The 144,179-nt window shown below is 41.6% G+C and overlaps 4 protein-coding genes and 1 long non-coding RNA gene across 10 annotated transcripts; 3 read left to right on the plus strand and 2 right to left on the minus strand.

Moving 5' to 3' along the window:
* Window positions 1-1,637: 1,637 nt before the first annotated feature.
* Window positions 1,638-84,606, minus strand: cacna1aa (calcium channel, voltage-dependent, P/Q type, alpha 1A subunit, a). Its single transcript, XM_040120672.1, has 51 exons — window positions 84,275-84,606; window positions 64,889-64,994; window positions 64,381-64,520; window positions 57,190-57,281; window positions 56,130-56,282; window positions 55,438-55,625; window positions 53,082-53,185; window positions 52,785-52,900; window positions 51,514-51,558; window positions 51,335-51,418; window positions 50,381-50,587; window positions 49,319-49,431; window positions 48,950-49,062; window positions 48,706-48,837; window positions 48,334-48,406; window positions 47,752-47,869; window positions 47,340-47,407; window positions 47,056-47,162; window positions 44,077-44,127; window positions 43,042-43,210; window positions 42,094-42,725; window positions 41,506-41,855; window positions 41,240-41,375; window positions 40,802-40,931; window positions 40,210-40,269; window positions 39,940-40,046; window positions 35,788-35,796; window positions 33,343-33,442; window positions 32,856-33,016; window positions 32,469-32,609; window positions 32,176-32,377; window positions 31,879-32,043; window positions 31,418-31,528; window positions 29,311-29,394; window positions 27,118-27,120; window positions 25,452-25,568; window positions 25,181-25,246; window positions 24,772-24,869; window positions 24,411-24,561; window positions 23,754-23,881; window positions 21,911-22,007; window positions 17,293-17,398; window positions 16,652-16,759; window positions 15,443-15,546; window positions 13,217-13,332; window positions 12,980-13,112; window positions 10,771-10,884; window positions 7,817-7,855; window positions 5,386-5,602; window positions 4,810-5,081; window positions 1,638-3,018 (listed from the first exon to the last, which is right to left on the minus strand). The coding sequence occupies exons 1-51, from the start codon at window positions 84,604-84,606 to the stop codon at window positions 2,200-2,202; spliced, it is 7,587 nt and encodes a 2,528-aa protein (XP_039976606.1). The 3' UTR covers window positions 1,638-2,199.
* Window positions 84,607-92,378: 7,772 nt separating this feature from the next.
* On the plus strand, window positions 92,379-94,475 carry alkbh7 (alkB homolog 7). Its single transcript, XM_040156195.1, has 4 exons — window positions 92,379-92,820; window positions 93,486-93,659; window positions 93,903-94,027; window positions 94,223-94,475. Exons 1-4 carry the CDS (start codon window positions 92,545-92,547, stop codon window positions 94,341-94,343), a joined length of 696 nt encoding a protein of 231 aa, XP_040012129.1. The 5' UTR covers window positions 92,379-92,544; the 3' UTR covers window positions 94,344-94,475.
* A 1,498-nt stretch (window positions 94,476-95,973) lies between these two features.
* On the minus strand, window positions 95,974-101,773 carry gtf2f1 (general transcription factor IIF, polypeptide 1). 6 transcript variants are annotated; one of them, XM_040124247.1, is made up of 14 exons: window positions 101,655-101,773; window positions 100,531-100,606; window positions 100,207-100,253; window positions 99,695-99,767; window positions 99,264-99,457; window positions 98,712-98,882; window positions 98,394-98,602; window positions 98,077-98,227; window positions 97,904-97,959; window positions 97,642-97,773; window positions 97,451-97,521; window positions 97,079-97,220; window positions 96,782-96,920; window positions 95,974-96,579 (listed from the first exon to the last, which is right to left on the minus strand). In XM_040124247.1, the coding sequence occupies exons 2-14, from the start codon at window positions 100,540-100,542 to the stop codon at window positions 96,375-96,377; spliced, it is 1,602 nt and encodes a 533-aa protein (XP_039980181.1). In that variant the 5' UTR covers window positions 100,543-100,606; window positions 101,655-101,773; the 3' UTR covers window positions 95,974-96,374. The 6 variants fall into 6 exon arrangements, with proteins under 6 accessions (XP_039980181.1, XP_039980178.1, XP_039980182.1 ...); XM_040124244.1 differs by lacking the exon at window positions 101,655-101,773 and adding an exon at window positions 101,374-101,636 and having other exon boundaries at window positions 100,531-100,608; XM_040124248.1 differs by lacking the exon at window positions 101,655-101,773 and adding an exon at window positions 101,115-101,326 and having other exon boundaries at window positions 97,079-97,217.
* A 5,045-nt stretch (window positions 101,774-106,818) lies between these two features.
* LOC120804777 lies at window positions 106,819-107,399 on the plus strand. The gene is made up of 3 exons (XR_005709484.1): window positions 106,819-106,912; window positions 107,025-107,062; window positions 107,319-107,399. It is a non-coding gene; the product is annotated as an uncharacterized LOC120804777 (long non-coding RNA).
* A 530-nt stretch (window positions 107,400-107,929) lies between these two features.
* On the plus strand, window positions 107,930-111,353 carry LOC120783840 (adhesion G protein-coupled receptor E3-like). Its single transcript, XM_040117137.1, has 11 exons — window positions 107,930-107,984; window positions 108,081-108,194; window positions 108,612-108,787; window positions 108,904-109,116; window positions 109,223-109,426; window positions 109,640-109,881; window positions 109,992-110,058; window positions 110,151-110,242; window positions 110,516-110,675; window positions 110,844-110,909; window positions 111,248-111,353. The coding sequence occupies exons 1-11, from the start codon at window positions 107,930-107,932 to the stop codon at window positions 111,302-111,304; spliced, it is 1,446 nt and encodes a 481-aa protein (XP_039973071.1). The 3' UTR covers window positions 111,305-111,353.
* Window positions 111,354-144,179: the final 32,826 nt, after the last annotated feature.

Genomic DNA, 144,179 nt, shown 5'->3' on the forward strand with positions numbered 1-144,179 from the left:
GTGCGAGTGTGCAACTCAGCCGCCTGTGTTTACACATTGTGAACACAGACGAGTTAGTCTACTGGTGCGAGAATGAGCTCAACTGTATTCTTGGTGCACGGCTCCCGTATAACAGCTCTGGATCAGAAGTGAAGTAAAGGGAGAGGTACAAAAACCAGAGGGACAATGTTCGTCCTACAGCTCCACCTGAAGGTCACAAGTGGTGGTGGTGGAACTCTGTCTTAGCACCTCCAGGAGGGTAGACTCTTCTATATAAATGCAGAAACCTGCCCTGTTTGTAAAAAATTTTTTAAAGGGAGTTCAAAATCAAATTCATCCATTGTCTAAATTCTATATGTTCTTTAGCCTACTGACAGCTGTGGGTAATCTCTGATTTAATTTGCCCTCCTGCAAACCCATTCTCCCACAATGCAAGCGTGGGTTGGAGCTCCACCTCGGGGTTGGAAAAATGATTTGCTGAGCTCAAAATCAAACAAACATACAGAAAAGAACATAAGACCAAATATGGAGAATCTGCCTCATTATCACGATCATCATGATCATTATATAAGTTATTATATTACCTGTTTATCCATTATTACGGTCAATAACAAAGAAAACAAAGATGAAGAGTTTCTCTCTTTTCTCCGCCTTTCTATTGGTCTCTTTCTTTCTGATGTCTCTATTTAAACCCTGGAAGACTTTGAGATGTTACTAAATTGTCAAACTTGTTCACGAATATGGACACCACATTTTTTTTCCCCCACTTTACCCTGCTTCCCAGTATATCATTGTCGGATTTATTACCTTCGTTACAAAAGTTTACTTCCACAAAAATATGTGCAATTCCAGCTGTATCAGTGGCAAGCATTTGGCACAGAACATACAGACAAGCAAGCAAAAAGTAATCATTTTCTTCTGTCTAGATATAAATACAGTAACTGTCCAATCTCCCTATATCCTTTTGTCAATGCTCTTAGTGTAAATGAGGGACAGAGAAAGGAATGTCATACAGAGGAGAGAGAGAAACAGAAAGGCATTTTTACCAAAAAAAAAAAAAGAGAGAAACCCCACAGACCACAACAGAAAGGACCGAGGAAAATCCCCCCCCCACATACAGTAGATTCTCATTGTTGCTATTATTATTATTTTTTTGTATCATTCATGCAGGTTTCCACAGGATGTACAACTCCGCAAGTCTAAAAAACGAAGCTATGTGGGGTGCAACAGAAGATTCAAGCTTCAATGTTTTGAAGAAGTTGAGGAGAAGGAGAAGGAAGAAGAAGAAGCAGCTGCAGGAATAGAAGAAATACTGCAGAAAACAGTTATTGGTTTGTTTCTTGTTTCTGAAACCCATCTCCACATTTTTGTTTTTCTTCTCCCATACGTCATAGGTTGAGGTTGGTTAAATTGTTTCTGGGCGGAGGGTGTTCTCCAGGGACAGGGGTAATCATACCCAAAACAGCCCATCCTGTCCTCTAGAGTTTGACTGAGGGACTTGTCAACCCCATGCAACACTCCCCAACTCTCCCACCCACTTAGCCTCCTCACCTCATACAGGTGGAGGGCTCATTGTCAGTTTTGTTCTTATTTAAAAACACAGATGATAAAACTCATCAATATTCAACTGGTGGCTGGGAGGGTTGGATTTGATTCTTTCTGTGGCTAACTTAACTGAAGTTAGCTTTGAAAAGCAAAAAAAAAAAAAGAAAAAAGAAAAAAAATAGTGGTCGTTCTTTTGTCTCTGACTGTAAAGTGTCTTTTGTCGAGTCGCAACTCTTGACATCTTGTAAGTGGCTGTAGCTCATTGCCAGAGGCATAATAAGACACACAAAAACTAGTGTCCATCACCCCTCCTGCTTGCATCCTTAAAAACTGCAGTTTGAGCTTGGTCTCATTTGGCATCAAGAGATGAATGCAACAACAGCACAAGCGGAACATGGAGGTGGTTTGCGACCTCCTCTTACACCACTTGTTTCTCCAGATCCTGCCTCTGCATTCTTGTTCCGTCCCTTCATCCTGACACCCATCCCTTCATCTAGCCCACCATCCCTGGGACATGCCAAGCAGTGGAGGAGAGGAAAAATTGAATAGACAAGAAAGAAAAAGTTGTGGTTTTCCCTTGGCAGTCAGTGCTCTAGCTGAGAGCTTCCCATCTTCATCTTTCGGTCCACCTATCGGTTATTTTTCCTATTTATGCCCCTACCCCATCCCCAGAGGCTAGCACCAGTCGTCATCCTCCGTCTCGCTGTAGGGTTCATGCAGGCCCTTGCGGGGCCCCCTGGGATGCCCAGCAGGAGGGGGGACCTTGTGAGGCCCAGTATGTGGGGGTCCATGGAGATGTGTGGAAGGTGACGAGGAGCGGTAGCCATTGGGTAGGCGACGCTGGGCAGCAGGCTGCACCTGGCCCTGCACAGGCCCAGTCAGGGCAGTGGTGGGAGGGTGCGCATGGCGGGCAGTCCTAGGTGAGGTGCGACTGGGCTGTGGGTGGGGCAGGGGATGAGGGTGGGGGTTGTTTACAGGGTGTGGCTGGGGTGGAGGGAGGGGATGGGGGTTATGTGGCTGTGGTTGTGGGGGAGGTGGCAGTGGGTGGTTAGCCAGGGCATGTGGGTGGGGGTTGCTACCCTGTATGGGGCTCTGCTCATAGGCAGGTGGTTCATGGTGGGGCTCATAGTCCTGGTAGTCCTGGGTGAAGAAGCAGCCATCCCCTTCCATGGAGCCGCCTCCTCCACCTGTGTCTCCCCAACGAAGTGGGGGATGATGACCCTGGCGGGCAGTGCCATGGTGGGCCAATGGGAGGCCAGCAGGGGGAGGGCCCTGGCTTTGGGGAGGCTCAGGAGAAAAGCGGCGAGGGGCTGGGGCTGGGGGTCTGCCCTGTGGCCCCCCAGGTGGTGTGGGCATGGCCTTACGGACCACAGGGGAGTAGGTAACATGGGGCCGGGGTGTTGCAGGGGTCTGAGGCAACTGTCGACGGCCTCGACGTGGTGTACTGGTCCCCGAAGTTGAGGGGACAGGACTTCCGCTGACTGAACTACTGCCCTACACAAAAAGTGAAATAAAGCAAATAAAAAGAACGAACCACGAATTCAATGACAGAACATGTAGAATAAAGTAGAGGATGGGAAAGATAGAGTATGAAACAAATAGAGAGGGAAAGAAAGAATGCAAGATAGAAAGGCAAGGAGAAAAGAATAGAGTCCAGATAGAAAAGCCAGAAAAGACAACAAGAACCACAGCAACAATAAGAATAAAAGCACCAGTCATAATGTAAGTGGAGTGGAGGAGAGAAAGGTAGAAATGAAAGGCATCAAAACGTAATAGAGCAGATGTGGATAAGAAAGATGAGATTTCAAACAGCACCATACATAGAGAAGCAACATGTCACGCAGAGGAAAGAAAACAAAAGACGACAGGAGAAAAGAAGGGTAAAGGGTTGATTTCCGGAGCAACAAATGTGGTACAGGGTAAATATGATGCCTAAGCATACATAAAATGTGTTTGGTTTGAAATTATGAATGAGCTGTGTGATATGTATGCAACATGCTGAGTCCTAGAAAGTTACTTTATTATAAAAATTCAAATGGGAGAAACCAAATCTTCACATTAACAGAGAATTAGTCCTCCTTAGCATTGATTTTCAAGTTATAACATAAAAATTCAAGGCTGAATGGTGTGCGTCACAAAAGTTTTTGAGGAAATGTAGATACCTTTTTGTTTTCTATTTTAATAAGCTGTCTAAAATGTTGTGGGTAATGTGTTTGGAAAAGGATGTTGTAAAAGGAAAGGTAGTGGGGGGAACGTGAGAAAACATTAGCAGTCCAAAAACATTTCGGCAGGGCAGAAAGGGACAGAAGTCAGGCACGCAAATATACATTTTTATGCATATTTGTTTGGTTGTTGCAACAGTGACTTCATTTAACAAACATTTTACTTGTACTCTCATGATTCTACCCACAGTAATGCATATGTTTGTGTGCATGTAGTCAAACATACTGTATATGTATACACAAATGGGGTACATACATAGGGTACATACTATCTTTGCCGTTTTAAACACAACTGTGTGTTGTTGAGTAAAACAACACATCTTGACCTCTAATTTGAGGGCAGAGAGGAATAGTAGAGTAGCCCTATAATAACTCTTCAATAAAGATGTGTCTCTTATGTAAATAGTGTTTGTATCCATGAAACCGTTTTCTTTTCATTTCAGTTACTGTGTGTTCCTCTGGTGAGACGGGATTTACAGCATCACAGATGTTTTGCCACCTGCCCTTATACAGAGTTGAGGGGGCGTTTTAATAAACAATTGGCTACGCGGCTCCAATTAATTATCAAGTGGGATTCATCATTCAGCAAAGCCTGGTAAGAGCAGATTTTGATGGTTAAGAACTTTTGGTGTATCTGGAGCTGACTGAGAATGTTGCTGAATGAGACCCTGTGATATCTTTCCCCATCAACAGTGAGTTTATAGTACTTTTCTGTGTCCTAGCCAGAGTTTCTGCAAATAACTCAGAGAAGATCTGTTTGCCATTTGGATGTCCCAGGAGGCAATGTGCTCAAAGTTGAACGCTATCAGGGGAACTTTCATGGCAAAACCACATCAGAGAAACCACACTCAACCCAGCTCCGAAGCGTTTCGTTACTGCCACAAAGAGACCGCCAGGGCATTATTGGCAGATTGCACAAGTTAACCACCATCAAACTAGAGGCCCTTGTGTTACATTTCTCAGGATGATACTGAAAATGTGTTCCGCCGCTGCATTTGTATTAGAAAGCAACACAACGCTCTCAAACTAGACATTACATGCACGCAAGTGCCCAGAAGCCCACCTGTCTGTGTGTCACGCACTCACGACCCTCGCTGGGCGATCGCGACCAGCGTCGGTCCCTCTCTCTCTCCCTCTCCCGGTCGTGCTCTCTCTCGCGGGAGTGCCTGTGTCCGTACTCGCCTCCTCGCTCCGCCACGAAGCGCTCCTTGTCCACAGAGCCATGGTGGTGGTGATGATGGTGGTGGTGTTTACGGTCTTTGGAACGGCCGCGATCTCTGTCACGATCCTTGTCCTTGGACGTGAGGTCGCCTGACTGGGTGGTTGTGCTCAGGTCTGTGCCCAGGCCTGATGGTGGAGTTTATTAGTTATCATTGGGGTGTGGTAGAAACACTAAAGATTGCTATGATGTTAGATAACAATATGACATTTAAAAGTAATGGGTACACAAACCTTTTTCAGTTTTCCATATGTACTTAACTTACTGCAGAGAATACATTTTTATTTTTAAGGAAAGACCTGTTTTGCCATAATGTAGCTTCTAAACTGTGCAACTGTGTTAATATGGCATCTGTAAAACCATCATATTATTGCTTTTGCTATGTCTCTTGTTGTTCGTGTGTGTATGTAGGTCTCCCACCTGTGTCAGCCTCCGTGTAACGACAGAGGGACCTCTCAGATGCCCGATGACTCCGGTCTTTCCGTCGGTGTCCATGTCTGGAAGATTTCCCCTCCTCGGGTATTACACGCTCCATGTTGTAGTCGTCTGCCCCTCCTTTGTCTCTGTGGCCGCGCCCAGTCCTGCTGTGGCCCAGCGACGAGGCCGAGCGTTTCATGGGACTGCTGTCATTGATGGTCTAAGAGAGAAAGAGAGAGAGACCACCAAGGGAGGGAGGGAGGGAAAGGAAGAGAAGCAAGGAGAGGTGTTTCCTTTGATTGTCAAGTTGGTGCTTTTGTGAGCTTTGTGAGGTTAGAGACACTATGTATGTGTGGATAGTGTGCATGTGTGTGAGTGGGGTCTGTTTCTTGAACTGTATGCAAGCCCCCCACACCACTTTCCTCCTACATCCCATCCCAAATCATACACTCCCACATTAGTAATACTGTTCCAATCATGTTATTTCAAGAATATAGAAACTGTATACAGTTTTGAAGGCAGGGGTCGGCAAAAAGCAGCCCATGGGCCAAATTTGGCCCTCCATCACAATTATTTGGCCCCTGCAAGAAAATAATCTTATAGTATTTTTCATAAATCCACTGTAGATACATGGAATAATATATAAATGCTATATACACAGCAATCATAATGGTCTTAATTATCCATCTAATATTCAAAATCATCCCTTATTCTGCACCAGACTACTGAACAGGTTTTAATGTGTACAGATCCTGGTGCTGAAATGAAGTCTAATGATGTTACCATATAAATAACAGATGGCTAATAAAACCACCATTTAAATTAAACGATATCTCACCTGTTTATTGCCAGAGCATTATGTAATTAAAAACCCCTATTACCCACCTTTGATTTGCACATTTATCAAAGGGATGTTTCTTATGGTTACTTACATAAATTCTTATAGTGCCAGCTTTCACTAGGCCAGGTTAATGGGAGACCTAATGAATCAATCAGATAGATAATATCTGATCCTTCCACATTACACAGAACCTTAAGTCCATGTAAGGGGTTAACTCACGTAAGGGGCTATAGGTTTAACCATGGCTACATCTAGCCCAGGAGTGGACTGAAACACCGACCAAACAGCATTATTAATCTCTTATGTTTCCATATGAATTTTTTTTTTTTAAGAATTCAACCAATAGGCATGTGTCTTCACTGCACCTGTAAAACTGTGCTAGATCCCCAATGAACAGCATTAAGAGAACTGGCTCAGGGCTCAAACTAGAGTAATTGCCGACCCCTGATGCAGAGGAATAAAAACGCATACAAGAAAAAAAAGAATAAAAAGAAATGAAAAAATAGATGATGGCAACAGCCATGCCTTCCATGCTTCTGTGACTTGCTTTGTAAAAGAAAAAAACTCCTCCATCCTCACAAACCCCCTAAACATGGCACATTCCAGGCTCCACAAAACTCCTCTATTTCTGCTCTGTCTCAGCGTGCTTTCGTCCAGCCATGCAGGTGCATAGGGGTTGTCCTGAGTCCTCTACCTACACGAGAATGTCCTTCTACAGTGCTGAGGCCTCGTGCTCTGAGGCGGGACGGCAGGACAGAGCCTATGGCGCCACAAGTAGCTGACCTGGGCATGTAAACCATATCAGGCTACTTCAGTGCTAGATCCTTTTGGCAGCTGACCTTGCCAAGTCGTCCAGTTATTGTGTATTAGACAAATTCACTGGCAGATGACAGGTTGGCAGATGTAAATAAAACACCAGATTATCTGGCCTCATAGGAGTAGCACTGAGAATCCCAACAACATATCCATTGATGCGCACAGATACCCATATCGTTCCTCTTCTTCATTACTCGCAGTCAAACACACACACATACTCACATAAACACACACCCGATTAAACGCATTTTAACAAATTTCTTGCATGCAGCTGGTCAGGTGTAAATGGATACTTTGACATAGACGGGGTAACATTGACAACATCGTTACAGACAAGCACAAAGGCATGAAGACATGTAGCAACAGAGCACTAGCAGCAGCAGCTGAGAAGGAGAGTGAGAGAGAGAAACAAAGACACAGAGGCCACAAGACAGTGGCAGTGACTGTTGATGATGAGAGGAGACGTGCAGACTTCAGCCCAGTTCCAAACCCACTACGTTAAGTGCATGAGAGACATAGCTAGGGATGCTGGGATCACTTTGGAAGCTGGCATGACAGATTTGATCAGATTTGGTCATGCTGAAAAAGGTTATCCTTATAAACTCTACAGAAACCCTCCTGCCCTAGAAATTGTAAAGACATAACATGAGGACATGACAATGAGGAAAACAAGAAGAGTTTCAAGAGTGTGTGAGGGTGAAAGGGAGAGAAGAGAGAGAGAGAGAGAGAGAGAGAGAGAGAGAGAGAGAGACGACACAGGGAAGACATGGTACATACACTGAGGTTACTGCCACGTTGTTTCCCTCTCCTCCGCTGCTGAGAGAGCACAGAGAAGACACACACACACACACACACACACACACACACACACACACACACACACACACACACACACACACACACACACACACACACACACACAAATGCCCAGAGCCACAGATACATCAAAGGTGTGGTCACACATGGATCATACATACAAAACCAGGAAGGGAGATAAAGGGAAGGGAGAGGGAGAGAAGTAAGGGGGACAGGGATGGATTGATACACAATGAAAAAAAGGGGTACAGAGGAGTAAAAATCAACGAGTGTTAGTTGGAGGTTTAACCCAAAAAGAGATGGGGTGCAACAGTGGAGAGAGGAAACAGAGAGACAGAAAGAGAAGGAGGGACAGAGAAAGAGAGTCTGATTAGACACCGAAGCAGCAGTGAAGGTGGAAGAGAAAGACTTACCACAGACACTGCAGGTGGTTGGCACCAATACACGGTTATACAGACAGGGTCAGCATGAAAATGTTCAATCAACAGCACCACAGCAATGAGGACAATCAGCAAAATATAAACACAAATGGATATGCATATTCAGAAACAGACACACGCACAATTACAATCAACTCAAACGGCAGACAACAATGTGACAGGAACAGTGGGAGTTTCAGGGCACAGAGAACAGTGAGAGCACAGAAAAACTGCAGCACAAACATATACTGTACACAACACACACACTCTCGCGTGTGTGTGTGCGCACATACACACACACATACGCGCACACACACAAACACAGACACACACACAGATTTGTAACACACAATGTCATGCTGATTTCAGTCAGGCAAGCCCCCAAAATTCAAAAAGAGTTCAGCACGGGCCAAACCTTTGATAGGAAGGAAGAGATAGTTTAGTACAAAAACAATAACAGCGAAGGATAAATAAATCATAATGGGGGCAGAGAATAAACTGCATAACTGCATGTATGTGTGTGTGTGTGTGTGTGTGTGTGTATTTACGTATATATATGTGTGTGTGCTCATGTGTACATGTAGATCTGTTGTGTGCACATGACAACCAGAGCACTCACCGGGATATGAAACAACATAAAATGGATGAGTGTGTTAGATGGAAAAACGGGACACCCACAGTTAAAAACCTCCATGCAGATGAGAGGATGGGAGGAAGAGAAAAAGACAACAGGAGAAGAAAAAAAAGGGAGAGAAGGTCTGACTTTGCTTCGCTGTGGTCCTTCGGAATTCAAGTTTGGAGGTCAGCATTTCAGCAAAACATTTCCATGTTTTAAACCAGAAATGTTGACATGTCAGGATAGCCCATAGGCTGAGAGTCACATCACTGGTTGTGCTTTTTGCTAAAATGTAACCTTATAACTCCCTGTAAAATGTAACCCAGTTCCAAACCAGTGATAGTAGGAATTTGTCAATCGTGGCCTTAATTTGCAGAAATCCCTTTAAACCTGTGCTGAAATATCTCCAACATGGATTCACGTGACCACAGAAGCAAGTTTTTAACGGAGGAGTAAGCGATTCTGGAGAAAGACTGTTGATATTTGAACTCAACAGCAAAACAAATACACTCCCCCCTTCAGTGCTCCTTCTGAAGCTCCACCAAATTCATGGGCGCGCATTGTCAAGACAATGACAATAACAACTGGGCCAGCTGACCAAAAGAGAAATATGACAGAATCCAGAGCGTCTTATACGGCGTGGAAGTGGATACTCTCTCTCATAGCTGAAGCACATTATAATAAAAAACGTCAAACACACATAATGCACATAGACACGGCATCTAAAACACAATGGACTAAAAACTAGCAAGAGTTAGTTGTTTAGATTGTTTTTACAAAACTACATTGGCAGAAGAGAGGACCGTAGGTTTGTAGCTGAGCTAACAAGGAAGTTAACGTTAACTGGGATAGCATCTCAAATGATGCATCAATCCACATTATGCCACTGTGCTAGCAAACTTAGGTCTTCGCGGCTATAAAACCGTTTGCACGTTGTACGGACAAATACCATGATATAGAGCAAACAACGAGAAAACAAATAACTAATGTTATCTAGGTAGGGCTTAGCAAAGTGTCGCTACAATTACCGCTGCGAAGATAACATACAGAGAGGACGAAATGGTTTCGCATAGCTGCCGCACACCAGCTACAGGCAGCGATACTCACAACTCTCCTACTACTATAGCTAACATCTCACCAACACCATATCTTGGCAATCTGGAAAGTAAGCTGTATGTCCATGGGCGAGTACTTTAACGTTACCGGTACCTGCTTGCTAATTTACCAGTTGGGGTTCGCTATCACAAACATTAGCAAATGTGACTAAACAATACTGACCTATTGGCTCTGTGAAACATAGCAAAACTAACGTTTTTCTACATGTCAAGCAGAAACAGAGCAACCTCTGCATCTGTCTTCATGCCTTTCAACGCTTGGAGGTCTCTCAACTGTTGGAAAGCATCACCGATGTTAACACTGCTCTTCGCCCTTGCCTGATCATACCACTTCTTTTTCAGTTTTTGTTCTTCTGACCTTCTCCTCTTTGGCTGTTTCTCGGCCATCTCTCCTTCTTGACAATGCAATTATGTTGTGGAGTTCAGCACGTTAGCATGTGTCTCTCACTCCCACTGCCCCCTTTCCCCCAACTCCCCTCCTCTTCTTTCCCTTGTCCTATGCACAGCATGCGTGCCCCCGTTGCTGATTAGCCGGAATAGTGTTGTGTGGCTCTTTTTCGGCGCAAACACAGAACGGACAGCTATAGGACTGTGGGGAGATATTCACTGAATTGGAGAAAAAGTGTATAGGAATAGAATCGCTGACTATACCTTTGAGCAATGAGTCAGACCTTTGTGAACTTGATCTTTTCAAACAAAAGGTGATGAGGAACATACATAATGGGGGAAATAGAAAGAGAGTGGAAAAGTGAGAATGCTGCTCACTTGGTTGTCGCCTGGGAGGCGGGGCATGGAAGCGGCCCTGCCATGGCCTTCCATTGGTGGAAAGTGCTCGGTATCCGAGTAACCATCCTGCCCCATCTCTCTCATCTCTACCGTCTGCAAACAGAGCAGGAGAGCAGGAGATGCTGTGACTGGCTGCCATGAAAACTGATAGGGAGTAGGGGGATAGGTGGGAAAGTCTGTTATCCAAAGAAAGCAGAGAACTGAGGGTATCAGAGAGGTAAAGGTAGTTAGTGGGAGAAATTGGTTGAGTGTGTGTATGGTGAGTGACACTGCCTTTTTTCTTTCTTTGTTGTTTTAGTTTTAAACTGTGGGATGAATGGGAAAAAAGGTGTTTGGGTTTGATGTGGATAAGACTGCGAGTATATTCCATACAAAATCTACTTTTGTGTTTGCAGAGGCTGCTGTCAAAAACTGATCTGCAAGCAAAGGCTGGCATACTCAGCGGAAGGTGAGGATTTCTTCGTTTAATGGCACGTATGCCAGATGGAGGAGCTTGTGATTCACAGCAGGAACGAATTTGAGAGGAAAATTATATGCAGCCCAAAGGATATGTGAAAAAAAAAAAAAAAAACTGATCAGATGACAATGTTGACCAGGTGCAGGCGCTGTAGGTATTAAGTGAGGTTGTGTAAAAATGACAACAACCTTGATTGTTTTGGTCACAACCATGCAAATTTTCATAAAAATTTTTTTTTATAAATAAATATTCAAATTCTGTTTGTTTGGAGTATACCTTGAGAGGTGGAGCTGAATTTGGCAGCTGGGGCTGTTAGCTTGGCCTTTTCCTGCTTAGCAGCACCTCTGTTTTCACTGCTGTTTGAGTTTCAATCATTAGCTGAGCTGCAGTGCCTGCTATTTCACCAGGTAAATTTAAATTCATTTTCACAAAGCCAGATAAAATATAAAATAAAACAATAAACTCTAAATGCTCAATCACTTGCAGCATGTTTGCTGCTCATTGCGTCAGTCTTTCATCTCATTATATACATTTTAGTGTTTGGGTAGAGCTTTTAATATAAAGGCTTTTGTTGTCTCCTATTGCCTGTTGTTGTTTCATGATTTGATTTGCCCTGTATCTAGCTGACTGCAAGTTATCATTCAAATTTGTTTGCACGAACCCGACAGCCACTCTCTTCTATCCAACTTTAAACTTCTCCAGACCTCTGTTGACTGATATGGAGAAGTGGCAATGTTATAGGGCTGACTGCTACACAGACCTGTCAGCCCCTCTGGGAGGTCTACAAGCAGAGAGGTTTAACAGCATGAAGACAGAAGCATGAACCAGTCGGAAGACAGAGGCAAGATAGACTCCGAATGAAATGTGGAGACATATGGTGAAGGAAAAATTCGGTAAGACCAAAAAATTGCATAAAAAGACAGGTTTGAGAGATTGAGCCAATCAAAGAAAGGTCATTGGAAATCAATGTTAATTTAAGAGTCGAGGTAAAAGAGATTGCAAGAAATGAGAATGACCTACTGAGTAGAAATTATAAAGGTAACAGGGCAGTAAGGACCGGAAAGTATGAGCTCTGAACTTCTCTATTTTGTGCCAAGGTGATGTACACTGAGGACAGAGAGCAATTTCACTAGATTTTCTCTGTGTTAATCGTGTGATGAAGATTTGTCCAGTCCATATTCATGAGTATGAATAGGTCTTTAACAAAGACTTATTTACTGCAGAGAAGCTTTAGATAATACAGTATATACAGTTTTTAGGGAACCTGGTGTTTATCTTCACAACAACTGACCAGGGTACCCTCAACCTCATGCATAAGATATTACTGATGATATGGATTGGAGCGGTAAGACAAGAAACAAGAATCAGGTCAATATTTCTACTTTAACCTCGGTTACACTGAAGGGGAACGCAGACCCGATGTCCCTGTAGCTTTATCTAATTCGTGTAGCACGCATGGGTTTTGTGGATAAAGGGGTTACTCCTGTCCATAGAGATGCAATCTGTAACTGCATGACAATCATAGTTTATTTTACCTTTAAACTGTCCTCAGCAGTTCTAGTTCATTTGGTAGCAATGACATGAAAGTCAAAACAAATGTTGAATGGATCGAGTGTTTGTACTTGTCCACACAAACTTGGTATATGACAAGGATGTATTTTATTGTATAGTGTGTGTGTGTGTGTGCTGTTGGTTGTGTGGTCCTGGGTGTGAGTGTATGAGCTTTTCTACCTGAGAGTTGGTCACGCTTCCCAGGCCATCCTCAGGGTGTCCCTCAGGGCTCCAGCTGCCAACTTTCTGGGACATCTCCTGAGCACGAGCTGTCACCCATGAATGGCTCTCCGGGATCCCCCCCTCCACTGGCCTATGGCACATACACACAAACACACACACACATCTTCCTTAACTGGTCTGCTTTCAACAAACTGACTCCTGTAAAGTCAAACACGACAACGACATCCAACTCACAGGCTGTTGACAGTCTCTGTTGTCTCAGGTGGAGGGAGCGTGTTGTTAAGTACCGGACCCCCATCCTGGGTGGGGGAAGGTGGCTCCACGCGCTGAAACAGTAATGGCGTTCGATTCTGTGTGAGATATACAACATGGCCGTCGCCAGCTATCAGGCACACTGACAGGGAAATGGGGGGAAGAGAGGCAGAGCAGGAACAGAGGGGATGCAGAAAGGGGGCTGTCGGCTGAAGCGAGGCGAGCAAAAGAGGTAATGGAAGAGGGATAAATGGGGGGCTCTTGAGCAACTGATGCCCAGCAGCTTGCTGGAGAAGAGATGGGTGCATTTTGGGATCTAAAAACCCTCTGAGGCATCCAGGTCCAGGACTCTAACCATTAGAGTGCTTTATAAGGAAGTGGAATTCACCCACTCAGTGGCTCAGGGTTGGATCAAAGGGGAACAAATCAGTAATCCTTCTGGGTTTCGTCTGATGATCAGTTGTCATCTGATGACAGATTTAAACACTATAATGTTGATAGAGAAAGCTGAAGAAAACCTTTTTTTTTTTTTAAAAACGAACCAAAAAAAAAAAAACCCAGAAGAAAACATGTTTCCACAGCAGTGGAAGTAGAATTGGAAGTAATAAACAGGGGAGCAATAAAAGAGGGGCCTCATTCAAAGGAGGGATAGAGGACTTCATGGCAGATAAACACTGCAACAATCCTGTGGAGGGGAACATATAGCAAGTGAAATGCATGATGGAGACAAGTCAAATATGAAATGCTACATTCAGTCGTTCATTATTGAGAAGTTGCAAAAGTACTACATAATAACTCCCTTTCCAAATTTCAAAGTGGAAATGTCAAATGTTATCTTCACATTGTGACTTTAAAACGAGTCATTTCCTTGTTCCCCCTTATTGATTCAAATCCAAACTGTGGCAAACCCCTCTTCCTATGTGTGCAAGCACCAAATACAATGTGAAATATTTTATATAAAGCACATTTAAACACCTTTAGATTGTTGTGTAATGGTTTATGCACCAATGACATTTTGGGATCAAGAAACGCAGCACAGGTTTCACACCATGTGTTGCTACAACATATGGTAGCCCTTTCCTTCTGCCCAGGTCAAGACATGCAGCAGCTTACAATGCAGCAGGTGGAGTGGGGAGAGGAGATGGTGGGGATGATGCACAGTATGTGATGGGAGAGAGGGGTGAAAGACGTGGAGTAAGTGGGGAAAAAAAATTGTCAATTTGGGAGCACCACGTGTGGCCAGAGGACTGTGAGGAAAGGAGGAGGGGAAAAGGTGCATGAGAAAGCAAATCTGATCTTTGAGAGGCACTGTTAGTATCTTAGCAAGTGTAATTAATAAAACAGGTTGATGAGTGTCCTCAGGAGCAGTCAAATGTTTATGGCCAAAGCTGGCTGCATAAACCTGTTAAGGACCATTAAATTTAAGTTCCAATAAGATATGATCTTATGATCTCAATCACTTCAGCATGTAATAAAATGAAATACAGCAAAATGAATGTGGAGGGTGGCCATCTCCGTCACTGAAAGCGCCTTTAACTAGGGGCCGTGTGCGAACTAAAGGATAGGGTGCAGTGTTATCATGATGCAAGTCCAACATTCCAAGGTTACAAGCATGGATGACGGGGAGTGAGGAAGTCTGGTATCTTTACAAGCAGTTGGCACAGGGAAGAATCGAGCTCAGACTAATAAGCCAGTATAAAGGGTCCCATGACGCTGAGGCATTGGCACCTTTGGGGCTGTGACAACATTTCAGCCTGCTTAAAAACAAAACCCTGTAGTAACAGGCATATTAACTGCTAAAAAAAAACAACCTGTTGGTATAGATCATCTACTAATTTCAAATTTCGGGAAAAGTATAGTAATTCTCCTCATGAATTATGTTTGCATTTTTTCTGCATAATGCCAATGATAATAATAGTATAAAAGCAATAAGTAACAAACTTTGCCCAGCAGATGGCAGTGCTGTTTTTGCTATTAGTGAAGATGCATTGCATATAGGAGAAATCAGATTGCATTAGATTGTAAGTTTTTGTGTTCAAACCATGTATACCCTGTTGAGTTAACTGAATGAGGACTCCTCCCTGATCTGAACAGGGGTTGTCACAGCCCGGGCTTGTGTGAATGGGTCCCTGCAGCCTTGATTTCAGTGCGTCAGTCTGCCAGGACACAGGTCGAGTAGAGGGTTTTTTTTCCTTGAGACAGCAATACCTGCTCGTCGCGAAGAGCCTGTGAACGCTTGATCTTGCTCTGGCGGTAGTACTCCATGATCATCATGGCAGCGTAGATTTTCCCCACTGTCAAGTCTGTCGCTGCTGAGAGAATGACAAGTTACCCTGCAAGATTAGACCCTTTGGTATGGACCCTGAGCGCGAGGAATGGTAGAGAGGGGTGATGCGTGCACACAGAAAAACACTCTTGCACTCTCACACAGATCTCACACACACATGAACACTGAGCAAATGGTCTTTTCACAGACAGATTGATTTTTTTTTTTTAAATCTTATCTTTTTGAAAAGGACTTTGAAAAGGACTTTTGTTTCACTCTCTACACCATAGATATTTGTCACAGGTAAGATCTTGTAATCAAAGCATCTCATTGTGATATAATGTTTGGTATGGACCACCAAACAACAACAAAAAAAAAAAAAACGCAGTCCCTCCAGGAATTTGAAATCATGTGACCGCGAGAATCAACACAAATTTAACCAAGTCATTTAAAAACAAAATAAAAATAATATGATCACATCTATGATATCTGGTTAAGACTGAAAATGACTTCTTTGGACTTGGTTGTAAATGTTATGCTCAATACATAATCAATTCCTAGCTCCTAGTTATATTGATAGTTATATTGATTTTCATGCACCGCACAAAAGGAGTTAACTACTGTATTGGTGCCTGCTTTGTTACCTGTGCACTTGTTCTCAGCGTAATTTACACTTAAAATATACAGCCAGCCACCAAGTGTACAGAGCTGACTGCCCCTGGAGTGAAAAGACATCTATAGAGAGTTGATCTATAGTAGGGCACCCTCTGATCTCAGGCACAGACCGGTGGGGTCTGGGACTGGCGGTGGATCTATTCTGGTGAGTGTGGTTTCTCTAGCTGAGAGAAAGGATGGGGTATTGTGTGTGTTTATGCTGTGGTCGCTTTGTGTCTGACACTCAGACCATGTGTGTAAGCTGCTGTTTGTGCATATATCTTAACCGCACACTACTCGTGTACTTGTGTCTTCATAGATTAGCGGTATGTTGGTGTGCATGTGTGGGGTGATGTGCCAGCTGATTCAGAGGGTGCAGCAGTGAGAGAGACTGGCTGAGAGAAGCGGTCCTCGGGTGGCGTGAAGAGAAACAGCACTGGGTGGCACAGGGTGGCTGCATCCTGTCGCTGCGCCTGCACCCACAGTCTGCAACTTACACTTGTGCGGTGTAACCAGCAAATCCAGAGTCTTTTGGGAGAGGTTGGGCCAGATCGCCATCATCTCTTTCCTCAGCTCTGCATCCATCTGGTGCTTGTCAATACCACCTAGGCATATTCAACAAACACACACATGCGCACATATACAGATGCACACGCAAATACACAGATATCCATGCCCAAGTACACAGACACACAAATATTCGGACACATGAACATGCACACACGCAAGTGCACACAGATCATTCATACGCATTCATATTCATACAAAAAGGTATAAGAGAGGACACACAAACATGAAAACAAACACAGACAGAAGAAATGTTTTATTAGTAAGGTAATAATAATATCTTTGATCAATTCTTAACTGTAGTGGAAGCTGTACACAGGCTGAGAGAACCTCGATTCCACAGGATCTCAACCTTCAGCTTCACATAGAACATGCTACACGCACAATCTACTCTCATGAAAACCACAATGTACTTAAGATACAGTAGAAGAAGCGTCAAGAAGAGCTAGAAGTTTCTGGGTTCACAACACAGAACAGCAGACAGAGCTGCACTAAGGGGAAACAGGAGAAAGGAGAAGAAAGCATGTGAATATCAGACAAGGAGATAAGAGCGATTCCAAACCTTCCGTACCCTTGGCGATTTTGATGTCCAGCGCTGTGCGGATCAAGGCCATGAGAGTGGAGTTGAAGTGGACCGTGTTGTCATCGGCCACAGGGAGATCCATGCGGAGCAGTCTCTGTGGGAGAGCCAATCAGGGTAAGCAGTGACAATATCAGGAAGTAGGTGGCGTAGCATGTATGTGGAACCTCCATGTGACAAGGGGCAGGGGTATTGAGTTTGTGGCAGGAAGGGGAGAGGGACTGAGGAGAAGGGAGGGGTTTGGGTAAAGGAGGTTGAAGGAGCTATGCATAGCACCTGCAGCAGGCTCTGACTCCTGTCTGTCTGCCTGTAACAACTCGCCTGTACTCAGCTATAAGCTGAGCTACTTGGTGTCGAATTGCCCTTATTTGAATTTTAGTGCTGAAATGACAACAGATTCGCATGAAGAGATTCAAAGATTTTAAGCTGTTTTTGATATGGAAGAACCTGTGAGTGCCCAGGTACTTAATGAAGACGCTTATTCAGATATGTCCCCAACTTGTATATTCATTTACTTCATAACTATTCTGCTATCTATACATGTTTTTCTGACGTCCTAAAGACCTCACAGGTTGGTTAAATCGGCAATACTGAGCCTTCAATGAGAGAACAGGAGGACATGTTGAGCAGCAGCTACTTTTATCCACAGCTCCCCCTGGGGGTTTGGAGGTTCACAGTGAAAATAACAGAGACCCGATGATAAACCAATAAACCAAAAACAACCGAGGGACCGATCTACAGAAGGGGAACACTTTGGTTTTTGTTTATTGGTTTGATCGTTTGCAGGTCTTGTTGGTTTATAGTAGAAACTGACGATACTTAAACACACACCAACTCACAGATGACATAGTGGTGTTTGTGTGTGTTTGGTGACAGAAGACGGCGACAACCCAGACATGCAGCAAATCATGCTTCCCCCCACATCCTGATTAAATGCCTCTCCTTTAATCCATCCATCAAAACTTTTTTTAATCTCTATCCCCCCAAACCCTTCTTGCACATCCCACCCTCATGCGGCATGCGATGCGCACACAATATGCCTCACAGGACAAGCAGCTGCGCAGCCGTACACAGAAAACATCCTCTGTTGACAACATTAAAATGAGTTTGAGAGTTGTTTTAATGTGGCTGTTGTTGGAGGGAATAAGAAAATTTGTAGACAATGGGGCTAGACTTAAACAATAGAGCAACTAGCTCTATTGCTAACTATCCAATGTCTAATGTGTGAAAAATGGGCACAGACTTAGAGGTTAATAGGTGAGAGAGAGCAGCATTCTGTGGAAAAAGAAAGAAGAAGAAACAAAAAAAATGGCCACCATGGAAGTGTGTGACCGTAATCCAAGTGTATGTAAGAAATATGAGGTGAAAAGAAATATTCATTCTGCCAGAAAATAGATATTATAAGAGTTGAAAGGGAAGGCTTAAGGGAAAGAGATGATAGAGAAATAAAAATCAATAGGTTATGAGCCGGCGTACATTAAGTGAAAAAAGTGGCTAAAAGTAGACAAACAAAAGACAAAACAATGTGTAGGAAAAAAAAAAAAAAAACATCACCATACTTAGTTGGCTTTGTAAGAAAGCAATCCTGCCTGAAGGCTCTGCTGTCTCTCTTCAAGACAGAGAAGATTGAAGGTTAAAAGCAGTGGAGCTAGATGGGCCATTGTTCTGTGGACTGGTTGGAAGTTCAAAGGTAAGGTTTGGATTTTTCTCATTGGCATGGTGCTCAGGGAAAGTGGAAAGGGAGGTAAGGCATAAGAACAGAGATGGCGACTTTCTGGAAAATTGCTCCAGCAATAATTATCACAGGGGAGACTAAGAGGTTTGGGAAGTTTTGCCAAAACCATGCATGAAAAGAATTTTAGGTTGTTGTGCAGGGGGATTGAAGGTTTAACTTTTCAGGGAGGAGGCTTTTAGGGAAACAGGTCAGGGGTAAAACTAAGAGGATAAGGAGAGAAAGAGAGCATCTGATGTAAGGATGAACAGTAGCAGGGGTTGGGGTTAAAAACAATAACATGATTTACCAAGAAAGAGACAGAGCTAGATGTGCAAAAACCTGGGTTAAATAGTACCTTTTAGATCACTCATGTATCAATCTTTTTTTTTTTTTTTTGTTAGCATAATTAAGTCCATACAGGACTAGAAAAGCAAAGTAGCCTATGAAATTTTCTTTGGTATACCTCTCTTGACTGACACATTATAAATTGCTCTCATATTTTAACCCCATCCATATGGAAGCATAAATAGCCTACAAATGCCAGTACTATTATCCCCAGGTTTGCCGAGGAAGGAGGAGGGATAAAGCAATGGTTGGTGATGGAGTGATCCGCTGTGCCTACAGGCTGTTTGGCCGGCTGCCCCCTGAGGCTTACAGTGATCTGCCAATGATGTGTCATGATTCTATCAAGTTGATCACAAGAGGACTCACATGAAGGTAAATTTGTTGTTATCTTTCCGTACATTTCTATCGTGATAACAATTTGTGTACGATGAATCATGCCTGTGTTGATTGTATGACAGATGGGCGTGTGTAGGAGGGAGGTGGTAGTGGTGGTTAACGGCCATGCAGAAAGCAGGTGAGGGAGTGTGTATGTGTGGGGAGGGGAGCAAGATGCAGAGATGAGGGGGGGCTGGAAACAGAATAGAACTGCATTGACGACAGAACCAAAGGACAAAGAGAAGATTGGACTTGCTGATAGAAAAGGCTGCTTAGGGGTTTGGAGCTGCTACATGAAGGGTGACAGAAAAAAGAACTGCTTCTGTATGGCAACCAAAGGCTCTCTGAGGAAAACGCATCACTGACACAAGCCCTTCTGCTCTCTCTACCATGAGAAATAACAGAGAATATCTATGTGTAGGTTGAGGTGACCTAATTCTGTATGTGTTTGTGTGTGTATTTGTGTGTGTGTCTGCCCCATCCACAGGACGGAACGATTCAGAGGACGTAAGTCTAGCGGACCTTCCAAGCCCTGCTGCACACGCATGCTTCTGTGTAAGGGTGTCTTTAGCAGTGTCTACATGTGTGAAACGTTTGTCTAATTAATTCATATATTTAATGATTTTGTACTTGGATGTTTAAATAGTTGCATTGATGTATACACTCGCTATCTGCAGAATAATATTGAACACTATTGATTGTAATGTGCATGTTTGTGTAAGTGAGCTTGTGTGTCCATCGTACACGGTGCAAACGAGCTGAGAAGGTCCCTCTTCTCGTCCCTTCCTGTGGATACACAACCCGTCTAACCCTTCAACCTAATTGTCTTGCTACCTCCACCCACCCAGCCCACGCCACCACACAATGCCACAACACTGATCAGCCCACCCCCACTTTCCACGAAAAGAAACAGAAACAGAACCAAAGAAACAAAGACACTAAAGTTTACACCACGTTGAGCGCTTAATTCCCTGGCCCATCCCTCCTGGACCCCCCAAAAACCCTCCCGACACCCATAGGAGACTTCGGGTGAAGATGGGGTCCTTTCTGACCTTGTAGGCCACCCGTGCTGGACACCTCTTCCCGAGGCCTAGTGGAGGACACATGTGCCTCAGCATGTCATACATTTCCCTGCAACTGATCCTGCCACTGCATCATCAGCCAGTGCCACCACCCCGTTAACAAAAGCACAAAAAAGGGAGAGACAGAGTTATTGAGGGGGGAAGAAAGAGAAGGTAGGGACTGGGAGAAAAAAGATATGGAGAAAGAGAGACGGAGGAGACAATTGATTAGAGGATAGCATTGAAAAGAGAGAAGGGGATCACAGTGTCAGAGATTGAGAGAGAAAAGGGGAGAAAGAGAGAAAAGAGAACAAAACAAAGTAAAAGAACAAAATTACACAAAGACAAGGTTATTGGGCTGGTTTGGAGAGACTGTGGCCGTCTGGCTCCTCTATGAGCTACAGTACTCTCTAGCAGTTTGCCATGTCAAAAAAGAGAGGGAGTAAATGACAGAGGGAAGGAAGACAACAAGAGGAAGATAAGGACTGGAATTTGAGAAGTAAATGTTCTCTTGTATTATCAAAAGACAATCCTGTGCAAGCAAGACAACAGTATATAAGCTATGTGTGTCTGAGTGTGTGTGTATGCACAGAAGAGCAGAGCAGAGCTTGACAGCAGGCAACAAGCTGCTCCTGCTCGGACGAGGAGAGAGGGGAGGAAGAGGAAGGGGTGTCAATGCAGTTTCTGTCTTTCCCCCAACCCCCAAAAACCAAGAACAATGCAACACTACAGTGGGCAACCGTAGCTTGCTTCATTATAGCCATGGCTCCACAGCAAGCAAAAGAAAAGAATATTCATAAAAAAAATAAAATAAAAAAAAAAAAAAAGAATGATTTATTTTACAATGTGGTAAAACCTCTTAATTATTTCTATTTCACTTTGTGCATTTCGCATGCTTCTCCCGGTGTCTGCATTGTCCCGCACATTCTCTCAGCAGTTCAGAATGCAAGTCGATAATGGTGGAAAAGAAGTTGTAAAATTGAAATGAAAAAAACAAACAAAAAAAACAAAACAAAACAAAACAAAACAAAACAATAAAGCAACATTCACTCCATTCCTGGATGCTGTGGCTAGCAAGTGTGGTTGAGAGATTTTGTTTGAATGGAAGTCAAACCTTGCAGGCCACCCTATGGGGGCATTTCTTGCCTAAGCCGAGAGGCGGGTCGATAACTCGTAATAAACTGTACATGTCCTTATAATGAATGCGCCCGCTGCAAGAAGAATACAGGGAGTTAAGAAACACACGTGTACACACAGGAAAACACACACACACACACACACACACATACATACACATTCGGAAAGAAGAGAGAACATTGGGAGGAAGAGCACAAGATTGACAAGTACACACAGTATCTAAAAATACTTTTCAATATGTTAACTACAGATAACAAACTCTTTAGACACATCTACACCAGAATGCACCCATGCAAACTCTACATGTGCACACACACACACACACACACACACACTCACTCATACAAATAATAAACACAGCATCGAATGTGGTCCTTAGCACTGCCAATACAGTATCACTTTTCCAACCCCCTCCCATTCTGTTGTTTTTTCCTCTCTCTTCCTCAGTTTGAGATCCCTTTCTTTCTTCCCTCCAGTCCAGTCCCTCAATGGATGTGTGTACAATGTAATTAAGGAACTGCTAACAGAGTGGAAAAGCATGTGCTTGGGTAAACAGCTAAATGCTTAATAGCTGCTTGTGGTGCAAGATCCCCTCCCTCTTAAATATGTGTTCAGTGTCAGTCCTGTGTCTGTGTTCCCTGTCTTCTGTGTCCTGTGCAGCGGTGTTCCTTTCATTGTCAGTAAGGTTGTGGTTGAAAAATAGCATGGTAGTTTCAAGGAAGGCAATTTTTCTCACAATTATGCAAGTACTCCCAGGTTACGTTTTGAAAAAAGGTAAAGACAGATTTTTTTTATATATTTCTAAAAATTCTCTATTTCTAAAGCATACAAACTATATTTTTGCATGTTGTAGATAATATATATAATAACAAAATAATATAGTCTTTGAAAATCTACAATCAGCTATTTAAATCTCTCATTTTCAATGACAATCTTAATTTTCTTAATCATTAATCTATCTTTCCTGTAAATTTGATTATTCCCCTTCCATTCTCTCATTTCTTCTTCATTTCTATTTCCCTTTTTTCTGTTTATAGCATTCCATGTGTAGTCTACAGGACAGCATGAGGGCAACAGGCACTGGAATACAGATACCATGAAACTTGGCATGTCTACAGTAGATACATAGGCTACAGAGTCAGACAGGGGAGTTTTGTTCCGAGTGTAGACGTTGCCACATTAAGTTTTTGGCAGTATGCAGATTCCAGAAAAGGGAAAAGGTTTGGGAAGGGGCGGGGGGTATTTAAGGACAGTGTACAGAAAAGGGGATGGGGGAGGGAGGGGTTGTACGGTATGAGAGAGATAACCAGATGCCTGATGAGGTTATACTCAAATCCGTTACAGCCCCCTTGCAGCTATTACCTAGTTGACGCTTGTGCTTTGTTAATTGTCTGTCTTTATGCCATTTAAAATACCATGTACTGATGTTTTACCAAAAAAAAAAACCCAAAAACAAACAAACAAACAAAAAAAAACCAAAAACCAAAAAACATCAAAATTGATGAGAAGTTACTGCTTTCATTGCTTGGACCTTGCTCTGTGTGAATAATCATATCAAAACACATACAAGAAACATACAATAAAGCATTTGATGTGTCTGAGTGCGAGGTTGTAAACAGGTTCTGTGTGGTTGTTTGTGGACTACCAAGTACGACAACAAACTAAATGTGATACGTTTAAGATATAACTTTTGATTTCAAATTCAACAAGATGTGCAAACCAAATGTGTGCAAGTAGTTCTATGCAAGTAAATAAGAATTGCTGTTGTTTTTCTATATGTGTGTGTATGTGCACCTGAGGCCATGCACGTTACCACGCACCAGGCAGCAGGATCATACTCGGCCCATATCCTGACATACTCATCCAGGTGGTGAGGTCCCAGTATGGATGAATCCCGAGTCAGGTACTCAAAGTTGTCCATGATGACGGCTACAAACAGATTCAGCATCTACACAAGCGGTGTACATGAAAACACACACACACACACACACACACACACACACACACACACACACACACACACACACACAGGTAGAAAGTTCAACAGCTTTTGTTACAAGTGGAGAAAATCAAATCTGACGTCACACAATCATCAGTTTAATATTTTAAAGCAACAGAACCCGAGCATGCTAAGTTGCTTGTTCACTGTTGAATTACTGATTTCTTTTCTTAGCTGTAAGTAAGAGATGCAGAACAACCTGAGACACTCTAGAAGGGCACTTCTGATCAGGTTTTTGTTTAGATTTAAAACAAAATGAGAGTGAGATTAGGAATACCTTACCAGAAGACCTAGAAGAGGTTATATTGACATAACAGGGCTTTCTCATAAAACATTTTCATGCAGGATTTAACTTTATATAATTTTCTATAAACTCCTGGACATGTTGCCACATGTACGCAAAGTTGAATAAATCTTTGATCTGTTTTAAGCTTTCTGAACGGTGATGAAGGTGCTGGATTATGTAGTATGTGCTCACCAAGAATGAGCAGAAGAAGATGAAGGAGACAAAGTAGAGGTAGGCAACCTGGCTGCCACACTCTGGCTCTGTATTCCCTGACAGGGGGTCACACTCCTTACCCCCCAGACATGACAGCATGATCTCGTGCCACGCCTCCCCTGTTGCGCTCCTACAAATACACAAAAAGATTCCTTGATTTATGAAGGATTCATTGATGAGTTTGAAGTCAATCAAAACTGTAACAGGTTTGTTTCAGATGGTTCTATGGGAAAAAAAATATAAAGTTGTTTAGAGGATAAGCACATGAAGATAAGCACATGAATACTGCGTAGACATTACAAAGATTCCCGCACACACACATTCACACACACATAAGCACCTGAACAGAAGCATGAGAGCCTGTATGAAGGTCCTGAAGTTGTTGTGCTGGTTGATGGCACTCTCTCCGTCTTCTTCAATAGCAATATTCCCAAACAGCTGTCGAACACAATCATACTGTTAACACTGAGAACCAGAGCATAGTTGTTCATCAGCCACATTTTAGGCCTTCTTTGCCACTAATGTAGGACTAAAAAGTTGGAATAGCACTCTGAAACTTAACTTCATGAATGTCATTCCCACTGCTTTCATTATAATCTTTCACTTCCCATCATGCACTAAATCCTTACGGCCATTATCATCATCCTCATTCTTCCTCTATACCCCCCCCTCATCATTATTATCCTATAAAACATATTTAGTGTATCCCAAAAGCAATATAGCACATTTTAGCGTCAGCTCTTACCCACCTGCATCCCAATGATGGCGTAGATGAAGAACAGCATGGCAATGAGAAGGCAGACATAAGGCAGTGCCTGAGGAGAGACACATTAATCGTTTGGTATTAGGTTTGATACATATGAGTGCACTGCGTATGGTATATGAGACTGCGCCCAGGCATTGTCTATGTATATATACAGAATATTGGATGTGTGAATGTCTGTAAAATTAAGACAGGGGAAAGTATATAATTTCTCCCTGTGTGTGTGTGCGTGATATGCTGTATAGTTGGGTGTAAACCTTGAAGGACTGAACGAAGGTCCAAAGCAAGATGCGGATGGTTTCTCCCTGCCTCAGCAGCTTGATGAGACGAGCTGCCCTGAACAGCCTCAGGAAACTTAGGTTGATGAAATTATTCTACAGTACAGCCACAACATAACCAGAGAGAAAGAGAGACAAGACAGAGAGAGAGTTGTGTAGAAAAGATCGGAATGAAAGTTGAAGATAGTAAAGGGAAGGAAAAGAGGAAGGAAGCAATAAAGGGAGATGGGGGGGGGTCAGAATAAAGGGAAAGTTAGTTGTAGTGCAAAGTATGAATACAATTTTCCTTAGACAACCAAAACAAAAACAAAATGAAAGAATGTCAAACCCAAATTGAAAAGATTCAAACGAAATACAAATGAAATAACCAGGAGCCAAACAAGTCAAAGCAAACCAAACTCAAATCAGCAAGGCTCCAACAAGCTTTTCATATCCATTAGGTTAGACAAAACCGAACAAAACAACAAAGGGGAAAGGAAATCATCCAAATCTAACTAGTTTCATCCAATTGGGTTATGTAGTAGTAATTGTGGTGGGAGAGGTGAGTAGTTAAAGTGCAGGGACGTCAGGACGTTTTCTTGGAGGGACAACCAAATGCACTAATTCTCTTAAGGCAAAATATGCAAGATTTTGAAAAATGAAGCAAGCACACAGCATGCAGATGTGCACTAATACAAGGCAAAGCAGCAAATCTGACAGCTGATGCACCATCCAATAGGATTGGCTGCCAAACTCATGTGACATACTGGAATGATGTCACAGCCAAATAAGAGCAAGTGGGTGGTTGAAGGACCAACTAAGGTCATTATATCCTAAGTGTATTTATCTGAGTTCATGTGTTTTCAGCATCATCAGTCCGATTACGTGAAAGTTGAGCTGAGACACGTATGTGGCAATTAAAACTGTTTTTGAAACTATTTTTTCATTTAATTTCATCTTTATTCTAAAAATACAAATTATTATGATCAACTTATACAAAATCTATAATATATATTGCAGAGTTCAACCATTTACCACAGTAAAGAGCAAAAGATGGCAGTTTTGAGACTTGAAGTGCTTAAAAGGGATTGGCAGCGGGCACATGCAGGTTTCATCTACAATACAGCGTATATTACATTGCTCTGTGTGTGTTGTGAAAATAAAGGGTCCTGCCAAAGACATGCAAGGGGCTGCATGCATGATTTGTTCTCTCTGCCAGCGGCAAAGCTCTGGACTCACTGTGTTGTTACTGGAAACACTCTCCCAGTCACTGTCTTATGTTTGGGTGTGTATATATGCGCATACAATGAATGGTTAATCTCAATGGATAGATGTAGCTATCTATTCCAGTTTATAGAATCCAGTCCTTTACAAACTGAACACTAGGTTTCTGTAAAGGATGTGCAGTATGGGTAGGATTTATGGCTGAATAATATTATATATATATATATATACACATACATACATATATATATACAATACATATTGATACAGTGACTGGCAGAGAGGTTAGTAAACTTGGTGACAAATGAAATTTTTACAAATTGAGTTGAGGGTTGTGGGTGGTGGGGTCAAGCAAAACATGCACATTTTAACAGCCATAACATTGGCTGGGATGCAGTTGAAACAGATGCAGTAAAATAAGATCTCCAAAAAAATTACAAACCATCTACATGTGGATGTTGCAGACATATGGTTTATAGCAGCAAATTTTTGGATTTTTGGTTGGTTCGAAGAACAACCAGAGAGATTGACCAAGCCGGTTGTCATGGGGACACACAGAGGATTCATAGTGCATTTTGATTGGATGGAATCGCAGGAAGTAGTAGGTGTTGGGGGGAGAAGGGGATGGGGTGAAGTAGATTACAGTAGATCATCGTTAAGTTTGTAGACGATTTAAAGAAAGCATGTAAAAAGATAAAAACAAGAGAGAAATCAACAGTCATTACAGGGACAAGTTAGCACAGCAGCAGGTTTCTGCCTGCAGACTTTGTACATCCATATAGCAAGGATACCAAGGATCAAGATAATAAGGCATTGTTGAAAAAATTTATGGATTCTGAATAAATAAACATTACTGTATACCAGCATAAAACCCAACCAGTCAAAGATATATTTACTAGAACTTGGCTGGCAAATAGCATCAATTTAAGCTTTGAGAGGGCTTGAATCACTGGTATCCCCTTGCTTCCTCAGATAGACCTGGTAGGTACGGTGTGTAGGTCACAGCACTTGATAATGGCTGCGCAGTTCTTGATTATGCTCGATTAAATACTGTACAAATTGGTCATTCTTGGATATCCCTTTTGAAAATGCTTTGGATCAAAGCTATCGAAGAGGTCGATACATCTCTTGAATACAGTTTATGCATTCCATTCCTACCGGGTCTACCTGTAAATCTGTAAGAGCACCTCTTAAAGTGTACTTGGACAGAACGCAAAGCAATTTTCACCTCACATTATTATCACGGCTTAACAGCTAGTGTACGAACTGTTAGCTCTGAGGTAGCAAAAATATTATGTGTTTGGCTCTCATGTATCCTGTCATCTTTGTACATTTTTGAAGTGGATTTATAAAGCCTGAGATTGAGTGCATTTTTTTTTTTTTTGCTCAAGTGAAAATATATTCAAATTGCGCAGATGCATCTTCACCTCAGTTTGCACTGGCCTGGACAAATTCATGTCTAACTTGGCTGACATATATACACTGACTTTGTATGCAATTGGTCTGAATCTGAAAATCGCCTCAAGTTCTGCCTAAACACACCTTTAAGAATTATATATAAATGAAACAATCTTTAAAAAATGACTCTCTCCCCAGTCATATGCACTCGCACATAGAAGCATACTATGTCAACACACAGCACACATATCAGCAGTTCCATGACCATACACTACCTCCTTCTGGCAAATAAAATGACCTTTGCTCTCAGATTGTGATTCATTTGGCTCCATTTAGGGCTTTGAGTTGATGTAAAGCAACCTCAGCCAGCCATATTGGAGGTCTAAAGAAGAGCTGAAACAACTGACTCTAACCGATACATTTTAGGTGATGATGAGTGCCACTACTATCACATAACACTATATCATACAAATCCAGATAATGTGTAAATATCATGTTGTTGCTTGCCACTAAAACTAATTGGCCATCTTACCATCCCTGGCTCAAAGCAATAGCGCATTGTATAGCAATAATATAATTCTGGACACAGAATCTAGTTAAACCGACCGTTTACTTTTAGCTATGACATTAAAGAATGGGCCCATAACTTTTGTCTTTCACACATTTCTAGCCCAGTTTTTTTTTAATTGTTGGTGCAGAGTCAGATGTCCAATGGGCCTTCAAGACCTCAGCTGTAGTTATAAACAGATGTCTGATGCAACTGCAAAGCCTCTATTGGCCACCTGAGATGCAATCTGGTAATGCGATTGGATGTTAGGTTGCTCGCAGAAGGTTGCTACAGTGCCTCAGCATGCTTCCTGCCTTGCTGTCAGTGGCTCAGTGGTGGCTAGCTGGAGTCTGGTCTCTCCTCGTCCCACCAACTGGGACAATTATATAAGACTTTCAAGAGATGTTCATGCAAGACTGAGCAATGCAAGACTCAACAGTGGCCTCTAACTCATGCTCTCCCCTAACTCCCTGTCTTGTCTACTGTATGTTTTTTAGACAATGTGACAGATGTGCAAGCCCATAGACACATGCTGACGCTCACCCAACAGTCATACTTTATCAACAAACATTCACTCAACAAACGTTGTTAATGCAATATCATGTCAGTCTGTTTACAGTTTTGACTCCTCAGGACAGATGTCTCAAACATACACATCTGCACACAAACGCCTCAGATCCTGCCACTTACCCCAAGCTCGGTAACCAGAATGTCAGTGATGCTGCCCAGAACTGTCACACAGTCAAAAATATTCCAGGCATCTTTGAAATAATTCTGTGATCAGGACAAGAAAGCAACAGAGGAGGAACAAGAGAAGAATAGAGGAAACAGGAGGATGAAGTGGCAATAGAGAAGTTGACAAGGTGATGAGTTGACATGTGGTGAGAGTGACACAGTAAATGGTAGACAAACATGGTTGTGACAGGGAAGCAGAGAAAGAGCAAGTAAGAAAGGAACAGAACAGATAAAGTATCGATGGAGAAATGGGCAATGCAACCAGATGAAGCATAGACAGATCACAATGAAGCAACGAGGAAAAGGATATGGCAGGATTGAAGTAACGTTAAAAAGAAAAAGACAAAACGTGTGAAATGCAGAAAGAGATCGAGAGGTAAAGAGTGAGAAAATGAGAGAAAGAATGAGGAAGAAAGAGGAAGAACAAGAGATAGACAAAGAAAGAAAGGGAACAAGAAAGTGTAAAAAAGACGTCAGTGTTCGACAGGAACAGGAAACAAATTAGATGAGACAAATTGACCATCATTGACAGTCTGTTGGATGGATGCCAGCAGACAGGCCATGGACAAATTGTACTGCATCAGAAGACTACACCAGCCATCAAACATCACATACTGTATATTATTTTATATCATAAACCAAACCAACACAAAGTCATACTGAATTCCTTCTAGCTTCAAAAACCATTAAAAAAGCATCAAAATCCCCCTCTTACATCTAAGAACTGAACTAGATACATATATCTGCACATACACATCAACAAATACTCATAATTGTAAATACATAAGGATTTTTGAATTTTGTCTTTACAAGTAGAGGGACTCAAAAAGAAAGGCCATGGCATGGTAAGGACAAAATGCTGATGAGCAAAGTCTGCTTCTTTTGCTCTCCTACATATCGCCTGCAGCCAAACTGTGCATTAGAAAAGTGGAGGGTCATAAGAGAGAGCAAGGGAGGCGGCTATTAAAATAAACCACCTTGACAAACACACTCACACACACGCACACTCACACACACGCACACACACACACACACACACACACACACACACACACACCACGGCCTTTGTGTGTATGATTGTGCGTGCTGAGGGGCATGAGTGTGTTTAAGGGTGTTCTCCCAGATTCAAATCCTATCCTGCTTAATCTCCACCCTCTCTGTAATCTTTGCTTCTCTTTTCACCGCCTATCTGTCATTTACTCTCCTTTTTCCAATACTGTATTACCATTCCCTGTCTGTCCTGTATCTCCTCCCAACATTCATCCCTAAACTATCTCTTCTATCCATTTTTTCCTTCTCCGCCTTCCTTCCATTCCTCTGCAGCTCCGATGTAAGCACACTTCGCTACTGACTCCCAGCAGTTTCCAATTTCTTTTTGCCTTTCCTTGCTACCTATAATAGTATCTCTCTAGGTTATCATTTCCACACAGTTTCTCCTGAAACATGTAAGCAACAATCAACGACAGACAGTTTGTCCCAGTGGAACAAATAATGGAGGGAGCTGTTGTGAAGACCTTCACGACATGAAACGGAGCGGTATTAATTTGCTGAATCCATTGTTTTCTACATCTTAGTCTCTTTTGGCACATTGTTTGGCTATTGGACAGTATCTTTTCAGTTATCTTAGTGTAGCTTTATGTAGCTTTTCCTAAGACTATTACAAATACCCAACAACTCAACATAAAACACCTTTATACTGGGCTGTAAGGTAGGGATGGGTTTCAGACAGGGTACATTGGAATTTTAAGTGTTGCTGTCATCAGCTGTCTTTGGCCAAGCACTAATATTTTTGATCCAAATAAAATGTTCAAAGTCTTTCTGGAGTGTTTTTCTTGTTAAGTTTGTTTTCTGAGCTAATCTCAGCCCTTGGCTCTTCATTTTCTCTGTCAGAGGCCTTATTTATTGTGTCTCTGTTGCACACTGCCCGGTAACCATTAATAATGTATGTGGATACATTGATGCCATGTAATAATAATATCAACTGATTTTCAGCATTTTCTACGAAGATACAGTAGAGCAATACATTCTCACCCCACATAAACCCACACACACATACACTCACCAGTGCTCCAAAGGCGATGATCTTGAGTACACACTCCATGGAGAAGAGGGAGGTAAACACTATGTTCAGGTTGCCTAACACAGCTTCATAGGTATCAGAAGCTCCGTCATACTAAAAGCAAACACACACACACACATACACACAGACAGCACACACATTCATACCATCAAACCAGTGTACAAATACAAGGTAATGGATTGCCATACTCAAAGGTATGTGTGCATTAAGGTAGACACACATACAGACACAAACACACACATCACCAGGGACAGAAAGGAGGGCGAGTATAAAGACATATAAAGAGACACAGTTCAGCTCACCCAATGGAGAGTCAGACATATTCATTAAAATGTTTTTATCACAGGAAATAGTGTACACAGCAACTCAATGGTTTGTTGTTTTGTTGAAGTGAGTTTATGGTAATGTGTGCATCACTGTTTCTGAAGAGTGCAGACTTTTACCTTCATCATCAGCACAACCGTGTTGAGCGCGATCATTGCCATGATAGTATACTCAAATGGCGGCGACACCACAAACTCCCACATTCGGTATTGAAAGCTCAGCTTGTTCTGGGGCATGTGGCGTGTCAGAGGCTTGGCATTGATGGCAAAGTCTATACAGGCTCTCTGCAAAAAACAAACAAAAACAAAAAAAGGTTTTGTTCTCATCCTGCTATGATCTTGTCATATCTTTCGTCTATCTATCCCTCCCAATACTCTGTATCTCTATGCTCCTTCACTCCCGTAATCCTTCTTCACCTCGTTCTTTTCTAAACTGTAGTCCTCCATCATCTTGTCCCCCTGCTCTTGGAAGGTGATGATGATGAGAGCCACGAAGATGTTGACGAAGAAGAAGGGGAAGACCACGAAGTACACCACGTAAAAGATGGACATCTCCATCCGGTATCCCGGGCTTGGGCCCTGGTTCTCATAAGTCGCATCCACTGAATGCTTCAGCACCCTGCAGAGCAAGAGAAGGGGATGGGAGAGAGTTACAGGTCGTCATAGAGCTTGTGTGCTGCATCTGACGCCGCATGTTCACGTATACTCACTGCGGCCACCCCTCTCCAGTAGACACGGTGAAGAGGGTGAGAAGGGCCCAAGCCACATTGTCGTAGTGGAAATCGTACTTCTTCCACTCCCGCTTCTGCGCCTTCACTTCGTTATCACGTTCATACACCAGATACTCGCCCCTGAAATACACATACCACATTATCAACACAATGCCTAAAGGGGACAGTTTGCGTCGGAGTTTATATATTTTTTGTGTTTCTGAGTAGATACAATAAATGCACAGTAAGGGGAAGAGACACTTGAAGTGCTTAAAAACCATAAGATGTAAACGTTACACATGAAGGGTTTAACTCAATATTGAGAGGGTGACAAGAACAATTTTATGGCCCAAGGTAAAAGGGTCAATACAGCTGGTATTTCCTGACCTGCAGTCGCGCTCAAACTCTTTGGATTCATCAGTGCAGTAAAAGAAGCGTCCCTTGAAGAGCTGCACAGCCACCACAGCAAAGATGAACATGAAGAGTAAGTAGACAATCAGGATGTTGAGCACATTCTTCAGAGAGTTCACCACACAGTCAAACACAGCCTGAGGATCAAGAGAGGGAGGGAAACAGACACAAATTGTAATTATTATCTGAAAGAAACACACTGGATTGACATTATTTGTGTATTTTGGTCTCAAATTGCGGCATCAAATGCCCTAAATTGTTAAGAAGAAAAAAATGAAGAGATGATACATTATGGCCTAATTTGTACTGCTGTCTGACAGCAGATCGAGCAACTTGAAAATATCTCAGATATTGAGTTACTTTCAATGTGAACTGATGTAAATGAACAGCAAAGAACATGAATGCTTCCAGAAAAGTAAAGGTAACTCTAGTCTGAGGTCAGACTTTTTCTACATAAACATACCTTGAGTTTGGGTAGACGTTTGATAGTCTTCAGAGGTCGTAACACTCTCAGTACCCTCAAGGACTTGATAGTGCTGATATCTTTCCCCTTACTGCTCCCCCTGTATGTGTACGTATGCATACACACACCAACACACAGAAACAGATATGTACATACACAACAACAAAAACACACACACACACACACACACACACACACACACACACACACATACACATTGAAAGAGTCAGCTGGTTCAGGGCGATATGACAAGCTTAGTCTTCTTGATTCCAAAATGGCAGTGGGCAGCCGTTCCTTGATGGCATTTGTGTCCGAGTTAACTCAAGATGAGTAACTGCGTCTGGGTTAAATAGATAGCAACACATGCAGCATTGCTATCATATTACATTTTAGCCTTATTTCTAAGTGTGAGGTTAGCATTGTAGCTACATGCTAGAGTTAGATGGTATATTACAACTATAGTACATGCTATGGGAACAACTGATATCATTCCTGTCTGAATGCTATCTGGTAGCTACACTTGTTTAATACTTTGCAATGTATTTCAATGCTTTACAAAAACGGTTAAAGCCTTAGCTTGCACATGCCCAGCTAATGGTGAAATATATTCATGCTGCATTGAAACCTTGCTTCCCATGCTGCAATATTTTTTTTCTTTTAAGCAGCAGTTTGAGTGATGGAGAACTCTATTCTATACAGATATTTTCAGAGAGAGTTTAGTCGTGGTCTCAGTTAGACATAAACAACCCCATACTTTCTGTAAGCAGCTGCCTAACAGAAGTCTCGTTGGAGTGGTTACTTAAAGTAAACTGCCCTCATGTTAACGTAATGACAGCTTGGAAATGCTCCCATTTTTAGATCGTTTTAAAAAAGACAAAAATAACTCCTTAAATTTTATATGTTAAATCACAATTTAGTAGTGTGACAATATGCTTAAAAATGGTAAAAACTTGAATGTACAGCCAAACTCTCTCTTTTGATGACTCAACCAGTTAATTACTATGAACTCTTAAGTACAACTAGGATTAGCTGGTTTCACAGCACTGTTCAAACAGAATGGAATCTTGTCTGTAAGCCATTTCGGCAAAGACAAAGATATTTTAGCAAGCATTTCCTGCTGAAATGCTGAGCCAAACCTCTTTCTTTTTAGCACTTTCCCTTTGGATTTCTAGGTACATGTGTGAGGGAAGAGGAATTAATATTTCAGTTGCACTGAGCACTCTTCACATAGCTCAAAATGCAAAAAAAATGAGTTAAAAATGATTCTGTACTTTACTAAATTAAATTTAATCAGATTCTAAAGAATCAATACTCAGTTAACTGATGCTAAAAGTGGGCTACCTGTTTACTTAAAAGTGTTATATGTAAGTATTCTCTGACACCAAATGTGTTTTCTTGCTGGTAGCAGGGGGTAGTGATGGTCGCGTGCCAAGAGCTTCAGCCATCGTTGTGTTTACAGGAGAAGAGGTCAGAATACACCATCTGAGCAGTGCTACTTCTTCATCCTCTCATGTTGCAGACTAGACAATACTGTGACTTGCTATTAGAAAGTGACGAGATGGGCTGTCTGGGCTGGGGCTAGCTGGGTAGCATGCTAACTTCAGTAGAAGAAAAGAATTGACGGAAATAGAAACAAAACAAGAGTTAACACGGAACCTGTTTTCCACAGCTGGAAACAGCTGTTGGGGGGTAAAGTAATGAAGTTTGATGCTAAACTCGCAACATTTCTTCTAGACTGGTAAGTAATCAGCCGATAATCCTAATGTTGGCTATGTAGCAATCGCAAAAAACTTACATATAGCACCTTTAAATAAAACTGGGTAACTTCTTAGTATCACGGAAAACTTTCGATCAGTTTTTTGTTTTTTTCTTTTTTGATGGAAAATTGATTTTTCTAAATTCCTCAGCTCCGGGTGCAGGTCAAAGGTCAGTAATTGTGGTCCTTAGGGGAGAAGGCAGCTGTGTGTAGAGCTGCATGTGTCTTACAGCTGTTACACCAGATGGTAGACTGCTGGTGGTTGTGTGCGAGTAGGCTCTAGGTGTCTGCGCGCGTGTGTGTGTGTGTGTTTGTGTGTGTGTGTGTGTGTGTGTGTGTGTGTGTGTGTGTGTGTGTGTGTGTGTGTGTGTGTGTGTGTGTGTGTGTGTGTGTGTGTGTGCATGTGTGCACGCATGATCACACCACTCTTGGGTTCCACAGTATTTGCACAAAATATCACATGGTATCTTAGACATTCAGTTGAGAACCTGATGAAGGTTAACTTGAGGTTTAGTTGTGTTTGAGTCAGAGCTGTTCCATGGTGAACAATGGAAAGAAGGAAAGAATAGACAAGTACAGAAGTCAACTGTGATGGGGGATGGATGAAAAAGGAAGAGATGTGTGGTCAGAAAAACAGGCACCGAGAGTGCAGAAGGAGAAATGAGAAGGAAAAAGAAAGAGAACTTTACCCGCCGCCGCTGTTGGTGGTCCAAATAGAGAGATGAGAAAGGGGTGAGAGACAGTGAGACAAAGGGAGAGAGAAAAAAAAGACACAGGGTGGGAGAGAGAAACAGAATGGGACACAGAGAAAGGAAGGATTTTGAGGGAAAACATCCATATGAGATACAGAAAGAGAAAAAAAGAGAACAAAAGGCCTGCTTTTTGTTAGATCAACCCTCCCACCCACAGACTACTGATACCAAATCAAACATACACACCAAACGACTGCCTTCATCACTGACATTTTATTGCTACAAGCTAGATGTCGCATCTAGCAGCAACTTTTACTGGTATTATCATTTCATCTGGAAAATACCACTGAATTAATTGTTAATAATTGCTTAATTTCATTAATAATTTAAAGTATTCTAATTCCACCACAATCTTACCAAACTTTGTCAGCTACCATGCAAGTGTCTCCGTCTTGGAAGCCTGTCTAGACATTAAGCTCAATCCGGCTGCAGAAATGTGCAGGACAGTGGCTCAAGCGGTCCAAGACACCAGCAGGCCTCAGACCAGACTAATTGGATTAAAGGAGCGATAAACATCTCCAATGAGACTGCTGAGCATTTCTGGAGTACTTTTTGATTTCCACCAATTGAATTAAGCCACTATCTGGATGTGTATAGTCTGTTCTGACTGGTTCAGATCTCCCCATGGACCATTAGTGTCGTTAACCCCTATCATAGCTAAATCAGGTTTTATTGGTTGAACTGGTTTAATTGATTGGTTGTCTTTATGTTAACATACAGTACGTACCAGACTTGCCATTAAAATTCTCTCTCTCTCTGGTACTCATTTATTAATCATATTAACTTTACGTATTCATTCATCTAAAAACGATTTAAATATGTTCAGCTGTTGTGCTGCTTTTATTTGCTCTTTTATTATTTTCATGATTTTTTGTCCAGTAATTTTGCCTCACTTTTACCATTTTGTCACAGCAAAGTAATCTACTCATTCATCTATACAGAACAATTCCTTGGGAAGTACAGAATTAGTCAGAGAGAGATGAAATACAGACACTTGTAAAGTTGACCAACATATAAATATGTAACACAAAGAGGTTAGAGGACACAGAGTTAAGGACAGAAGCACACAGATAATATACACACCAACAGGAACACAGACAGGCCTATGTGTACCACATACACATTTAGATTAAATCTAAATTAGCGGGAAGAGTGTTAGTCAGAAAACACACAAAGATGATTCAGAAAGCGGGGTAACTGGGGTAAAATCCAGTCTTACAGATGGGGCACCACCACTAGAACCCTGGAGCACCTGCCATGTTTATGCTTTCTTTATTCATGCTGACCTGGAATCACTAACAATGTACAACAGTACAAAGGAGTAGTAGATGTTACAGGGTTTTGGTTTTTTTTTACTCTGCAAATTCTTCATTCAAAGAGTGCACTCTTTATGGATAAGCTGCAAAACCTAGACTATGTGAGATCGCGTTGAAACAGTTCTAACACAGCTACAAGGAATTTGACGGCAGCGTCGTTTGCAGTGGTTGCAAACATCTGTGGCAAACATTCCGTTTGTGTGTCTTCTGTTCAGAGACACTAATTCATCTATTGACAGTAGTGTTAATGTACCATCATGCAATGCAGCCATAGGACATAGAATTAATAAAGAAATGACTGTGGCTCCAACCACAAAACAATATATTAAAATAATTCTTCAAAATTACCGTTAATGCATTGCTTCACAAACTAATGATAAATATCAAATTATGTAATGGTGGATTTTTCCTTCTATGTAAATGCTGGTAAGTGTGGAAGCTGGTAACCCTTGTTTTTTTTGTTTTTTTTACAAATATCTGGTCCGGAGATTTTAAGAATTCATAGTAACTCCGTATTGAGCATGGTTAGAATGAGGTTGAAAGAAGCATTTTTACAAATTCGTAATTTTGTGGGATCTTTTCTTCCTCGTATTCAGAGAAAGAACTCTGAAAGAATACTATTGTGTGGACTTTTTCTGAGGCTAGAAGGGTGAGGGGGGAGATGTATAAGAGATTTTGGGAATTGCTATAAATGATGAAAGAGGTGAAAAGATGGACAAAAAAGCGAAGGAGGGAGAGGAGTGAATTCTAACTTGGGACAGCCTTTTATTCAACATTACTTTGACTATAATCAGTAACTTTAGGCTTCACTGCAGTTTAGGTACATTGAAAGCTGAGTGATCAGGTCCAAATTCTATCATAGGTGCAATGAAGGGACAATGTTAGGAGATACCATGCTGGGAAAATGAAAAGTGGAGGGGTTTTTCTCAGGACATTTGCAAAGGGGAAACCTATCAGCTTATGACTCAAAGTCATCAAGAGTTAAGCTGGTAAAAAAGTATAGTTTATCGAATGCATTATGCAGAAATCAATTATTTATGTCATCTAAACATTTAAATTTTGATATACATGCATATGGAGACCTTATGAGTGTATGGATGCAGACCATCTGCATTGACTGAGTCTACAAAAGTTTCATTTCAAGTCTCAGTTTCATTTCGGTTCACTTCCACTGAAATTTGAAAACACAGCTGGATCGATGAAAACGGTCCTTTGGCCTCAAGTATCTCAAATTCAGGAAATGTGTGGTAATTTATCATCTCACTGGTCAAATTTCTTCTGTATTCAGCTGTCAAAGCAATGCAACATAAACAACAACAAAAACGGGTCTTGGGAATCTGGACTCCAAGTTTTTTGAAGCAACCTGCTGAATCTTGGGGGCCTGAAGGAATATGCGAACATGGTTTCAGAGGACTGAAAAAAACAAAATGTTAAAATTCATGATACAGAGACTAGCATGAATGGTACGCAAGTTTCTTACCTAAGTGGTTAATAGGCTAGTGTGTCACACTTCTGTACAGACTCAATGACAATGAACGCTGACATTTAAAGCCAGTTAAAATTGTGCTAAGCTCATACCATGGCAGATTTGCTTTGAAGGAAATCACAAACGGTCACCTACTGAATGTAACTAGTAAATCCTTTTCTCCTTTTCTAATTTTTGATAGAAAATACTCTATCCAGCTGCCAGAGTATCGTGGTCTCCACGTGAGAATGCTTATTGCATCTTCCAGACCTATTATAATAACCCCACACCCCCTTACCCCACTCAGGTGTACCCCACACACAAGACCACAAAATCTAAACATCTGTGGGGCCTGAATGCACGGATGTTGCCGTTTTCTGAAAATACAGATATTAAAGTCATGAAATAGGATCAAGCGCAACCTTATGTTTCTGCAGATGACCTGTGTGAGAAATTGTGTCAGGAGTTACAGCATTACCATCATAGACTTACTGAACCGTATGTCTTCAAACTATACCAATAGAACATTACATTTAACATTGACTGCAGTCCTACAGGTCTGCTTCACTTTATATTCTTCTCAACCATGCAAAAGCAGGACAGCAACTCCCAAAACCCACAATTCATGCTTTGTCCTACCTTAAACGAGTTACGCAAATGTAACTGTACCTGTCCCCACAGTCATGCAGATTAAATAGGGTTTAAAGTACCTGCTTTGTCGTGGTGATGGGTGTGGAGATTTTTGGGAGCGAGCTCAGCATGACCTGGCCTGGCTTTGCATGGGGCAGTTAATACTAGAACGCCCTGGGCACTAAAGGGTTACAGGTGCAAAGGGTGGTCCTCACCTCTCACAGGGGGAAGAAGAGATGGGTAGGAAGGAAAGGCTGGGATACTATTTTATACCATGTAGGGGTGCAGGGGGTTGGTGGTGGGGCTTAGAAATGGCAGGACTGTGGGCGCAAAGTTGAATGAGAGAGAAAAGGCAGAGGAAATGGCCATCTGTAGAGGACTGGCCATTTGCAAAAGTAGATAGTAAAGAGTTTAATGGAGGAGTGGACAGGAGACAAGACAATGGAGAAATGCCAAGAGAGTGAGAGAAAATGTGAGAGAGAAATGAAAGAACAGAAGTCAGACGGAGAGGAAGAGAAAGGGGAGGCCAAGAGAGCCCAAAAATAAGCAATGGGTATGTAGAGAAGAACAGGGGAGGCTGTACTCCAAGGTGCCAGTGAGGCAGTAGACAGGCAGCAGATAGGGAGGAGCAAGGAGGAAAGAGAGGAGAGGACAAGGGGAGGCAGGAGGGAGACTTACGTGAAGGCGAAGGCCACCAGAGCACCACTAACCACTATAAAGTCAAGGATGTTCCACAAGTCCCGGAAATAAGAGCCCTGGTGCAAGACCAACCCCAGATCCACCATCTACAAGAGAAAATTAGAGCATGATTATGAGATGTGAGCCCCTGGGTGTGGATGTGCAATTTGACCGTAGTGTTCAATAAAAAAGTGTTCAATCCTCATTTGACCTGGGGTTCCAGTACTTCTGGAGTAAATTGTTTATTCTTGATTCGTGATATTATCCTACCTTTATCAGCATCTCAAATGTGAACACTCCTGTGAAGACATAGTCAAAATAGCGTAGAACCTGTACAAAGAGAAAGAGGGAATGATCTGCTACTGCATCCAGCTAGTGGAAAAGAGTGACAGGATGGGTGTGCATTATGATTATTATTTCTAATTAAAAGATACAGTATTCTAATTAAAAGATAATACAGTATTATACATACAGTCTATTGTAGTATTTGACATTATTTTATTAGTATATGAAAAGAGATTGTATCAAACATCTAATCCATATTATGTTGAGTACATGTATCAAAAACAGTACTTCCAAATGATAGTGTAACTGTTTATTATACCCATATAAACATGTTGTGCGAAAGGAATTTATGAGTTTGTCTCACTCTGGCTTCTGAAATGTCCTCTGACAATCAAAATAATGGTTGGGGATTTAAGTCCTTTATTTACATGTTTTATGTTATACTTCATATGATTTATTTTATTTGTTTTCACTGGTCCAGGTAGAGGACTGGAGTGACACCCCAACTAAAAAGGCAAACCAGAAAATATGATAAAAACCAAAAATAGGCATCGTGTTAAGATGGTAAATTTCTTACATTGTTGCGAGGGGATTCGGGCCAGACGGGATCTTCAGCAGCCAGGGCAATGCTGCTCATGGCAATAACCAGCAGGATACACATCTCAAAATAACGCAGGGTGCAGATGTAGTGACACGCCCGTCGAAACCTGGGGGTGGACAAACACATTTTTCTCCTCTTGTGTTTGTGCTATGGATAACATTAGATCTGCTTTGTAAGTATAAGATATTTGCTGTTTTACTGTAAGTGTTCTCTGCCTCTACATGCAAGTCTTGTAGCTGTGACTTTATAGTAGATCCATTTTCCATCGAGGATTTAGCTCTGAATCCATAGATAAACAAGAAACTAATATGGGGTGAATGCCTCAAGTGTGTGTTCCTTTTGTCAGCCTTTGTTGGTTCATACAGTATAGTATAGCTGAGTGTGTCTGCATGTATTTGTAATCATTCCACTTACGGGTTGGTGGTGGACAGGATGAACATGGAGCTGAAGGGAGGCATGGGCCTCGGACCTCCTTCACCTCCCTTCTCGTCGTCGTCGTCGTCCTTATCCTCCTTCGTGGGCAAAGGCTCAGTGTTGGCATTCTTATTGACTGGATCAGAGGAGGGAGAGAAAAAAAAGAGGGATAATGAGGCGAAGATGTAAGTTTGTTATTTAGGAAGGGAGTTAAAGAAGAAACGAGATGATAGATGAAAATGAACACATATTCATCTTGCCCTCACCCTGCAAGATGGCATTGGAGGATGGAAAAACTGGCATGTCTATTGTTGTGTAGTCAGGGTGGGGCAGCCGGATGACACTGTTGGCACGGTGATGTCCGATGTTCCCATAGCTATCTAATGTGACCAAACTCCCACGGGTGCAGCTGTTGGCAAGATGGAGGGCCGATCCGAAGCCAGGGGCTACAGTGTGGCTGGCAACTGGATTAGGGTGACCCTCCCTAGGTGGGGTAGAGCCAGACACCAGTTTGGTATTCATGAGGTTGTCCATATCCTCGCTGTACTGGCTGTCTTGCCTAGAGAGGCTTTTTTGGATGGGCCGTGTGGTAGAGAGGTTAGGGACACTGCAATCCCTAGAAAAAGGAAGGAGAAGAAAAAGATAATTGATAGAAAAAGAAGGGAAAGGACGATATCCAGAGCGAGGTAATGAGAAATGGATCGGTGTGACAGGAGCATAGACAAAATATCAGTACAAAGAAGAGGGAAGATATAATCATCATGAGACCAAAACATGAGTTACATGAATATCCAAAAATGTTTTTGTTGCAATTGAAATTTCAACATATCCACAGCCACATGCTTTGGACATACTTCCTTCTGTGCTGGCACATCCTCTTCCCCTCGCCCTCCATTTGGTTGCCATGGCGATTTCTTCTTGGCCTCCTCTCGCTGCCATCACCAGCTCCCTCCTGTTCTCCTCCTTCTCCACTTCCGTCCACCCCTTTGCTCTTGTGTCTCCCTGTTTTTCCAGCTCCTCCACTGCCATCCTCACCGTCTTCTGCATTCTTTCGATGTGACCTGGGCCTCCTGTGTTCTGACTGCCCTCCCCCTCGACTGCCACTCCGGGTGTGGTGATGGCGCCTGGACGGCCTCTCCTCCGAGCCTGGCCCGGGAATAACTGTAGCATCCAATCGGACGTGAGAGGTGTGGTGGTGGTGCTCACCTTTATGGCTTCGCTTGCTCTCTGTGGACTCCCCACGCTCCAAGGGAGGCCTGACTGGACCAGAGCCTCCTCCGCCACCGCCTCCTACTTGCCCACCATGTTCGTGGAGGCGTGTTTGCCTGTGGAGCTCGTCAGTGGGATGGTGCTGGCTGAAGCAGAGGTCTGTATTGTTGGCAGTGGTCTTGTTGGTGTTGTTGTTGCGGTTCTCATGGGGGTCAACCACCAAGGGTCGATCCAGGTGGGTCTTCATGTCTGGACGGATGTGCCGTGAATAGTTCACCTGCGAGTAAAGCAGAGGATAGAGAGGCAGCATAGAGGGAAAGATTAAAGATACAGAAGAGAGGAGTTACAATATAAAGTTATACTTTACAAGTCTTTCTAGCAAGACAAAAAGTGAAAGATTTCTCTGTGAGAAAACATTGTAACTGTAGATTATAGTCACATTTGGCATTGTCCAGTCAACATATAGATTACTAAATCTACTAAATCTACTATTAATAAATAAATAATCATCATCATCTTCATCATCATAATTGCCGTCACTTGTGTACACTGATAGCACAAGTCTAGGGGCCTTTGTTTGCCTTGTCCTTTACATTGTTGTGCTCCTCCCTCCCTGTCCTTGCCTTCCAGCGGTCGTCAGGGTCCAGCTCGTTATAGAGGGCCTCACGGCTGGATGCCAGAGTCTGCTTCCTCAGCTCCTTGGTGCGTTGCTCCCACACTGACTTACTGATTCCCTTGTTGTGGTTCTTCTGCTGCTCCTTACTGCAAAATGAAACAGGGTGGAGAGGGAGGATGGGATTGACAGCTTTAAAGGCCTGTTCAGAGACATAAATTGCTGTGCTAATATACACACAAAGACATGAGAATGATGTGAAAACCAACACCAAAATATAAGTACATAAATAGCCAGGACATAAAGACACACTAGGGGCCACAGACATTTAAAGGGTCATTTGGCTGGACCTATAGAACAAGGCAGCTCAACAGAACAAGGTTCAGGGTGTCTACACAGCCTGCCAAAGCACAGGGCAGGGCAGCCCTACTTTGGTAAACCATGTGGGGACACAAAATGGAGGGTAACACTGAGGCAAGGTCAGAATTTGGTAATATTTTATAATTAACCTACCGAAACTGAAGTATTTACAATTTAATGAACAGGTTTTATGCAGGACAAAAAGCCAAAATGGCACCCCAAAACTCCCACTGAGCTTAAGTGGATGTTTGGCAATGTCACAATGATCACAATAATCTGTTATTGGCTAGACTGTCTGGGCAGTCTTTCAATCACTGGATACAGAAACGCCCAAAAACTGTCAGCGTCCACCTCCTTTCTTACCCTCCAAAACTCCTGTGAGTAATCAACTTTAACTCCCATTTCTCTCAGGGCCAACAGTCAACCACAGTAAAGCAACAGCCGTACTGCGAAGTGCAGGCAACAGAAAATGTACTCTTCAAAATAAGCCAAAACAAACAACAGCTAAAGAAAAGCAAGAATGTAATTCATAAAAGAGTTAAGAACAAAGGGACAAGGAAAGGAGGGTGTTGTAAAACACAAAAGAAAGCGAGGAATGGTTGTAAAGTCAATAAACAGAAGGGATTCAGAAATGAATAAACAAATAAATAAATACCAGTCCAGAAAGGGGTCGGTAGCGTTGTGACACTCACTGTGTACTTTGTTGCTGAGGAGGGAAACAGCTGGTGAGTGAGATGGCACGAAAGAACAGACAGAAGGAGGATTTCATTCCAAAATGGGCTATCCATCCACCATTTCAAAACCAGTCTGCCTACCCTGAAAAATGCTCACTATTCAAAGAAAATGTTCTGTAAAATTTAAATCCATTCCTGAAATGGAAAAACTGAACAAATCTCAATAACTGGTAACACTTTTGCCAGAAAGATTTATCATTTTGGAATGCAACCCTTCACAAACACGCGCACGCACACAAAAACGCATGCACCTCGACATTCACACACACTCACCTCTACAATTTGTTCTATGTCTGAAAACAATCCTATTTGTTTTTCATTGTCCTCCTTTTTGCAGTCTCACAAATTTCATCTTTCTTGCATCACTCACTTACCCTGCCCTGTTCTGTTCTGTTCTGTTCTGTTCTGATCATTCTTTGCATCTTTTACAATATCTTTCTCAACTCCTAGCTGTATCTCTGATGTGCCTATTGGTCTGTACATTATCTTTAATTTAAAATTTATATCTTTATATCTTTTTACGACTTAATTCCACTCTTGCACGACAAATTCATCATTTCTTTATTTCCCTTTTCTCCACTATTTCTATTATTTATAAAGGAGTACCATTTGCCCTTTTCTCGTTTCACCTTTACAATTCTTTTTTCAAATTCTTCCTCTTTTAAATCTAATATCCCTAGAGAGAGTAGACAACATTACACTACAAAAAGTAAACTTCAAAAGCATTTCTTCACTTTCAAAAATCCCTATTAATTATGATCTTTCGTTCATGAGAGCATGCATTTGAAACTGCGATTTGTGTGCATGTTGCAGATATATTGCACTAAAATGTACTCATAAGCCTGTGCTGATGAAGATAAATGATACAAAGAGTTTAAAAAAAATAAGGAGAACATGCAGTTTAGCTGGTTTAGTATACACACACATTACACAAGTCGTAATGCATGAACTACTGAAAACACTGTGGTGGGACTCAGAGTTAAGTGATTAATAACTGATTTACTAAATTGCTACTGTATCCCTGAAATCTGTTTAGATTGCATGACTGTTTAAGGGTGCACTGCATTGTCACTTTGAGAGTACTAGTTAGTGTTATGAAGCCTTGCAACGGTTCCTTGGGTGTTATGTAGCCTTCATGGCAGCCTCCATCCTGAATCTACCATAGAATATCTGCTTAAAAGGTTTTTCATGCATCACTGACGTCCCCAATTTTAAAATCGCTGCTTGGTACTTGGAAAAAAATGAGGACTATCTCCTTTGGAATTTCAATGTCTTTCCTTTTTAAAACTACAGAAATGAGGGATTGGGATTTAGACTAATACAGTGGAATGTAATGTACACTGCAGCCCTGTATCACTAGTACTGTGATACACACTTAAAAAAAAAAAGAGTTTACTAAAATCTAATCCAAGACTCTACTCTCAACTCTACCTTAGCTTATTAGTTTTTAAAATACAAAAGGATTAAGCAACATGTAGAGACACCTGTCATATTTTCTATATGCAGTTATGCACAGGTGGCCAGTTTTCTGGGTAGATGCAAATGTAGATTTCTAATTAAACTAATGCACACTCTTCTCTTTCTCTATTTCTCTGTCTCTCTCTCTCTCACACACACACACACACACACACACACACACACACACACACACACACACACACACACACACACACACACACACACAGTTGAAAAATAAATATTTAACCTTAATAGGACTCCCAGCTAAAATAATGCTTACTTATAGACAGACACAAATTCTCACAGCACAGTGAAGTTCAGTACACAGAGCACATACAGTAACAAGAAGTGCGATTCACGAAATGAGGAATATGTTATGAGCACGCGTATGTTTCTACATAGATAATTTAATAATTAACTCAAAGGCGTGTTTGTTCACTGCATCTGTTTGTGTGATCTGTGTGCGATAATGTGTGTATGTGTGTGTGTGTGTGTGTGTGATATACAGTGGACATAGGCTGATGTATCAAAGCGGTAAAGGTCAGGACTGCGTGTACCTGTTGTGTGTGTGTGTCTTGGGCTCCCCTGTTGTGCTTTTTTACAGACAAGCCCCGATGTGGAGTGTGTGTGACTCTACGAGTGAGAGTGTGTGAACTTTACCAGGAGTGAAAGGAGAGACTCCTGTGTATAAAGAGAAAAGAGATCAAAGACTCTGACTCTCCTGACCAGAGGAGGGCTGGCCCAGATCAATCCAACACTGGCTTGTGTGTGTGTGTGTGTGTGTGTGTGTGTGTGTGTGTGTGTGTGTGTGTGCGTGTGTGTTTTAGTATGCACAAAAGAGCGTGACAAAGAGAAAGAGAAATAAAATGAAGAGAAGAGACAGAGAAGGAGAAGCTGACAGAGGAAAGGAGAAAAAAGCATGTATATACATTTTTTAGTTGCTAAATTTACTGTTATTAGATTAAAAAAACATGCATGCCAACCTATGGATGTAAAACACTAAAAATATTTTAAGAAAATGAACAGTGTTGCTAAATGAGCACATGAAAGAGATCACAGAGAGTGCTTTAGGTTGATTTTGTGATATCATCTTTTGAAGTGGGTCAAGTTGTATGAGGCTCACTGTGATATACAAAGCTCTTTATAATAGCATCCCCAGTGTCAGACTGATACCTGATGAAGTAATGTGGTAAAGGTCCGAACTTACACAGATGACAAATTCATTAACAATTTTCCTCAGAACAATTCGTTGTGTAAGTGTGATACTTAGTGTTCTCCCCAAGGTTCCGAATCCCGAGTAAGGGCTTGACTCCTAGTTGATGAATGAGTTTATTTAAAGATTTGTGCAAATGTTCTGCCATAAAATTTCCTGCCTGGTGTGAAAATGTTTCAAAATGGATACAAAAACAAGAGCACACGGAATAATAGATACAGAAACTCACGCTGCAATGGAGAGGTTGGCAGCAGACAGTGGGCTGACTTCAGCCACCTCCTTGGCTTTCTGCAGGGCGATCTTCTGACTGGCAGCCTCCTCTTCCTCCTGTTCATCCTGCAGAGAGAGAGAGATTAGGAGGGGAATCAAAAGCAAGAGATGAATGAGTGGAGAATAATATAAATGAGGGTTACGGAAAGAATTCATTGAATAGAGGAGCATAACTCCTGTAGTTTTTAGAATTCAGAAAAGAAACACCACTGGGACGTTAAGTAAAACTGGACTGTAGTGAACCTTGGTGAGTTCCTGCGCGTTTGCCAAATTGTCCACAGCGATGGCCAAGAACACATTCAGCAGAGTGTCTGAACACAGCGTTAAAGGAAATCCGTAATGTGGGAGTTTGTTGGAACATACGCATACAACATGCACATACAGTAACTGACTAAAACAACTGGCTCACAAACCAAACTATGTGGTACAGGTTGCGCACTATGGTGATTAAGATGAACTAAAAAAAATGTAAAATGTAATGTAAATATCTGTGTATGTACATATGCATCCGCATTTGCATGGCTGTGTATTCAATCTAAGGTGAGCGACTCAAACTAAAATGTAAAACATACCTGCAAATGTCTTCATTTCATGTATGTGTGTGAGTGTTTGGTGCGCACGTGTGCTTCTTTATAACTTCACTGTTAAGGGATACAGTTGCCAAAAAGTGTGAGTACAATGAAGAAGACAGAGAAGGCCATGCCCTTGTTGACTCCGCCCTGAGACTTGATGCCATCGTACATCACCATGTTCCAGTCCTCTCCGGTCAGGATCTGACACACACACACACACACACACACACACACACAAACACACACACACACACACACACACACATATACAAATAGTAAGACGAGGCCATGCCAACTTCAAGGACATTTAGTGATTTGATCATTGATTGATGATTTGATATGGAGTACATACTGTACACCTAGACACAATATGTATTCATTTAAAATGCTAAAGTCAAAACACACACTCAGCCTCTCTCAGACACCCACACACCTTGTACATTTAGACAAGATTTAGCACAATTATGCTTTTGACTAATGACATTTAAGAATTAAAAAGTAGAATTCTTCATTTTATATGACTTCCTCTTGTGAAAATCCTCTTTATTCCTTTAACCGTTTAGTCCTAATCGAGTCCTCATCTTCTCCTACCATTCTGCTTCCCTCCCTAAACCAGCCTTTGCTTCCCTCCCTCCCCTTTACAGTACATCGTCTCCTCTGCTCACCTGGAACACTGTCATTATTGCTGCGGGGAAGGTATCGAAGTTGGTTGGAGGAGTGCCATTTTCAAAATTAAACCTAGCAGGGAAAGATAAAAAACAAATAGGAGAGAGAGTTGGAAGGGAGATGCGTGAGGACAAATGCAGAAAAAGGAAAGGAAAGGAGAGGAAGGAAAAAGAGAACAAAACGCATTATAAAGCACAACAGATAGCTGTCTGTAAAACAACTCAAAAAAATGACTTGGTCAACCTGGCAATTAACAGAAACCAATCTCTTAGTAGAAAATGAAAGGAGGACTATTAAAAAAGGGAAGGAGAGGAGGAGAAAGAGAGAGACACAGAGAGAGGGAAGCCAAGGTAAAGGAAAACAGCACTGACTGTCCTCCGAAGAGCTGCATGCCCAGCAGGGCAAAGACAACTATGAAGAGGAAGAGCAGGAAGAGCAAGCTGATGATAGACTTCATGGAGTTGAGCAGAGAGACAACGAGGTTACGCAAAGATGCCCAGTACCTGACAAACAGAGACAGAAAGTATGTCTGTTTAGTTGGGGTTAACATGAGTGTAATATTATGTCCTTGATATGAATATAAGAAATAATAAAACTATATTACAATTGACTCACTTGGTGACTTTGAAAATCCTCAATAACCTGAGAGCTCGTAGCACACTGATGCCAAACGACGTGCCCGGCTGGATGATTGACCACAGTACTTCAAATATACTACCGCATATCACCTAATACAAACACAAGCACGCGCAAGCATGTGGTTATTCATCATAATGAGCACACAATGTGCACACATCAGCAAATCATCGATGCATTTCTGTTTGTTGTGTTCAGTGTCGTGTGTTTGCGTGTGTGTTAGGCCCACGTGTGCATGTACAGTTATGTTTGCACATGTGTGCACATGCGCAAACTCACTGCTTGTGAGTTTGCGCGTTTGTTGGGTTCCTTGTGCGGGTGTGTGTCTTGAAGTGCAGTGGGACTCACAATGCAGTCGAAGCAGTTGAAGGAGGAGTTAAGGTAGGCCTGCCTGCCCAGGCCATACATCTTTATAAACATCTCTGTCAAGAATATCCCCAGGAAGATGAATTCAGCAAAGTCTACATGGAGGGAGGAAGACAAGGGGTGAAGAGGAGGAGCTCCAACGTGAGAGGAGACCATCAATCTCAACCTGTATTTGCAAGGCAATTATCCATCCATCCACCCAACCAAACGGCAGTGTTTCACTATACATGTATTTAAGTATGCATTTGAAATACAAAATGCTACTTTGCAATTTTGTATTTAAAAGGTAATCTGTAATTCGTATCAAAATACATTAAAGTTCTTCATTTTTTATATTTTAAATTAGCAAGGATATTTTTTCACACATCCTCTGAGCTCAGCCTCTCACTGTGGTGTTTTTGTAGCCTGGGTTACACCATTTGGGTGAAGTATAAACCAGTGAACCAATCCTTACCTTAGTCCTGTAACATTCAAAACGAGTCTGAATCACAAAGTGGTTTACTCTGGAATCCAAATCAAATTCATTCTTTTGTTCCGGCTATTGTGAGAGAAAGGTCAGTTTATAGTTGTGGAAAGTGTCTAAACTGTACACCCATGCATGTATCCAGTATTCTTTTCATTTTTGCAAACCATTGGTCTTATGTTTCCTATTTGTTTTTCAAAATATAAAACACTGCATTTGATTTCAACGCGCGCTCTGGTTATCACATTTTGTAGTGTATTTGTTAGCAATTTATAATTTGCTTGTTTGTATTTTGTTTCTAATTTCAAAAATGTTATACTGTTTGTGAGTGCCTGTATGTGTGTATGTGCTATACACATATATGTAAAAAGAGTGTAAGAGAAACACAGTGAGAACCTGTGCAAGAGGAGGACATTATTTGTTTGGATGTTCTTGCGTTAAGCGGTGGGTAGGCTCTTTCATGGATGTAGTCACATTTACTTAAGAATGTGCTCACCCTCTCCCTTCCAGTAATCTGTGATGAGAGAATTTGCCCATTTGTAGAGATAATCTGTGCATGTATCCCTCGCCCTCCTACTCACACAGAAAATCAGAAAGTGGTTCTGGCTGGTCGTAGTGCACTACCGCCACGCACAGCGTGTTGAGGCCCACCAAACACAGTACGGTCCAGTAGAAGGCCTGGGACTTCACAATGTGCCGGATAAAGAAGCGCAGGCGCCGCTCCCGCCGCTTGAAAGTTGATCCTTCGAGCTTGGAGCTCTTCAAACTGGCACGGGCAAACGGTGAACCTGGAAGGATAAGCAAGGTAACATGGTGTATCATTTTCTGCGCGGGGAAGTTAGCAGTGGCTGTGTACATTTGGGATCTGGGAAAAGCAACACTGCACACAAAAGCGTCAGTGTCATCTGCTCCCCTGATTTTTGAATTAGACATAGTCGGAGGTACAGTAGGTAACAAGATCATACACAAATACAAAATGCTGTGCTTGAGCATATACACTAATGATGACACATTAGGTAGATTATATAGGTCCCCATATTTCCATGACTTAACATGTAGGTAGACAGATTAGGCTTTCTGTTGTGCTGTCCAAATTACATGTCGAGTACATAACATATAGAACTACACACAGGACAAAAATAAAATCCTTTTTCTATTGAGAAAACAGGAACAGGAGGAGAATGGATTGGATGCTTTGGATGAAAAGGCTAGAGAAAGAGGGATGGAGGAGAGAAGAAGGGAGGAGGCAGCAAGGGCAGGTTAGAAAGAAGAAAGGTGGAAAGATGAGGGGGGTTGAGGAGAGGAGAAAAAAATGTAACATGAGGAGAAAAGTGCAGAGCAGCAGAGGAGAGGAGAGGGAAGGAGGGGGAAGGAGAGCAGGGTCAAGTAATGCTGATATGCAAGATAAGATAGCATCTGTATGTTCCTGTGGTTTGCCTTTGGTGTGTGCGCGTGTTTGTGAGAGAGAGAGAGAGCGAGAGAGAGAGAGCGAGAGAGAGAGTGATAGAGAGCGAGAGCGAGAGAATGCATCTTACCTACTGCCAGATCTCCCTCTCCTTCCTCTGGGTTTAGAAGCTCAGCTTTGCTCTTATGGTTCTTTGTGGCTCTCCTACGAGACCCTGTAACAGAAAAAAGCATGTATCTATTCCATTACACAACAGTCTGGATGTGCTTGGATGTGCTAAATCTATTAGCAAGAGCAGCAAATTCATACCATCATAATCATTTTCATTTTCATCATCCGCCAAGATAACCTCTTCTGCAAAACACACATGAAACGAAAATGTTAATACAGTATATAACCACATTAAATTTATATTTGATGACTTCCACAATATTAGTCAGTCCGGTTTTTTTAATCATCGATTATCATTTCTCACTTTAATTAAAACTGAAAACAATGTCTTTGGCCTGCACCTGGGCTTGTTACTCATCCTTCCCTCCTTGTTTTTATGTAGATCGTCTTTTCAAGAAGATCAAAGGTCTGTCCTCTCTATCTGCCCCTTTATTCGCTCCTTCCAGAATCCACCATCCAACCCTCCATTCCTCTTATCTTCTCTACATCTTTCCTGCCCTCAGCAGATGGGTCACAGTGAAAAGGAAGAGTGAAAGAGACCTACAGGCAAAGGTCGTGTCTTCTCTATCCAGGCAGCCAAGCAAGTGTTTGTTTTTAATCCTTGGCAGAGCGATGTTAATCGAGGCGGTTCACATTTAACTGCACAAGTAGATGGTCAATAATTCAAGTTTGTTTGTATAACACTGTACGGAGAGCTATAGCTATACTGTAGATCCCCAGGGGGTATGGTAGGTTCCAGTAGACATGTGTCACCGAGATACTGAATGTATACAGTACAACGTGAAAGGCAGGAGACAACATCACTAATATTGGTACCAAAAAGACAGAATAGGAGAAGATACATCTGTATACAGTAGATACAATATGAAGCTTCATAATTCAATTGTTGGTTGTTAATCGTGATTGTAAAGGAGCCAGTGTGCTTGAAACTACACTATTTCACTGCTACAAAGCCAATTTATTTATTTTATTTCTTGCAAATAAAATGCAATTTATCATCCAGTAAATCATTTAAGTTTCTTGACTGACAAAAAAATGTCAAAATGTTGCTTTAAAACATCGCCCCCCCTCAGCTAATACGTAACTGTTTGAGGGAATATTACCCCAGTGACTACAGGTCATCATTTTCTGCAGCTGCTTCACAGTGAGATCCAGAAATAAAATAAAAAAAGATAAGCACACGCAGAAAATGTTGCTTTAATAACATAGGTGCACCCATTTTCAAAATTGTTTGATAATATATGCATTAAAAATATCTAGATCTACAACATACCTGATGAATTGACAATTGAAATCTTGGGGACAAAATGTACTATGATACAATACAACAGGTTTTGCAATGTCTTTTTATGGTTGTATGTTTCTTTGTGTGTGAAAAATGAATCACACAAATAGTACATTGTACATACCAGCTTTGCAGATCCATTCCAGGTAACCATTAAGTTCCCTTTCAATCTGCTGCTGTCTTCTGAGTTTCAGGAACTCACTCCTGTTCTCAACACGCTCTCTCTCTTTGGCAAACTCCCTGCAGGGACACACACATGGACACACACCACACAAACTTAGTGGACCCTTTTCATGTAGACATTTTGCATTATTAGTGGGGTATACATACGATAAACTAACAAACACTAAATAAAGATTTCAAAATTAATTTTCTTTACACTATCTTTGTCAAACGCACTCTCTCACAAATAGACACTTACCCTGACAACACGCCCAGCACCAGGTTGAGCATGAAGAAGGAGCCAATGATGATGAGGGGGATGAAGTACATCCAGTTCCATGCACTCCCTGAGGCATCGTTGCTCTGGAAACACACACACACACACACACACACACACACACACACACACACAAACACACACGCACACAGAAATTAGACAAAGTAATCAATGTTTTTTGCTTTGCCCCTGAACTCGATATAATAGCATCTGAGCTAGCAGCAAACATCACTTGGTTAACAGTTTATTAAAGTGAGCACTGGGAAATTCACATCTCATAATGACCAAAGATTTGATTGTCTGAGACATTAGACGTTTTTTATTGCGTCTCCGTCAAAAGAAGAATATATAATAGCTACGGGCTGCTTTAGAATATGTAGAATAAATCAGTGAAACAGGCAAAGGTAGAATAACTGCTGCTGCATGAGTAAACTGTAATGACACACGTTTTGGTCCGTCTGTGATCAAAGTTAAGGGTATGTTAAAGTCTGTCTCAGCACCCCTGCACAAAAGAAAATACCAGTGTAATTTATGAGGCCTGCTTGTCAAAATAAGATGCATTTACAGTATTTGCATCCAGGTACTGCGCACATGGTATGTGTCTTAAATGCTCATTCTCATTTGGAGCGAACACCAAGTTTGCAAATCTGCCTTAAACTCATTAAATATCCAGACAGTGTGGCCATTAAAAAGAAGGAGGTCAGTGCACTCAAAAGTGCTGTCCACTGCTGTTGGAAATATAAACAACAGCAGGGCTGACATGACTTTGCTTTAAGTCATCTCAATAAGTAAATGCATATCTGCCACTCTATTTAGCTGCTCTGTGCAGAATAAATAATGTATAAAAATGCTTTGCTCTCTTCCTGTCTCTACCATCCTCCTGTCCAGACCCTCCTTCCATTTTCTTTTTTCACTCCTTATTGTTTTCGCTCTCCTTTTGCATCTTCTTAGGGACCCCTTCCTCCTGCTTCTCCCGTCCTTATTTCGTTCATTTTGATACTCGCTCATTTGTTTTTATTCTTTCCTTCATTCATTCCTCCCTGCCTTCCCCACTCCCTTCCTCTCTCTGTGCAATGTTTCCATTCCTCCTCACAGACACTGATAAGACTCTACATTGATTCTTCATTTTACCCTTTCTCACATCCAGATCCCCTCTTCTCTTCCCCACATTGCACTCTCTTTCTCATAGCCTCCCGGTTTATTGCCCCTGCCTTCCTCCATCTTTCCTTCTTCCTGCATGTAAGCTGGTATTGCTGCTGTGTACCCAACGTACCGCAGACCCTTTTTTCTACCATTAAACTTTTATTACTCTCCTCCCCAGCAAGCTGCAAGAATAACTTGGGCTGAAACAGGCCCTTTTAAATATAAAGCAGGGCCGGGAAGGAGGGACACGGGGAGAGAGACAGTGAGTGAGAGGGACTGAAGGGAAGCAAGGAAGGAATGAAGAAGGAAAACGGGGGGAGCGGAGAAAGATGAGAAAAAAAAACCAAGAAGGAATAAAGAAAGAAAAGGAGCAATGGGAAGAATGAGATGGACTGAGAGGGAGAGGAAAAGGGAAGAGAGACTACAGTAACACTCAAAGACCCTCATCTACCTCTGGTCTCCATAGCAACCGTTGCCACTGACAGCAGGGAACTATTCTGTCTTAGGCAGTGATGACACTGTTGGAGACCTGGTGCTCATTTTATGGGCAAATGCACATTGTGCACAGGTGGAAATCATTGCACGTTTTAATTTTAGTACTTTATGAGACAAAAAAAAAAAAAAAAAAAAATCTTGGATGGTGTGGTTGTGCAGCTTAAGACTTAAGACTTAAGATAAGAAATACTATTGTGACAACTGAAAGACACTTTAGACAAACGTAAGACCTAAATTCAGCTGCATTTGAGTAGATAGTTAAGTTTTTGTTTTTCTTCTAGATATTGTGTGGCAAAATGGCTACCAAATATGACAATAATTTAAATACTTAGAGCAAACAAAGGCATTGCCCCTACAAAAAGGGTAAACATGGTAAACAAACTGATACTGGATAATTTCCACTCTGAAATAATAGTTATTTAAAAATTAATCTGTTAACTAACTAATTGATTAATTAGCTGAGGTGTTTATCTGGGACTGCAGGCCCATCCATCACTAGGACTGATTGGTTAGGGATTCTGGGTCATCATCTTCTTCACTGGAATGATCCTTTATATTCTCGCCTTAAAGCTACTGGCACGGAGACCTGCAAATCACTGACTGACTGGTTACCCAGTAGCCCATTCCTAATACATGCTAAGTTTTCTATAGACACACTGAGTGTGTAAAAATGTTCCAAACACTGTTCAGCAGTACATACATAATAAAGCAGGTCAGTCCAGCCCTCCATGGTGATACACTGGAAGACGGTGAGAATAGCAAACAGGATGTTGTCAAACTGGGTGATGCCATAGTTTGGGCCGAGCCAGTATTGTCGACACGTGGTGCCCTCTGGACACAGCCGCGATGGAGGCTCTGTCCCACATGGAAATTCTTCTCGGATCTCACCTGAACATGGGTGAAGGTGGGGAGGTGTTTTAAAACAGAAGGTGGGCACATGCAAATATGTTGTTTGTTGTCTAAGAATAGCGAGTGCTATCCACTGGCTCAAGATAGTCTTTTGCCCCTTACTTTTTGGAATTAAATATGTAAAGATATAGGCCACATAAAGTAGCGATGAAACAGCAAAATGGACTAACCTTCTTGAATTACATAGACATTTGTTATTAATGTATATAAATGTTATTTCTAATCTCAACTCCATATCAAGAAAAGTTCGCATTTATAAAGATATAAGCAATAAATGAGACATCTGTGGAAACTGCCTTTCACATCACAAAAACATGGAATGGAAGACCTACAAACAACTTATCGCCAAAGATGTTATTTTGTTGAACTAAACTGCATTTCTAAAAAACAGGAATGGTTTTCACAAACAGTTAGCAAATTAATCCCGAATTCTCTACTGGCAAACACACACACACACACACACACACACACAAACTCCTTTACCTGTGTGATTGTCGAAGCAGGTTGTGTGGAATTTGCCCATGTAGAACTCCAGGCCAATGATGGCGAACATGAGGATGGCAAAGAAAAGCAGCAGGCCAATTTGCAGCAGAGGAATCATGGCCTTCATGATGGATTTGAGCACCACCTGTAAGCCTGGAGGACACAGTGTACACAGTATTAAGATTTTTCAAATAATCATTATATTGTACATGATTAATTTAAATGTGTTTTCAAACACTAGGATTAGGTACAAGTAGCTTTTCACTGTTTAACCGAAAAACAATAGATAACAATAGATCAGTTTATGACTATATCACACACTTACACCAGGACTCTCAAATTACTCTATTAACCATTTGCTGTAGCCAGTGGAAGAGGCACCCTGTTACCTGGCAAATACTCCAGTATGTGATGGAGGAACTAAACCTGTGCTCACACAATATAGGTAGCAAAATGCTAGACGTTTAGTTGAAGAAGAATAAACCATACCCGAGTTTTTTTCTAAAATATGTTTCCTAACGTGTTCTAAAAAGGTGTCAAAGCCAAAAGTCTGCAGTGAGTTTTAATTTCATGCCAAATGTTGTTTTGTGGAAACTGGTCACACTTTTCAAATGTATATCACATATTGTAATGGAACTCTAATTTGCTTTTCACAGGAAGCTTAGTGACTTTTATGATGAGTAAGCCTTGGTTTGCCTGTTCAGCCCTGTAGTGGAGTCAAAGCTATTAATAACACTGCAGTGGTGCTAGAACACTACTGCCACTATAACATTTAAAAAAGGAGCAGAGTGCACAAAAGAACCACTTTTGTTGAAACACTTTGGGTGCATTATGCAGAAAAACACAGAAGTTGCATAAAACCTTGACACAAAATGCTTCTCCATGCTATTTTCATCCTCCAATAAAACCTGAAACTGTTCTGCACTTAAAAGAAAAATAATTTTCTCAACTGTTAAGGAATAACAAAGAAGCTGTTTGGGATAAAGGACAGAGGCTAGGAAGAAAGGTCTTTATTCCTGTGTCCTACTTGTCATACTTCGAATGAAGAGTTTTGACTTACTGGGAATACCGGACACCAGTTTGAGGGGCCTCAATACTCGCACAGCCCTGAGTGTTCGCAAGTCGAAATCTGAACCCACAGTGGACAGGATCCTAAAAGGAAAGAGACAAATGCACAAAGTGTGCGCAGGCAATCAATATTTAAGCTGGTCAAGATTGTCACTGTCAGTCAGCCTCTCCCTGTTTCTCTCTGTCTTTCTCACTTTTACAAACACACACACACTTTGACACAAACCCGTGCCAGGTCATTACAAGCAACTGGGTGAGCACTATATGTAAATCCTGCAAGAGCTAAGCTGATCAATAGAGCTGACAAGTGAAGTAGGTCAGAGAAGTGTATCAGGATAAGAGAGGGATGGGCTGAGGGGACAGTGTTTTGTATCAGGATGACAGAGGGACTATAAAATGGAAAAAGGAGAGAGATGGGAATGATGGGGAGGAGAGGGAAGATGGCAGGACAAAGAGGGAGGGTAGAAGAGAGAGAAAGTTAGAGGCACAGACAGACAGAGCGAGAGAGAAAGAAAGACAGAGCACTGGCAGATGGGGAGAATCAGAGAAGCTGACTTGCATAGTTCTGCTTAATCTTTTTAATCTTGGTACGTTTAAATTATTTCTCTTCAAGCCGTCATCACACTGCTGAGTAAACGTGTTATGTTCTGTGTTATAGCACCTGTATCTCTGCTCATCGTCTTAATAAAGAGTTGTAAACAGCATGAGTGTGTATGTGAGTGCTCGAGAGGGTTAAGATGTTCCCTTGTGCCGCCAGACTTTCAGTCAGTCCCTTCGTCTGACGCACACTGTGAATCATCCTCCTTCCCACTTCTCTCTCTCTCTCTCTCTCTTTCGTTCTGTCTCTCTGACACATTTCCACTTTCCTTTGTTCCACTAAGAGGCCCAGTGACACAGCACAGCCTTAATCACAGGTTTGAAGTCAGCCTGCTTTGCTTGGAAACCTACAAAATTGGCAAGAAGTGAAAAGTTACACCGACCCAGGATCTATGGATGAAGGTATACTCAGTTGTGGTTTTGAATGCAGTATTGCATTACCAGCAAGCCCCCCAGTGGTAGTGCTCCATCACTAGCGTAGGCTGGGGTCCTTCTAATGACATTGTGTGATATCAAATGCCTGATCAGAAGCTGACTTGTAACTGAGAGGTTCTGCTTTGGACTCAAAGCATTACTGTACTTCAGCTGCATATGTTGCCAAAACAATATGGCAAAAATACCATCAGAAACTCATGAATCCTATATTCTGCAAATTTTCAAAGAAATACAAAATATTCAAATAAATAACCTGGTTTGATATTTATAGTTAGACCTAAAAATCATTATATTAATTGATATAATATTTTTATTAGCTTATTGCCAATAAGCTAATTGCCAATGTATTGGTATCATCATACATAGCAACCAATAATTAAGAAGAATTTGCGGTACCAACATGGAAAGATATGTTTGAAACTGTCTTCACAAGAGATTTTGTCTACCAGGGAGGAATGACAAGTATGTTTTAACTGTTAAATGTCCCACTCAGCACATAATATCTCAGCTCACAATATATGTGTGTGGACAAACAGTTTAACATTGCTGACAGCTGGAGTTTCTTAAAGGAATACAGAGCGAACACAGTCCTGGTCAAAATTATTGGCATCCCTGAATTTTAAGTAAAGAATACCTTCAGTAATAAATGCAAATGAACCCATTTTTTATAATCAGTATATTTAAAAATGTCAAAAGTTATTGAAAACAACAAAAAATACTTTCATATAGTGGAATAAAAAATATAGACTTAAAATGTACACTGGACACAATTATTGATGAATTATTTGATACAAAATAAAAAAACAGAAAAGACTCACCTGTGCTTATTTTTCACTGTTAACATGACCTGTTTTAACCAATGAATGGTGGTTTTACTGCATAACAAGGGACCGATTGTTTCCAAATTCTTTTTCACAATGGCAGAAGCAAAAGAACAAGAGAGCATCAGAAATGCCATTATCAAAAAACATAACTATTCTAAAGGCTTCAAGGCGATCCCCAAAGATCTTGCAGAGTTTGTAATGTTATCAAGACGTTTGACGGTCATAAAACTGTTTAGATGCTTCCAGGACATGGCGCTAAGAAGAAACTCAATGAAAGAAGTCTGCGAAGGTTGATGGGGATTGTGGAAAAAACACCACGTAAGACATCGAAAGAGCTTCAGGCTGACCTAGAGCAATTTGGAGTGTTTTTTTCAGGCCGTAATACACGCCACACACTAAACAAAGCTGGGCCCCATGGGTGAAGGGCAAGGAGGACACCACTATTGAAAGTAAGGCGCGAAAAGGCAAGACTAATGTTTGCAAGATTTTTCATAGACAAGCCACAGTCTTTCTGGGATAATGTTGAATTGAAAGATGAAATCAAAGTAGAGTGCAGTGCATCAGTGTGTTTATAGGAGACGAAATGAAGCCCGTAAGGAAAAGAACACCCTGCCTACAGTAAAACATGGTGGAGGTCCTATCAAGCTGTGGGGCTGCTTTGCTGCCTCTGGTACTGGAGGCACTGAACGTATCAAAGGCATGATGAAATCAGAAGATTACAGTGCAGTTTGGACTAAAATGTGTTACCCAGTGTCAGAAAACTAGTTTGAAGCGAAGGTCTTGGGTCTTTCAGCAGGACAGTGACCCAAAGCACACATCCAGCATCACAGAAGAATGGTTGTGGGGTGCCAGTTATTTTGACTGTAGGACGGTATCTCACTGTGTGCTGACATGAACACACAGACACACACGTTTTCATATACACATGTGTATATGACAAAGGAATATGTTTGTGTGTGTGTGTGTATGTCACACATACACGTATGAGGATGCAATACAGTATCCATTTGAGTAAAACCTTCACAAACAATGAGGATGATAACACTGACAATGATGACAATGATGATGATAATGATGAGGATGAAAGTGATGAAGAATCCAGTTTTTTAATAGCATCCGCTGTCACAAACAGTGGCCGATGAGGCAGTTCCTCATTCACACCGTCTCCACGTTGACTGGGCCCTCTCTCATTCATAAGTGTTTCCATGGCAACAGGGACCTTGGCTCATTGATAGAATCTCTGTATCACCTTGGTAACAGGGCCAAGGGAGGAGCCTGATTGATTGTTTTTATCCTCCTCTCTTCTCTCTGTAATGTAAATGTATCGCAACTCACACAGATAAACACACACGTACAAAAAAGAAGATACACGGATGACAAAAACCATACACACAGACACACACATCTGCACAGCAAACAGGCGCTGGTTGGGGATCAAACATATTGAGTGAGAATAATTTTCTTCACATATGCCCACTGAAAAGTAGGTCATTTGGAATAACCAGTGGAAAACAGTTTCTTCCTTCTCAGGCAAAGAGATGCTGTCCGCAGTACATCTTATACATTTAAACTAAATGCACATACAGGCAAACACAGACATACAACCCTCACTTTATACTGAGGAATAAAAATGATTAAGGGGAATCACATTAAGCAATACTGCTATTACACAATATCCCCACAGACCCCTTCTCATGGGAATCCAACACATTATACAAATCCAGTCTTTTTTGCACACTCTCTCCATCCCGCTCCCTGCTTTCCTGCTGACTTCAGCTACATGTGGCTAATTATCTTTGTCCACATCATTGACAACCTGCTTCATCTCTTCCCCGAAAGCTCAGTTTTTCTTGTCTCTTTGCTTTTCCTCTGGTACAATGATCCAACTATTTCATATTTAATGTATTTGCATAATCTTAAATGTTCTCTCATATAAATATTAGACCCATTTTTAGATCAAGATAAGTCATTATTCTTATTAACAATATTTCATACCTAAGCAAATTTTGGTTTCAATTTTAGTTGATTTCAAGGTCACTGAAAGGCCCCTCCTTGCTTTCTTCCTTCACATCACTGTATCCGTTGTATCAAATCAAAAGCACACGAACAAGAGCTGAAGGAGGAGGCACAAAGGGGAGGATGCAAGACAAGAATGGCTATAAACTAAGGCTAATCGGACCAATAATCAATAGTGGGCATAAAAAAAAACTAGCTTATTCTCAGTGCCAAATCACTCGGACAATTTACTACAACAGATAGGTCAACACACACACACACACTCTGTCACAAAAACATGGGTGCATAGAAATTAACTGACATCCAACAAGGTTGTGGAGTGAATAGCGGATCTATTCAGACATGTTAAGTGCCATTTCTGTGTTTGTCTTTGTGTGTGTTTAAAAAGAGCGCCTGCAAGCGCACTAGGGGTGAGTAGGAAATGGAAAGCAATGTTTGAAGTGGAAATGTGTGTGCGTGCATGCATGTGTGTGTGCGTGCACTGGTCAGTGTGTTATCAAAGGTTTTGGCCAGAGGTTGGCGGAAAGGCCAAATAGCCTTTCATCTTCAAAGAGCTGCATTGCTAAAAACACAACTGCCGTTCATAGAGAAATCAACAAAGACTGTGTGTGTAGTGTGTACGTGTGTGCCTGTGCTTGTGTCTGTGTGTGTGTGTGTGTGTGTGTGTGTGTGTTTGTGTGTGTTTGTGTGCGTGTGTGTGTATAAAATGTATTGACTTCAGTCAGTGTACCTAATGTATCATGGGAATGTACAGTATGTGTGCTGCAGCATATTTTCTGTCTATATATTATGCTGCAACATTGACCTATGCTGCAAAATGGCAACAACTACAGTCTACACAGTGTGTTTTGTGATCGCTGTTTACACTGCAATGTAAATATATTGTTTATTTCAAGAAAAGTGCTTTATTTTTTGCTCCATGATAATGTTAATTTCATATAACCTTCTCAATTCTTCCTGTGGACCTTGCTTAGTATGTACACTGCCTCCTCCCTCACTCTTATTTACCAATTTCTTTGTCTATGATGCCTTTGTTTTCGCTTTATTTTTAGTTCTTAAATTCTTCTTTCACCTTCATTACTTTACATCTCAACATACAAACTAGTGCTGAATGAAGGAAGAGAGAAAGAAGACAGGGACAGTTAGACACAAAATTCCAGCAATTGTCCTGAGGAATGTTAGATTACCTACAAACAAGATGGATCGCCTCCATGTCGTAGCCAGGACTCTTTGGAAATACTGGGAATGCAGCCTAAAGAGAGTGTAAAGAGTCTCTAGCTACACAGCAAAGCTCATGTTTGTTCTTTTCCAAAACTAACACAGGAAGTAGGTTAGAGTTACAATATTAGAAGGGGGCTGTTATTAGAGACATTGACTTTAGTTTCATCTGGATATTAAATGTGAGAAAATATTCTGCTTACACGTAGGAGCAACATCTCTACTACAATGCCAGCAATGCCTGTGCCTACAAGAGATGATTTAACTGCTGTGTCATGGGGGGGGGGGTGATTATGTGAGACCAAGCGTTTACTGGAAATTTTAAGGACTGCCTCACTTCTTTCTGCTGTACCTCGCCTTCCTCTCCTCCCTCCTTTCTGCATCTCCTGCTGTCTCGAGCTGCCTCACTCAATCATTAGTTTCACTGGTGCTCTGTCAGCAAAGATGCGCAAGGTTTATGTAACCCATGGAGCTCTCCAAATCACCATATGCGCACACACACAAACATGCAGTGACCTCAACATAACAACCTGTGCCAGTACTCCCACACCACAATTTCACTGGGCACAGTAGCCTATAGTAACACAGTTTTATAATGTGACTTGTCAAGTGAGCCAATGACACAGGAAAACAGTATAACTGCTTTCAAAATTCAGTGATTTACTGTATGTCTCTCTGTTTTAAAAGAATCAGTGCAATGGGAAATTTGCAAAAGTTGGTAAGAAATAAAGCTGAGCCAGGCTTCAAGTACAGTATGTTGTTAAAATTTGACACAGGCATTAATAACCATTCCTAAAATGTGTGACAATCTTAAGATGTGCTGTGGCAAATCTTCGACATCAGCTTTGCGCTGCAGTTAACTGCGGATACGCCAACAGTAAGACTTTCAGACATTTAATACAGATTTCCCTCTTTTCACTAACCCATAACTCATACCATCACATTTATCTAAATCACATTAATCTGTAAACACAAACTACACATAGACCAGCATGTGGCAGTTGTGAACATATCATCACACAGCCTGCAGCGCTTATGTACATACAAAAGAAAGCTTACTGTGGCTTTAAAGAATGACCTTTCATAAAGTCATATGGATGGATGTATCAACACATGGACGCACAATGGGAAAACAGAACCATCTGACATCGATTAAATCAATGCATCTTTTCTACGTCACTGAAATATAAAATATAAACCCGCATGTGTATACATGCAATCGTAATGCTCACATGCTTTATTTCTGTCCCGCCATCATCTGGTCCTGTTCAATGACCTACAATCTAATCAGTGATTGTATTTCTGTCATGCTAATCCTATCATGTATCTTAGTTAACCCTTGTCGACACCCTTTCCATCACAGACCTCAGACTGAATCCCATTTCTTCCCTTTGCCCCCATCTTCACCTTCTCATTGAGCTTTAAAATAATATATCATGGTGGCCCCATCTTTAGCATTGCAGTTGGCAGTTAGAATGACCTACATTTTTATTGTTGGTCTTTCTATATTGTCTCTGTTCAGCTGTCGAAGGTGCAGAGATCACCTACTTAAAAAATAAGCCTATTTATGTTGTCATTATTGTACTGCTATCCCTCATTTTTGTCCCTTGCTTTCCCTCATTTCCCTCACTGTTGCATTGTCTCTTTCCAATTGCTGCCATTGGCCTTCTGTCTCTACTAGCTACCAACACCAGTGATTTTTTTTTACATCCTCTTTTCTTACCTTCTCCTCCTACCCCATGTCTGTTCCCTCTGTGCCCCCCACCCCGTGTCATGTGTATATTGTGGTGACATTTGTTCACTACCCAGGTTGCTGGCTGCCAGCAGTTCTGCTCTTTGATCTGACTGCTGCCTTTCCCAGAATGGGGCCATTCATTAGGGCCAAGAAGCTGGGAAAGGACGCTCACAAACACACACTAAAACACATGACAAGCTACTTTCTCTTGTCCAAATCTGATTCTTGCCTTGTTTTTTCTTAACTGTGTGTGCATTTTTGAGCGTACATGCAGGAACACACTGTGCATGCCTGTTTGTGCCTGTCTCTGCCTGTTATTGGTGTGTGTTCAGCTCATGTCTCTTTGCTTGCCACTCACCCTGTGAGCACCACCACAAAGTCCATGACGTTCCATCCATTCCTCAGGTAGGAGTTCTTGTGGAAGGCGAAACCAAGTGCCAGGATCTTTATTCCAGACTCAAAACAAAAGATCCCTATGAAGTACGGCTCTGTATCATCCTGAGGGAAGAAAGGGAGAGCAAGCAAATGAAGCAAGGGGGAAAAGAAAGGAGAAAGGAAGAGGAAGGAAAGTTAAGAAGGATGGAAAAAAGACAGAAAGCCGAAGTGAGATTGATATCGGTAGCTAGATGAGTTTGGGTTCAAAAGAAGCATTTTCATAAATGTGTGTCAACTTTTTGTGGGCAGTAACTTCAGTGTGGCCATGTAGAGATGGGAGAGAATTTGATTGCATCTGCTTGGTCTTTTAGTAGAGTAGCTGCATGCATCTCCACTGAGGTAAAACCATATAATAAGGAGTCAGAACTGTCACCCGGATTTAGTCATGTTGACATATGGATCACATAGTGCATCATATCTTTTTAACTTACCAGGCGTTCAGACAGTGGTGTCTTGTCCCCATCGGGCAAATGTTGTTCCAGAGCCAGGACAATGCAGTTGGCAATGATGGTGGCTAGAATCATCCACTCAAATGGAGTGAGGAAGGTCAGTCAAGGAACAAACACTTCTCAAGACATAAACAGTTTAAAAAAATGCAGCTTGACATGATAAGTACTTTTTTGTACATAATCAAGGCACAAAGTGCCTCAACTTCATAACTTTCCAACAAGAGGTATTATAATAAGAATATTATACTATTTAGCTATGCTTTGTCATTGATTAAGCTAATCAAATCCCTAAGCTAATCAAATCCCCTATTTAACAATTATTTCTAGGTCACTGTACCTGTCTTCAAACGCTCGTTTGTTAAGTTGTATCATACTTTTTTGGTTTGAAAAGGCCTATTGGCAGTCATGGTTTTAAATTAGCACATACATACAGCAAGTTATTATTGCCAACAATCTCACATACAGTATATTTCGATACACCTATGTATACTCAGGAAAAGATGGCACAGGTTGCACTATAGATTCGTTACTACTATGTACAATTTTTATATAGGATTGGTATTTTCTGAGAGTTATGTGATTGTTAATTGATGTTTCTTAAATTAAGAGGTCAGTACTTCTGCGAAGGTGCAAATAAGACCAAACTCTGATTGCAAAGATGGTCCAAAAGTGCCAAATTTATAGCTGCATGCACAGCCAAAGTGAAGACTTGAGCTTTTATTATTCTGTCTTGCACCGGAAAAATACAAACGCTTCGGCTGCAAAACACCAGTTTTGCCAACTTTACAAGGACTTTCACTATAAAATAAACAAAACTAATTAATATGCAAATGTGTGTAGCAACACAAGTACCACACAATTCAAATCAGAATATTCACTCCATAGTGAGTTTCTTCCATCTATTCCTTAGTAACTGCATTTGCAAAAATTTGTCCATGGAAACCAAAAGGTACATGCAAGAATAACTTAAATTCTGGATACCATGTACTATGGTGGCAGGACATGAGTAGGACCCAAAATTGCTGAAAACATTATTTGCTCAATAGTATCAAATAAATACAACCTCAACACTGAGGATTGAAGGTCAAGTAAACCTTTTAAGCATTTAAAAATCAGAATGCAACTCCTAGGTAATTCCTAGGCATACCAAGGGACTGTCTGACAGGTCAGGCTGGAAATCTCATGGGAAATGAAGTGACAAAATTCTACAACAATTAAGATAATATCCCCACTCTCGGGTCAAAGGTGAAATGTATGCTTTCTGAAAACACTGGGTGGAAGCGAGTCAGACAGACAGCAGGCCTATAGCTCGAATGGACTGCTGTCTCGCCCGTCACTGCAATTGCCGCCTGTTTACACACACAAATACACACAAACACACGCACCTACAAGCCATCATTATGAGTCAGTTAAATATGTTCCGCTAAGTGCAAGCTCTGGTAACACACAACCCACTCAGACGAACAAACAGACATACAAACACAGACACTAGCTATATTAAAGTGTTAGTGTGTGTTAGTGAGAGAGAGAGAGAGAGAGAGGGACAAATAAAAGAAAGAGGGAGTATCTCATCGCACATCTAATTTTGTTTGTCACATTCTCTCTCTAACACGCGCACACACACACACACACACACACACACACACACACACACACACACTGGCAGTGTCTTCTTAAATCAATCCCCCTGTCTGGTTAAGGTCACAAGATAAATAGTTACATTTAAGAGAAGAGCAAGAGTGAGTGGAGAGAGTGACTGAGAGAAATAATGCAAGTGCAAATGCGTGGAGAAGAATGAGGGATCCAGAGAGAGGGAGAGGGAGGAACTGATAGAGAAAGAAAAAGATGACGATGATAAAAAGACGAGAATACCACTCTTTCCCTATTCTATTCTAATCTTCCTCCTCTTCTTCACCTTTTTCCTACTTGCCTGCTTCCTTTGGGAGCAACCATTCCCATGGCAGTGGGGAGGGAAAAAAAAATTGAATAATGAAGAAAGAAAGAGGAGGCTATTTATGGAAACATACATCATATGTGTGCATGTGTCAAACGTGAGCGTTACATGTACATGCCTTCGTGTATGTATTTGTGTGTGTGCATGTGTGCAGACCTTGGCGTGTATGTGTATGTTTGTTTTCTCCAATCATGATCAAGGGGGGACGAAAAGCTGCTCTAGCCTGACCTAGCCCACGAGTTGTGTGTGAGTGTGTGTTTGTGATCACACGCATGTGTTTGACCGCTCTTAACAGGCACACATTACTTGAACACCCAGGGCGCCACTCAATTAGCCTCTGTGCCCCCCAGCTATGTGTGTGTGTGTATAAATGTGTGTGTGTATGTGTTTATATGTACATGCATGCGTGTATGCGTTGGGCTCTGAGAGGGCAGAGTGTAGCTGACTGAAAAAGGGAAAGAGAGAGACGTTGAGAGGAACAGGGAGAGGGGTGAGAGAGAAGAAGGGAGACTGATATAGAAACACAGGGACAAAGGAACAAATGTGTGTGTGCTGTTTATTGGAAATGCTCCTCATGAGGAATGACTGTTTGCCGTGTGTGTATATGATGATCATTTGGCACATTTTGTCCCAGCATTATGTTTCAAGGTGCTGCATGATTTACTCCCTCTTTACACTGGCAGAGTGTGTGTGTGTGTGTGTGTGTGTGTCTATAAGGGCGTGAGAAATATTCACAGAGGCACAAATAAAGATGCCCCCTGCACGCACGCGCCTGCGCGTGCACACAAGCACACACACATGCACACACACATGCACACACACATGCACACACACACACGACACACAAACATGTATACAAATTCAGCATATGAATAAATGACTCACACTGTGCCATAAACTTTTTAATAATGAATTTCTTCCTCCTTCCTCAATGGCTATATATAGCAACATGACAGAGTTAAAAACAAAGGAAGAATCGGGGGTGAGAGAGAGACAAAGGAAGAGAGGGAGATGAAAATATGTTGCTCTCTCTATTCTTCTCCCTCATCTTTCTCTTCATCTTTTTTCTTTTTGTCCTCTCTCTCTCTCCCTTGCTTCCCTTGTGTTTCTCTCTCTACCCGTAGTTCTGCATATGCTTGCTTTTTATTATCTGTCTAGGTGGGTGTCTGTGCGTGTGTTTGTGTATACACTGTAATGGGGACAGTAGTAGGTCGTAGACGGAGATGTCTCGCCAAGGAAAGGGAAGTGAGGCCCTCAAAGCACACCGCTGGAGCCAAATGACACAAGCATACACACACACATACACACGCTTTCAGTGGCCTTTTCTTAACCTTGTCCATCACTGCTCCATACAGTCTTCATGTTCACTCCCTCTACTACCTTTTCTCCTATTCAGTAAAACCCCTGCCTGTTTCTCACTGATATATTTCTCTCTCTCTGCCCTGCTAAGCCACCTATCTCTCTTTTACCTATATCTCTCTACTTCTAAATCCCCACACCCTCTTATATTCCTCTGTCTCTCTTTCTCATTCTTTTCTACATCTTTCTTCCTCTCTTCTATTTCCCTTCATGTTTCTCTTCATTTTCTTGCGTCTCTCCTTCCCATCTCTCCTCAGTCCACCTTTCTCTCACTGAGAACGTCCATCAATCATCCCAATCTCTATAATGCCATCCCCATTCAGTTTCAAAAGAGAGAGAGAGAGAGAAGGAAAGAGAGATGCCACGTCAGCATACGCACGAGGAAATCGACAGCAAGAGACAGAGAATGAGAGGGGATGGAAAAAAAGGTTGCATAGGATGGAAATATATGAAGGACTAAAAGAAAGAGGAGTGTAAGAAAGACAGAAAGAAAGAAAGAAAGAAAAGAGATAGAAACTGTCCTGTGGGCACAGACATGACTGAAAAGAGTGAGTGGTGAGGAATAAAAGACAGAGATGGGGGGAGGAGATTGCAGAGAGAAGGAAACAACAATGAGGAAGACAGAAGGGCAGAGACGAAGAGCACAGGAGTGTTGAATGAGGGATAAACTGAGAGAATGACAGAATGGTGTGAAAGTATTGCGGTATTTTCTTCTCCGGCGCAGTGTATATCTGCGCTGTCGAAAGTAGGTTAGTGGTAGAACACACACACACACACACACACACACACACATGCACACACACAGAGGCACAACAGATGCCTCACACACAAGCCACAGCAGCACGCACACACATGCACACACATGCACACACATGCACACACACATGCACACACACACACGACACACAAACATGTATACAAATTCAGCATATGAATAAATGACTCACACTGTGCCATAAACTTTTTAATAATGAATTTCTTCCTCCTTCCTCAATGGCTATATATAGCAACATGACAGAGTTAAAAACAAAGGAAGAATCGGGGGTGAGAGAGAGACAAAGGAAGAGAGGGAGATGAAAATATGTTGCTCTCTCTCTCACCATTCTCTCGCCCTTCATCTTTCTAATGTTTTCTTTGTCCTTAGTCTCTCTCTCCCTTGCTTCCCTTGTGTTTCTCTCTCTACCCGTAGTTCTGCATATGCTTGCTTTTTATTATCTGTCTAGGTGGGTGTCTGTGCGTGTGTGTGTGTATACACTGTAATGGGGACAGTAGTAGGTCGTAGACGGAGATGTCTCGCCAAGGAAAGGGAAGTGAGGCCCTCAAAGCACACCGCTGGAGCCAAATGACACAAGCATACACACACACATACACACGCTTTCAGTGGCCTTTTCTTAACCTTGTCCATCACTGCTCCATACAGTCTTCATGTTCACTCCCTCTACTACCTTTTCTCCTATTCAGTAAAACCCCTGCCTGTTTCTCACTGATATATTTCTCTCTCTCTGCCCTGCTAAGCCACCTATCTCTCTTTTACCTATATCTCTCTACTTCTAAATCCCCACACCCTCTTATATTCCTCTGTCTCTCTTTCTCATTCTTTTCTACATCTTTCTTCCTCTCTTCTATTTCCCTTCATGTTTCTCTTCATTTTCTTGCGTCTCTCCTTCCCATCTCTCCACAGTCCACCTTTCTCTCACTGAGAACGTCCATCAATCATCCCAATCTCTATAATGCCATCCCCATTCAGTTTCAAAAGAGAGAGAGAGAGAGAAGGAAAGAGATGCCACGTCAGCATACGCACGAGGAAATCGACAGCAAGAGACAGAGAATGAGAGGGGATGGAAAAAAAGGTTGCATAGGATGGAAATATATGAAGGACTAAAAGAAAGAGGAGTGTAAGAAAGACAGAAAGAAAGAAAGAAAGAAAAGAGATAGAAACTGTCCTGTGGGCACAGACATGACTGAAAAGAGTGAGTGGTGAGGAATAAAAGACAGAGATGGGGGGAGGAGATTGCAGAGAGAAGGAAACAACAATGAGGAAGACAGAAGGGCAGAGACGAAGAGCACAGGAGTGTTGAATGAGGGATAAACTGAGAGAATGACAGAATGGTGTGAAAGTATTGCGGTATTTTCTTCTCCGGTGCAGTGTATATCTGCGCTGTCGAAAGTAGGTTAGTGGTAGAACACACACACACACACACGCACACACACATACTGTATACCGTATAAAAGGGAAGGGGAATGAAAGGAAGAGAGGAGAGTGGGTGGGAGACGATACATCATACTGTCTCATACAGTATGTATGTATGCCACTGACACACGGCATGGTATAAAATAACACACCCTCACATGCATCCATATACTGACACAGGTAACAAATTTCAGAACCACCACATAAGCATCCATGCTAAATATTTTTAAATATCTCACGTCTCATAACACACATTATGCTAGCACGTACGCATGTATTAAAAGATACACAGGCTTACACATACATACAGTACACAGAACCACAACAGAACACTATTCCGAAAATGTCCAACCGTCAAAAATGTCCACCATGTGTCATGTTACCATTCAGGCACATATACTCATATATGTACTGTACACACGTAAACCCACACTAGACTTGACTTCACTACACTACCCTTTGGTAAGGTGCCAGCCTTCCTATTAATAAAACCAAGCATAATGGCACTGGCCTTTCTCACGCTGACACTCACTGACTACTCAGTTTATGTCTAATAAACCACAATTGTTATTTGTTTGCTGCATAATACATTCACTTGAACTGTTTGCTTCAGGAAAAAAAAGGCTCAATAATAGAGCAAATTTCATTATCATCAACCAAATTTGATAAAGTTAACTTCAGCGTGACGGGAGTCTGGCTTTGCAATTATGAAAACTAATGGAGCCACAAGAACAACTTTCTTTTCTTGTATCCAGTGTGTTCGTGTGTGCGTGTCGTGCGAGGTGGGTACAGTGTAAGGTATAGATATACTTACTACATTAACATTTTTCTCAGTCTTGTCCACAAACATAAATTGCGCACGTTGCTTGTGCTGCATACGTCCACTCAGAATGTTTTAAAAGAGAATGTATGTTAGAAAAGGGTTTGTCAATGTTTTGTGTTATTTTTATGATGAAAAGAAGACGGTAAAAAGAAGAAGAACATAGGAAGAAGCTGTACTCATAACTTAGCGACCTCCCGTTTTCTCTGTCAGTTTCTTTACATCCTTCACTCCTTTCCTCTCCCTTCCTCTCTCTATCTCTGTCCTGTTACATTATGCAGCAGAGCACTGGCAGAACAGCTCAAATTATTACTTCATTTTCTTGTCACTTTTCCCTCAGAAACACTGATTTGATAAAATAAATGGGATTAAGCACTGTAGTTGAAATATATCTAATTATTTTTGATAATCAGCTGCCATAAAAGATAAGAGACATGGTCGACGCACTTCATTTTATTTCTAGGTTATACATTTTGAATAGAATATTCGAATCACATTTAAAAGTTTATCATATATAATATTGCCTTGCATTTTTACATATAGAAACATTTTTAATTGTAAAATATGAATAGATAATAATTCAATTTGTTTTTCCCAGCATTCAGAAGAAGAATCTAAAACGGTCTTTAAATTACAAAGTGATTCTATTTTTAAGCCAAGAGAAACGAACCCACAATACAATATGGAGTCTATGTCATATGTATAGCAATTACCTACCTACAGTACACTCATTTGGCAGTTAAGACTCTCCACAGCAAGAAAATGGCCTCCACTAAGAAGCACTGTCACATGGGACAATGTTCCTCCAAAAAAAGGAACAAATGATTTTGCTGTTGCATTCAAACCTTTGACCAAAAGCAGGGCTACAACTTGGATCAAAACGCTATCTGACATGAAACCAATACCAAACGCATGTCCTCACTGCCGCAAAAAGTATCATGATTTTACATTTATTCCACTTTGGCAGCATGTTTGGCTGTGTTACCCAACAAATAGGAGCACCTGATGGCCAGTTTAGCCATGCTTGGCCTCTCTCCGTCTGATTCAGCATCAGTCAGTGTGTACAGGCATTACAGTCACCCTCTCCTCCTCCGCTGGCTATTCCATACGGCATATGTTGTCTCTCTATCTCACCGCTGCCACCGCCTCTCGCTCTTCAGAGTCATACAGCCGAGTTGTCACTTTGTACAAAATGCTGACGGTGTTTCGTGTGTGTGTGTGTGTGTGTGTGTGTATGCGCTCATCATGGGCTGTGTGTAATGTATCAGTGACATTTTTAGCTGTATGTTCAGGAAGGGGGTGCAGGTGTGTTGGTATAAACATGTGTTTGTATACCCGACAGTACTTGCTGATTTAACTGTGTGCACTTGCATGCTTTCACTGCCAGTGTGTATGTGTATACGTATGTGTTTGTGTGTCTGTGTGTGTGAGCGTGTGCCAACACACCCTGCAGGTAGAGCGCAGGTTTCCAGCAGGGTTTGTCTAGTAACTGCCGCAGCACGTGACTAAAGAACACGGGCATGAAAAAAAAATCAATCCATCACAGACTCTCTCCCTCTCTCTCTATTTTTCTTTCTCTCCACGTATCTGAATCCCAAAAATAGCTCTCCCCCACGTCACTGCACCCTCCCTCACACACACACACACACACAGACAAACATACTCACAGACTCATGCACTCTCACAGACACACACCTAACACACACACGTTCAAACTAGCCTTCAACTGAAACTGAATTATTCAAAAGAGCCAGAATGCACAGCTAAGAAAAATGCGAATGAGAAAAATGTAGAGGGAAAGGAGAGAGAGAGAGAGACATAAAGAAGAATGAAAAAGAGAAAAATATGATCATCTCTTCAATGTGCATACAGTAAACATGGACGACCGGACATATTACATACCTGTGGCCAAAAGGTTAAAGGGTATCCATCAGAATTACAATTAGAATGTTTGTCGGCAAACAGCATATCAGATTTTTAAACAGGTTTTAAGACTCAGAGAAACTGACTTATCAATTTAGGAATGCTTTCTGTATATAAATTATTTTAGACAATGTAAGGTGATGTGATAATTGGATAGGACTTTGACCTACACAACACTAAACCTTTACACTGGTCTCAGTTGAGTAAAAGCTTCAACTTTCCAATGTGTCGTGTCAGAGCAGGGATTTTAAAATGAAGGAAACAGACAATGCACTAAGACTGCATTAATTTTAATGGAGTGTAAAACAACTGAACGCTCAAGGTTTGACCAAGGCAGTGGACACTGCAAATTTTGCCAGCAGCTACTGATACCAATATTCCTATCGTGATTTATGTCCTAGTTGCTACGCAGTAGCATGTTTCCATATTGATTTTGCTTCCATTGCTCAACTGCCATATGTGTTACAAGGGCAACCATCTGCAGTATATCTAAAACAGCTAACACGATGCATTTATCAGGTCTTAGGCACTCAATTTACAATTGGAAAACAGTGTTTCATTTTCAGCTGCTCTTGGTGACCCATTCCTCCCCAGCACTAAGTTACATTTCCAGCCGCTATACATTTCTATTCAATCATTAGGCAAGATGTTATCCATAACAACTTGATAAACAAGTGGAATATCACTGCTCTGTGGATGAAAGTTTGTTTAAATCTTTGCTCTTTACAGTGGTCAAAAATAACAAAATACATCTGTAACATACAATGGCATGAAAAAGTTTGGGCACCCTTGGTCAAAATATATTTTACTGTGAATAGTTAAGTGAGTAAAAGTATCTGATTTCCAAAAGGCATAAAGTTAAAGATGACACATTTATGTAATATTTTTTAACAAAATGACTTTTTATTTCCATCTTTTACAATTTCAAAATAAGAAAAAAGGAAAAGTGCCTGAATTGTTTCAGGCACATTTCCTTTTTTGTTATTTTTGACCAAACTTTGGTCAGTACTTAGTGACACCCCCTTTGGCTAGTATCAGAGCTTATAAACGCATTTTGTAGCAGCTAAGAGTCTATCACTTCTTGTTTGAGAGAATTTTGCCGATTCATTCTTCTGTGAGATTCTCGGGCCTCTTGCAAGCACTGCTCTTTTGAGTCCTATTGACCGATTTTCAATGAGGTTTAGATCAGGGGACTGGTAGGTCCATGGCAGAACCTCCAGCCTGCGCCTCTTGGGGTAGTCCATGGTGGATTGTGAGGTGTGTTTAGGATCATTATCCTGTTGTAGAAGCCATCTTCTTTTCATCTCCAGCTTTTTTACAGATGCTGTGATGTTTGCTCCCAGAATTTGCTTCCAATTAATCTAATCCATTCTTCCCTCTACCAGTGAAATGTTCGCCATGCCAATGGCTGCAACACAAGCCCAAAGCATGATCGATCCACCCCTGTGCTTAACAGTTTGGGAAGTCCTCTGGTCATGAAATTCCGCACCCTTCTTTCTTCAAACATACCACTTAACTATTCACAGTAACAGAAATTTCGATTAGGGGTGTCTAAACGTTTTCATGCCACTGTATATTGTTGCTGCCCTCTATTTTTGTTTCTAGTTCATTCATGTATTAATGATTTGTCTTCAAAAAGTTCTTCAGTTTTTATTAGAAAATATTTATACTTCACTAATTTAATTATACAATTTATCCATTTAATTGCTATATGAAGTGTTTGTAATATTTAAAAAAAAAAAAAAATAGTGTACCAAAACAAATTGTGAAGCATTTGGTCTAAATGGTAAATGCATGCCTCTATTTGGTTCATCTGTGAAGCTCTTCACGTTGTGTCAGCCAGTACGCTTGTTATGACTTTCTGTGGAATTTTGAAAAATGAGAAAAAAAAAATCAATTCAACCGATTGAAATTGCAGATTATGTTCAATTTCAAACAAATGACCTCATAGTTCCTCCACCTCTATGTAAGAACACTGGGAGGGCAGACAGATATATTTCAGTAAATCACACACACATGCAAAAGCACATACACACACCCAGTACAAATAAAACAATGCTCTGTTGATGATCAATATCACATAGTGAGGATATATAGTAAAGAATCTGCTGTTTAAATGGAAAGTGGGTATTTTAAGTTCTTAGTTAAAAAGTACTGTTCTTATATGACCAGACTCTATATTCTAAAAATATTGACTGATTAATTAAGTCACTTTTTTCAAAAACAACGATACAGATAGAAAAATGCACTGTGTAAAGAATAAAACAAACAAAATATTTTTTCCAGGAATGAAAAAGATGAAGAAAAACAATCTAAATAGATTAGGCTTTTTTTTATTAATTCAGTGTGTACTTGTGCATGTGTGTGTGTGTTTGTGTGTGCGTGTGCTAGCACATGCTCATGCAAGCCCCACTGTCGAGTCTGCCCCTGGGACTCAGGATATGGATCAATTCACACATTTATTACCAGACAGTCAAAGGTATGAGGTAGGCAGATTGAGCCCAGAGGGTGCGTGCACACACACACAAACACTCACACACTCACATACACACACATTCTCACAATCACACAAAAAACAGAAATCCTAACACATATGCAGACAGACACACACACATGCACTTCTTGTTGCCAGCAATTTTGAGCAAGCTAAACTTTAGACTTGCAGCTGTCAGGACATTCTGCAAAATATCCCCAAAACTTCAAACAAATAAAATAAATTAGCTTCACAAAAGGCAGAAGTGGCCAATTAGAGGGGGGACAAGATGCAGTGGAGGAGAGCGAAAGGAACAGCAGCGGCAGGGAGGAGAGAGAGAGAGAGAAAGAATGATGGATTGGATTTGAGTGAAAGAGAAAAAGTACAGGTAGTGAAATGTGAGAGGAGATGACAAAACTTCACTTCCTATCAGTCTAAGAAAGAGTGAGAAAGGGGGAGAGAGAGACACAGAGAGAAGTGAAAGGGGAGGGGTAGCATTAGCACTTGCAATGTGTATGTGTGCAGCTGTGAAAATTGGTCAGAGTGTTACATTATAAAGTCACCTCCCATTTAGGGACCAAAAGCGAGTCCCCACAAGGTAAATAATATGTGCTTAAGCATGGTTACTTTGTTTTTGGTTAAGAATTGGGGCTATGATTGGGATTAGGTATGTTGCTGTAGTGGTAGGGTCAGTAAGGAATAAATATAAGTCGATGCAATGTCTGTCTAAGTGACATAAACAAGTTTGAATGTGTGTGCGTCCTGGCTGCAGTGAAGCTGGCCAGCCCTGAGCGTTTGTCTCTCCACCACTTTGTGTTAAATGATTTATATGCAGACAGGCAGTTTGATTCTCTCTCTCTCTCCATCGTTTCTCATTAGTCTAGTCCTCTCTATAATGTCTCTGTCTTACTGACTGTATTTCTGTCTCTCCGCAGTCTCTCTCTCTGTTCTGTCTCTCTGCTTCAGCTGCCCATTAGAAGCAGAACAGAAACAGCCTTTTACACCTCTCTCTCTCTCTCTCTGCTTTGGAAAAGATCATTGTATGCCACAAAGCATAGAAATGCATATACACACAACTACCTCAGCTACCCCTTAAATACGCACACACACACACACACACACACACACACACACACACACACACACACACACACACACACACACACACACACACACACACACACACACACACAATGATGATGATGTTCCATGATGATGCTGTAAACCTTCCTAACAATCAAATCTCTGCATCAACGAGAAAGCAAATGGGGGGTGAAAGGTGGTCTTTTTCTAGCAGCCAGTTATTTTTGGGCTGGCCTGATATGAAAGATAAAGACTCATGAACGTGACCAGATTGAGGAAAATGAGAGACCACATGTGAGCGGAGTGTTTACTGTTAAAGTGGATCTCTATGCATTGTTTTGTAAATGAAGGGGGAGAGAAAAAATATGCTGTGTAGGAATGACTGACCAACAGACTGTGATAGGCAGAAAAATATTAAGTTCATGCGTATACATTTAACCACACGAATCTCACACACACACACACACACACACACACACACACACACACACACACACACACACACACACACACACACACACACACACACACACACACACACACAAAAGCTGAGGTTAAGTCTGTGTAGTTATCAGCTGACAGTTGCAAGCTGGAGAAAGGCCAATAAATAATTTAGATTCTGCAGTGAACGTAGATCACTGACTCTCCACATCCACCCAAAAACACCCAGGCCCCTCTCTCTCTCTTTCTTTCTCTCTCTGTCTCTCTGTTTCTTGGTGTCTCTCTCTTCCACTATCTCCCTTTCTCTCTCTCTTAATCACTTATATCTACCCCAGCTATGTCTGTCTCTGGACCCGACTCGCATGGTTGCAAAGGAAGTGAGAGTCCTGACTGTTCTCCATGGTGGCCTGGTCAGGTACACAAAATATGGGGGGGTCTGCTACTGACTCAAACACACTCACAGACCTGAAAAATGTTAGTGTGCTCCCCTTGGCAATTTATAGACACATTTAGGAGAGCAACAAATATGGCATCATACCAACGAGTAATGATTATTTTAACTAAAATACTAAAAATTACATCTAAATATTAGTAACACTGGTAATACTGGTGGTAGTGCTAAGTTACCATCCTTTGGTTTGATAACAGCAGGTGTATGTGGTTAACACAATACAAAACAAAACACAACTTCCTGTAACATCTGGAGTCAATCCTATGAGGTCACTGGAGACCAGTGTGTCAAACAAATGTGTTTTATGAAATCTTTTCATTTTTAACCACAGACTAAAGATTTGTAAGACTCAGAAAAGAGAGGTTGACTTTTCGGTGAAACAGCTGAACCAAGAGATTAAACTCACTAGTCTTGAATGGTCATTTGTTCTCTCATTGATTCCGGGTCAGATAGGATCAGATATGGAAGGAGGAGATTAAGGCGCTGCTACTCAAACACAAGCACACACAAGGCAAGCACATAAACAGAAAATGCATGGCCTATACAGTATGCACACATTAACTAATGGCATGCTCATAGATTTTGCTGAATTAACACTGTATATAGTTCAAAGAATATTCTAAATAACTCCTTTAACTGAATACCTTTAACACCCGATGTTTATGAAAGTGTGGAGGGTTTATAAAACACATTACTTGTATTATATTTCATACTGAGCTCACTCTTACTATAGATAGCTAGAACATATATTGACTTCCTCTCCATTTACAACAGCGAGGGAAAACACACTGCAGTTCGCACTGATGACGCAGGCAACACCATATGGTGTGCATACGTTTGTGTGTTTGTGGGTTTATGTACATGCTCGCAGGTGCTAAAATTTGTATCCTGAAGAGGTAGACATTATGAACCTTGCTGACACGTCAAACAAATTTACACAGAAACAAACAATTGAATACATGAAAAATGCACTGGCAGGGTTACAGGGTTTACAGTAACTCCATTGTATGACACCTGATATGGATATGACAAGGTCAAACAGGCATTTAGGGTCAAAGGACAGAGGGACAGCCAATGAGGATTTCATTTCTAAGGTCTTATAAGATGACCCATTTGGTTTCAACTTTCCCCCAGAACGTAACATGATATATTATTTCTGAGCACATTATAGGACAACAGCACAATCACTAGTTAAAATTTCTTGTTTTAGCTCAGTTAAAAGACACAAAACCACTAAAAAATGACATTTTTTACTTGCTTTGCCTTTTTCAGTATGGGAATGCTATACAGGAGGGGTAGGGGGCGTGTGCATGTGTACAGGGGTCCATTTTCTCATAATCCATCAATGATGGTAGTGACCAAATTATAACAAGAAACATCAATTTCTATTTTAAAATCTGAATCAGAAACAGTAAACATAAGCAGTGATACTCTGGATAACAGTTAGCTAGTCTCCGGGGAGGAGGATTTTGTCACTTAAATACTGCTGATGGGTGTTGTTTTAACCTTTCCTCAATTACAGAGTCGGTGCCATCCATCTGAAGTTTGGCATTTTTAACTGTGGTATATATGGGTACATGTCCTTGTAAATAACACCACATGGCCTCAGTGGTGGGACAAGTTAAGACTACAGTGAAACTGAATGCTACCATTAGCATTACCCACTTGTAGGTAACTGCTCTTGCCGATGACTTTGCAGTCAGAGCGCACATGGTGTTGTTAAATTTGTAGCTACGTTTGGTGCCCAAGCGTTGTTCACAAGACTTTTGTATGTATGTATTTATATATATATGCAACACTTCTTTCAACATGGGATTTTTTTCGCAAAGTCAATGGGTCGAGGGAGGTATTTTGGGGGACGCATAGCTAGCCAACAGCAGCAGGGGAGGGGCGGGTCACACACACTCACTTGAGGGACAGAAGCACAAACACAGAGTTGCTGTAAATTACCAAATAAAAGCCAGTTTTCAAATCACGCCTGAGTCTCAAATAATAGGACGGAGGGTGGTGGGATTACCTTCAGCCTACAACAATGGCTCACATGGTATACTATATACATTTTCACAATACTAATTCTATCAACAACAACAGAGACATGTCATATTCACAACCCTGGTGCTCTCAGTCTCTCTTTTAAACTAGTTTCATTCTTTCAACAACCACCCATAAAGGTAAAGGACAGAAGACCTCCAATTTGTAAAATTTGCATGATGTCGTATATTATTTGATATCAAACAATCATACTACAGTATGTTGTTCGGATGCTTTATAATGCTCTTCAAAAACTGCCTACATTCAAATTTTACACCACTAAAGTCTACTAAACTGGTGGAAAGAACTGAAAAATGAAATAATAAAATATAAAGTAAATATATATATTCTGCCTCCGAAAGAGGTTTTACAATAAATATAGGGAAATTGTGTACAAATGTAATTAGGTTTATTGCATGGTATTTTTTTCTGTAAAAGTAAATGAGTTATCCAAGTACCTGTATAGTAAGACATTCACTAATTCTTAAAAATGAAATTCTGAAATTGAATTTTATCTGAACAGTACACACTGCGTGTCTAAAGTAGAATACTGTATGTTTATCAAACTCAGTGATAAAGATAAATGCTGGTTACAAGGCACTATTTGTCTACCACTTCTTTCAAACGAGAAAATGGCACAGTAAGGGGCCTGAACTCTGTAGTGCTAATTCTAATTAAATAACCAAATAACTGTCTACAGTATTTAAATGTGGATGTGAGCGAATAGTTATTTATATGGTACACCCATGGGTCCAGAGTCAGTTCACAACTAAAGAAAGCCTTAGGTCATAATTCTGCTGAATAGGGATTCCACTGAGACTCATACATCTGGTGAATCAAAAAGCTGTTTCAGTCCCCAGTCAGAGAAACATCAGTCAGCTGAATCTACCAAATCACCATGAACCGGGTAACACTTCTGCTGGCTGCAGGTTCCAATGAATTGACCACAATTCCTCTATATTTTTTATAAACTATACCCATAATATTTCTGAGCCCTTGTCTTCATTGTGTTAATCAATAAGATTTACTTAAATGCTGGCAATGCTGGCTATTAAATGGTCGGAGAAGGACAAATGGCAGATATTGCACTGAGAAGAAAATCTCTTAAAATTAGAAATGTGTAAGAAAGATTTAGACAGAAAGACACTCAGCATGGAAAAAAGATGGACGTTCAAATGAAGTACTTTAAATGCTGTAAAATGTTCTAGAATATATATATTTTTTTAACCCAAAATGCTGCTGCCCCCGTTGATGCTTGCTGACAGTCAGGATATCCTATTCGTAGGGTTATTTGTTGGCAATGTTGCATGTTAGGAATGGGACAGTTGTGAGAGCCACATAACACATGATAGCTTATGTCCAGGGCAGAGCACAATTTGTTAAAATAGACAAAAGTGTTATCAATTGTTTGGATCTGAAAGTCCAAGAAATACCATTTGTAACCATGATATCACTGCACAGGCCAAAAGGTTTTTTCTGGCTTGGTTTGGTTTCAAACAGTTGTGTGAAAGCACATCTGCTGGTGAGAAGCTGGCCACTTTGACACAGTCAAAGGTGGTGCAGTAGGGTCTGAAGTTACCTGAGATGACCTTATGATAGATATGGGCATTGTCAATACACCACCTCCTGCAAAGTGAGGACTTCTCAATTGACTCAAGTTTTATCACATTAGGTGATTTAGCAGGACCTAAACTTTACAAATGACAATTAAACATGAATGAGGCAGATATAACTAAACCACTGACAATAAATGAGTGATTTAATGCCTGATTATTAATGACGCCTTTACTGGAAAGAGTTTCAAAAGATGCATTGAGTTTGGTATTTGAAATATTATTCGAAGGAGGTATGAAAATTGCAAAATAGCATTTCATTATGAAACCCATTTTGTTCCTTCTTATAACCTCAGCTTGGTTAGTTTCCCCACATTAAGCCACATAATAATATCATCTGTATCTCAATCTTACTCAGGCTTGGCCACAATAGACCATTTTATCAGAGGATGGACAGTATAACATGAATGTATTCCCCTAAGGAGGGAGGGGGGGATAAAATATTGTACTGGGTACACAATTTATTACAATCCAATAAACAACAACACCACAAAGCACAGCTACAGAAATTACCAATAAATTGAATCAACACCCTGACACAGTCTTAGCAAATATTGAACCTTATAAGCTTCACATAGGTAGGAGTTATTATAGAGCTGTTGTTTTGGATTGCATTAGATTGTACTACTGTTCATGTTATTGCATCAAATGCCTCTATGTTGGTGTTGGGACTGTTTACCTGAAAGACAATGCAAATGTCATAGATACATACATTATGATAATTGCAAATTCAGAAAAAAAAAATATATACATATATATATATATATATAAATAACATGAAACACTCCTCAACAATTTCTTTCCAGATCAGCGGAGACCAACCACCAAGTTCCTGGAAACCAACCAGACTCACTAATGTCAGCAGAGCCCAGATGTTATATAAAAATTGTCAGCCTCATCTGTTTCATACAGCTACATGTTAAGAGCAAACATCTGAGCAAACACTCCTATGAAATCTTGAAATCAACTAATACATACAGTTTTACACCTAAAGCTATTTAAAGATTAGATTTGAGCAAAGAATCGTATCAAGAACAACACTTCTCAGCTCATTCATTACACAGCTTTGCACAGTACAGACACATTCTACTACTTCTGTTTATGTTTACAGTTATTCTTCACACAAACCCTGGAGGATGGGGGGGGGGCCTTATGGCCATGAACTGCAATGTCCACAGTTTGTGTCTGACCGGGGACCTTTGCTGCATGTCTTTCCCTTTCTCTCACTCCCCTCATTTCCTGTCATCTTTCTACAGTCAGCTGCAGTATCCAATAAAGGCATAAAATGCCCCCAGTTTTTAAAATGTATTTATTTGTTAAACTCCAAATGAGATGAATGCCAATATTTTAAAGCTACCATTTCTGGTAATTCAGACCTATTCTTTGGGTTTTCCTGCCTTCATCATACCCATCCCCACCAGGATATAGACATTTTGTATATTGCTAAATATACTGATGGGGAAAAAAAAAAAAAAAAATCTTTAATCAGAAAAAAGATTGTGTACTTAACCTTAAGATTTCTAAAGCTATCTGGGACCAACTATATGACAGTTTGCGTAGTCAAATGCGAAAACTGCCATGAGAAATTGTTAGGTGAATTTTAGCTTAACCGGGTCCAGCTGGAGCCACTTTAGAAAATATTTAATTCAAAGACCAGTACAAGGGAAAAGTAGTTTTCTGTGCAAAACTAGTTATTCTCTTATTCGTACTCTTATTTTTTTTTTTTTATTGTTTTGGAAATTTAATTTCTGAATATACAACATCAGATTTCCTGCACACTCTCGCTCTCTCTCATTAACAAACATGTCTGTCATTTAGATGTTGATGAGACATGATTCAGAGGGACTGTAAGTAGCTCCTGCATTTCACGAGAGCAGCCCAATTAGTGTGTGCAGTTATGTCATGGCTCAAGCATCAGAATGGATCAATACGATCATTACTCCAATTTCCTCTCTTGTCATTACCACTCACCCAGAAACTTACTTCCAAATTTGCACGCTTTCAGACAAATTAACACAAATCCTGGGAATGAAAATACTGAAATCACTCAGATTCTGTTCTGCTTTCTGAAAGATGAAAATGCAGGGGAATGCTGAAATTTTTTTTTTTTTTACACTGTCACACTCAGTGGTTGTAGAATGCACGCATGCGCACGCGCGCATATATATACACACAAGCAAGCACACAGAGTTTGAAATGATGGCTCCTTCATTCAGTGACACCTGCATATTGGATGATTAAGAGGAGGAGCCTCAAAACGGGAAAAAATTAAATACTGTGTCGATGCACAAATTAACAGGCCACTATGATCACACTTACATACCTCCTCTCTCTCTCTCTCTCAAACAAACACACGCACACACACACACACACACACACACACACGGAGACACACACCATATCTAGAAAGACACCTGCATCATGCTGATATGGGAGTTTGTGTGTGCATTACTGCAAAGATACACACACACACACACACACACACACACACACACACACACAGTAGCTGCTTATTTTCATCTCTCCCACCTTGCCTCCCCTCCCCCTCTCCCTCCTGTTTCTCTATACCCGCGTTAGGCGCTGGGCCTATGCTGCACATGCTGACATCAGCAACCAGCAGCGCCCCCTAGACACCCCCCCAATCACCAACCACACACTCTCACACTCAGGGAACGTATATTAAGCAAGTCCCAAGCGAAGGTGACATGAAACTACTAACAAATGTGATTGATGGTGATCAACAGCCTCATAAAAGGGGCCGCTGGTTCATGCCCCCTTCCTCTTAATTAACAATAAATTACATGTCCAGCATTTCCTGCCGCCTCCTGTAGCCTACCTCACATGGGCTGGGATTGATGCATCTCACACCTTTGTCATTAGGAGTTCATGTAAAGCCTGCAACTCATGGAATAGGGGAAAATGTGAACCATTCAATCAGACATCTGTCTGCACATTGGGCCTACCTGATCCTCGGGGCATGGTCTATAGTATCAGCTTTTACTCACTGTGCAATGCCAGGCAAAGGATATGGCCATTCGGTGATCTTTTTGGCGTATTTTCTCACGAAGTTATCCTCACTGAAAATGAACAGCGAGCGGTTGACAGTGAAACAGTTCTGGCGCACGGGAATGGGATTATAGAGGGCCATAGTCCGGGCTCTCTGCGCCATAGACTGCTTGTACATTCTCTGGGCCCCGGGCCCTCCGGGTGGACCGTGGCCATGGCCGTGGCCATGCCCGTGGCCATGAGCATGACCGTGTCCGTGGGGTCCTCCTTGCCTGTTACCACCGCGGCCGCCTGGGCCCCCTCCGCCAGGCCCTCCGCCATACCTGCCCGGTACCTCGTCTCCGAACCGCGCCATTCTTTGGACACCGAAAGCCAATCTTCACGAAGCAGCGGAGAAGGAGACCAATGCTCAGCTGTGCAGCCACACAACATTACATCCCATCTGGATCAGAACGTCTCATATGCACAACGGGTTGTCGTGTAAGCTTATGCTGTACACCTGCAACCGGCGAGCAGTTATGCAGCTGTGGGCTTCAGCGGACGAGGACGCCCATGTACCGTCTCCCTCTCTGTGCGCCTCTGCCAACGGCCAATTGTGGGTGTGAGGAAATTAAATGTGTGGTCGGTTGGCTGACTGGTTGCACTGTAGGCTAGTGCTGTGGGGTGTCTCAGTCGTAGTCCGCTCTTATGTCCGTATAAAGCGGGACTTGCCCCCAACATGAAATCATGGGGAGACTGTAACGAGTTAACACGAAGGTTTCACGTTCTCCATGGTTCATGCCTGTATCAGAGCGCACCACAGCCTCCTCCACCTCTCTGGACGATGTATTATTTCTTTACTGGCATGACAACATGTAATGACCATCTAAACGCCTCTATTGTCACACAGCCCTCGGTATGTCAGAATGTCGAAAAATGAATCTGGATGTAATTAACAGCCTACACCTACGGCCGCCAGTGACGTTCAAGTTGGCATTTTGGAAACAGCCGCGTTTCCGAAGACTTGATTGGCATCGAAAAGCTATTATTTATTTATTTTGAAAACATCCGCAATGTTTGGTACAGTATGTGGCAATAACGTGGCTCCGGCCACCTTACAATTGTTTTACCAGTGCGCTCTGACAAGCCGTGAGACCAGGGAAATTGTTGCATTTGCTATTAATGAGTCCAATTTCAGAATGCACACTCTCGAGTAGAAAGGAGAAAGAAAAATACCGTTTTCCTCGGAAAAGTCGGTGTCATTGCTGTCGCACGCCGTGGATGAAATATTTTTTTCTCAAACGAAATCAGTAGCATCCTCCCTCGTTGCAACCATCATCTTCTGTCCGTCACCTGCGCGGCCATCCAGAAGCTGAGCAAGGGACACACGGACGGCTTCGTCAAAGACAAGGGTATGGCGGCCGCTTCTCCTCCGTCTTACACCCTCTCATGATCTTGGTTTGGCTGTTGGAAGTGCAGCAGTGCCGAGAAAGTCCCTCACCATCCCCGCCCCGAAAAAGTCTACCTTCGTCCGCACTGATAAGCCCAAATGTCCTGGCGGCGCGTCCTCTCTCTCTCTCTCATTGGAGTAGGGTAGTGCGTTCCTCACGGCCTCCTATCACTTCGTCCGGCGGCCCCAGGGGGAGGAGGAGAGGGACAAACGGACGGATAGATAGATGGATGGATCGGTGAATGGATCGAGCCAAAAATGGAAGGGAGGGGACCGGCCGTTTCTTTGAAATTCAGGCCAGAGTCTGCCTATAACCGAAATACATCGCACCGCGCGCGAAATCGTTGCCTTTTAGCTTGTGTGAACTAGAATCGGAGCTTGGTCGGCTCTGCAGCCGCAGCACATGACGCACGCTGCTCGTCCAATTTCCAGACGTATGTCAGGGATGGAGGCGTCGTCTATTGCCTGTTTATTTTAAGGCGCTTTGGGGCTATAGCCATGCACAGTTGGACTGGAGCCCTGGAGCCGTACAGGTCCAAACCAGTTTCAAATAATGCGTAAAATAGCCTGTTGGCGTAGAGGATGGCGTGACATCGGCAGCTGTGTGACCGTGTGTCTCATTTCCTTCCACCTCCGTATAAGTGTGTATTTCATACAGACTTACTAAGTATACTTATTACAGCCAGATGTCTACGCGCGCGCTTGTGTGCGGGGAGGGGGGCTGTTGGCATCGTGCAGCTCGTGCAAAGATACAGCTGCCACCCTTGCTGACAATGACTGCGCGCACACGCGCGCCTGAGTAGAGTAAATGTGCGTCAAAGTGTGCGCGCCCGAGTCTGCCTGTGTTTGTTAGGTAAGGTGGAGGGGGGAGGCTATTCTTAGCAACAGACATTTGGAAATTAATGGACGAAGAGAGCTCTCTCCTCCCTCCCTCCCTCCCCGAAAACGAGTCGAGGATCTTCTTCCCTGGCTTCCTCTCCTCTCCTCTCCTCTCCTCTCCTCGAGGCTTTTCTCGTCGCTCCACCAAAACACTGGTGCCCGTTCAAGGTGCAACCATATGCTTTGCGCTAAAGCACAGGCGCAACAAAGATTTTCAATGACACAGAGGATACATAGGCAAGAAGGATGGCAAATGCCGATAGATGATTTTTTTTTCTTGCTATGAAATATCTCTACAGTCCACTAATCCTATGACAGCTGTCCAACCTGTCATTTCTTATATGTAAAGAAACATCACTCCTTTGGCCTCAGCGATTTTATAGTGAAATTACGCAGTTTCAGCCTGAACACTGATTATATTTGATTGTACAGAACGACTGGATTTTCTGGTTACGTAGCGTGGAAGAAAAAGATGGCAAAGAGTGGTCTCATATTCAATGAATGTCATGAGTCACTTTTAACTACACCGTGGGCAAAGTACTGGTGCCACATTACGTTAAGCCCCGGAGAAGAGGCGATCGCATCGCAGGACAACATTCTCTTAATCTATTATGTGACCTAATTGATTGACTAGAAATAGCCGCCTCTGTGAATGGGAAATGAGCGTACGGATTTAAGGGTGACCGGGAAAATTAGTTCACCTCTTCAGGAGATTGAGTCAGGAGAGAGACCTTGCACGTGCGCACGCCAGTCGATATACGGCACGACCTTAAACGTCTATCCGATATGTCAGAAAGGGATCGTTTTTGCGTTGTGTCCATTTGAGCAGGGCTTCCGGCTGCCAGAGTGAGAGTGACCCCGACACAAGGACATGCAAGAACACAAATTTTAATTCCCGGTCATAACCACAGAGAGAACCGGATGGATGGATGGATAGATGTCACTGAAATAACATGATGGATAAAGATTTTTTTAAAAAGCCCTAAAACATCCAACTGCATTAACACCCTAATGAAATCAGGTTAATTTATCTCCAAAACTGGTGCCATCATATCGGGAATACCACTGACACCAGGGAAACATACAACTGGCACCATGCACAAGTGCCATACTGCTAACACTACTGTCATCATGTCAGGAACACGGACGGCACAGCGACGTTAGATAGAATATATTGTACTATCATGTCAGGACCACGGACAGCGCCTCGACAGGCCATTTCAGCATCTTAGTACTACCAGAATTACCAAGCCATGGACAATATATCACCAGTAAACTGTAGCTTCTGCAAAAAAAAAAAAATAGGAACGACTGGCACCACAGCAGGTACCACACTGAGTCGGATACATGGCAACAGAATGACTAACTCTGCACCCTGCACCCGCAGGACTGAACCACATATAGAGGATTCCGCGGTGGAGAGGGAGCTCTGGAGAGTTTAAGGGGTGAGAGTACAGACTCTTGAGTTAGGGAGTAGACATACCCTTCATTTACTTTAGATGATTTAACTGTAGATTTACTCTAATGTCTCGCAGTTCAGCCTTTTGCTAGTTTTATGGCTGTTTTACATTTGAATGCATTTGTTGATGCATATGTTACGATGGGTGTGTTAAAATGCTAAGACTCTGGAGTTTGTTAGGAACTGTCTCATCTTAGTTGGCTAAAAAAAAAAAAAAAAAAAAAATCATACATACAGCAAGCGCATAGAAAATTGATTTGGTTTTGCTAATGTAAAATTGTCTTACAGTTTTATAGGCTGTGATGTCTTGTGTATGTGTGCGCTGACAAATGCGTGTGTTTACATTTGGGTGTGATGATCTGTGAAATTATCTATTGCCCTTCAGAGCCGGAGCCTTTGAGGAGCAGCAGCCTTCTGTCCAAACCTGTTATTCCACACAGCCAGCACAAGAAGCACTGGAGAGCAGCAGCTTCAAGGCCACCCATGCATAAAGCATTGTTACCTCACAAGAACACATACACTGTCTCTATAGAAGAGTTAGAACTGCATGGTAAACATGGTGTACATATAGTGTATTCGACAGAGAAAATGATGCATGATAGGCTATCTTAGTCCTAAAGTAGTGTCTCTGTGAGTGAGTGTAAACTGTACTGCATTTGACATTTACTGACCCCCCCCCCCCGGCTTCATTTGAGACAAGGAGAACCTTTTAAGACAGCAGTATACAAATATAACAAATCAACCAGACTTGAGTATACAAGTTCATAACGTCATCAAGTTGATCATGGGCGTCAGGAGGAGGGTTGGAGGGACAAGATGTTTGTGGTCTGTTCGCATCTGCTACCATGACATTCTGACTTTGAATCCATCGAGTTCCACGTCTTTACATTCTGCCGTGCCTCTCCTGTTTCTGTCCTCCTCGTAGTACAATGAAATTCTAAAATCCCTTGACAATGCTCATGCTTTTTGAGAAAATACGCAGTACGTAGACTACTGGCAAATTTCAGAAATAATGGGTCATTATCTTCAGGTAATGTTTTACATTCTGTTTGGATGCTGAAATCTGTGAGGAAGCAGCTGTGATGACAACCACATCTTCTAAAATTAAGGTAGTGATTCAGCACAGCTAGATGGAGAAAGTAATTAAACTTTTGAGGACTCTATTGAAAAGGGGACTGCAATCAAACGAATGATCCCAGCAGGACGGAGAATTATTTGCTACCACCCTATAAGCTTAAGTATATGTATGTTTAGACTTGGATACGCCTATGTTGTGTAAATTTAAATAAAAGTGTAAATATGGTGGAACCACGGTCTCCACTGCAGATTTCTAACATGCTTAAAAACCATGCATTCCATCTCTAGAGTTTAAACGTGTCAGGATTGCTCTCTGTTGTTTTTCTTTCTCTGTCAGATGTTCAAATAGTGGGTAGCTGTGAGGCTGGAGCTCTGAGGCGAGGACCTAAAAAGGAGTTTCATGACTCAATGATTCATAAGGCTGAATAATTCAATGGCTGGATGCATGTAGAGCACTCCGCCCCTGCTGAACTCAGTCCTCCACAGACCCGCTGCAGACTTACATGTGGACCTCTGCAAGACTGGTCCACAAACACACACAACAAAGTGGCTGCTTGTGGTTGATAGCCAAACATCAGTTAATGACATATTACGGTATGGGTCAAGAATGCTATTTTGCCATTGCAGAAAAAAACCATCTCTGCATAAGGGAGGTGAAGATTCAAGTGCCTAGCCGTAGAAAACTGGGTCAGATGCTGCGGTTAAAACAACATTTAATTTAGGTCTAACTAAGAGGCAGTCTAACAGATGGTTTTATGGCAAACACACTATACCAAAATTGACACAGGCTTTAGAGGATAATTGGATCATTTCATGAATGAATAGAGCACATGCAGATACAACACGTACGCTCAGTAAAGAGCTGGCAGCCCAGCCAGTTCATGACCACGGACAGAGCCAGATAAGAGGATGCGGGTCATGCTGGAAGACATACTTTCACATGTAATGCTGCAAAACCTCATTCAAGTACCAAAAGTCAACAATCCAGGGAAGAGACCCGACAAGCAACTCTGATGGAAGAATAGGCGAGCAAGTGTTAACAAAGGGAGATTCTGCAGTGATGGCTTGAGCTTGTCCTTAGACTGTTGGGTGCTTTGGAACCCCATAAGATAGGCTGGTTGACAAGGCAGACCTCAGAGACAAATACCTTACACCTCTCTGCTCCAGGTATAAGGTATTTGTACTTATCCTACCAAGGTGCTACGACAACAGTCAGTCTGACCTATTTCCTTCATTTTCCATGATGTGTAAAAATCTTATCTTATCACATTCTCACTTTTTGGTGCTTATCTTTTCGCAGGGATGGCAGGCAGGTTTCACACATGTACCTTCCAAACTGACCACCGCCAAGTACTTGTCTGGTGATTTTCAGTTTAATTGCATGATTTAACAGAAGGCATAACGATGCCTCCAGGACAAGCTGACCAATGATGACTCAGTGAATCATTGAAGCTCTAAATGAGCGCACCAACTGGGAGTTGGAGAACCCAAAACACTCATCATGGCATGATGAGTGTAATGCCGGGGGCAGCAACATGGCATCCAACAATGAAATGGGCATCACATCAGTTGTATGTGTGCGGGTGCACGTGTGTGTGCGTTGGACGGAGGGGGGGCATGTGTGAGTTTGTTTTATTGCTGGATGCTCACTGACCAACACCAACAGCAGGCTCACAGAAGGAGCACTAAGAATCCTTGTATATGTACAGTAGATGTGTTTGAGTATACTGTACCTGTTATATATTTACGCTAATGCGCACATGTATCAAAAGCAAAATTTTGTCTGGGAATATGGTAGATAGACCACAGTGAGTTACACAAAAATACACCAACATTAGAAGTTTTCAGCCTGCTTAAATATGCAAAATGCATTTTTAAACATCTAGAATTATTAACTTGGTCATAAGTAGGGTAAAACAGCTGGTCCTGCAAAATCCTTTTTCTCCATCTGTTTTCTTGTTCTCCTCTTGGCTCCCTGACAGTTAGCCTTTTCATATCTGATCTGTCTGATACAGAGTTTAAACCTCAGTTTAAGTTTCACAGGTTTCTTGTGAGGGTAAGAGAGATGTCTCACTTTCCTTGTATACCGACATTTCCACAACGAAGGGTTCACCTAGAAAGAAAGCAAAAGAGAGACCAGAAGAGAGAAGGTGGTAACCTGTCCTTAGTGGTAAGTAGGCCAATGTTTTGTTTTTTCTGGGGGAATCTCTAGTGAGGATGAAGTCATCACTTTATCTGCTCTCAGAACTCGCAACTTTTCTTTCTTTTTTCTTTTTCAGATTCCATTTCTTCCTCAATTCTTCCCCTATTTTAAATAGGTTCCCCATTTCCCACCTTTCAATGTGAGTGCATATAGGGAACACGAAAAAATTAAGAATATTGTATCATCGTATTGTATTGTTTTTCAGTATTCATTTTACACTGTATATGGTTTGTTTTCTATTTCTTTTTCTGATTTTTAAAATTTCCTTAATAATTTATGTATGGATTCATGTTCCTCGATATTTTGTCCAAATGTACAAATTTCCTTATTTATTAACTTCCACTGTGATTTATGTCTGTGTTTCTCTCTTCTGTCTGACTATGATGGAGGAATGTCACTCAATAGAGTTATGAACTATTACGCTATGAATAACCTAATAATGACCTTAATTATCTGAGCAAAACGCAGTTGCTATGTATACTATACACTTTATGATGAAAAACTACTGCCAAGTAATGCCTCCCTAAAACCGGCCCTGCAATGAATAGGACCTTTGTAAGTGTTCCGTCCACCTGCATTTACACTCTTTGCGTTGGACAAAGAGTCCCCCCCCCCGACTTTTTTATTGTGAACGCTTCGACCAGACTCTTGACACAGGTGGAGCGGGCAACTGACCTGAGTGAACTGTGTCTACAGTCACGAGTCTCCGCTGCCCTCCACTGTGCACGGCGAGGAACTGCAAGATCTGCGGATCTGCAGCCACTCCGCACCCCCTGTTGCCGCTCTGCCCCCCCCTCGTGTGTTCATATCCCAAAGCTACGAGAGAAAGAGAGCAAAAAATATATATATATATATAAAAGGCTTTCACTCGGTAAGCCTCTGCCAAGGCCGAGCGTTGCACGCAGGCCCGGGAGCCCGCACGTGACGATAACGCACAAATACATAAAAGGAGACAAGGCTGTTCAGGACAGAACGAACAATTATTTTACGGTAGTTAAAAATCTGTCCATTGTTGTCCGCCTCTCTTGATTTCACAGTCCATATGTTCATATCATATGATATTACCAAGAACCTTATGCATGATTTATGTGTTATGTTGCTGAGGGACTACAGCCCCCACAACGCATTGTGTTTTCAACATGGCGTCCTCCGGAGGCGTCTGATTTCTTGTCGACGAGGCCAAAACGCAGCCAAAGGTTAACAGGACTCTGTGGCCAGGTTGACGAGCAACATTTCAGACGGGAGGATGAAACCGATGCGGACGGTGTTCAGACGAGTCCGCAACCCGCCTGTTTACACCGGTCGCCCGAGCTGTCTGAGCTCCTGCGCCGGCAGCGGTGGCCCGCTCCCCCGCCGCGACGAGGCTCTGATCTCGGGGTCCAGCCGCGAGTTGGCGCGGAGACTCGGCTCGCAGGTGGAAGTGCGGGCGGCCTTCATCAGCGAGGAGGAGGAGGGGGCTCTTCTGCGAGAGCTGGAGCCAGGCCTGAGGAAGAAACGCTATGAATTCGACCACTGGGACGACGTAAGTCCCGCATCGGGGGCACAATGCTGGAAAGTTACAACGGGTCTGCGCATCTTTACACGTCGGAGGTGCACGCGGGGTCGCAGGGTCGCGCCCGACGCGCGCACCTCTCACCGGTCTCACAATTAATTTAGCCCAGGTAGCGATGGCTGACGCGCCTGTGCGACCGCTTCAAGAACCGCCTGCCAGTGCCATGAAGCATGCACCTGGCATAAGCCTGGCGTTTTCTGCCCTGGTTTATTTATTTTTTTTTAGTTAGTTTTAAAGGCGAAGGTGATTTAAAAAAAAAAAAAAAATCTCTCATTCAGAAGTGCCCTGGCCAAGACAGGCAGCAATAACAAGTTATTACTCGTGACCAAATCATACACATTTACATGTTTGAAATTCGTATGCAGATGTTTGCACGTGTTCAACGTGACACAGCACGACCACAGGCTTTGTCACTACACCTGTTTTGAAGTTACAGTAAAGGAAAGCAACCCGCGCATTCTAGACAAACTAACTGTTCGCAAAGGGGAGCCTCTCAAAATGTTGGCCTTTAAATAGCACATTGGCAGAACTAGGGTTTCTCAAGAAAACGTACTGCATAATTGGAGCATGCATGCATCCGAAGTGACAGCGATGCGGACTTTTTATCTGTGCTTTGCTCGCTTAACCGCCTGCAGGCCATCCACGGGTACCGAGAGACGGAGCGTGCGAGGTGGGGGGCGGCGTGCGTGGAGGTCTTGAATCGTGTCCGAGCCGTAGCGTTTCCCGAGGGCAGTCCACTGCTCGGGCCCGTGCACATCCTGGATCTGGACGGGGCCGGCTACATCAAGCCTCACATCGACAGCGTCAAGGTGGGTTTTCTCTCTCTCCCGTCTCTGTATGTTCCCCGCCGCGCACAAGTGGCTCCGGGAAAGCCGTTTTCTAATGCAGCCATTTCCAGACATCAAAACTGATAATCCCAAATGTCAGGTTTTTTTGGATGGACAATATCCTCGGCACCACAACCTGTGGAACAGCCTTTCTGGGAGGGATGTGCCTGTCACCCAAGCTGTGTTCCTACTGTCATTTTGTCTTTCTGTCCTCTAATTTTTCAGTTTTGTGGCAGCACTATTGCTGGGTTGAGTCTTCTGTCAGACAGTGTCATGCGTTTGGTGAGAGAAGATGCCAGCGACGAATGGCTGGACCTTCTGTTGCCCCGATGCTCCCTCTACATACTGAGGTTGAGTATACTTTGTACTGCACTTGGTTTATATAATATTGTTTGATATATTTTGAGTACGAAGTATTTGAGATGTCCCGAGCACTGTCAATATGGAGCGTGCAGTAGTTGTATGACAGTCTACAGGACACTTCAACATCTGTCTTTAAACAGCGCAGTAACGTGTTTCCTCCCGATCTTTTGACATTCGGACAGGGACCAGGCCAGATATAACTTCACTCATGAGATCCTGAAAGATGAGGAGTCTGTGTTCAACGGACGGAGAGTGCCTCGGCAGCGTCGTATCTCCGTCATCTGTCGGAATCTTCCGGGCTGACGCCCACACCGACCCAACTCCGAGATCAACAGAACATAACTTGAATTTAAAGGATTGTGTCAGTGAGCTCCATTAAGATATTAAAGCTGATATCCCTTATGTTTTTGATAATATAACGCTGTTATGTGTCCATGAAGTGTCTGGGGCATTCATTGTAGTTGTGACGCTCTCCACCATGTGCTTTTGGGAAATGTTGACTGGCCTGCTTGGTCACACCATTAAGGAGGTCAAACCGAAGCAGCACACTGGCAGCGAGGTGGATCACATCACATCATCACTCTCTTCATTCAATCTCATAAGCGAAGCCACACCAAACCAGACCAGATTTTTTTTTTTCTTGCAATGGCTGCTGATACATGAACACAGGTTTTTTTCGACACAACCTCAAACCAGAGACCATCTTGCGATGGGATCACGCTGGCCGCGATGGTTTTTCCAGTCAGGTCTCGTTTTGGAGCACAACGCACACAAACAGCTTTTTAACCTGATATTAAAATTCTGCAACTCTACTCTTTTCTTTTGTGTGTTTATGTATTACCATCACTTTGGTGTGTTCCTCTACTTCTGTATAGTACAGAGACTCTCTGTGAAGCATTTCAAATGCACTTTACCAAATAAAAGTCAACATGATGCGATAAAGGCTTTTCTTGGTTTAGTGTATGAAGTAGCCAAGTGAGGACGTTTATCTGCTGTGTATAAATTTATTTTAAAAAATACAAGTAATAGGGGAAAGCCTTTATAATTCCAGTCAGGTCTTGTTTTGGGGCACAATGCATACAAACAGCCTTTTAACCTGATATTAAAATTCTGTAATTCTACTCTTTTCTTTTTTCTTTGTTGTCCCAACAAGCTCAGAATGTGTCACACCCCTTAAAGATGGTCTGAGTTCATTATACTGTTACACCTTAATGATAATTTAAAAAAAAAAAAAAAATTAGTATAAGGATGCCATTGTTTTAGCACTTCTTAGTTCTAATGTGCCAAAATCTCAATTTAATGGTAGAAAATTTCTATAAAAAAAAAATAAAATAACAAAAAGCCTTGGTGCAAGGTGAGTCTGTGCTTCTAAACATACAAATGAAAGGTTCGAATGAATTTTTGCATGCGTCCTCAGCTTGGTAACCACCTGTTTTTGTTTTTCTTCCTAGCGATAAAGTTGACCTGTGACTGGTTCCTGTCCAACTATCACTTTGCCCGGACTTAAAGTGACCAAATACTGAGCTGAAAATGAACCACTGCATCTTGTTTATTTGAATATTACTTTTGAGTTCTGGTGTTAAGTTCTTTTCTTGTGCAATATTGGTTTATTGAGTGTCACATAAAGAATGTCTTACATATCTAATATATTGAGGCCTCTTCAGCTTTTAATCTCTGGAAGTCCTTGAAGATGCAGGAGATGTTTTTTTTTTTCAATCAATTCAAGTTTAAAAAGTTTCATATATGCAGTTTACCGATTAGGATTTCAAAATCTCACATTTCCCATTCACTAGTGTTTGTATATTAATTTACCGAAACCATAATAAGCCTGTTTTAGTATTTCCGAATCAGGAAAAAGGATCCCAAAGGACACACCATCAAAACAAAGTGTATTTGAAGGATGAGGTACAAAGAGAGAACCCTTACACAGCAGCACATTTTACATTTTATTAGGAAAACTTCTAGATAAGAAAAAACGAAAAAGACTTTTTTCCATTCATCAAGTTCTAAATTAAACTGTTTATGCATGGAGAGGAATGTTACAGAGATTGGGCTGTTTTTCCACGTGTTCCAATGTGAGATTTCAGACTATGAAAAACAAATTCAAGATGCATAACAAAATACTTTTTGATAAATGTCACCCGTGAAGACAGCTTCAACCTCTGATCCTGTGGCATGTCACAACAAAAGCGGTTTGTTAAAAAGACACACACAACCTTCTCTCCCAGGGGGTCAACTTTCCGAAAACAACTAAACTTTTCAACGGAAGAGGTTAATTTTTAGTCCTTCCCTTTCCTCCCCATCCTCTCCAACCCCCGTCACTCTGTTCCTCGGTTATTCAGTGAGGTAGAAGTGCATTTTGTCATTCACATTCTTGCGCTCTGGGTTGAGGCGCTTCAGGATCTGTGCCAGCACGTTGACAGTCTGCTCACTGCTCAAACCTGTGCGCTTGGTCTGGAACTTCTTCAGCAGGTCTTTGGTGGTCATTGGTTTACGGATCAGGTAGCGCCGGACTGCTTCCTCTGTTAGCTGCACATCACTGTGGGGCAGATACATTGGAAAGAGCACACCTTTTACCCTGTTCACACCCAGTTAAACTATTTCTTTTTAAGCTTACATTAAATGTCTATTTGTATCTCGTTGTCTGCTTTTTCACTGGTGATATATTATGCAGTTTCACAGTAATCTTAGAAGAAATACATACCTTAATATTTCTTAAGAGACATAAAGAAACAAAGTACCTGGAGCTGGGGGTGGATTTTCCTGATGGAGGTTGAGGCGTGCTCTTCCCAGAGGGAACAGGGCTCTGACTGCTGGGTTCCATCTTCAGCCTTTTGGCGGCTGGTGAGTCAGTGGCAGGACCCTGAGTCTGTCTCTTCCCTGGGGGAAAGGGAGATTTAGTTGGAATGGTAAAACAAACGGGGGGGACCTGAAGTGGTAGGTAGTGCCCACTTTTGAAAGTTAAAAACATCCGTCTTATGTCTTGTTTAATTATAATTTCGAATGGGTATGTGCCTATGTGGTGTATGAGCAAACACCTTGCTCTAGCTTGCTGGCTGCAGCACGGAGTGTATTGGAGGTGGAGGCAGAGTCTATAGATGGTGTCCCAGGACGACTTCCAGTCCTGGAGCTGCCTGCAGAGCCACGCCCACCTCCACGTTTAGGAGGAGTGCGCTTCTTCTGGGGGGGGGGCAGAGAGATGCTTGATTAGAACAAAAAGTAAAACACTACAAACATGTAAATACAGAACCATTCACACATTCACCACCAAAATACATTAGCTGCTAACACTCAACAGTGAGAAAGTACACTCTGCTGGTGTACAGATTTATAGAAATGCATATTCTAAGCAAGAATAGTCTATAAAATAAACTAATATCCATTTATTCAGCCCCACACACAGTAACCACCATGAACAACGCAGAGGCCGTCTCTCCTTCGATGTCACTGTCGTCTGAGCTGTCCGATTCGCCGCTGCTCTCTGTGACACACAAATCCATAAAACTCAAATCGAGCAGAAAGGAGTATCATTTAACACTCATCTTTATTAGGACCTCTTCCAAGTATTTTAAATTGTCGTCCATCTCAATGAGCACGGTACCCTTTTTCTTCTTCTTTTCCATTTGGACTGGGGTTTTCTTTCCTTCCTCCTCTTCTTCCTCCTCTTTTGTTTCCTCGTCATTCTGTTTCTCCTCCTCACTCTCTTCCTCACTTTCAGATGCCTCATCAATCCCTATGAGGGCCAAAAATTTGAAAAGATATGTTTTATAATATATATTATACATGCAGAGAATGAATCAGTGCCGTCTTTTCTATATTTAATAATCAACAGATCAGTAATTTTCAGCCACAGATGGTCTTACCTTTAGGGAGGTCCTCTCCTTTGGCGGGCTTTCCCTTTTCTGGCTCTTCGTCTGAGCTGCATTTAGAAAACAAAATCACATACTAATCAAAGAACAAACACAAGCCAAAAAAAAAAAAAAAACTTAGAGACCACAGAGAGGGATTATTTGTGCCACAATGCAGAGGAGCTGACCTGCTTTCATCCGACATGTAATCCACCTCTAGACCCTCGTAGTCACCATCATCACTGTCTTCCAAGGCCTCATTCTCATTGCTCTTTCTCTTCTTCTTCTTTGCTTTTCCTTTCCCCGTATCTTTCTTCACCTTTGTCTTGCTCTCTCCATCTGCCCAATAAAGAGACGGGTGCCCAAGGGGTTGAGAGAAAAAAATAAATAAATAAATAAAAAATAAAAAACACACGATGAAAGAAGGAAAGGAGATGTGGACAGGTATTGCAAAATAAAAGTACACAGAATGCTTTCCTATAATCTATAATCTACTTCTCCTTACCTTCCCCCATACTGCTGTCGCTGTCATCGCTGCTCATCTCCAGGTCATCTTCCAGGTCGTGAATACGCAGTTCGCCCCCTTTGCTGCCACCCCCTTTCTTTTTCCTCTTCCCTGATTTCTCTGTCTCATCTTCCTCATCATCACCACGCTCCTGCTCCCGGAGACGCCTCTGAAGCATGATGCTGAAGTGATTCACCACCTTGTTTCTCCTGTAAAAAGACAGGAATGTCTGATATTTACTTTTTGACACACCTACACCAGTGGGGTAAACTCTTCCTCTTCAAACAGCCAGCCCTCCCTGTTCCTCCTCTCTCCCACCTGCCCCACTCCTCCTCAGCCTCCTCAGCAGTGAGAGTTCGGTGCTTGGCCAGCGGTGTAAAGTTGTACCAGCCATGGACAGGGAAGGCCTCAAAAGCTCCATCGGGACACTGTGTAAAGATGTAGTAGGATGCATTTTCGGTAACACCGCCCTTCTTTAGACCTCTGAACCTGACAGAAACATGTACACAGACAGAGGGAGAGAGTGGCTGTATAGCAAACAATAGGGATCTCCCATTAGGCCTGCAAATACAGTCAGAGCGAGATAATTTGACAAAAGATCAATATCTTTTTTCTAAAAATGTAGGTACAGTGAACTGACTTAAAAAGTACGATCCATACATTCAGCCCCCAAAAGGTCTTTTAACACTTTACAACTTTTATCTCTCCTGCATAAGATCCTCTTCTGATTCCAAGTAGTTGAGTCAGAAGTTTCTGTAAACAATAACTTACATAAAAACAGTTCAGTTTCTGTTACATCATAAGTATGTGCGTGTTCCCTCTGGATGCAATATTGTGTAAATGAGAGTAAAGAATCGTCTCCCTCCTCACTTCTTGCCGGCCTTGCCATTGACCTTGAGAATCCAGGGCTGGTCCTCCACTTTGAACTCACGTGTCACAATACCAAACTTCTTCCGCCGTGCTTCCTCACGCTGCTTTCTGCCAAACTCACTACCAGCTGCACCTTCCGTTGTCTCTTCCTCCCCATATATCCGCCGAGCACTCATGTCTCTTTCCATACGAGCCTGGAAAGGGACAGGGAGGGAGCTGCTAAGAAATGCAAAGCCGAATGGTGGTCGATATGGCCACTAACTTAATTGATTCATCTTAGACTTCATATTTTCTGTATTGTTTGATTTCTCTATGTTCTTTTTAGGGTAATCACACAGCTTGTCATTTTTCTCCTGCTGACCTGTGCCCTACCTATTGGCAAGTGCCGCTCAAACTATCTGTCATGTATAGACACGCTAATATGAACCCACCTGTGTCCACGTTGAACAGCTGACTCTGTCTCCTGCATTGAAAGCCATGATGTTGTACTTCTTGCTGGTGTTTCTATGGGACAGACAGATAGAAATGCAAACAAAAAGTCACTGACTACCTGCTTATACTTACTGAGGGTAGGGGGAATAGCTGAACAGATCAGCACTACTTTAATGGAGATAAACACCTACATTCAAATTCACACCTACAATATAAACACTTAATCCTACAGATGCCAGGCACATAAGTTAGGCCTGGAGCATTTAATATATTTTACCGTAAATTGCTGCAAAGCAAAACTAAGTGACTCTGAAAGCCTTGTTTTATCACCACTTCCTTTAGCAAACCCATGTCAGCACAGAAGTAATCGAAAACTGCGCCCTGAAACCTGTAAGAAATTTAATCCTTATAGCTTTTCTTTTATACGACAGTGGTAACAAATGGTAACACATGACAAGTCTGGTCCCAACACTCTGCTGTGGATATTTGCATATCAGAACACGTTACTCACTTGGGGACCCGCACTGTGTATTCTGTGGATGAGGAACTGCTGCTCCCCTGTAAGACAAGCAGATCCAGATGATTCCTCTTAGAGGACTTTGTTTCAGCACTTTGTCTTTTCCCATATCTGATGTTCTTTGAAGGATGCAGTACCAAACACACCATGGTCTCTTTTAAACTTTATCGCAGGACTGTGACACTAATGGACTGAGGTAAATAATAACAATAGTAAATATTGCCGTCTATATATGTGAAGGCTATTCAGACACACAGTTACAATCGATAACAGGAATAAAAGTTAGATTTTGCCGCTGAGAGAAAAGTCAAAACTTACAAGCGAAGTCATGGTTGGTCGTTTGTCTCTGGATTTTCTCACCACATCAACAGTTGCTTCAGGCTGGTTGGGTGCACTAATGCAAAACAAGAGTTGCGTTAATATTAGGGTTATCCTGGTTAGATGTGAATTAAAGGGCAAGTGGCCACAGAGCTATTCAATCGGTATGTGTATGTTTATCCTTGAGTTACACTGAGCGAGCTGACCAGTCACATTACAAAGTAAACTGAATCAATTTTAGCAGCACATTATGCTGCCAGAGAACAGCAATTCCCTATTTTATGTGGTTAAATAACGTTAAAATAATAAAACAGTCAGTATACACAACTTAAGACTCGGTAATGTCTACCACGGAGCGTTACTTTTTTTTTAAAAAGACTTTTGTATCGTTTCCTTTAGCTGCTGATCCTAGATTTAAACAGCGGCTAGACGTTTAGCTGCAGTCTGCGGCTACTGCTAACTGTTACTAGGACGACCCAGCTTCAAACACAAGGTGCATTTATGTAAAAATGACAGGATACCCAAAGTTTGTAGAGACCTACATAAATCTAAAGTATTAAGACATTAAACAATCGCTGATTTACCAGTGTGCGCACTCCCACTGTGCTTGTTCCGTTAGTTTATACAGTCGACAGGAAACTTAGACTAGAAATAATGATTCCTAGCAGCCCACTCCAACCCCCTGTCTTTGTTTAAAGCATGGGGGCTCGGGTTGGCCCTGCTTTCAAGCCAGCATTACTAAGCCCACGGGAAAATACCGTAACTGTGACCATTAGAGCAACGAATCTGATAATTTTTTCACAGTATTTTTTTTTTTTTTTTTTACTCATTTCGTTTCTAGCTGCTTCAGTCTGGTGATTTTTCTTCAAAGCATTCACCGGAACTCCTTGTTGGAATTAACGGTTGCAATGACGGTGGCGGGGAGGGGTTCAAAATGCGACACGTCTGCCTATGGTTAAATGTAACAGTGAGTCAATGTGACCACAAGAGGACATTGCACTCGTCGTTATTAATACATGTAAGGCGATTGAGCCTTAACCAAGGTCAAGTCAGTGGTCCGGCAGTAGTCTCCACTCTATGGTCACTTCGATGTATTAGGAAAGCTTTCGTCTTATATTACATACATGGTCTACCCTGATGTTTAGGGGGCGGTGGCGGTTAACGACGAGAGAGCAACAATTCCTACTCGACTATTTCGGTTTGGTCGCACTAATACGCTGTCATGTTTCCAGCGAGGCCGACGCGGGATTGGCGTTTACGCCGCCGTCTCCACCTGGCATCAGGGCGGACATAGAGCCACGGGGTTCCACTGCCCTCTAGCGGCCACAGTGTAGAACTGCGACAATGTTTGAAATCGCCAAAGCAGCGCCAAGGCGCACTCACCATGCTACAATATTACAAATACTGATTCGACTGTTCTTGTTCACAATACTCGTAATTAGCTGTAAATACTGACATCAACAATGATACTCATGTACAACCTTGTAGCGACTTAACGTAGTGTTGCAGTTCTTCTCTGTGACCAATGGGGGACAAACGCTCATGATTCTACAAACAAAAGTCACACGTCAATTGCACCTATCTACCTACCCACAAATCCAAAGAAAAGAAATGACAAAAAATATCTCTATTCTAAATAAGAATTAGAAAGCTTTTTTTTTTTTTTTAATCATTGTTATACACAACCCCTGTTGGCTGAGCAGTCAATATTCACAGCGGCTGACACTTTTGATAACACATCCTGATGTAAAGTGAAATAATGCATATTCTGGACTACAGCCTAATGGTACATGTACACTTTTTTCGTCAATCTTTCTATAAGCAATATGTTTTATTTTTTTCATTTTGTAAAGCTCAGTGGCTTGTCCTTCTTTTCAAACTATCAGTTACTACCAATACTACCAACTGCTAAGCATGTGCCTTTAATCAAAGTAGAGTGTGTTGTTCCCAGTACTTTTTTAGTACGTGTGGAGTTACGCAAATATTCCCTCTCCCCTCCTCATGTTATGACATGAGCTTCGTTAAACTTAAAGCTTTTCCACCACGAGTAAGTGAATTTGCATTGTTTTTTGCATTGGTGCCAAACCTTGTAAAACATCTTTTGGATGCTGTGCAAATTTCTAAAATGTACATATAGGTGGCTAAAACAGTGATGATTGATGTTTGGCGGAGTTGGGCCTGTCATGATGAACTGCTGTGCCTTTTTTCTTCTCCCGGGTGAGTTATTTCATGCTTTCTGTATAAGTGGGAAGAAAGAGTATGTGAACCCTTTGGAAAGACCTGGTTTTCTGCATTAATTGGTCATAAAATCTTCTCTGATCTTCATCTAAGTCCCAAGGAAAGACAGACACGATGTGCTTAACCTAATGACACACAAACGGTTATGATCTTTTTTGTCTTTACTGAACACACCCATTAAACCTTCCCTGTGCTGGAGGAAAAAGTAAGTGAACACTTGGATTTAATTGCTGGTCGAACCTCCTTTGGCAGCTGTAACCTCAAACAAGCACATCTGGTAGCTGTGGATCAGACATGAACAATGTTAAGGAGGAATTTTGGACCATTCCTCCGACAGAACGGCTTCAGCTCAGCCATATTCTTAGACATCTGCTGTGAACGGCTCACTGAGCTCATTCCACGGCATCTCTGCTGGGTTAATGTCTGGACTCTGACTGGGCCACTCCAGAAGGTGGACTTTCTTTGTTTGAAATCATTCTGTAGTAGATTTACTGTGATGTTTAGGGTCATTGTCCTGCTACATCACCCGACCACCACCTGGCCTCAGTTGGCGGACAGCCACCCTGACATTATCCTGTGAGATACCTTGATAAACCTGGGAATTCAATCTTCCCCTCGACGATGACAAGCTGTGCAGGTCCTTTTGAAATGTTTGAGTGTTTTTTATAAGTCAAAGTGGGTCTAACACACACCTCCAGTCTGGTATCATTGACCGGACTTCAGTTTTACTAACTCCTGACTGCTATTAACTTTTTTTGATGTCATTATCGTCAGGGTTCACATACTTTTTCCGACCTACACAGTGCATGTTTGAAGGATGCATTCAATATGTACAAGGACAATACAATGATTTGTGTGTTGTTAGTTAAATATTTGTGTTTGTTCATAATTGAGACTTAGATGAGTCACAATTTTAAGACTAATTTATACAGAAATGCAGGTAATTCCAAAAGGTCCACTTACTTTTTCTTGCTGCTGTAGTTGATAGTGTGCGAATATGAATACACTAAGTTAAACTGGACAGCACTTGGAGAATGTATACCTTCACTACGTGCAGCCCTGCTAAGGCTGTACAATCCTCTAAACCTGTCATTTTAATATCTGCATCCTGATTCAGATACAGTGACAGACAATTAGGATACATGTACTTTTTATTTTTTTAATCAAATGTATATACATTTGTGTGAGTATAGTTTAAAAAAAGAATAATTTACTTGTTTTGACCAAATGCTACAGACAGAAATATGAATATTTTGAACCACAAAAAAATGTTCTTATAATTTACAGTATGTTGTTGTAACAAATGCTGTCGTAATGTATTTTATTATTATTATTTACTTTTACATTCCTTTTAAAAATACACGTCTGTTTCTTGTCATCACTGTCATCAGCGCCAGTTCACCATCGAGCTAATTTCTGTAATAGTCTTGTGTATATATCTCATACATGTTCATTTAATCCTTTTTTAGATTATGTGAGAGGACTATTAAAGAAGGTATTAAAATTGGGCTGCTGTGCAAATACAATGTATGTATTTTGTTGGGAAGTGTGTGTGTGTATATATATGTTTTACAACTGACAGCTATTCTTAGAAACAATATCTCGTCTCTGTCTTTGTGCTTTATAGGTTCACTCTTCATCCTTGGCCAGTGTGTTTTTCCTCCTGGTATGGATGATGTTAAATTGCAAACATGAGAGACGGAGACTGGCTATAGGTGAAATAACGGTCATTTGTTCGTGTTTATGTTCATTATTATTGACTTTCAGTACATTTTGCTGTTCCACATAGGTTCTTGTGATGGATACACGAACAGAACTGAACCATGGCGCAACATATTATTTAAATCATCTTCCTTCCCCGGCTACCCAAAGAGCGACGAACATCTTATTGGGAAGTGGTGGCGCTTCACAGGGATAGGTGGAGACAGAATCATTACAGGCTGCCGGAGTGGCCCTATTGGTGGTACCGAATATCCTATTTATGTTCCATTTTCATATCCAACAACTGAATCTGAAACTCCAACAACCGGCAATGCATATGGAAATGTTGGACGCTGCGATTATTACTCTTTTTCCATGAGTGTGGCCCTCTGTCCTGGAGGATTCTACATCTACAAACCATCAAATCACCCACATGGCAGTTCGGGTTATATCACCTGTAAGGACTGATTGCTCGTTGACATCCTTTGTTTTGTTTAGGCATGTCCCATCCAACGATGTGCAGTTAAGGAGACCCGCTTTTATCTTTTCCCCATGAATATTGTTTATGTGTTTGTTTCTATGTGTGTGCGGTATCTCGGTTCAGATCATTACGTGTGTAGCCCAGACTCCTGCGGACCACTTGCTCAGTGTTCATCCGCTGGAGGCTGTATTTGTGTTCCTGGGTATGAAATCCCTCCAAAACACCTACCCACATCAGATTCGTATGGTTGTGTCGGTAAGTACGTTTTATTTCATCTAACCTGTTGTAAACAGTCGCAAACAGTTGAGTACATTAAAATGCTTAGCGGATGCTCATGGTCTGCATTTCGTGAGCATGTACTGTACTTCCCACCTTAACGTCCTGTGTGTAACGTCTCTTGGCAGACATAGATGAGTGTGAGAGGACTTCGGGGATTTGTGGTTCTTACTCCAATTGTACCAACACCATTGGAGCATACGGCTGTACCTGTCTGAATGGATTCAACACTACAAATTCAGCATTACCACCTGGAACGTCCAACCAATGCAAAGGCACTACTTGTCTCACCTCAAATTAATGTATCTTTCTGTTGAGCTGCAGTGGCATAATCTTGTCATACAGTTTGAGACTCCGGTTGATTTTGTTTTTTTGTTTTTGTTTTCTTTATAGATATCAACGAGTGCCTTGACAATATCTGTGGAGATGATGGGACCTGTCAAAACAACCCAGGAAGTTTTGTGTGTGAATGCCATAAAGGCTACCACCTTGTACCCTACGCAACTCCTGTTTGCCAAGGTCTGTTTACAGTAATGTTACACAAAACTGGAGGATACAGACTACATTTTTCATGTTCTCTAAGCTTTCACCAAATGCAGTTCCAAATGGTACACTTCTATTGAAGAAAAATATAAACTAAAGTATTGCATTTGTATGGTTTTTTTTCACTAGGTTGTTGCTGGCATGTTAGGCAATAAAAGTATCACCAGGTAACTGGAATGAAAATATAGCCTTTAGATTTTCCAAATTGATGACTTTAAGCAGATTGGGTTTTGTCAACTGGACAGGGACAAATGAGAAACCCAGTTATTGTAACCCACTTTCACTAAACAGGCCTCCATAACCGAGAAGAAATGTGGTTCCTAATGATCATTAGTTTATATTATGGTTTATATTGTAGTTTATATATCAGTGCTTAATTTTGGGGTAAAACAACATCTTAGAAAAATGCCCTGATCCCTTTTCCATGCCAACTGAGTTAACTCTTCCTTCTTTAGATACTGATGAATGTTTCAACTCCACCGTCTGTGGCCCTGACTCTGTTTGCACCAACACACCTGGAGCTTATACCTGTGCATGTCAACCGGGTTACGCACAAACTCAACCAGAGCAGGAACCCAGCGGGACCAACATCTGTATAGGTATTTGCACTGATTGTTTTCAGATGCCAGAGGCTCTTCAGCATCTAGGAGCAGATGGAAAATTGCAAATCCGCCGTCAAATCGTCTTGTTTGTAACAGAAGTCAAGAGTCATACGCAAAGCCGCCCGCTTTATTGTTTCACTTGTGTATCTTGTAATTGGCAGATGTCGATGAGTGCGTCAGAGATGCTACCATCTGTGGTCCTAATGCCAACTGCACAAACTCAATCGGATCTTATCTCTGCACCTGCTTCCTTGGTTATCGGCTAGACAACCCAGGCGTGATAGCCAGCGTATCTAACCCATGCACAGGTGTGTGTGCACTATTGATTTATATGACTTATGATTTTACTATTATATATTTTACTTTTATTTGTATGTGTTTTTTCTCTCTACAGATAGAGAAGAATGCAGTGAGACACCAGGAATATGTGGCAAACAAACTGTGTGCACTAACGTACCAGGGACCTTCTATTGTTCTTGTCCAGATGGATTCTACCCATCAACTGGAATTGTGTGGACGTTGGGAGTTTCATTTTGTCAAAGTAAGCTTCGGATGCAGGTGCTTGCAGTATATACAGTATGCTATAATCTTCCGATGTGCTGAATGACCCATACATGCTGACGTTTTCATTTTCCTCTACACTAACTCAACAGGTCTTAAGGAGATTCTAGATGAGATAAAACCCCCAGAGGTAAATATTATCGACAAAGTGGCATTGTCAAAGAAAGGACAATTTTACTGGCCAACCAATTTTGCAAACACAGAGACATGTGTGTCTTAGGCTTTTGTCAGAATCGAATTTAGGTTCCATTGCTTCATGTTGAAGATAGATCCAAGTTACCCATGAGACAGCCTAGTTAGCTTGACAAATTACCCATGCCTCAGCAAAATCTATTAGTTAGACAAACAACATTAAAGATGAGGTTACGCTTTTGTGTTTGCTGCAGGGACAGACAAAAGAGAGAGCTTTTCTTGGCAACATGGATCAGCAACTGAAAGACAATGAAGGCATAATCTTACCAGAACCGGTAAGTGGACAACAAAGAGCGGTGGTCCCCCTCTAGAAAGACTGTAACTGCTAAAACCTCTCAGTATTAGCTGGTTTCATTAAGATAAGGAGCTCTCTACGTGAGCGCTTAGTTACATCAATTTCCTGAGGTGTGCAGAGCTAGTTTCACTGGAAATTAATTCAACTTCAGTTTAAGCTCGCTGCATGTTATGTGTGGATGACACTGCAAGTGCATTTACCTTATTCTTCCGCCCTCTCTTTCTTGTGCTTTCTCTGCAGACTGTGGCAAACAGCTTCTCAGCATCTATGGTAAATGTTTTTCCATAAATAACTTGAATCCCTATAACTCTACAGCCTTTGGGGGAGGTTTTTTTTTATCCTACGGTGTGTTACTTCATCAGCCAGGTCAGTTATTTATCACAGATATGTTCATTGTTAAAGGAAGTGTCAGGTGTTGGACCACATGTCAGATCAATCACAGTGATTAGTGAAGGTGACGGGGAGACCGGCAGTGTCATTCTGGGCATCTCAGACCGCTTAGTGTCTGCAATGGTGGACCCGGGTCAAAACCACACCAAGACAACTGTGAAGAGTTCAGCTGTGGGTAAGATAGGTTCATCTTACTTTACTGTAGATATTTACCGTATGTGTACTGGGTGGATATCAAATCAAGCTGTTCTAACACTAATCTGTGCGGTAGATTTAAGTCTTGAAACGATCAGATCTGGAAACAACGATGGAGAGAGCTCTCTTCTCTCAGCGAAAGGAAACACCATGCAGATCAACCTGGAAAGTCTAGCCAAAAACAACAATGGTGAGAAGAAGCTCATAATGGAAAGGATGATGGCAATTACCAAAGTATACTTTTTTTTTTTAAAGAATCATGCCAGCAATGTTGAATCCACATATACTACACATAGATATATATACTAGATATATTGCCACTTTGTTTTCCCGCCTTTTGCAATAAAACTGGTTTTCTTTCATTTCGCTGTAGTAAATCACCCTGCATGACTTAATCTTTTATTTTGTCAATTTTATTTTACCAACGTGTGCTTAAGGCAGATTAATTTTAAAGTTGACTCTCATGCAGTGGAGAAACTGAAAAAAATCAGTCATTACCATGAACTACATATTTGCAAACCTAAAACAAAACTGTGGAAAATCAAAGACATTGGTGTAAAGGGGTATTTAATAGTGTTGATCATCTCCACCATGTGGGCATTCCCAGGTTCTGCAGCAGCTGCCTTCATGACATTAAGTGGGATGGAGAGTCTTCTAAGTCATCAATACTTTGAAACAGAAAACAGGACGGAGATGTACTCGGATATTATCACCGCAATCCTGCCCTCAATGAACAACACCAACCTCCCAGAACCTGTTAATTTTACCATCCATCACAGGAAGGTGCTGCCCAATTTATCCATCCACCCAGTTTTTTCAGAAAAATACTTTTTAAGATAACATGTGGCTTGCAATCTTTCAACATATTTAAAAACCTTTTGATTCTCTGGTTCCAACAGGCACTGCCTGAATCTGGTTTGGTAACCTGTGTGTACTGGGAGGACAAATCACATGAGACAGGAATGGGAGAAGGAAGTGAAAAAGGAGGAGAAAAGGCCAAGACTATGCGTTGGTCAGTAGAGGGCTGCTGGGTTGCATACACTAATGAAAACTACACAGTGTGCAGCTGCTCCCATCTCTCCACATTTGCCCTCATCCTGCAGATAGGGGAGGTATTATAGATTTGTTTGTGAATACGGATTTGCTAACACAGGTTCCCACACCCGACGCCAGGTCGATCACGGCACGTGCTTTTTTCCGCGTGTTGTGTCTTTTCAGCCTCCACCAGAGGATCCTTTCTTAGAGTGGCTGAACCGGATGTGTGTGATTGTCGGACTATTCTTCTTCGCACTGGCCATCCTCACCTTCCTGCTGTGTAGCTGGAACCGCAAGATTAACAACACAGCCCGTCTTCACCTCTGTCTCAGCCTCGCCTTGTCTCATCTCCTGCTGCTGTGGAATGACAGATATGTTGAACATGAGGTGCAGTAAGATTTAAGATGCAGGTTGTTGTTTTTGCTTTGAAAAATACTTAATGGGCCCTCATGTTGTGCTGGCCGTGTTTTAAATGTGACCAAACTAGAGGTAAGAATTCTCTGCTGAGGGTGTTAACAGTTGTGCAAGAAGCTTGGAGCTTAAATGAAGGGAGGAAGCAATGTTATTGATGTCAAGATTCCCCCTCACGTGTTTCCACAGCTGGCCTGCACTGTCGTGGCCGGGCTTCTCCACTTCTTAATTGTTGCGAGTTTTGTGTGGATGCTGCTGGAGGCTCTGCAGCTCCACCTGCTGGTCCGAAGGCTCTCGAAGGTGCAGGTCATCCGGAGAGATGGCCTCCCCGGGCCACTTCTCTATCTGATCGGCTACGGCGTTCCATTTGTGATTGTGGGTATTTCTGCACTGGTGTATTCTGATGGTTATGGTGCTACTGAGGCAGAAGTGTGAGTAGCATGAACACCGATACACAGATTGATTATTGTTTATCTTCGGTGTTTAAACGGATTTTTAGTCGTACAAGACTGGATAATAGTGTGTGATGTGTGAATTTCAGGTGCTGGCTGTCACAAGAACGCAGTTTCAAATGGGCTTTAACAGGACCTGTAATTACTGTCCTTGCAGTGAGTCTATCAGTGTGTAATAATAGAAGCAGCTGCAATTAAGGATAATTGGGACACATCCAAACTCATTCTAAATTTGTTTCCTCTGTCAGCTTAACTGCATCTTGTTCTGTGCTACTTTATGGAGTCTGAGACCCACCTTGACCAACATGAAGAGTGATATCTCTCAGTCCAAAGATACTAGGTGAGTGTGTGTGTTCTGCATTTTTATTCTTCCATTAACCCTAAAGTGCGACAACTAGAATTGATTTGTTTAAATAAATGCTGTGGGCCGGTTGTGAAAAGATTGATTAAATAAAATTGTGGACAGCAGGAGAGACTAGAGATTAGAGTAAAACCCATTCTTAAAAATACACTGCATTTCTTTAATCATAAAAAAGCTACTTGATTCCAAATGCAGAGTGAGTGAGTAGTAGGCTGCCACTCTGTGCTCACTTCGTATCTGTTTTGTTTGCAGATTGATTGTGTTCAAGATCCTGGCCCAGTTTGTCATACTGGGCTGTACGTGGATTCTGGGCCTGTACCAGAGTAATCTTTTCTTTAAAGTCCTTTTCATAATCCTTAACTCCCAGCAGGGCACCTTCCTCTACATCGTCCACTGCCTGCTCAATAAGGAGGTAGTCTCTTCATGCAGAGCACTCTGCTTTTGTTAATCTGCCCTCTGATACGTTTTCAATTCATAGGGCGCTACTACTAACAATGACAGCAATAAAAAAAGCTTCCTTTCTTTTTGGCAGCATTAACACACAACGCTAAAACAAGTTGTATTTCATTGCATTTTCTAGGTTAGAGAAGAATACATGAAATGGCTGACCTGTTCTTTCAGTAGGCCCAGAGAAGGAGGATCTGTGGTGAGCTTTAATGAGGAGACAACAGCAATGCATGATATCAGGAATCATTTTAATAATTGTGAAACGTTAACAATTATTTTAGTTTCTCTCTTTCTTTCGGAAGTGTCTTTGTAGCATTTATGTGGCCATCAAAACTACAAAGACACAAAATATGTGAATCTATACTGCATATTTACAAGGCACAATACAAACAGTCTTGTGTTTTATTGTAGAAATTTAATCTGTAGAAAGTTTTCTTTCAAATCTCTATCTGAAATGATCACTGGCGTGATGTTGCACGAATTTCAGCCCCTATCTTAACGATATGTAATAAGAATATGAACAATGTATTTCAACAGAAAGATGCACCGTCAGTCTCCGAGGACTTGGACAAGGGTGAAGAGCAGACAGACTAATGGTGATGAAACAATTATGACACAGAAGAGAGCTGGAAGACAGAGAAGAGAAATGCAAGCCTTTTTCACTTTTCATCCATTAGTCATTACATATTATTGTTTTATTGTCCTTGTTGTGGTTGGGGATGACAGCTCGTTAAAAGATTAATTAATTAATTAAAAAAATAAATGTGTGTGTGTGTGTGTGTGTGTGTGTGTGTGTGCGTGCGTGCGTGTTTGGGTGTGTATCTACTTCAACTATATCTACTATTGTTTATTACGTAATTTTCTGGTTTGGATGATGTTCACTTGGAGATGACACGAAAACATCTGAACAATACCTGAAATAACCAATGAGTCACCATCATTACTGCCATTATTTTCCTTGTTCAACGTGGGTTCCTTCCGCGTAGTTAAATAGGCCACTTTTTTCATCATTGAGAAACTTTAACTGCATTATAATGCACATAAGTACATAGCTTTTGGGACATGGACCATGGTAACACGGTCTCGTGATTAATCCAGAAGTTTTCAAGTCAAGGAGCGCAGGACAGTAAACACCCACAAATGTAAGCTCTGAATAAATGGTCCGAGTGAATGAATCAGTCCCTAGGTTGCAGTTAAGATAGTTCTTGGATGGCACGTACACAGTATTTTTGTGAACTCGTGTGTATATTTTCTGTACTTTGTTTATTGTGGTTTTTATTGTTTTGGGTCCACAATAAACTTGTGCTGTATCAGAGTTTTCTCAGCTGTATATTGTAATGACCGGAAAAAGACACGTCCAATTTCAAGCAAAAAGGCATTTTGTGTGCGCCTGCTACATAACTGTGTATGTGTTGCGCCGTGACAGTCCTGTGTCGATGTGTGTGGTGCGTTGTGTAGAGCTACGCTTCAACTAAAGCTAAAAATTTGTTGAACTTTGACCCTGAACTACGCGGGAGGTGGGTGAAATATCAGCCTTCAAGTTCATCTTGAAGGTTTGTTACAAAAACATTGTTTCAGTCTCTATAGTGATCTAAGTGTTAACAGTGTTTACATAGTAGCCTGAGTCTATGAAAAGGTTCTTTCAGATCATGGTTATAAAAGCTATAAAACTTCCAAATAATTAGATAAGGCTGAGTATCTGCAAATTGCTATTTGCCAATAAATCGGCCCTATGGGTTTGACAGACTGCACCAATCTCCCCAAGAATTCTGCCCCGTGCAAACTCTGTGCAACAGTTCCATTTTTCGCCGCTACGCGACGACAGCTTTTGTCAGAGATGTGTGGTTTGAATGTATAGTGTGCAGCTTCTACTCCTTTCTATTCATTGTTTCTTTTGTTTCATGGCGCCACATATACTGCAAGTACGTGAGGGTACATTCAGACAGAGATCAGTTGCTGCCTCCAGCTCCATTGATTGCGTTGTAGACACAAAGGCAAAATTGCAAAACGTGAATGCATTCCAGATAACTTTCTGCCAGGATGTGCTTTACTCAAATTAACTAATAACGGAAGAGCAACTCGACTTGGGCAAGGAGAAGTGTTAAATACTGCAGTCATCGATAAGACTTTGACAACCATCAATCTGATTTGACAAATTGACATTAACAATAGGTACGGTATGTGCACAGGTGATGGTATCGGATACAGTGGTATCCAATTGTACACCCTCTGAAGAGGTAACAACTCCAGCAACAGTTTCCTGCTCGGTATCTGTACACAGATGTTCACAAAAGTCCCATTTTTCACAAAGTCTTTGTGTAACCTCACCACTGTTATAATTTGTTCAAAGACTTTTTCAAACAGTCACAATTTTGTTTTTTACAAACACAAATCTTTTCTACAAATACTTTTTTTTTTTCTACAGATGCACAAACTTGAGTTTATCATGCCGACTTATTTCACAGCTTTACAAAGGTTGATTTACAACTACCAACTTCGGAAGCTATTTGTGAACATGACTTTACAAGCTCAAAATCTTAATGACCCTAATTTGAGCCCATACCATTTAGCTGGATTTGAACTTCTTTTCCCTGAGCTTTTTAGCCCCACCTTTGCATTTTTTTAAAGCTTTGTAACTGAATGTGATTGACTGGGGGAGGTAGACAGACGATGGACACAGAGCCAAGCCTCTTCCCTCTTCAAATAGAGCCCCCCCGCCCCCTACTTGGAATTGTCTTTCCTGTAATGCCGCCATCCGCGTTGAGGTTAGGGCTTAGTTTCGGATGTGGTCAGACATATTGGTGATAACTGGTTGGGGATAGGGAAGGTTGGGATTAAGGTGAGAGGAAACACTATTCGTACATCAATAGGGAAGCAGACTTCAGCAGCTCATTGGGCTGGGTCCATTACCACAGCACGGCTCTCTCTCTCACTCAGCACTCCCAGTGGCTACCCCTTCCACGCTTTCATTTCAGACATAAAGTGTTTGATTTGGCTGCCGTCTTCTTTAACTTCTTTGAGAAAGCTGTGTTATAGCCCAGTAAATTGACTTACCGAGGGTACAACAACAGAGAATTTGTATCCTGATCAATTAATCCTCAGAGAACGCTGAAAGCTGAAGTTCTGACGTCTTTTTAATAATGCAACAGTTGTTACACTGACGTTGAAGGTTATTCGTATTCATCATTCATCCTTTGGATTGTCACTATGGATACACTGTAATGGTTTTCATCCCTGGCGTCCACACAATGTGATCTTACAGATGTCAAAGGCTGTCAAAGAAAATCTATCTGTCAAATGTAAAACATTGTAAACTGGGGCAAAAACAAAGCGCCACTTCGGCAAAGCTGAGGTTGAACAGACACAGGTGAAGGGAAAATGACACCTACCAATGTCTATGTGCGCAGTACATATAGTATGTGACACAATCTACAAAATGACACAACACGGCATATTGACATCACTAAAATATTGGTTTATGAAACCTTTATACCACAATTGAAGCCCTTGTACACATCTGTAATGTCAGTGCTTACTGCCTGCATTTTCCTCTTTTTTCCTCTTAACTTTCTTGGTTCTGTTATTGAAGAGCAATGAGAGTATGAGAGTATGAATTAAATGCTTATCTGCATTTATTAAACAGATGAGCTACACTAATTATATGGTGTGTATGTAGATGATGTAGCATTACTTTTTGTTTAATGGTTTGGTTTAAAGTTCTTTTGTATTTTTGTTCATTGTGTATAGATCTGAATTGTTGATTTGGTGTGAGAGGAGTACAAGAAATGGCTGACATGCTTTTTTGGAAATACAACATATTATCTCAAGCAGTCCTAGAAATCTTAAGTCCTAAAATTTTTTCACATAAGCAAAATTATATGTGCCACTTTACATCCTTTACTGTATATCCCTAATAAATATATTTAAATGCAGCATGGCCACAAATGATTTTACTATGTCTTATTCACTGTTTTGTACATGAGAAGGATGATTCCCAGATAACAGACGGGTGTAAACAGTGCAGATTTTATGGTTTGTACAAATATTGTACAAACCATTTATCAATTTCAACAACATTATATACCGATGACAATGATTTGTTTCAACAGAAAGATGCACCTTCAGTCTCTGAGTAAAAGCCTGAGGAACAGAGCGATATTGCTATTTTCACTGTCCAACGACTCAGAGTCGGATGTTTTAAATAAACTCTGAATACAGTGAGTGGTGAAGTGGTACCCTTCCTCCAGCAACTATAGTCAGGTTTATGAATGTAGTAGAATTTTAAGTTTAAGCTTAAAAGTACATATTTGAAAGGTTTTGGAGCTCTGCTGGTTTTTGATGATTTCTACACAGTGACATTGTAACTTCCAATAAATCGCCTTAAATCAATGTAGCACACGCTGAATATTAATAAAGTGAGTCCCATAATATTTGAAGCCCTCGCAGTGTCACACAACACCGGGAAGACTTGTTGAAATTGTCACCGTCTCTCCACCTAATTTATTTGCCTGGGTGTGGTAGCTTTCACAAGCATGCCCACTGCCCACACCCTCAGTTAGTCACTGTCTAAAAAAAAAAACAAAACTTTCTACAAAGTAAAAACATTCGCATCTCAGTTGTGTCTTTCTCTTTCCATTTGTATTGTATTTACATGAGAGCTGGGGCACTTTGACATGTGTCAAACTTTACAAGACAAATTCAAGGGACAGGCGAAGCCAAGTGTAGTCTCTCACATCGTATTCACGTCTCACGCTAATTCAGATCAACATACAGTGGGCACAGAGACATATTAAATTAATAGATTGGTGGTGGAGGGCAAGGATCAACCTACTTTAACCCACTTTATTTCGCTGTGTATCAGTGAGGTCTCTATCAGACATACCGTACATGTCATGTATTTTTACGGAACAAAATAAACACTAATGTGCAGTCCATTTTTGGAGAAGGAGAAAGTGACTTTCCTTTTTAATATCCCTTATGTCCTCGGAATAAAAATCTGTTTACTTAAAAAGTTTCTTTCCGGGGAATATATTTTTAGTCAATATTACTGTGGCAGCATTAGTCAGTTGCTGAGTTTTTCTTTTTCGGAATTTCTGTATGTGTTGCTCTTTGCCTTTTCTCATAAAAGCATTCATGAAAATAAATTAACAAGGGATATCACTGCTGCTGCTACTGTAAAGTAAAATTTGTACATTTTGTATACATTTCAGATGTACTGTATACAAACAAAACTTAGCTTGGTGCATTGCATATGTCTTCCTCAAGGCTGCGGCATTTAAGCACATGTAATGACAGGGCAGGTAATGTACTTTCTGATACAGATGACCGTTAGGAAGCGGAGTAGAAGATAGTGGTTGTAAAAATAATCATGATTACAGCTGAACACAGCCTATTTGACAATAAAACTCGTTATTAGTGGAGGTTCTTAAGTGTTTTTGAACAATGCCAATGACTCCTCTGTTCCCTCATTTGCTTCTGAGGTTTTAAATTCATACTCAGCTTAGTGTAATTACTAGGAATGCTCCACACTTAATTACCTGGAAATCCACAATATCGATTCAGAGCTGGTATTATATTTGTTTCGCAGATAAGGAACCACTTGTAGCTAGAGTTTGGCACACAAGCTAAGCTACATCTGTGATGGCGAAGCTTCACAGTCAGTAGAGGCACTGATAGTCCCCACTGTAAAAATGTTATGATGTTGGGCAGGGCCGTGCAGGGACTTTTAGAGGGGCAGGTGCTCAAAGTTAAAAAGGGGCACATGGAGGAAGATTTAAAACACCACACACAAACATAATTTATAATATAACCTGTATAATTATAGTAACCCATATTCAAACAGAATGTAACATGGAATCTTGCAACAAACTGCATCATACTATATCATTTGTCATCACCTATTAAACATCATAGAGTAGCATTCATCTCAACAATAAGTGGATGGGATTGGATTGAGTTGTTGTAAAAACTCTTGGTTGCATTACAACAACTTTTTGTTGGCCATGTCACGACAATGTCTATCAGGTCACTGTGGCTGACTGGAACATCCTTATCAATCGTCAGTAAAAGAAGCTCTGACAACCTCTCCTCTTCGCAAATGCTGTGAAGTTTGTTTTTCTTCAGATTTAGTTTTGAGAGAGAATGCTCCACAGTTGCTGTGGACACTGGAAGCGTCAACTGATGGCTGATTGTGGCATTGAACTTGAACTTCGCTGGCACTTTCCTCCTCCTAGCTTGTTCAGGGACCTCAGATGCGGCCTTCTCTGTAGCCTGTTTGTGAATTTCCTTAAACTCTTACACTGTTCGGCTGTGGGCGAGCCTCTGCAAAACTCCACCTACAATTTTTGAACGCTGCAGCCAGGTCCATGTCTCTCTGCTGCAATGAATCAGAAGCAATTAAAGTTGCCTGGAAGATTGGACAGGTGGTCTCCAGACACAAGAAAAACCCATAATTGATGCTCTTGAGAAGGATCATTTGCACCACCCGCGGAAGAGTCTGGGAGATCTCGCTGTGTCATTTCTTCAAGGAACTGCATGACAGCTGGGAGCACCTTCCTCGGAGTCTTAAAGCCAGTTTCTGTGCAGGCCCACTGAGTGTCCCACAGCTTCAGCGGCTCCAGTGGATGCTGATGGGGGTGCATTCTGTTCTGAATTTCAGTAAATGCAGAGTGTTGTTTTGATGAGTTGCCCATAAAAGTGTAAGGTTTTTAGTGGAAAAAACTGACAAAACAGGTGTTTGACTATGCACTTTCAACCAACACCAGATCGAGGCATAGGCCCGATCCAAGGACTTTGGATTTAGTTTTAGAATTCTTGACTGAAGTTCCTTATAGCGCCCACCCCACTGTTTGCAACCCTATCTTAACCTTGCCCCTGGATCTATTCGGAGATCATTTTCTTCCAGTAGAGCCATCACTAGATTTTCAAGAGCATCTCCACTTGTTGAATGCACAATACACACCCGAAGGAAGCACTCCTTGATTTTCATGTTGCGTACATATCTGACAACAAAGGAAACCTGTTCAGTGCGTGTGACATCTGTGCTTTCATCCACTGGTATGGAAAAGATTTGGCTCTCTAAATTTCTGTTTGGATGACATGTCTGATATGGTCAAAGCCTTCATTAAATCGTTCTCGGTTCTGTTTGAGAGTGGCGAGACAAGGGATCTTTTTTGAGTTCCTTGCTTCTCTTTTATGGCATCAAGGTGTAATTTAATTCCACCGTCATACTTGCTGAACTACTCCACCAACTCTAAGAAATTCCCTTCTCCATTTTGTCTTGACAAAGTGTCATTGTCCCCTCTATAAGACATATCTTGTATTGCCAGGTAAAGAGGAATGGCTATCAACCAAGACAAAATTTCACTGTTCCACTCCTTCTCTCATTCCTTTGCAGCTTGCAACTCAAAGGCACCCACTTTAAAAGCTTCCTCCAACGATCTTTTCTTGAAAGTGTTCCACCTCACCATACCACTGAGACTCTGAGGCACTATGCTCTTGAATTTTTTCTAAAACGCTTCTCCACCGATTTACCCCACCGTTTTCCAGGTGTTGCGGCTAATGAATTTTCCATTATTCCAAACGACGGCAGCTGAAAAAAACATCAAGCACCCTCAGCCCCCCTCCTCTGCATGTGCATGATGTTGGGCAGGCACAGCACTAGTACTGGTGGCAGGCACTTCAAATGTTTGGATTCTTATCCATCATTGCAATACCATCAGGGAAGCATCTGATTGGTCCCAAATGCATTCTGCAAGACGATAGCAACCCTAAACTTACAGCCAGAATGAAAAAACAAACAAAAAAAAAGACTTCAGAGACAAGAAGAACAAGGAGTCCTGTGACGGATGGTCTGGTCCCCACTCTCTGGTCTCAACATCATGGAGTCGTTCTGGGATTACACGTCGAGACAGACTAAATCCACAGAAGAACTGTGGCAAGGTCTAAGACCTGCCAAGTACCTTGAAAAGCTCTGTACAAGTGTACTGAGGAGAACTTGTGCTGTTGTAAAGGCAAAGGGGGGTCACACCATGTACTGATTTAACTGAGGTTTTTCTGTTTACCGCACTTTGGATAAAGCTAATGGATAAATAAAAAGAAAAACTCTTCATAGCATCATTTTTGAAAGCATCTTCACTTTCGTATTATTGGCTAAAACCTTTGCACAGTGCTGTATATGAAACACTGTTTAGGCTGCATATTAACATTGTTAATAACAGTGGTAATAACAGTGTTATTAACAGTGTTCCAGCAGCCTCATATCTTATCTCTGTTGAACTGCATCAGTTACCTAACAGGGCTGAGCTTGACATCTTTAAGTCAAATCCCATACGCAGCACATTTGCTGATGTTGGTGCAGTTTTCTCCGACTGCCACTAGATGTTACCAAAGGCCCATATTTACTGTTTATACCTTTAACTGAGTGGGTTTTATGACAGCTTTGGGTTGTAATGTTCCTCAGACTGCACTGTGTGAAATCTGAACAGCCCTTGTTTGCTGTGTAAAGCAGTGCAGGCTTACTTTGCACTGTTGATTTATTCACAGGATAAACATTAAAGCAGAGCATTGGAAGTTGAGATCAACGTCAATGCCAATCCATGTCTTTGAAATCATGGACTACATTTAAGCAAGCAGACTTTTATCTGTTTTGTGTGCTTTGTCTGTTATTCGAAAATGTGCGGATGAGTTTGTGTGATTGTATGTTTGCAGGCATGTATGTCACTGTGTAAGAGAAACTTTGTGCATTCGAACTCCTGTTTAATGATGCATAGTAACTGAATAGGATCAGCTGGAACTCTGCGTTCCGTCTGCTTGAGTGCTGATTACATCCCAGTTGAGTCTAGTGATGCTGCCCTCAGCTCTGACCAAGCATGGGGCCACTGATGAAACGGCCAGCGTTCACACTCTAAAAACCCCTTCCCAGCCATTTATTCAGAGTGTGTTAAACACTTAATCAATTTAATATTACCACTACTGAGCAATGTATAAGTCAGCTTTCACATATGTTCCTAGAAAATCCTGCAGCATAGAAAACAACTTCAGCGAATTCTGATTCAGTCGGTAAACAACAAAATCCATCCGTGTGAATGACATTGCAGATAACAGATGGACTACTACGTGTTACAAAGTTACATGACAACACTAATGTCAGGTCATTAAGTTGCACATTTTGCAAATTCAACATTCACTAGAAAATTCATTAGAGTAGACTTCAATTTTGAATTTCTCTGAGTTATATTTTTTTCCCTTCATATAAAACTCAGTATCAAATGTTTTCTGTAGTTCTTTTAGGCCCTTCTAAAACGTGATGTAGCAGATTCCAGCCGCTGCTCGTTCCTCCTGGATCAGGTTTAGGCTCTTAATGTCTATATTCCTTCACTGGCTGCCAAATGGTGTCAAGGCACCTCTAACAACCTACAGACCAGCAGCTTCGGTATATAAATCCAAAATGTGTGCATCTTTGCTGAGGTGAAGCTTTAAAAAGGCAATAATGATAATGAACTGAGAGCAGAGTTTCGTGGGCAAAATATTGTCAAGACAAATATTAAAGTCTCTAACAAATGTTACAGGCCATCATGCTACCACGGCTCTGACAGGATATCTCAGCTACAGCGGCCTGCAAAGGAAATAATGGACAGAGAGAGGACAGAAAAATGAGAGAATATAGTGCTTGGGGTGAGCTTCAGTGTCTCTCCCGCTCTCCCTCTCTGTGCTCCTCTTCTCAATGCTATACTTGGTTACCATGGAAACACACTTGCAGCACTTGAGTCGTGAGGCCAGTCAGCTGAGATACCACGTCTGGTAAACAAACCTGCAGTCTGAACTTGAATATGTTGGGTACGTGTCAGAGGTTGTCAAATTGTGTAGACATCAGCCAAAGGTCATGAGTGCCAGAAAGGTGGGAGGCCCAGGGGTGGAACTGAGACAGCAGCTGTGACAGCTTTAAACTTTTCTCTGGTGCTAGATTTGATGTTTTATATCACTTACACGTAAACAAAAGATACAGTTTGAGTCGGGTTCCCCACTACTAGACTGGGATATTATACACTGACACAGGTAACTAACTGCAGTCATGGCCTTACATTTGTTTTCAGTCCCTATACAGTTATAAAGAGGAAATAAGATACACAGAGGATCTGCAGGCATTATTAAACAGAATTCTCCATATTTATTAGTAAAATTGGTGGAATTTCATGGTATACTTTACTTACTACAGTAAATTTACAGTGTTGCCTGCATACTTAGAGATTTTACAGCAGTCATTTGATGCTTGTAACTATTATTATCATCACATGAACTTAACTTAGACCCTATTTACAAGATAGGCTTAATGATCTTCATTGTGTATGAAGACAGTCCGATGTTATATGTGACACACTGACCCTGTATTTACAAAATCAGTTCAAAAACCCCTAGTTTACTATAACCTGCAGACCAGAGCTGCCCTCAATACCAATGAAACTATCCTAATCAATGGTTGGTGAGTGCATTAGCCACTTGTCATACAGCAACCGCAATTACAGGTGAAAGACATACATGCATTGTGGTGTTTGAGATTATTATATTGAAGGTGGAAAAACTACACAATGTCTCACCGTGTTTCAATGCACTGTAGGAAAGGGATATTTCCTCTCAGTCTTTAGTTTTAAAAATAAATAAAGCTGCTTAAAAGAGAGACTGAGGTTAATGCTAGCAGATTCTCAAGATAACAGCTAAAAAGCAGAGTCTGCTGTAGCTGGCCTTTAAAAAAGGCGGTTCGGTAATTTTAGCTATGAAACAGGGGAATAATTGTCTGCTAAGTGGAGCAAAGCCATGCACAACTTCACCCACCCAGAAAAAGCCTGCATGGATCAAGACATCACCCCTGAAGAAGAGTAAGCTTTAAGTGGAGGAAAAACATGAGCAAACAGAGCTGACGCGGTGCACCAAAGCAGTTTCCAAGGAAAAGTATGGAAAATAAATCGAGTAGAAAAGTGTAGAGAGGAACGCACTCAGCCGGAAAGATTTCTGGAATGGGGAAGCAACTGAAATTAGATTCATTAATGGAGCAGCCAGTGTCATAGCCCCAAAAACCTTAAGCAGTGGCAAGATGACAACCCCTCTTGTCTCCACACTAATAGTTAGCCTCACAAGTACAGTAGGAGCCAAAAATGAAAGTCCTTGGCATTAACTTGAGAACATAAGAGCAGTTATTAGTTGTTCGGCAGTCCGGACAAGAGCGGCTCTGTGTGTGGGAGTGAAGCTGGGCAAAAAAAAAATATATATATTTATGACTAGACATCTGGGTGAGGCTATTAAAGAATTAAAGTGGTCAGGGCAGCAAATTTGGGTCCCATTAGATGATCGGCACTAGCCCGACACCTGGCATTATGTGGCCACGCAAAATTATGCTTTTGAAATATGAGCCACGTTGGCCCACCAATGACAGGGCCCGACGATGGCCAATCAGTCTGCCCCCTCTGTGTTTCCAACACAAGAAAGAGTAGCTCAACAAATATCGGCTAGAGAGATATGATATTTGGTAGAGATATTCTAGAAGATTTTTTGACCAAACTGATCCCCCATCTAGAACCTAAATGATTGGGTTACAAAAACTTGACACACACACATGATAAAGCATCTCAGAAACTAATAACGTGATTTACATCAAATATGCTGTTGATATTTACGGTCCACATTCATGATCTGTTTCCCTCACTGTACAGAATCTTTTCCAACCCAGTGCTCTATGTCTATGTTTCCCCCCAGCTCAGCTCAGCTCAGATCAACCTGTCAGCTTGAGGCCATTAAGGGGATCAGATGTGCAAAGGTAAAGATTTAATACAAACTTCTTGGCCGGGGCTAATGAAGGGTGAGTCAGGAAACACAATTTCCCCCTCACTTCTCTCTCCCATGCTGCGATTCTTGCCTTCTGTTCCTGGTTTTCTCTTCCAGTCGACTAATTTCCTTAGATTGCATTCAGCCAATAAATCCAGTCTTGGGAAATTAGCAGATAAAGAACCGAACAAATGCCGTCCAGACGGGATTATTAGAACAGGATTTCCTCAGTTAGACCGTTTGAAGGCAGGGCTACGACTTTAGGCTTCATGGACGTTGGGGAACAAAAGTATTGTCGCTGCATCGGTACCTGCCACGTGATGTGAAATAATAACGAGGTTCCTCAGTAAGAAATTACCTCTGATGCAAGAAATCACTGTTACCCAATAATGTTATGGTGGCGCAGCTGTATTTTTGGTCATGGTAACCAATGTAACCATAAACTCGCTCATCACACATGACTACATATCCTCCCAGTGGCAGCAAAAGACAACGGACTGATGAGCGTCATGCCGGGACAGGGCCACTGTGCCGCTGCTTAACATTACAGGCACAGATAATGAGAAAATATTAATGGGGGTCTCAGTACCACAGCAGGCTCTCGGCACTAACAGGCCTCCACTCGCAGAGAAAAAAAAAAAAAGACAGAGATGAAGAGAGCGAGTTAATGAGACGAGGTATACACGTGTGTTTGCATGTGTCTGAGTGCGCTTCCTTTTGTGAGTGAGACAGATAAGAAGAAGTGTTAATTGAGTATGATCACACCTCCAACATATTCCTCCGCGTGAACTCCACCGCCCTGCCACCCACACACGCGCGCGGAACACCATCGGCGGGCCCCCTCCCGCTCGCCGGCTCCGGACTTGCACGGTTTTTTCCCCTCAGCTTGATTCACAAAAACTGTCGGGGCCCCTATTCACCTGTCCCCCCCGGCCCAGCTTTTAACTCTTCTTCGCGATGTAGGGAGGAAGCTGACAATAGAGAGACCCCTTATTTAAACATTTGCTCGGAGCAATACCACGATGAGTTACTCTTCCACTGTACATCACTTCGACCAATGGAAAAAGCCTTAAAGTATTGTACCGTGCCCACGCCAGGTGTTGATTTTTTTGCACGGATGTTTTTAGCGCGTATTTAACATCTCTGTTCGTAGATGTGACCGAACCTGTCAAGTTAGCGTTGTTCACATTGTAAAGTACATTTTCCTGCTTCCTCTCTTTCTCTTCCTCGTCCTTGCCTCAGCACCTGTTCACTTCTTACTGTAACTGCCAATGAAGACTGACAAAGCCTGATCGGATGGTCTGTGAGTCTTTGGGCCTTAAAAATGTTTTTCTTTTTTTTTTTTTTTGTCGGGCGAAGGGAATATGGAGTCACGTAAGTCCGACTAGAATCACCGATGTATGCGCGTCCCCTTTCACGCTCCCGTATTCCCGTGTGTCCGAGTATGCACACGGATAATTCTCCAGCATGCAGACTCAGCCAACCATTCGGGACTGTGTCAACACCATCCGCTGCGTTTTTAACACCGCAGCAGTTGACGGATGTAAGTGCTGCCCCGAAGTGTATCTGCAGCTATTAAGTGAAAAAAAAAAAGGGCCAGCTGTAGAGGCAGTTGCCCACTGCAGTTCAACTATATTACTCTACGCAGAGGTCTGTGCATCCTCCACCTCATTCTCTCTCTCTCTCTCTCTCTCTCACTCACTCTCTCTCTCTCACTCTCTCTCTCTCTCTCTCTCTCTCTCGCTCTCTCTCCTCAGTCATCGTCTCCCGCCGTGCTGCTGAGCCTGCGACGTTACCAGTGGATGGGAAAAAAAAAAAAAAAAAAAAAAAAAATATCTCCCTCTTTGCTTCAGCCACCAGACGCATAATTTGGAAGGGGGAACTAAGTCAAGGTACCGTATTGAAATGCATGTTTCCATCCTTAACAAGAGAAAATGATTGTGTGTATTCCTGGTACGGTAAATGATATGCGATGGATGCAAGCGACGGCAGTGCGAGCATGCACCTGCGCTTCAGACTCCAACGCTCTGTTGGGTTGAGTCCTCTTGGTGCAACAGAAGACCATATGGTTGATTTTACCAGGGCACGAAACCATGTTTTTTTTGTTGTTTTTTTGTTTGTTCGGGGTTCGTATTAATTGCGATTTTTTTTTTTTTTTTTTTTTTTTTGGAGGAGCGTGATACTGAATAATGATGTACGTGTGTGGAATAAAATTCTAACGCTGGATATTAGTCTACATTTTCCGCTTTTTTTTTTTCTCGCAGTTGTTGCCGTGATACTTCAACGTGTTTTGCCTTTATTGCTGAACAGATGTGATCGAGATCTGTGGCCGTAGATTTAAAGTGTCACGTGAAGCCAGGCCGGTATTTATGCTGGGTTCCGCGGGGACAGGACGGACGGGCAGAGTACGCGCCATGGACAGATGTGCGAGAGGGGATTTAGTATCGAGGGAGGAATCACGCAGGGGATAAAGCTGGCGATGTTTCTGCGTGTGAGTTGGTTTTGTGTGTGTGTCTGTGTGTGTGTGTGGGTTCTTCCTTGTGTCTTTTTTTTTTTTTTTTTTTGGGTGAGTGGCCCTGCTTTCCAGCAGTGTTGATGACTCTGTGGCACAACAGGAGCCACAATTTACCTGCAATGAGGGCTTTGGTGTCAGATGCCCTCAGTCCTCCTGTGCTCCCGCGTGCCTGTGAGTGAGAGACAGAGAGACAGATAGAAGATAGTTAGACAGATAGATAGATAGAGAGAGAGAGAGAGAGAGAGAGAGAGCGAGATTTCCTGCCAACAGCAGCAACAGTGTCCGACTACTGACCGATGGACCACACGGATTCCTTCACCCACACATTCTGGACTGCCAGGCACGGGATCATTTTCAAATCATCTGTCACTAGGCTGGTTGGCCAACGGTTACGTTAGTGACCAACGTTGATCCTGTATACAGTTGAAGCCCTACGTGCTTGTGGACATACATCTTAGTCCTGAAAGCGCCGTGCAGAGTGCCGAGTGCCGAGTGCCGAGTGCTTCAGCACCGTGGACAGCGCTTAGTGCTGACCAAGCGCAAAGCGGGCTTTGCTGGGCTGCAAGCTCCACATGCTGAGGGGGAGATTGGTTCTAAGATGTGATAAGTGTATCCTCGAACTTAAATTGAATTCAATATAGATGCTAAGACGCCTGCTACAGTCAGTTTATGTTGGTCTTAAACTAAAGGCATGAATGTCAGTTAGACAGCACTGTTTCTTTAGTCAGTGGCTGACCAGTGGCTGATGGTTAATAAGTGCTCCATCAAGTTCTGGTCAAAATGGCAGAGGGGTGTTATCGGTTTGATAGGGAGGTGGATTCCCACGTATGCCGCGCAGTAAATTTGCTTTCACCACAGTCAATAAGGAAAGCCTCTTCCAGCACCCTTGCCTAAGCCTGGCTCCGTCAATCACTGGCCACACCCACTTAAATGATAGGGCAACACACCAGGATTACATGTCGAGCGGCGATGCCCCACCTCATTTACTTCTTTACATTCCTTCGGTTTCCACACACTGCTTCATTCCTTCTCCACCCACTGCGTTCATTTGTCCCTTTCTGCTTATCTCCCCTAACTCCATTTCCTCCTGATGTCGATGAGTCCCGATGTTGCCCTTGGAGGAATGATGAGCAGTCTCCAATCAATTGCAATCACAGATCGGTGGTGTACCGGGAGAAATGGGGGAGAGGAAATCAGTAGGGTAGGCGTGCCTGGGAGACCTGAATAATGACCGCCCACGTAGCAAGCCCACTGCCTTGTCGCTGTGTAATCTTCAGTTCATCAGAATACTATTGAGCAATGTTTGCCACAACTCACGGAATCCATAGAGCCGTCTGTTGGGGTTGCTCTCAAGAGGTGATGGATGTTGTACTTGCGGAAGCCCCAAGTGCACTTTTTCTTCCTGCTTTCTTCTCATGTGTGGAAACCAAGACATGCAAACGGATACTGTGGATGGCACTTTGTGTTCGAAATAAGCAGAAAAAGATGACAACAATGCCAGTGGAAGACTGGATTGCTGCAGCGGCATAAAAACTGAATTCAGTAAAGGAAAGCAATTAATTAAATAAAAACATAATGCCACCAAAAATGACATTACAATTATCTATGTATAAGAAGAAAAAAATACATAAAGTACAGTATATGAACCAAATACTCATTGTATGTGGGTATATTCTGAATTTGAAAATTTAGTCTGGTAAATGATTGAAAAAAAAATGGCATGGCAGTTGTTACTGGGATGAATAAAAAAAAATGTTCTGGCAGTCTCTCTCCATAGCTCGAGAGTTACCTGGAATTTCTATTAATTGTCTTGGAGAATTGGGAGCCAGATGAGTAGGAGCTTGAGTAGCTATGAATGATAAATAATGAAAGCCATTATTGCTATTATATTTTCTTGACCTCAGTGCATTGAGAGGCCAAGACATTGGCTCAGACTCCGCTGACCTAATTAATTTCCCTTGCACTTGGATGCAGGTCAAAGAGATGATGGTATTGATGTATTGGATTGCAGGCAGTGATGTCATGCTACTACAGTGCATGCTGATCACATGGGCGAGATTTTGAAGATGTTTTGTAACTGATTAACAACCAGCAAAATACAGAGATCTTAAACTCACTTATATACTTATACTTACCCATAATTCCCGTGTGACAGAACAAACCTTCTGGGAGTGACATAAAATATATTCAAAATGCAATATGCAATATGCAATGGTCATGTGTAGTGTGTGTTTCTACCAGTTTGATGATTACTGATGGACCAGAGCAGGTGGCCAGGAGGGTGACTGACCGCTTAGCTGACTAGTTGACTGACTGTATCTGTTATTCATGATCTCTCTCTCTTAGTCACTAAATCACATGCTACGGTAGCTCACTATCAACAACTGACTTTGTTGTGCTGTTGCCATTAGCAACTCCATGCTGTAGACACAAACGCAACCTTAAAGGCACAATCTTTGATCCAAATGTAAAGAGAAGTGTCACTTCACTACCAAAATTCTAACCAGAGGGTTGAAACCTGCTGCGAGAGGCTGACAGGTTGATTGACAAGTCATTAAATACACAGACAACGAGTCACGAATGTCACTGATGCTGTAAAAGGTCCGTTTACACAATCACTGTTAGAAAAACTGGCAAATGGCACCATGATTTCAATCATGATAAATTAAACACTAAAATTTAATTTAATTACTTAACTGCAATTTACTATATGGCCAAAAAATGTCTATTGGACATTTAACTAATCTCATGTATTATTCATCTTTTCTTTTTCATCCATGATGTGCATAACTATTTGGACAGTGACAAAATTTTTGTAATTTTGTTTCTGTACACCACCATGATGGATTTGAAACAAAACCGTCATGCTTTGTTTTGATTGAACTGTAGACTTTCAGCTTTTTATACAAGGGGTTTAGCAAAATATTGCATTAACCGTTTAAGAATCACGGCCATTTTAATAAATACTCCCTATTTCAGCGTCTCAAAAGTAATTGGATAAACCAACATAACACAAGGATTATTATTTTTCATACGTGGATGAAAAGCCTTTGCAGTCAATGACTGCCTGAAGTCTGGAACCCATGGACATCATCATGGGCTGAGCTTCCTCCCTTGAGATGCTTTGGCCGGCCTTTACTGCAGTCGCCTTCAGTTGGTACTTTCTGTCTTCAGTTTTGTCTTCAGGAAGTGACAAGCATGCTCAGTTGTGTTGAGGTCAGGTGACTGACTTGGCCATTGAAGAATATTCCATTTCCTCGCCTTGAGAGGCTCTCGGGTTGTTTTCACAATATGTTTTGGGTCATTATCCATCTGTACTGTGAAGCACCTTCCTATCAGTTTGCAGCATTTGGCTGAATCTGAGCAGATAGTAGAGCCCCATACACTTCAGAATTCATCCTACTACTTCTATCAGCAGTCACATCATCAATAAACACCAGTGACCCAGTTCCATTGGAAGCCATACATGCCCGTGCCATAACACTGTCTCCACTATGTTTGACAGATGATGTGGTATTCTCTGGATCATGAGCCGTTCTTTTCCTTCTCCATATTTTTCTCCTCCGATCATTCTGGTACCAGTTCATCCTGGTTTCATCTGTCCAAAGAATCTTGTTCCAGAACTGGGGAGGCTTTTCTAATCTGGCCTTTCTGTTCTTGAGTGTTAACAGTGGTTTGCACTGTGTGGTAAGCCATCTGTATTTACAATTATGAAGGCGTCTCTTGATAGAAGACTTTGATAATGATACACCTGCCTCCTCGAGAGTGATTTTGACCTGGATAGATGTTGTAAAGGGTTTTTTCCTTCAACAATGAAAGAATTCAGTCATCATCCATTTTAGTTGTTTCCGGTGGCCTTCCAGGCCTTTTAATGTTGCTGAGCTCACTAGTGCATTTCTCTTTTTTCAGAATGTACCAAATTGTTGATTCGGCCACTCCTACAGTTTCTGCCATCTGTGCGATAATTTTGTTTTTTCAGCCTAAGAATGGCCTCCTTCATTTCTTCACATTTTGATGGCTTTGTTTCACATTCATTGTGGTGGTGTACAGAGGCAAAATTATGAAAATTGCGTCATTGTCCAAATACATATGTATCAAACTTTATATCTATGTATGATATGAACTTTTGTACAATTTTGCATAAAAAAGATGCCTCTCTGATTGCAGGGCTGTTCTGCTGAGTAGCATTTGCATATTTTTTTTATCCTAAATTTATATTCAAAGGAATCAGGATTATCAGCTCTCTGGTCCACAATTGGCAATCTAAGATCTTTAGGCCTCCCCATCTGCTCCACTTCCCCTGGCCATCCTTTCCCAGCCATGCTTCCAAATTGATTTCTCTATCCATCAGGAAGGATTATACAAAGATCCTGAGAGGGATAACCCTTGGGGGACATTCACACTTGCTCACTCCTCCACATCACATCCTTGGCCATAGCACACTGTGCTCTCTTTCAGCCTATCAGCTGTTGCAGTGCTCTGTGCAATCAATACGACAGTCATGTTTCACAACAACCGTCATTCCTTCACTGCCAGGAACCTGTGGGAGGTCTCCTTGGGCAAGAGACTGAGAGACACGGCAGACAGTAATTCGCTGACAAGGTTTCAGAAATGCAACAGCAACGACAAGTTTCAGATGCAGTTTCATTAGCAGTACTTTTGCGGAGTGTGGAAGTGTTGATAGGGGAAACCACAGTTTTCCTTTCCATGGTAGGTTGAGATGTGACTGCAGAAAGTGAAGACAGACAGAGGCTAGGAAAAAGGAGAAATGAGGGAAGGAACAAAGAGGAGTAATCATGAAACAGATAAGGGAAACAAGAATATTACAGTGTATAGGAAAGAAGAAAGGCAATGAATATGGAGTAATGAAAAGTTAGTGAACCACAAATATTCAACGCCACCTCAAGCCCTTAAATAACAGATACTGTAGTAGGCCGGTACAGGCATGTCTCATTCCTGTTAACCCAACTGAAATATTCATAGGGAGAAAGTTGATGGAACATCTGGAGAAACTAGTGTAATTCAGTGTTTTCAGCCCAATTTCGAGCATAAAGTGCCCTGCAGTAGAATGGCACGATCCAAACATGTGCTACCTGAAATCAGCTGGAGTCAAACTTCATGAACGATTGTCCATTCACTTCACTTGTGTAGGTGTCCTCTTTTTCATTACCCCCATAGCCCCATGTGCATGGGGGAATAATACTAGTCAGTAAACAATGTGGGGGTTGATAAGAAAGATTGAAACCCAAATGCCAGTGTTCAGTTAACCCACAGCAGTGTTTAGGTTCAGGCCAATCATCTAATAATTCTCCATTTTATTCTCTCACATTAACAGATTCACAACTCAGTGCTTTATGACTGTAATTGGAGTGACAAAGTAGTGGAATGTTATACTGACAAAATGTTTTGACGGAGAAAAGTTGTTGAGCAGAAAGAGGGGGGTGTAGTGATGCGTGTCTGTGGGACGGTGTTGGTTCTCTTGTAGTGTCACGCTGAAGCAATGTGTATATGTGGGTGCTTTGATGTTTGTATGAACATTTTCATAATGTAATTGCAAAATTGCTTTTGTAATTTTATTTTAAAAGTTTCTGAGAGGGGACTTGCCACCCTGGCTGATGTCTGCCTATCAGAGGGGACCTCCATAGCCTGCGGCGGAACTCTCTAATACACACAAAGGCTTTCTTCGTGTCTTTCAAAATGGCTCATTTAACTATATTGTTTTTAAAATTTAAACATCTTGCTTTGACAAATACTCTGAAAAGAAACACATAGTTTTGCACTTTGTTAGAACTATACTGCATATAAGACTTCTAACATTTTTTAAAACTTTGTCGCAACTTCATGTTTCAGTAAAACCTCAGCTACTCATGATTTTCCATTCCATAAGCCACTACTTCTAGCTCTCCAGAGGGACACAGCAAAACAGGATTTGTTTTGATGCGCCCAGGTACTGAAAATGGCCAGAATTTGAACCAGACACTACACTACCCTGTGCCACCCCTTTAGACACAACCCTGTTCCTTTGTACGTCATACATCAAAAATTAACTAGGTTACCTGAGGCTGGAACCCACAATACTGACCTCCAGGGTGATAGAAGCAGGGGGCTATGGCACTGAAAACAATGTGCGGCTAACATTTTGCTGCAGCATGGAGGTGGAAGGGTTTTGTCAGTGTGTCTGTAGCTGGTAATGTGTACACCTGTATTGGCCCTGCACTGTGTCGACACACCACCGTGGCACAGGGCCTGCATCTGCACTGTGCCACACTACAATACAGATGGAACTTTGTGTTTATGTGCGGCTACAAAGGAAGAAAAAATTAATTCAACTCGTCTGATCTTCGGTGAAGCTAAGCATTTGGATGCATTTTTGGATTTAATAATCTCTGAGGAAGAATAAGCTTGACATGACTCATACAATATGCAGCTGTTACTGTTAGGGGTGCTATTTTCAGACTCATACTGCAGTGAACTATGCTCTAATACTGAGAATTTACTCATGTTGTCAGTGCGCTGTAATATGAAATTGTTTACTTGATAAGTTTTCATCAAAATAACCATCTGACCGTGTGTGTTTTTTTATTTGAACGAGTAGAAGTAGCTGCAGACGCTGAAAATATATTAGTTTTGCTGTTTTTTTTCCATTATCGCAGTTTTCTGTGATAATGAGTAGAATGGTAAAATTTCAGCGTACTAAAATAATTGCAGATAAAAGTGGTAGGAGCGTATTTCATTTGGAATTAAAGAGGGGTTTGATTCATGAGATGTGCGTATACTGTATGTTTGAGCCATGCATGGTTACGTATGTGCTCATTTTTCTCTGTATAAAGATGCATCTGTTTAGTTAGCGTTTAGTGTGTGTACTGTATGTGTGTTAAGTAAGGGCACCATCTGCCATCATCTTTGCTTTGTGCCAACCCCCCACCCCTATTAACCCACACTCACACTCACAGACACAAAATCCTTCAGCGTTTGAGTCCGATGTCTGATGAGGAAAAAAAAATCTTACTGAGGATATGTGAGGGAGAAAGAGAGAGAAAGAGAGAGGCAGAACATGCTGGAGGAAGAGTGGGTGTGATGCAGAGAGCACTGTAATTGTTAAAGGGCGATGAATAAAAAGTACAAAGATTGAGCAAAAAGGGAAGTTGTGGTATTTTTACTTGAATGTCAGCCTCTGGCATGTTACATTCACATTAGATGAATGCTTATAACAATATAGAAAATACAATTACAGACACATACTTGAACACTTGTACAAAGTGGATTTTGGAATAATGCCTTGTTTTTTTTCTGGACTGCCCTAGATTCATTTGGCATCTGTGCTGCACACTCATCTCTCTCTCCCTCTCTTTCCCTCTCCGTTGTTATCGCTCTACTTTTCCTCTTACTCACACACACACACACACACACTGACACTTTCCATCGCCCTCTTTTTTGTAGCATGCCTCTCTTCTTAAGTCTCTCCCTCATTCCCTCTCTTTATCCATCTTTCCCTCTGTCTCTCTCCCTTGCTTAGTACAGACTGCTAAGATCTGGGTATAAATATTTTAGCTCTGTCACCCACTCTACATCTGCAGTTTCACAAAGAGACAGTATCTCTACTACCCCTGTGTATGCACTACTGTGTGTATGTGTGTATGTCTAGGCACAGTTTAGTTGAATGAGTCTGTGGTGGTATGTTCTATTGACGCATCTGTTTGCATTCTAATTTGTGCCATGGACCACAGAAACTGAATGTTTCAACTTCTTGACCTGAAAAAAGTTTTCAGAATCAGCCTGATTCTAAATTTATTGTTTTTTGTCTAATAGTACAAAAAGAAAGTAATTTAACCAAAATAATAATCCGCCCTAAACCAAAAAAAAAAAGAAAAAAAAGAAAAAGGTTCAGGAATGCTGGTTTGAGGAATAGATCCATGACTGTAAAGGCTTACCAAATGCTAAAACACTGCACAGCAGTTCATAATACTTCAGTATACTTATACCATATAATGCTATCATGGTGGCAGTTTTTTTTTAAATCTTTCATAATGACGATCATGAGGGAGACAGTAGAATTACAACATTCATGTTACAGAGTAATCTCCCAAGAATGTGTGCAGGAAAGACAAATACACCTTTGAGTCCTTTGCGTTGGCATAACGTCTGAGCCAGCATAACCCCATTTAAGGCAGGGCTGAAATCAGTCTGAACACGGCCTTAGACAGAAATACAAATTCATGATAAAGTTGCACAGTCATTGCTGTTTTGCCACATTGAACTTGGACTTAATGCTCAGTGAGAACCCGTCAGTGTTTAAGCTTGCTTAGGGTTCTTTTTAGGGGGTGGTTTTTAAAGAGCAATTGTTGCAAGGAACAAGAAAGTTACGATTTTTATCCTATGATTAAAAAAAAGAGAAAACAAAACAAAAATAAGGGACAATCTTTAAATTATTTCATAACATGGTTATCATCCCATTCAGTGTACTTTATGCCTACAATGCAAACACACACTTACAGACACTTATAGAATAAACACACAAATTAGAGCAAGTGTCTTGCCTGGTACTAATTAAAAAATAATGAATTTATTTTTGCATATTCCTGAACCCTCCTACTTACTAAACATGTAATTATTTGCTATTAGCTTAAAATTCCAACAAGTCCTCGAACCATAACCACCATATAGATTGTTTATCCCTACTTTCTGAGGGGACTCATATGAGCGTCTCATTAAATAGTGCCCCCACGGCGGCAGGCATACCGGACCTTCGTTGTCATGGTAACAGTACTAAACACGTAGTTAGGCTTATGGAATGGTCCCGGTTGGGTTAAGTTTAGGCACAAAAACACCTTGGTTAGGTTTAGGGAGAGATCATGGTTTGAGTTCAAATAAGTACTTCATTAAGGTTAGAGGACCTTCTTCATCAGGGTTACAAAAATAAACACTCAGGGAAGGTTGTGGAACAGCCATGGTCAAAAGAAACAACGATGACTATTGGTTTAAACGAGAAACAAACAGTGGTCTCCCATGTCGACAGGACAAAGTCTTGTGTTTTGTTGATCCAGTCTTCCAGCCCGGCCTCCTCCCTACGCGGACTTTGTTGTTCTTTAGACAGCGTCAACTGCCTTCCTCCTTTGCCCCCGTGATAATTGCTACCACTGCAAGAGATCGCCTAACAATAAAACATAACTCTGGGTCACAATAAGCTGCTCGCACAGACGACCTATTGGGTCATTTTGAGAGGAGGGCAGTCCCCATTGTATCGGCAACAGATTGTAAACCTGTAACCTTTTTTCTAACAGAATGGGTTCAGTTTGTCGAATTCTGAGGATAGATTACCTGTTTGTGACACTTGAAATGTCATTACAATACATGAAATGAAAGACAATACTCCCCAAAATCTGTATGATACAGTTTTACTCATTTTACTTATTTCCTTTCACTAGTATGTTGTTTATCCTGTAAAATCCATTTTTAGAACTTGTAACATTATAGATTCACTAACTCAGAAAGTTTGCCTGGCTGTGATGCAAACAGACTCATGTTTGGATGAGAGCGAGAAGCAACAAGCAAAATAGAAAGTGCTGGAAGCCCTCCAGAGTTCTGAGAGCTTTTTTCCCGAGCTATCTGGTTGGGTTACAGGTCAGAGATGCCAAATGAAATTAATAAACTGAGAAGAAAAGGAAAAGAGAGAGAGGTGGGGTTCAGTGGGAGTAGGACGGGGAAGACAGGAGGAAAGCCAGTGCACAGTTGTGCAGGCTGACTGAAAATCCAGGCCAGACGCATTGCTGGGATGGTGGGTACACAGACTGACAGGTGTTTGGAGGGCAGAATAATTCTAGTTTATTCCAGGGGATTAGAGATTAGAAACACATCTCTCACCCTAACCTGAAGCCTGCAGACACACATCTGCACTTGGAAGCTGCTTTTAGTATGCCCACTGATTTCTTTAGGCCTCTGACTAAACCGTGATAGTGTGTAGATATGTATACCTTCATTCATATTTAAAAAAAAAAAAAAAAAGTTCATATTTTCCCTATTCAGATTCCTTCAGATGCTCTGTGATGCCTAGTCAGCTCCTCAGAGTGAGAGTCTGGAGTCACAGAGGCTAAAATGTAGATATAAGATGTTGCATTGAAGTAATCGATAGTCAAACAAATGCTACCTCTCCCTTTGGTCAGTAATAATATTGATTGCTGTACACCCTCCTGTTAAAACAAGCCAAGGGAAGTTCATTTGTTCATCTTTTTCATTTTCCAGTTCTGTTTTTAAACTTCCTTTTGTGCAGTTTTACTGGTGTGTAGTCACAGCAGAGCCGAATCACGCGCACACGCTGCAGGCCCCAAACACAAGCAGACATACTTTGTTAAATGTGCACAATCCTAAACCCAACGCACACCACGCTGCATGCATAAACACAGTGACACACACACACACACACACACACACACACACACACACACACACACACACACACACACATGCACACAGCCAGAATGTCCTCACTTCCTGGTATAAAACTCAAACTGGTACTCACAAAGCATATCCATACAATTACACACACACACACACACACACACACACGGCACACACACGCACACACACACACACACACACACACACACACACACACACACACACACACACACACACACACACACACACACACACGCACACGCACACAAACACACACACACACCCACACTGTCTGCACTCCTCTGTTAAACTGTAGGGGTTCAAATGATTTCACAAATGCTAACACTTAATCCACTGACAAAAGATGAGATGGGTGCGCATGAGAATGTGAGTGTGTATGTGGCACTGTACTGTGCTGTGGTTTAAAGGCGAAAATGAGCACACATTTCTATTTATAAGTAAAAGGTTGTGATTATTTCCTTACATTTGCTAAACAGCTCACATACAATGAAAATAGTAATTGAAATGTGAAGGTATTGTAGTTTTTTATTTTTATTTCAAAGCCTTCTACATGAGTGATTGTTATCAGTTCTGGGTGTTCTTGGTTTTTGTTCCCATTAACAACCTACTTCGTGCATGGGTTGATGAGACAATAAGCACATATCTGTTGCCTGAAAAGTTTCCATATTCTGTCTGCTAGTCAGTGTATATATATCTGAAACCCTTTTCTTTAGTACTGTATCTCACAACCTTCATTCAGTGGATGACCCAACCACTGACGTATCATTAAGCAGCCCTCACTGGTTAGACCTGTACTAGCGTATCAGTTGAAAGCAAATAATTGAAGTCACAAATGAAATTCATGTTGCTGCAGCGGAAAATAACTACTTGAGATTTTTAATTATAAACTCAGAGAAACTTCCCAACTGGGATAGATGACTGACAAAAACAGATACAGTTGTTTTAAGAATGTCCCTTGGAAACCGAGCGACAATTTTGTTTGTTACGTAACTAATTCAGCTGCTCAAACATCATGCCTCTCATCTACCCTAACCTCTTATTCAGAGAGATGGAGATTATCATGATGTTGTGTTTTTTTTTTTTTTTTCTGCATTTGTTTCAATAAGCCCTAGCTGCATGACAAATGTTGGCTTACTCTAAATAGTCTTCTATAATAGTGTGGACACAGAGGTCTGTTTTGAGAGGGAAAACAATATACTTTGTACATAACTTTATGTAGCTACAACAACGCACGTGCATGTGACATTCCCCAAAATATCACAGTTTCCAGATGTGACTGCATGGAGCTACAAAGGTAGCACAGCAAACTGGGAAACAGCTGGCTAAATCAAAACATGTATTTCTCTTTGACTGAGTTTAGTTCAAAATCAGCTAGTATGTCCTCACTATAACTGAGTTTGTGGGTCGCAATTCATTTCCCTCAGTTGTCAGTTGGTATTGTTGGTACGAACTTTGAACCTAACACTTAACGGCAAATAATAATAATAAATAAGTGAAGTTATTAAGTAACGTAAAGAACTGGGACAGAGAAAAGTAATGCATTGCAGTAAAATGATTACTATTCTAAATAGTGTAAGGGATCATGGTTTGAAATTCAGTGATTACATTACAGTTACTAATCCCAGTATTGCTCCGTTACTTCGATAGTTAGAGGGTCTGCGCACGTGCTGTGTTACCAGGAGTTTGATAGAGGGTTCACACCAGTTTGCTCATGTTGTAAGTAACTTGCCCAGCACTGACAATCACATGCCTGTGAACAATATATCACATGGGACCCTAATGACCCCTTTGTTTATTCTGTTTTTTTTTTTTCTTTTTCTGTTAGCCGGGTGAAAACAACAACAATAAAAACAATGAAATCTCGTCATGATATTCTGACGGCATTCCCTCCCACCCCACAGAGATTTGTCAGTCGCCGCTTGTGTGAGGCAGAGGTAGTAGAGAGAGAGAGAGAGAGAGAGAGAGAGAGAGAGAGAAGAGGGAGGATTATCAAAGTCCTCATTCTCCCTCTAATCCACAATGCTCTACCAGAGAGAGAGGGAACTCCAGCAGTCACTCCAAAAACCTAACGATTTTCTGCCAAAGGTTTGGTTAAAACATATGCTTGCATGGTGGCTGTTGGCGGGCTGCAAAACCTTTGGAGTATGTTCACAGGCAGAGTTGACAGCACGAATGGTTACTACTCATTTATGCAGCTCAAGATACTGAAGAGGGCTTGATTGTGGGAGATTGAGCTTGGTTTACCTTATAAAATTGTTTGGAGCGCCGAAGAGACCAATTTGCTGCAAAAATGTAAACATGCCACCGACAAAACACAAACAGGCTCAAGTGTTGAAATGAGACAAGACCAAAGAGCCGACATAGATATCTCTGGAGGTGAAATACCTCGTTTATGCCAAAAAGATTACGTTTAGTGTGTGTGTTTGTGTGTATGTATGTGTACAGTATGTATGTAAGTCAGAAGTACCGCTGGCCACTATCGGAGGTGGAAGCGTGCCCTCAATATTTCTAAGACATATCCCAGAATGCGTTACACTTCAGCTGCCCTAGTCCCCCACATTGAAACACATATGGCTACACGTACATGCACATCCACATAGACACAAATTCATTTTTTTTAAAAAAAATCTTCATACAACCACACGCTGACTCACACCATCAAAGGTTTCCTCATGAATCCCACTCATTATTCAGCAGAGTACCTTGAGTAAGGACAGGTCCATGCAAAAAAAAACACACACACACACACAGTAAATACACACACACAAAGACAAACATTCACAAAGCCATGGAGTCTGTGGCAAGCATCGAAAAAACCACGTCTACAGCAGTTTTTGATGTCGAGCTTTTTTTTTCCACCTTAATTCTATCACCGATGCTGTTGTCCTCCTGTTCTCACTCTATCTCTCTCTATCACGCCGTCTCTCTCTCTCACTCTCTCCGTCTCACCCGCCTGAAGCTCTGTTATGAGAAAAACCTGCGGCAAACCCAAAAAACTTAAAATCCATGTGAATTTACTGGAGCAGAGGCCTTTCACTGCTGATCACTGTGTAACCATCTACAGGGAACAATACTAGCATTGTTAGCTATACAGCAGAAAAGCAGCTGGCTATTGAGGTAACAGCAGAGTCTGGAGCACAACAGTGTCCATGTTAGATTTGAACTGACCACACATGCCATACATGGTGGTGGAGACACTTGTGTAATAATCACTGTAAACTCTGCAGAGTCAGTTTTGAGGTGAGTGAACTTTTTACACTTAAGCTGATCTCCAGTTGAGCACTGAACACAAATTAATAGTATTTCTAAATTAAATTACTTTTATGAATATTGTTACTCCAACTCAAACCCTTTACATTGATGGCCCATTGAAACAATGTTTCACAGTTGCTTGTCTTAGTTTTTACATTTAATTTAATATTCAACCAATCATGTTAATGGCCGTTTCATACAGGTGATGTGACAGTCATGCAAAGTGCAGGACCTAAGACAGGCACAGACAACCATACATACAGAAAGGGCTGAATTTCACTTGGTCTGGCGCGACAGGCTGTCAGTCTAACAAGGTGCAAATGTAAATGGAGCTCCATGGAGTCTATCCCACTGTTCATTGTACAAAAACTCTATCTGCAATCTCACCTCTCCTCTTTCAAATCATTCTTACCACTTTTGATCCCCCTGTGACGACTCCTTCCCATCTTTCTCTTTGTTTGCTTTCTCGTTCTCCTCACTTCTGCTGTAGTTGTATCTTGACTCTTCCTTCCTCTTGCCTTGAACCTCATCTATCCACACCCCTGTTCGTGTGTTTAGTTTTCACTGTTCACCTTGAGGAAATGCTGCAAACACAAAATATGAAATAACACGAGACACAGCCACCCCCACACGTGAGATTCTGTAACCCATCTCTGTAACCCACCCATGTGCCCATGAGAGAGTGTGGAAGCTATAAAAATGCTGTTTGTGTGTCTTTGTATGTGTTTTCCGTATACAGCCGAACAGAGGCAAAATGACCGATTCATTTACAACCCTCTCATTGTGTCAGCAGCTACTTCTCTTTGATGTGATTATGAGTGGGAAAAGCAGAGAAATGTTGCGAGGGAGCGAGACAGTGAACCTCTGAGAGTGAAATAAGAAGAAAAAGTATTAATACTCAATGTGAACTGCTACACAGGTGTCGCCTCTGAAAATTTGAGCAGTACTAGCCAAGTAGTCCCTTGGGGAGAAATGCTGCTCATGCCAGTGTCCGACTAACCCTTCAAGTGATGTGTATGAGTGAGTTTCAATATTGATGTGTCTTGTGTCTACATCATTTGACTATTATAAATACGCAGTGGAAGTTGCGAGAGCAGTCAGACATGGTGTCTATCCATTATTGAGATGCCATTGAGACAAGATAGAAAACACACTACTACATTGCCTGGTGAGGGAGAGACACGTGATATCCTTAAAGCAGATGAGTGCATGCTGGAATAGTTTAGAATTTTTAGTATCTGGCCCCTGTCTCAACCTATACCCTAAAAAAAGTTGTTCGATGTGAATTGCTGGTATGGTCTATTGCGGTCAAATAAAAAATACCCGAAACTGTTTGAGAAAGAAAACAAGTTGGATAGAATGAACAACATAACTATAAGTTTGCTGTTCTGTGTCACAGGATTTAAAAATCAAAGTTTGTCCTGTATCAAATTGGAGTGTGTAAAGATTTGAATTCTTTATTCTTTGGAGTCTGGAGTGGATAGTAAATTTTGGCAGATTCAGAACAGATTTCTTGTGCACAGCTGGCAACTGCTGGGTTGACTCAGAATATAAGAATTCCTCCTCCAGGGAATATGAATATCCTCAGCAAATGGAAACCTTGCTATTAATTTTGGCATCTTGGGTAGAAGGTTGACAGTTTGACCTGAGGGTATCCCGAGAGGGAAACTCTCGGAGTTTCCAAAATGGAAATGCTTCAGGCATGAATGTACGGTACATTTGGGCAATGTTTCCTCTGAGCTGACAGCCCTGGTATGGTCCTTTAAGAAGAAATTTCCCATGGAGATCCATTTTGACCCCTATTATCGAACAAAGAGTGAGCGAACCAGCACAAAACCACATTCTATGAGGATTCTGCGGCTGTACAGCATTTTTGAGGAATTCGATGATATTATTTGTTTTATATTCACAGTATGAAGTCTAGGGATAAACCAATAATCTGAACACCACAAACAGACCTCAAGTATGCTCCAGTTTTTCCTTTTCTTTTTGCTCAGAGAGTGAGAGCACACTGGGGAGACAGTTTATATCTGTTTCAGTAGCCAGCTTGAAACCCTGTGTCTTTGTGTGTCTACTATACTGTATAAGCATATGCGTTTGTTTTAGTGTCTGCAGGGTGCAAGCAAAACATACTCTCTGTATGCACTCATGTCACTTGCAAGTATATTTTACTGGGAGTGAAAGCTCACAGGATGTGTGTTTTCCTCGGTGTGTATGTGTTTTCGTGAGGCCTTTGCTCTTGCACTCTCACATGCACATGCCTACTTACTGTGCCTAGTCATGATCATGTGCAATGCAGCAATCTTTCTCCATTTTACTTGCAAGGGAGGAGCAGGATCAGCCCAGTATTACTGCTGAAAATGAGATGTCATGCCCAGCTCACTTTGGGGCAGCTGGCTGGACTCTCCCTAACTGATTTAGACTGTCTGTGTGGGTATGTGTGTGCTCTGAGTGTGTATGTGCGTCAGGGAGATGTTGGAAGTGCTGGAGGGAGAAAGGGAGAGAGAGAGCGAGGGAGAGACAGAAAGAGGGAAAGAGACAGATACAGGGAGGCAGAGAGGAAAGCGAGAAACCAACAGAGAGACAGAAAGAGAAAGAGCGAAGAGGGGGCTGTGTGTGTCAGTTTCTCTGACAGTTATTTGCACAAATCATTCATTATTCATGTGCAGGGTGCTGTGCACTAATGACTTGAGGTGTGTTGTGACAGGTGTCCGGCTCTGTGATTGGAACAGGAAAACAGGTAGCATCTCATTGTATATAGTACCACTAACAGATCGAGCCGTCTGTCAACTTGTACCCTTTTTAATGCGTCATCAGCCATTATTGTAATCATGACTGCTATCCTGCTTGTCCGCCCTGTTGATGTTAATTGATGCGAACCACAGCGGCTGAAAAGGAAGTGAGAGAAAGTGAGTAAAGGAAAAAGAGAGGGAATGACGGATATCGAAAGAATGAGAGATGGAGATAATAAAGGTGGAGCAATAAAGATAGATATATAGATCTGTTTGGTCTGGTGGAAAAATCAGTAATCCTCTCCTTTTCTCACTGCTCATCCTTACTGTAGTCTCAACTCACATGTATTCACCCACATTGTCACTCCCCTGCCTTTCCATTTTCTTGTGAAATCCTTTAGTGCTGAATGATACATGCGTTATTTTTCTATTCTTCTCTATTAAAGATTGATTTATTTTACCGTAACACTATGTCTACCGGTCTTTTTCCAGCAACATGTTGGAAGTTATTATTACCGTGATTGCCATTTATATGAAACTTATATACTATTCATTAACACTCAGATTCACTGTTTTGCTACATAAATGGACATAATGAACAAATTATTTGTCAATTAAATAATTTAACTGACTGTGCTTTAATTGTAATTTAAATCAAATCGTTGCTGTACATGAGATTTGAAATGCAAATTAAACAATAGAGACTATTCTGACAATAGTTTTCTTTCTTTTAATTGCAAAATATCCAGTGATGTTGTATTTGTTGTATTTTCTTAATTTCAGCTCCAGGCCCAGTTTTATCTCCTGTAACCCTGGCAGAGCCACTGAGGACCTGTACTAAGTCCAAGAAGAGCAAGAGAACCACCTAATTTTGGTGTCCAACGCCAACCACCTGCCAACCCTGGGAACACCTTCCCTCACCGGAAAGTCTTGACAAAGGATAGAATACACAGCACTTTTTTGTCCTAATAAAGACAGCTGAGGAGTGAGAGAAAGCAAGTAAGAGCGGAAACAGGTAGGAGTTTCTCTCATGCAAAAAGAATGATTTCTTTCGTGTTTCTTATTGAGCTGAGGTTTCGGGTTTCTCAGAACCTTGAGAGAGTTTCTTCTTTTTGAAAATGGATTCCTTTGAATGATAGCTTCAAACATATGTTTCTGTAAGTCATTCACCATGCGTGACGCTGTGGATGTTCCCAGGGATGTACCAAGCATGTCTGTGTCACACAGACATACAAAAAACACATACCAGCAATGATAATCAGCAACACAAACTAAAACAACCTCTCTGTTAGACACATTGCTCTGCTTTACAGTGGCCTGAATTTTTTTGTCAGTGTGTATGTTTGCACGTGTATGTGTGTGTGTGTGTGTGTGTGTGTGTGTGTGTGTGTGTGTGTGTGTGTGTGTGTGTGTGTGTGTGTGTGTGTGTGTATGCTTGTGTACTTGTATGGCTATGCTTTGTGAGTTTTTTTCTTTTGAGTTTTACACCAGGAAGTGAGGACATTTTGGCTGGTCTTCACAACTTCAAAGGGCTTTCTGATGGTTAAGACTTGGTGTCAGGGTTAGGGTTTAGGCATTCAGTTGTGATGGTTAAGATTAGGGTTAGGGGCCGGGGAATGCATTACTTCGACGAGTGCTCTCACAAAGATAGAAGCACTGTGTGTAGTGTGTGCATTTTTGCTGCCTCTTTGGGACCTTTTCCGGTATGAACACTGATCTTGTGGGGACCAGCAGTCCTCACGGGGAAGAAAACCTGGTCCTAATGAGGAAAACAGGCATTTCTGAGGTCTTGGTTAAGGTTAGGGGTACGGTGTGAATTGAGGTTAGGTTAAGGTTAGGGTTAAGCAAGGCTTTGTTAGGGTAAGGCTGTCCACAATGAGTGGAAGTCCTTGCAATGTCCTATCAAGGATAGCTGCGCAAACGTATGTGTGTGCGCGTGTTTGTGTGTGTCATGTATGTTACTTTACACAAGTGTGTGTGCAGTGCATGCATTTGTGTGAGGCTTTTGGCATAGTTTAACACTGGGGGGAAAGCATTAGTTAGTGCCTCACAGGCATATATTATGCCATCTTCCCTGCTTTTATTGCACTTACTTTACTAGCAACACTGTCATTAGTGCTGACAGTACTTCACTTACCACAGCTATTATATTCTGTCCGTGTGTGCATATGTAAGTGTGCTGTGTGTATAAGGCAGAGATACAGTAAAAGAAGTCAATGTTGTAATTATTTCTTCTCCGTTCTCTCTCCCTATACTTTGCTTGCGTCTAGGAAAATCTCGTTACTCTAAGAAGAATGCAATGCGGAGCAAACACAGTTTGTTTCATCCACCTTCATACTCATGAAATCGGGATTCAGCACCATTTTATGAAAATCATATGCAGGCCTGCAGGGGGGGAGTCAAAAGAGTACAGATGACTGTAGCCCAAGGCCCAGGGGGGGCCCATGCAAAGGTCAGGCAAAGGTCTATGGTTGACCCTTAAATGGGATCAAGTGTGACAATTTACTTGCTGATTTATATCACTGAAAGTATAATTTATATGTATTTACATATAAATATTTGTTGAAAAAACATTTCAACTTGTCATCTGATACCCCATGATTGCGAAAATGGTGCTCTCGAAATACTTGGCCACTCAAATGTGCGGAACACACATGTGCCATGAACTGACTAGCTAAGTCAAAATGCCAAATCACCAACAATCAAAATTTTTCTCTCCTGTTTTGTTTTAAGGTAA

This window comes from Xiphias gladius, chromosome 3, assembly GCF_016859285.1.
Source record: "Xiphias gladius isolate SHS-SW01 ecotype Sanya breed wild chromosome 3, ASM1685928v1, whole genome shotgun sequence".
Lineage (NCBI taxonomy): Eukaryota > Metazoa > Chordata > Actinopteri > Istiophoriformes > Xiphiidae > Xiphias > Xiphias gladius.

Coding starts and splice junctions, on each gene's coding strand:
- cacna1aa (XM_040120672.1), bottom strand. CDS start 84,606: ATGGCGCGGTTCGGAGACGAGGTACCGGGCAGGTATGGCGGAGGGCCT. Junction 23,882..24,410: donor TCTTCTTCTGCTCATTCTTG/GTGAGCACATAC, acceptor CCGCTTGTGTAG/ATGCTGAATCTGTTTGTAGC. Junction 7,856..10,770: donor GCCTCCCAGGCGACAACCAA/GTGAGCAGCATT, acceptor GTGCTCTCTCAG/CAGCGGAGGAGAGGGAAACA.
- alkbh7 (XM_040156195.1), top strand. CDS start 92,545: ATGAAACCGATGCGGACGGTGTTCAGACGAGTCCGCAACCCGCCTGTT. Junction 93,660..93,902: donor CTCACATCGACAGCGTCAAG/GTGGGTTTTCTC, acceptor CTAATTTTTCAG/TTTTGTGGCAGCACTATTGC. Junction 94,028..94,222: donor TGCTCCCTCTACATACTGAG/GTTGAGTATACT, acceptor ACATTCGGACAG/GGACCAGGCCAGATATAACT.
- gtf2f1 (XM_040124247.1), bottom strand. Junction 99,458..99,694: donor GCTGTTCAACGTGGACACAG/GTGGGTTCATAT, acceptor GTCCCTTTCCAG/GCTCGTATGGAAAGAGACAT. Junction 97,221..97,450: donor CGGCCTCTGCGTTGTTCATG/GTGGTTACTGTG, acceptor CCCCCCCCCCAG/AAGAAGCGCACTCCTCCTAA.
- LOC120783840 (XM_040117137.1), top strand. CDS start 107,930: ATGGTGGACCCGGGTCAAAACCACACCAAGACAACTGTGAAGAGTTCA. Junction 109,427..109,639: donor ACAGATATGTTGAACATGAG/GTGCAGTAAGAT, acceptor GTGTTTCCACAG/CTGGCCTGCACTGTCGTGGC. Junction 109,882..109,991: donor GGTGCTACTGAGGCAGAAGT/GTGAGTAGCATG, acceptor TGTGAATTTCAG/GTGCTGGCTGTCACAAGAAC.